The sequence below is a fragment of the Platalea leucorodia genome (assembly GCF_965183815.1).
Source record: "Platalea leucorodia genome assembly, chromosome: 6".
In the NCBI taxonomy this organism is placed as follows: Eukaryota; Metazoa; Chordata; class Aves; order Pelecaniformes; family Threskiornithidae; genus Platalea; species Platalea leucorodia.
The window spans coordinates 51,191,393-51,328,865 of NC_138828.1; the positions used below are offsets into that span (position 1 = coordinate 51,191,393).

Sequence of the window (137,473 nt, forward strand, 5' to 3'; positions counted from 1 at the left end):
AAAGATAGGCCTCTTTCACAGAATGAAATGTTGGTCAAGATTGTCTATAGGTCAAATTCAGGGGAAGTTTCAGACAGTGATTCTCTCCACTTTCTACTATACCAGAAACCCCAGTATAAACAAGTTGTGCTGCTAACTTTTTTGTATCACAAAGTCAGGTTTTAAACACTTCTTGATTAACTTGCACAAGTATGTCAACAGCCTTTTAAAAAGAAAAAAAAAAATATTGCAGATCCTAGCATAGCAAACAGAATGTGCCTAAGGAAAAAAAAACAACCCTTAAGGGGTCATCTGATGTTGAAGCACTGCCTTTACCTGTTTTTTTTTTTTAATAATTCTGAACCTGAAATACTAAAAAAATTAGTTAAAAATTTGAGATCACATACATGGGGTGAAGCTTTATATTCAAACAGGCACTTTTGACCTTCATAGTTTTGAAAAGATAAATTAACTAATTTCACATGAGATAGTAGGATACTTCAAGACACAATACAAGCAATAGGGCCCCATCCCACTTCCTTGCTTAGGAGGAAGGCATTCCAAGTAGTTTAGAATAAGAAAGTGGGATTTGTGCCATATGTTCAGAGAGCAATTTCTAGCTCAATGTTTACTGGAATCTTCACTTGGATTAATAAAAAGTAGTTTCTGAATTATGATAATGCACAGGACAAATTAGACAACTATGCCAGAAAGTTGCTGCTAAATGTCACCAAGGAAGACAGATGAAGTTGTACTGAGCAAGTTTTAGGTGCAGGCACAGGAAGAGATGTTCAAATGCATTTGAACAACCACAGTTAAAAATCACCTTTCAGGCTAACAGATACCCAGTATAATTACAGAAGACATGGGTATTTCCTCAGTATAGGCATTTTTATTTGTAGGAATATAATTCCAGTTCAGAGATAAACAGCTCATTAGGTCTTGTAACTCCTATGACTCAAAAATAAAGAGCACAGCCTTTAAAAACTGTAGCCCTTCCTGAAAGTATTCTTTTCTGCATGCTGATATGGTATGCTCAAATGCTACTGGAAACTGGTAAAATGTCAATTACTACTCCACAGGAATCCACATTAATATTAAAGTTCCCATGATAAGTGACTCCAGAGTGTGGGAATAAGGCACTCAGCATCTTCATCATTTGCACCTTTCCTGTATTGTAACAACAGAGGTAAACCTACTCAGCTCAACAGAAGATTTGGTCTAGTTACCTTAACCCAATTTAAGGGGAAAAAAAAAAGCGCAGAGATAAAAACAAGAGAATGTCTGAATTCTAGAAACCAGAGACAGGATTTCTTTTTTTTTTTTTCCATAAGGGAGCTTGAGTGGTTTGTTTTCACTGTGTTGAGGCTCTGCAGAACTTCAGAATATTACTGAAAGGCAAAAGATTTTTTTTTTTTTTAACCTCAGGATTTTTTTTCCTTGTCTTTTCCCTAACAGTTCCTAGATCCAAGCAAATATTTGAAAATTTCAAAAGGGTCCTAATGTTCTAGAAACAGTTGGCTGTGCACACAGCTTATAAAATATGTAGGCCAGATAAGGCACCTTAAAACAGGGTTCACAAAAACAGGGTACTCTGGTACTAGAGATATCCCTCACCTCTGTGAAAAATCCTGATATTCTTTGTTGCTACCAATTACCACTGGCTTTTAGTCAGGAGAGAAAATTTGCTTGGATTACATACTGCAGACCAGCACAAATATACTCATCTCACGATTCAGGCTGTGAAAAAGAGCTCTGTGATTGTAGTAGCATAGTCTGAACCTAAGCTAATCAGATTCAGTCTCAGTGTTTTACTTGCTTAGGCTAGTGATAAACTAACCTGCTTATCTCACTGACACTATAAGACATTCTTCAGCTTGTACTACATGTCTGTCTTTCCTTAAGAGCACAACTTGAGATTCATCACAAGTTCCTCACAAATGCTATACTGAGCTGAAATACATGACACTGGATAACTAGATGCTTTCACTCAACAGCTTAACGATCTAAAATTACACAAACTCAGTTCCTCCTGTAAATACACTGCAGAGTGACAGCCAACCTGGAAATAGGTGTCCTTTAAGGAATCCCTACTAGAAGTAGCACAAAGATCACTCCAACCTGTGATCTATATACCAGAGGGAACCCAACAGATTCACTTAAGACCAAACAACTGTTGTCAGTTCTCCACATAGAATTAGTGAGGCTTAAAAACAGTTCAAAGGCTTCAGTACATATCTGGTATCTTGTGCTATCCCAGTTCCTTTTAGTTAAAACAAAATACAACAAAAAGGAAATATAACTTGGAACTATTTATACTACCAATAATTCTAGCTGCAGTGCTCAGAACTCAGTTTTACAAAGTAACTTTGTTTCTTAGGCTTTTGTATTTTCTAGATCTCATTTTAAGCTTTGCCACAAACAACAAAGGAAAAACTTGATTTTTTTTTTTCCAAATAAACACTGCTATTCTTACAATCACCACACATAAGAATACAGAAACTTAAAAAAAAAAAAAAAAAAGGAAGAAAAATCTAAGCACTAAGTTTCAGAAGAAAATCAGAGTTAGCACTAAACTAGGAAACTTGGAAAGGGGAGGTCTTAAAAAAACCACAGGATTTTTCATAGAACATAATGAACAAAATGAATAAGACTGCATCATCCAATGGAATTGTCTCTAGATGTTGATCACTTGTAGAATTCAGGCACATTATACTTAAAAATATCAAAGCTTCAGAAGCCTTTATAGTTATTTACATAATACATAAATCACAACTCTATTGTGTTTATCAAAACAGCTGTAAAAGTCTCTTGAAATTGCCTCCATAAAAAGCAGCAACATTTGCTAATACAGTTTGTCATAAACAGGCAACTTGCTTTTCAGCTAAATGCTGAATGTTACCTTTCTCAAAAATATGATTTGTAATATCTAGGTTTTTAAAATGAATTAGTGCAGATTTACTTCCAAATTAATTGGTTTTAAAAATAAACTAATTATTTCTACAGTTAAAAACAAATAGTTGCTGTATTACAAAGAAATCACCACAACTGTTGAAAAGATTTCTCCCCCCTTCTCTTTCTGCTGTTACTCCTTAGCTTTTATGACTGGATGCAGTTGAGCCCTATGTCAAATACTAAAGGACCATGACCTCAGATGGCAATGTTTGAATCTAGACCTTGATCAAGTGTATGGAGATGGACTACCTGCATGCCTTCCATTTATTTTGAAATACATCCATAAACAGAAACAACATTTTAAGCTGAAGAAAATTAACAGCATACTATGATTAGTGTGTGTACACACAATTTACCACATTTCCACCTGCCTCTGCTTTGTACATAGAACATTGACTAAACTATCCCTGTATTCAACAGGTCAATCTTACAATACTTAAACTTCTAGTAATGATTATTATAAACTAAACATTTGGGCCAAAGAGCTAACAAGTATCTCCTTCTGGGTTTAATGATTAAAGCCTCTGTTACCCATAAAAGCCCACCAATTATTATAACTCCTTATTTTTATTAAGAAATTGTGTTCTCGAGTGTATCGATGAGGTAGATGCATTTTCAAAAGTCATTGCTTACTACAGAAGCTTTAAGGCTTTTGAATTCATAGCTGAAAACGCTAAGTTGACATAACTCATTAATGAACTTAGGAAAGGAAAATTTTTTTTTTTTATGAAAAACAAGCTCAAGCCACTAACACAAATTCCAATTAGCTACACTAATCAGCATTAACAGTAGAAACGAAAGATTCTCTGAGCTATGGAAATAAAGGTACTGCTTTAGACAAATAACCATAATGATACGCCTCAGGGGAAGTACCATCCAAGTCTGAGCAAGCACCTGCCTACTCACAGACTATTAAAAGGAGGGTATGGACAGTCAGTATTCTCCTGTACCCCTGTGTGAGTATATGCAGTAACCTATATAGAATCTGTACTGGAATATCAGTAAAACACAGTGGCACTAGCTGCCTCACTTAGGAACCACTTCAGCCGTACTCAAACAGAAACAAATGTTTGATAATTACATTTTTAAAGCATGGTACACACTCATTAAAGGACTTGGCCTTTATGAACTAGACGCAGAGCTTTCATAGAAGGAATGCACATAGTACTATTGAATTCTTCAGTCTATAATTATATTCCTTCAGATGATCAGTGCAGAAAATCCCATTTCTGGTAATTCTTGAAAAACTGATTTTATTTCATTAGGAGCAGGAATATAACTGACATGGTATATTTCCATTTTCTTGTAAAGTCTTGCAAGAATTAATCACGGTTATACCAGATTTAGTTTTTATATTTTTAAAGTTGTCACAACCAAGCAATATAATCAGACTTCATACATTAAGAGACAGCAGCCCAAGAGAAGAAAGTGATGACAGAAAAAAACTGCAAGGCATGAGGGCCCTTATGTCCTTCCCTATTTCATGTACCAGTATTTCCTTCCTAGCTGTCACAGAAGCGTCAGAATCTGCACAGGAATTACTGCTTATGTGTAGGCTGCTACACTTAATCTTTTGGGAACTGAGAAATGCTTATTCTTTTAAGCACAGCCTAGGCAAAAACAACAGAATCATAGAATCATTTAGGTTGGAAAAGACCTTTAAGAACATAGAGTCCAACCCTTAACCTACCACTGCCAAGTCCACCACTAAACCATGTCCCTAACCACCACATCTACCCATCTTTTAAATACCTCCAGGGATGGGGACTCAAGCACTTCCCTCAGCAGCCTGTTCCAATGCCTGACTACCCTTTTTGTGAAGAATTTCTTCCTAATATCCAACCTAAACCTCCCCTGGCACAACTTGAGGCCGTTTCCTCTTGTCCGATCCCTTGTTACTTGGGAGAAGAGACCGACCCCCACCTCGCTACAACCTCCTTTCAGGTAGTTGTACAGAGCCATAAGGTCTCCCCTCAGCCTCCTCTTCTCCAGGCTAAACAACCCCAGTTCCCTCAGCTGCACCTCCTAGGACTTGTGCTCTAGACCCTTCACCAGCTTCGTTGCCCTTCTCTGGACACACTCCAGCACCTCAATGTCCTTCTTGTAGTGAGGGGCCCAAAACTGAACACAGTTAACAGTCAGGAGTTAAAATAATCTTGCATAATCATTCAGTGGCAAAAATAAGAAATCTAGACTCTTTCATGGAAAATGAGAGGGAACTCAGGCCCCTAAGAACTCAACTTTAGTGGAGAAACAATAATTGGGTAAAGACACTATTATCAATGAACAAAAAAGTAATTAGTAAGTTAAGACAAATGATAGACTGGCCACATCAGAAACAATATATATAATCTCCAGAATCTTGCCTACAGAAGTATGTCGTGAAGGTATGAGTACCAGCACTTTCTAAGTAAAAAAAAAAAAAACCCACAGCAGCATTTGTTTTCTCTGAAAGACAGTGTAAATGGTGATTACAACTTACCATAAAAGCATAATGCTAGAGAACTAATCAGTAAGTCAGCATCCAGTGGCTAGCAATGTTTCAGATTTAAAGCAGAGTTCATAAAAATATATTATACTTGACCAGAGCAGGAAGGAGTGAAGTGACATGTCTTTGGTCATTAGACTGACTCATGTTAGTATCAGAAGGAAAAAAAAAAGTTTAAATTCCTGAAAGACTTGAGTATAAACTTTGCACAAAACTTTGCTAAATGTCCCAAACAATATAATAATGTCCCATCTCTATATGGGTGTAAGGTGTTCCAAAACAGCTAATTGCATTTGTGTCATTTTCTCATGTGCAACATGAATGCACATCTCATTTTCATTTAAAACTGCACATGGAAGAATCTCCAAACAAAAAGGGAAATAAAAAAAGCAGTGAGGCAAGATGTATATGCAATGCCAAGATGTTGTAAAATTCCAGGCAGAAGTCCATCCCTCTCCTGGAAAATGGAATTCATTCTCTTGTCCCTACTAATCTTTTACTTTCATTAAATGGCTGCTTTAGGTTCAGATTCTGATGATTTAGTGTATTTGAGAAATACTAAAACCTTTGAAACTTTTCGAAGTGGTAATTTTACAAATGTTTTCACATCAGAAATTGACTAGCACCACTGAAGGACAATCAACTGTCAGACAAGTTTTTAGGTTTATGAACCCAGATCAAAATCAAAGTGGGAACAGAGCCATGGCAAGGTAGAATCTTTTATATTGGGTACAATGATGTTTGTCCTATCCAAATGGATGCCCAAATAAATCCCAGAAATATAGTAAATAGAAGCTACATAAAAGTGCCAAGTAGTTTGCAGTGTACGATGGCTGCTATTGTACTATTGTTCCAAGTTGTTCAAGTTCTTGAAGTATTTTTACTGACTCAAATGTTCGTCCTCATGATTCTTCTGGACTGATAAACTGCATTTTCAGGATAGGTTACTTGAACACGGGATGTAACCACTGAGGCTATTGCTTCTAAGTAAAGACATTTTTTCCATTTTGTTTAAGAATGAAGTCTTAAGTATTCTTTTAACCTGCAAATACTCAGTTATAGTTCTAGGACTGAAAGAAATTTAATGCTTAAAAAGACAGACATCTGTTAGAATTAGTAAGTCAGAACCTTAATCAATGTATGCCCTTCTGAAAGCTGTAGAGAAATAAGTTGCTCAAGAAGCCCTACTTAAACTCACTAAAATTTGGTCCAGTCATTTAGATACTAAAAAGTAAATTGTTTAAATCAAAATAATTTTGGTTGTGTTTTAATCAGTCTTGATTAAAAGACAACAAGTTTTGTAATGCATTTAGCTTAGCATATATAAAATACTGACTTTAAGACAATTAGAAATTCAAATATAACTTGATTTTAGTAGGTTAATGCTCCCCCCTAAATATGATTTCACACGCACTCCAAAGAAATAGTTATGGTCACAGTATTTCACTAGTCCAAACTGTTTTGTGGGTAGGGTGGGAGTATTTCACTAAGACAACTTTTTTTTTTGCTGTCAGAGCCAAAAAAAAAGATTTTTCTCAAGTTTACCAAAAAGAATCAAAACACCAGGGTCACCCTACAGAAATCTATACCCAACTACAGTTGTAAACATATAAACACCTTTAAGTAGGTCCTAATTTTAAGTAGTACAATTTTAAAGAGTGCAGTTGTGCTGAGCACATTTGCTATACAGAAGGTAAATTCAAATTATAGACTAAAATGAATAGTTTAAAAATGGCTGACCATCACTGCATACAAACGCTTCAACTTAGTGTCTTCCTCACAAGTGTTCTAAAAAAATTTAAGTTTGAACATACTCTTACCAGCTTTTTTACAGAAGTCCTTAAAGATTATTTAACTTTGAGTTTATTCAGATTACGAAGTACTGAGAATATGCTTGCTATTGTATAAATGATCAGTGCCTTCCCCAAGAGGCATGTAATGTAATTTAGATGAAGTACTAACATAATACATCAAACACATTGTCAAAAATACATAGTAGCATCACATTTTAAAATTTGGTGCATAAAGAAATCAATTCCATAATTGCCTTTAGAAACTAGAGGCAACACAGACAGTAACTGCTTGAAATTCATATGCAACAAAATAGCTAGAAAAAAGCAGACAACATAATTTGAAAATATGAGCTCAAAGGAGTAGAAAACTGAAGAGTGGTTTAATTAATTTAATTTCCTGTGCAACAGTTTTACTATTGAATATTCCCTCCAGTAAGCCCACAGCCTGTTTGAACTGGAAAAAATTATCCTGGAGCATACTTTCCTATTACAATTCAAAAAGTACATTGCATCCCCTAAGGTTTTAAGGGTTGTCTTTGGTATCTTTAGGTTGTAAAATTCCAACATAATATGCAAAGTCAGTGTAGAAGTTTTCCTGCAGTGCCTAAGAGTGTTGTAGGTACAGTGATGTTTTGTGGTTATAAGTTTGAAAGCCGTTATTCCTGATGTTTAATAATGTTGTCTGCTCAGGGCAGGGAAAAAAAAAAAAAAAAATCAGTATCTGGAAGATCATATGCTGTATTTTTCTGTCAAACATTACCATATAATTCATCCCCAGATGAAGATACTGCAGTATGTGTTTTATTCCCACATCAGCTGTACTCATTTTGTTTCTAGCACTACTAAGGTTTTGAGCAAAAGCAACTACAAGAGAAGTTAGATGAAAGAACTGCATTTCTTTGAAGTGCTATATCCTTTTTTAGTTCTCTTCTGCTCCTTCTTCAACCCTGAAGATCCTTATAATGTATTCATGGAATCACAGCAACAATGAGGTTGGAAAGGACTTCTAGAGCTCATCTAGAACAACATCCTGTTCAAGCAGGGTCAGCTAGAGCAGGTTGCCCAGGACTATGTCCAGTTGGGTCTAACAGCTACAAGGATGGAGATTTTACAGCCTTTCTACACAGCCTTTTCCAGTGTTCGATCGCTCTCATTAAATAAGTCTTCCTGTGTTCAGACAGAATTCCACACATATCAGCTTGTGCCACTGCCTCTTGTCCTGTCAGTGGGCATTACCAGGAAGAATCTTTACTTACTCCGTTAGTTATTTACATACATTGATAAGATCCCCCAATGTGAGCATTATCCTCTCCTGGCTTAACAGTCCCAGCTCTCTCAGCCTCACATGAAAAACGCTCCAGTTTCTTAATCTTCATGGACTATGTCTAGCAAGTCATGTAACTGACAAGCCCAGAACTGGACCCAGTACTCCAGGTGTGGCCTTACCAGTGCTGAGCAGAAGGATCATCTCCCTCAATCTGCTGACAAAATGCTCCTAATGGAGCCAAGGATGTTGTTGGCTTTCTTTGCTGTAGAGTGCACACTGCTGGCTCATGGTCAGCTTGCTGACCACCAGGATCCCAAGGTCCTTCTCTGCAGAGCTGTTCTCCAGCTGTTTGGCCCCCAATGTGTACTGGTACATGTGGTTATTCCTCCACAGCTGCAGGACTTTGCAATTCCCTTTGTTGAACTTCATGGGGTCCCTCCTTTGCCCAATTCTCCAGCCTGTCCAGGTCCCTTATAGCTTTTCCCATGGTCAGCTCTTATTCTAGACTGAGTTTCTGAAACTGCTGTAATAGTATAGGTCTGACATAACATGTAATACTGAAGTAAACTTTCTTGTCGTAAGCTATACCAGTGCTGAGGGTATAGTATGCGTATGACAAGTTAAATGGCTTGACTCAAAACAAAGCATGGGCAAAATTTAATTGTGACCAGAACTGTCATCCTTACCTGTCATCTAAGCCTGAAGGAACCTAAATAACCTAATAATCTTAGGTTATGCCAATTAAAAACTCACAGGCACCTAATCTGAATCTGAATTCTCTCAGTGCCAAGAGGCACACAAGGCGCGAACATCGTTCTTCCACTTCGATCGGTCTGCAGCTGCGTGCCGTGCCGCTCTCAACCTCCACCATCTGACGCCAGGTCGTTTTTGGACGACCCCGCTTTCTTCTTCCCTCTGGAGTCCACCCAATGGCCACAGCGCAGTCTTCTGTTGGTTTTTTCAGGACATGACTGATCCAGTTCCATCTCCTCCTCCTGACTTCATTACTGATTTTCTCCATCCCCACCATTTCTGATGCTCGTTGTTTCTGCAACTTTTTATTTTTTTTTCCAGGAGGAGGTAGTTGGCCTCCTGCCCAACCCCCATGACTTGGAGGGCCAGTGGTTTTTCTGTCAGGGTGGCCTTCCCTTAGGCTGCGTTGGTTCGTGGCACCTTCTTCAATTTTATCCGGTGCACCCTCCAGAGAGATCCCCTATCCACCACCCAGGGGACACGCCTTCTAGCCGTGCAGCCCCAGCTGAAGGACAGGCACCTAATACACCTCTGGAATTGATCAGAAGTCTTGGCAACTGAACAACATAGCATTTATTTCGCAACAGAGTTCAGTCAGGACTCAGTAACTAAGTATTTCTGTTTATTACCTGTGGGACTAGAGACAGTCAGCATACACTGAAACACTCCTAACATTCCCTCTTGGAGGGAAAGCTTTGTTTTTAAACCATATTTAGTTTCATCTTCACATTTCAATTCCTTCATAAAATGTAGGCACAACTGGGCACAGCATTCCATGGTCTTTGCAATACACTGAAGTAATCCCATCTACTGTTGTCAGAATCTAAAAGGAGATGAAGCTTTGAACTACAACATTACCCAGGAAGTTCAAGTTCAGGTCAGTATTCATCAAAAGCCCAAGTCCACTTTCTAGTCAATCTGTCAAGTGAATATTTTTCACTTTTTCTACAGTTTGTACAATTTTTCCTCTTCACCTGAGCTTCTGATTTGACTATATTAAAACATCATGGAATTCACCTTCATTTTATGAAGGGATGTGGATTATCTTGTAGAAGTGATCTCATCTTGAGTACTATCAAGAAGAGATTCTAATTAACTGATTTTTTTACATTCAACGTACAGAAGGTTTTCTGTTCTTCCCTGCATAGCTAAAAGTAGAGGACTGTGATGTTCATAAAATACATGTGCAGTAATCAGGATATATTTAATATTTGGGTTTCAGACAAGTTAGTGTTAAGCAAACAGAAAATATAGCAAACAGCACACAAGTATCTTGTAACACTGATGGTGTAGCTAAACAAAAACACTTTATGTAATTATGAGCAAGACAACCACCAAAAGGGTAAAGAAGATGATGTAGTTGCATTTTGGAAGCGTTAGAGTGAAGATTGCAAGATAGAGAACATAAGCACAAAGGACGCGAGATCCTCCTTTTTGGAAGGGTGGCAAGAAGTATAAAACTAAGAATGAAGAAATTTTTAGTGCTGAATTCTCTCAGAGTTAAAGCCTGATCACCTCAACCTCCCTGATTAAGACCACCAAGAACCACAGCCACCAGTGGCTACTACAGAGCTCAAATTCTCAAATATTGTACACTCGCAGCTAGCACAAAATATGATTAAAGACCAGTTCGGTGCATGTAGTGATTACATTATGATTACAGGCAAGAACTAACCCTATGCCATTTTGTTAACAGTTGAACTTAGTAAAGTTTTGTTCTAGAGTTTGAAGCTGGTCTCACTAAACAGTTTCTAAACTCTCCTGCCACAGCAGTCTCCAGTTCATACAAGTATATACATATTTCAGTTCTAATACTAAATTTCACACTTTCCTAAATAAAAACAGGCTCTCTCCAGTGTCCAACTGTATCCATAAAAGGGATAGTCTGAAAAGAGAGATGTTAGTTTATTCTAGAGAACCTGATCTACCTCTCATCCAGAGATCCTGTTTATTTTTCCTCACTACTTCATACTTTCCTGTCAATATCATTAGTACTGGAATCTGAACTGGTCAAACACTGCATATTTGCAGACCTCTCTCTCAAGGCCAGGATCTTTGCTTGTCTTTCCATCACAAAACTTAAGTCTACTTTAAATTAGAGGGCAAGACTATTGAATCTAATCAGTCTAATACACCATATTGGCTTAATTAAGTCTCTGCCAAAAGCAAGTTCAAGGCTATGTCATGAAACCTATGCTCTTCATGGTGCTCGTGGAAAAGCTACAAAAGCTGCTATTTTATATTTTAAGTAGGATAAAGAAATGAGCATTTTCCATATTTTTACCTTTGTCTTTTTTTTTGTTTTTAGCTTTTTTTTATTTTTAGCTTTTTTTTTAAAAGGTCTTTTTAACAATGAGAACTGAATTTATGACTGTGAGCCCTATGTTGTGACTTTTGGCTACCTTTGCTAGTACATTTGCTATGCTTTGCACAGTACATCCATATCAATTTTGCAACAGTGCTCTGGTCCCCATTGTTTTCCAGGATTCTTTAAAAGCTGAATCACTAACAAATATCAGCCCTTGTCAAGAAAGAGCAGATCTTAGTTCAGCATGTGACCTCTGGTCTTGGGTACAGCCACACATAAGGCTGTGCCACACATCTGAGGCAAAAGACTTTTTCCACTACACTTTATACTGTATCTTTTCTAGAATCTGGCCATTCTAGTTTAAGAGCTATATGAAATAGTTTGTGACTGCCCTTGGAAAAATCACCTGAAGTATGATTAGATAGAAGTATCTCAGCCCATGTGTTCACACGCTTAAAAGTTACAGATCAAAGTTCACCTCCTTAGTTTTTCAGAAACTAGTCTGTATTTTTGATGTTATGAATCATTCTACTATTCTGCTATTTGAACTCTCATCACTTTGTTCAACTACAGACCCACACATGATGCAAGGCATAGTCATGACATGGTTGGAGACCATTCCAACTGTATACACACCAGAAGTGTTACTGGCTTTTCTTGGACAGCAACTCAGGTTTTTACATGTTTTTCAGAAGTTACAGAAAAAAAATTCTACAGGAAACAAAGTTTAGAAAGCCTTCATCACCAGAGAGTCATCAGCAACTCAAGTTTCCATGCTGACCACTGATACTATCTTTAAAAGCTGTTGACATGAACTGTACAATTTATGAAACTCAAATCAGCACCAGGAAAAAAAGAAAAAAATACAGTGAGCAAATGTTTTACTCAAATACCAATAGTACAGCTTTCATATTACTTTCCCAGAGATTTTAGGACAAATAAGACCAAATTAAAGTGATAGCCAAAGAACTGGTGGGTAAAAATTTAGCCTTCTGAAGTTAATTAAAAAAGCCAAAGGGAATATTATAGTAGTGTAGAAACCACAGATGAAAAGAAAGTTCTCTCATTTATTTAAATAAATGGGAGGAGAGAGGCATACAGTGGAGTACAAACTGTTCAGGCTGGAATAAAGTGCCAGAAGCAGAGATGTTTGACTTATGATAAAGAACAAAGTGTAACTTTGCAAAGTTTAGTAAATACAAAGAGTTAGTTCTCCAGAGAGAAAATTGGGACTATGAAGTGAAAACTCTTAATGCAACTAGCTTGAAAGCAATTAATTGAAATTCAGGGTAGTCAAGCATAGGGCATGATAAAAAGAACAAGAGTCATGCTTAATGTAATAATTTCTGAAGAATTCATATATGAATAATCAATTGTTCTACATTCCAGTACATTTTCCAGTTAGTGATGCACTTAATATTCTCCTCCTGTCTTTGTTATATTAACCAATTATACTTCATCATAAATATTAACCCAACCAGTACCGTCCCAACCCTCAAAGCATCATTCCCCATTAATCACAAGACTCAGTGAAGGTATTTTGTAGCGTGCTCTGAATGTCACGATGCATGAGTTATTTTTGGATCAAGACAGTAACAACATCCAAAATTATTTTTTGTGAAATATCCTTTTAAAAGATTTTTTACCAGGTTAGAATCAGCTCAGTGTCTATTAATCAGAGATCCACAGCCTGAAGAATAAAATAAAATACAAAGGTATTTCTCTATTTCATCTTCCAGTCACTTTCCCCAGTCCACTTCACTTTTAGTTAAATCTTCAGCCAGTAAACCCTCCTATATAGTCAATAAACCAGGTGCAAAATTGAAATAGTTAATCATTAAGCAAACGGTGCAATACTACAATACAGTAGGGTTTGAGCACACAGACCAAAAAGCACTTGTACTTGCTCCATTTTTTTTTTTTTTTTTAAGCATTTACAACTGCACACCAAGCCTGATTTCTGGAATAGGCAAGCCCTTTGCTCAGGCTTACATCTGTCAAGATTAAGGGTGTAGGAAAATAAAAGGGGACATACAAATTAGAGGAAAAGGGAACACAAATGGCAGTAAGGTATTGAGGGTTAGAGGCTTGAAGATAGAAGGGGAGCCCCATACCTCCAGAAAGCATCCAAGTTACCCAGCGCTGCTATGCCCAGAGGCATGACAATGAAGAATGGAAATAGGCCCTGTACTCCATATTGAGCTTGTTCCTGCTCATGGTGTGAATGCAGGTTGGTGGGGACATCTTGTGACTGTGGACAGACCTCAGATGGAAAGGCACTGGGAAAGTACAGCCAGGATGGTCTGCCACACTAAGAAGCTGTATGCTAGACTAGGTACATTTTTGGTTTAATCAAGTATGCTACATAAAACCCTTTAACTCATCCACACATGCACGGGAATATAAAAGCACATAGCACATAGGAGAAGCACACAGAATAAAAATACAAGCATATATAACCGACTGCTTGCAGGTGTACCTTCCAGAACAATGAACATTTGCCTAAAGCAGCACTCCACGTTTAACTTCTTTGCTTTAACTAACCACATATAGCCGAAAAGCCTGTGTGAAGGGCAGTAAGAAAACATCAGAAGCTTTGTGTTGCAATGTTTTTTTTTCATTTGTACTCAGTTTAGCAAAGAACAGATAGGAACTGTTTGCCATCCCCCAAAATCCCTTTCTACCAGTTGCCAAAGCAGGTAGAAGAGTATATGTGTTTGTGTATGCTATACAGAGAACCTCCTCAACTGATTCCTGCTCCATAAAAGCATCAGCCCTTCCAGGACAGGATCTACAGCTTCACATTTCCTACATTTATAGTTTTCATCAAAGTAAGTTGTCTAAGCCTTCAGTGCTAATTCCTAGTTGGGCAAAGGGAGCATGTTAGTCTGACCTGGATAATTATGACATTACAGCACAAAGTTAGGTGAAATGTTCTGAGTCCAGAGTGGCTAAAATATTTTCCTGCAGCAGGTGAGTAATATTGCAGAAAAAGCACAAAGTCCTACATAAGATTTTGTAGCGGCAGAATAGCAATTTCAGACAATTTTATGAAGCAATTTCATTTTCTTAGGGAAGTCTACTGTCTCCCTAGGGCCCGGGGTTAAAAGATGTGAAGAGAAAGTTTCCTACACTGGTACGGCCCTCAGATTATAATCCAATACTGATTTTTCAGATAGGCAGTGAGGAAGTTGCAACTAGAAGTCAAAGGGCAATCAAGAGAGACTTCAGGGCCTCAGGACGACTGGTTAAGGGATCAGGAGCACAAGTAGTGTTCTCCTCCATCCTTCCAGTTGCAGGGAAGGGTGAGGGAAGACACAGGAAGAGCCAGCAGATCAATACCTGGCTCTGAGCCTGGTGTCACCAGCAGAATTTGGGGTTTTTTGATCATGGGCCATTTACACAACACCAGGCCTGCTGGCGACAGACAGGGGACACTTGTCTCAAAGGGGGAAAAGGATCTTTGCACAGGAGTTAGCAGCACTCATTGAAAGAGCTTTAAGTTAGATTTGAAGGGGGGAAAGGGGTAAAACCAGGCTTGCTAGAGATAAGCCTGGGGACAGCACACCAGTGTTGGAGGGACTGTGTGCTAGCGAGGTCCTTTGGTCTGCCATCTCAGCGGAGGAAGGGGATGGAGAGCCACATGACAGCAAAGACACAAGAGCTAGGGACGTGTTAGAAGCCATGGAAAGTGCCTGAGAACGGTCACATAGGAACTAGGCCTTCTCCCCCCAAAAAGGTGGTGGGATCAATAGCCCAACTGAAGTGCATCTACACCAATGCATGCAGCATGGGCAACAAACAGGAGGAGCTGGAAGCCACTGTGCAGCAGGAAAACTATGACATAGTTGCTATCACGGAAACACGGTGGGATGACTCGCACAACTGGAGTGCTGCAATAGGCGGCTATAAACTCTTCAGAAGGGATAGGCAAGGAAGGAGAAGCAGTGGGATAGCCCTGTATGTTAGGGACTGTTTTGACTGTCTAGAGTTTAATGATGGTGATGATAGGGTTGAGCGTTTATGGGTAAGAATCAGAGGGAGGGCCAACAAGGCAGAATTCATGGTGGGAGTCTGTTAAAGACCACCCAACCAGGATGAAGAGGCGGACAAAGTATTCTATAAGCAGCTGGGAGAAGTCTCACAATCGCTAGCCCTTGTTCTCATGGGGGCCTTCAACTTACCAGATGCCTGCTGGAAATACAATACAGCAGAGAGGAAACAGTCTAGGAAGTTCCTGGAGCATGGGGAAGGTAACTGCCTGACACAGCTGGTGAGGGAGCCAACCAGGGAAGGCGCCCCACTGGACCTGTTTGTTTGTGAACAGAGAAGGACTGGTGGGTGATGTGAGGGTTGCAGACTGTCTTAGGCATAGCGATCATGAAATGACAGAGTTTTTGATTTGTGGAGAGGTAAGGAGGGGGGGGTCAGTAGAACTGCTACCTTGGACTTTCAGAGGGCAGACTTTGGCCTGTTTAGGAGCCTGGTTGACAGAGTCCCTTGGGAGGCAGTCCTGAAGGGCAAAGGAGTCCAGGAAGGCTGGACATGCTTAAGAAGGAAAGCTTGAAGGCGCAGGAGCAGGCTGTCCCCATGTGCTGAAAGATGAGCCGGCAGGGGAGAAGACCAGCCTGGCTTAACAGAGGGCTTTGGCTGGAACTCGGGGGGTGGGGGGGAGAGAGGAAAACGAGAGTTGACAACCTTTGGAAGCAGGGGCAGGCAACTCTGGAGGACTACAAGGATGTTGTGAGGTTATGCAGGGAGAAGATCAGAAGGGCCAAAGCCCAGCTGGAACTTAGTCTGGCTACTGCTGTAAAAGACAACAAAAAATGTATCTGTAAATACATTAGAAACAAAAGGAGAGCTAAGGAGAATCTCCATCCTTTCTTGGATGCAGGGGGAAGCATAGTGAAGAGGACAAGGAAAAGGCCGAGGTACTTAATGCCCTCTTTGCCTCAGTCTTCAATAGTCAGACCAGGTTTTTTTCAGGGTACCCAGCTCCCTGAGCTGGAAGACAGGGATAGGAAGCAGAACAAAGCCCCCATAATCCAAGGGGAAATGGTTAGAGACCTACTGCACCATGTAGACGCACACAAGTCTATGGGGCCGGATGGGATCCAACCAAGGGTACTGAGAGAGCTGGCGGAAGTACTCACCAAGGCACTTTCCATCATCTATCAGCAGTCCTGGCTAACTGGGGAGGTCCCAGTGGACTGGAGGTTAGCAAATGTGATGCCCATCTACAAGAAGGGCCGGAAGGAGGATCCAGGGAACTACAGGCCTGTCAGCCTGACCTCAGTGCCGGGGAAGGTTAATGGAGCAGATCATCTTGAGTGCCATCATGTGGTACGTACAGGACAACCAGGGGATCAGGCCCAGTCAGCAGGGGTTTGTGAAGGGCAGGTCCTGCTTGACTAACCTGATCTCCTTCTAGGACAAGGTGACCCGCTTAGTGGGTGAGGGAATGGCTGTGGATGTTGTCTACCTGGACTTCAGGAAAGCCTTTGACACCGTTTCCCACAGCATTCTCCTGGAGAAACTGGCTGCTCATGGCTTGGACAAGTGTACTCTTTGTTGGGTAAAAAACTGGCTGGATGGTCGTGCCCAGAGTTGTGGTGAATGGAGTTAAATCCAGTTGGTGGCCAGTCACAAGGGGTGTTCCCCAGGGCTCGGTATTGGGGCCACTTCTGTTTAGTATCTTGATCAACGATCTGGATGAGGGGAATCGAGTGCGCCCTCAGTAAGTTTGCAGATGACACCAAGCTGGGCAGGAGTGTTGGTCTGCTGGAGGGTAGGAAGGCTCTACAGAGGGATCTGGACAGGCTGGATCGATGAGCCGAGGCCATTTGTATGAGGTTCAACAAGGCCAAGTGCCGGGTCCTGCACTTGGGTCACAACAACCCCATGCGACACTACAGGCTTGGGGAAGAGTGGCTGGAGAGCTGCCCAGCAGAAAAGGACCTGGGGGTGATGGTCAACAGCTGGCTGAATATGGGCCAGCAGTGTGCCCAGGTGGCCAAGAAGGCCAACAGCATCCTGGCTTGTATCAGGAATAGTGTGGCCAGCAGGACTAGGGAAGTGATTGTCCCCCTGTACTTGGCACTGGTGAGGCTGCACCTCGAGTACTGTGTTCAGTTTTGGGCCCCTCACTACAAGAAGGACATTGAGGTGCTGGAGTGTGTCCAGAGAAGGGCAACGAAGCTGGTGAAGGGTCTAGAGCACAAGTCTTAGGAGGTGCAGCTGAGGGAACTGGGGTTGTTTAGCCTGGAGAAGAGGAGGCTGAGGGGAGACCTTATGGCTCTCTACAACTACCTGAAAGGAGGTTGTAGCGAGGTGGGGGTCGGTCTCTTCTCCCAAGTAACAAGGGATCGGACAAGAGGAAATGGCCTCAAGCTGCGACAGGGGAAGTTTAGGTTGGATATTAGGAAGAAATTCTTCACCTAAAGGGTTGTCAAGCATTGGAACAGGCTGCTGAGGGAATTGATTGAGTCCCCATCCCTGGAGGTATTTAAAAGATGGGTAGATGTGGTGGTTAGGGACATGGTTTAGTGGTGGACTTGGCAGTGCTAGGTTAACAGTTGGACTTGAAGATCTTAAAGGTCTTTTCCAACCTGAATTATTCTATCTGCAAAAATACCACTGGATAATGCTGCTCATATTGTGCTTTAAGTTACTTACTGCATTATTCAGAGAGCTGATCTGGCATGAGTTTGACTCCTAGAACTTTAAAATGCAGTTTAAGTGACCATAGCTTTATTATACAAAAGAAAACACATTTATACTTTTAAATACCCATTGTTAGAATTTGCTAATATTATGAGGCTTTTAGTATATGATCAAGACAAAGTCTGCTTAGAAATATGAGTGTACTTTGCATAAAGTACAAACTTAATTACCTAAGGTCACACATTTTATGGAATAATAAGCCCTGAGAACACATTTCAGGGAAACTCAGCTGCTACAGGTTTTATAGGAGTCATGTTCATTTCCTTCTCATTGCATCTCATGAACTTCCAAACCCAAGGGCTATTTTTACAGAGTGACTTCTGGAATACCCCCCAAACACACATCCTTTATCATTACGACACTGTTCTCAAAAAGACGACACCTATGTATCCCCATCTGCAGATGGGAGAACGGAACAAACCCTTAAACCGAGAGCTTCTACAACACCGTCCTACACACACAACGGCGACAGCTCCTTGGTGAACTCATCTTGCCCTATCATCAAACAGAACATTCACAGGACAGGAGTCATCTCATTGCATCTTGTGTGTCCGTATCCCTCACAAGTACTTGGGCTCGGTAAAACTGTCTTTTCCAATTAAAAAACAAAACAGCAACCTTAAACAAAACTAGAGCCACATGGTGCGCATGCAGTACAATAGTAACTGTGTAAAACTGTTCAGCCCACATCTGTATAATCACACATTTGACTAAATATTTACACCTAGAAAAATTTGAGTACCCGCCTGAATAAAAATCTCCATATGGAGAGCTTTGAGACAAGAACAATTTGTATTTTTTCAATAGTTTCATTTGCATGAATAGTCACTTCCCTTTAATAAGGTCCCATATGCAAAGTAGAATGCTCAGTAGTTTGCTAAATTTCTTGTTAAAAAAAAAAGGCTGACGGACAAATACAAATATGAGTGGTGCCTAGACAAATACCATTAGACTTTTCCTTATATGTAACAGTTGGAGAATTCATTTATTAGCATTGAAAAAGTCAATGCTCAACAGGCAAACATAGAAAGGACCAAAATTACCAGCACTTAAAATTTAAAAACTTAAATGAAATTACTGCTGGCAGTTGTCCCAGAGTTTTCTAACTTGATCAAGCATAGGTAGATTTCCCAGTCTGCAAAAGGTACATGTTTGACACAAATGCTACATGCCTTCCAGCTTTCAAGTACCAGGCTCCAACATACATGCAGCTAAACAAAACTCAACATGGACAGAGAGCAAGACTCCTGAAGTCTTTAGAAAAGGCTGATTTTTTTCCTGTGCCCGAAATAGCGTACAGCCTTCCACCTCACGCATAAAAGTTTCAGGACAATCAACTAACTCAAGTACAGCAGAAGTCTTTGCTGTCCAAAAAACAAGGCTCCAGTATTGCAAAGTTTTGTCTGCAGGAGCAGTGCAAGCTCAGCACATCGGTCTTGCTTGAAGTGTTACAGCACTTAAGCTATGGACTCTAAGAGAATCTCACATAAAACCCCATAGAACTATGCCATAGGATACATTCCTGAACATTTTGCACACTGGACATAGCTCCTTAGCTGCCAGTTTAATTTAACATTTACTTCGTTATCTATTTTTAACCCCCGGCGGCTCTTACAGCATTCCCAAATTACCCACTTAGCAATAACCAACTGGAAGTACTGTTCAGGCTGTCCGGTTATTTGCACGCCCTGCTAAGTTTTCCATGCAACAGAGGTATTAGTGGACTTTTTCACCAGCAAGTTTGGCATCCCTCAATGCAGCCATCAAAGAACTACAAGAAAAATCAGCAGAATTCTGGTTGGAAGGTACCTCCAGAGGTCATCTGGTCACACCCACAGATAAGGGCAGGCGATTTTTCAAGTTTTGGAAAGGGAAAATCCACGTATGGATGACTGAAGGGCTGGAAAATACCAGTAGCAAGAATATTTGACCAGTTTCTTCACAACGCAACTTCACCTGGGTCTTCGAGGAGTCTCAAGGGACGCTAGCAGCTAGGCAGACGATAAAACAAGTAGAATACATAAAGATATTCCCACTGTTTGTGGAGCACCTTACCCATATTAGCTTCACTTGTCTGAAGCCTGATTGTGGCCACAATTAGATTTAAGCTTTTGTACAGAAGCAGAAGCAATACACACCTATAGAACACCTGTAAACACTGAGGTTTCTTGATACTTAGAGACATCAGCAAAAGCTCTGGTAATCCACGACAGTCAGGCAACATGCAAATTTAAGAGCCATCTAGAATAAAACAGTTGAACCATAATGGAAAGCGGGAAAGCAAGAGAAGGAGCCAAGAGATCACTGGAATACGTGTCCATGAAAGGGGCGCAGATTCTTCACCAAACGTAACTTAATACGCAGTATAAAGAACAAAATTCAAAAGCCTGAGTGTGGAACAAAAGCAAAGCGCTTACTCAGCCAATTTCTTGTTGCAGATACCCCCCACCACTGATTGTTAGACGTTTTAAGGTAAATATCTTTTTCAAATTCCTGGCTCATTAGCTTGCTTTTTACCTCCTATGCCATTTGCCAGCCATTTCTCATGTTCTCTCCTATCCATACTGGTAAGCGTAAATAGACCTGTTGAAACAAAAGCTTACTTAACATAGCTTCCTGCCTTCTCTTGAAGAATAACACAGCACAACATATGTCCTTACAAAACCACCTATAGCATTACAAATCACACTGAAAGATAAGATATCACACTGAAAGGAAAAAGATCCAGTCGCTTCTGGCTTCCTTTTCTTTCTACAGCAGAAGTGAAAAGCCTCTACAGCAAATAATCCCTTCATAGGATTAGTATGTCTGTGATAAACCTGAGTCAGTTAGAGGGAAATTACTTTCACTACATACTTTGAAATATAACTGGCTGCTTTCATTACTGGATTAAAGCCAACCTAAAGGAACCTGCAGTTTACAGAAAGGCAAAACATAGGAGGCTGGAATTTTGACTCCTAGACACCAGCATACAGTTCCTTCATGAGATCAATGTTATTTAAGTTATAAAGGCACCCACCAGAAACAGAACTCCACCACCTGTCCTTGACAGGAATTCAAAATTTGCTCATCCTTCTACAGGAGAGGGAGATTCCTCCCCATACACCTGTAAAAAGCCAGCAAACATCAAACCAATATGAACAATAGCATCAACATTTTTTTCTCCCTGGATTTTCTGCAGCCTAAATGTATTCACACAGGGTCACTGCACACTAGGTACACAACCCAGACTAGTACAGTTCAGACACCAATAAGGCTGACAATACCTTTTTAAAAATCACAGGGATCAGATTCCTTGAAGGGTTTCTATCTTCAAACTTCATTCAAAGTATCTTAACTTCCTTACTTATTAAGGATGCTGTGATTGGGAATATTCAGCACAGATTTACAAAGGGGAAATCATGCTTAACAAACCAATAGTCATCTACAATGAAATGACGGGCTAAGCGGATGAGGGGAGAACAGTCCTTGCTCTCTTGACTTTACCAAGGCTTTCGGTCTCCTATAAAAGCTTCCCACCGATGAAATGCAGACTAGGTAAGTGCTCAGGGAGATGGACTACAAAACTGGCTGAACTGCCAGGCTCAAAGGGTCAGCAGCAGCAGCAGCATGATCACAGCAAGTCACCAGCGGCGTAGCCCATGGTCAGTCTTCACTTACGGTCTGGACAAAGCAACAGACTGCACCCTCAGCTACTCTGCAGGCAATACAAACCTGGGAAAGTCACTGGCATTACCAGTTGGTTGCCCTGCCCTTCAGAGGCACCTCAACAGGCTAGAGAAATGGGCTGAGAAGCAGCTAAGGGAGTTCAAAGGGAAGTGTAAGGTCCTGCACCTGGGGCGGGCTAGCTTCTTGCACTAGGACACACTGGGGGCCAACCAGCTGCAAAGCAGCTCTGCAGGGAAGGACCCTGGGATCCTAGTGGAAAACATGCTGAACACAAACCAGCAAGTCATCCTTGCAAAGGTGCCCTTTGCTGCATTAGGAAGAGCCCTGTCAATAGGCTAAGGGAGGCTCCCCAGTTACATAAAAGTTAGGGACTTAGTAGAGCAAGTCCAACAAAGGGCCATGAAAATGATGAAGGAACCAAAGCATCCTTCACATGAGAGTGAGCTGGGACTCTTCAGCCTGGAGAGAAGGTTCATGGTAGGGGATCTTATGTGTATAAATACCAAATGGGGTAAGTAAAGACTGAGCCAGACTCTTCTCAGTGGTATTCAGTGATAGGGCAAGAGGCAATGAGCACAAACTGAAACACAGGAAATGAAATTTAAATGTAAGGAAAAAAAAACCACCAACACTTTATTCTAAGCGTAGTCAGAAATTGGCACAGGCTGCCCCAGAAAGATTGTGGAGTCTCTAGCCTTGGAGATATTTGAAACCCATCTGAACACAGTCCTGGGCAACTCACACTAGTTGTATGTGCTTTGAGAGCAGGAAAGTTGGACTAGAAGATCTCCAGATGTCCCTTCCAATGTCAGCTATTCTGTAATTTCATCCTACGTTCACCTTCTGTATATAAAAAACAAAACAAAAAAAATCACTTTGGAAATAAAAGTGCCATGCACGGAAGATTCCAGAGTGCTTTTCCCTTTAAAACTGTGGATCTCATTCTGCAACAGGCTAATCCACACAGTAGCAATTTGAGTATTTATTGCATCCAATAGCGTGAATGAGAGGTAAGGAAGAATGGCATACTCATGGGCATGTGGTGCTACTGGGTAGAGACAGTATTGCCTATAGTACTATGTGACATTTTGTAGTTCTATTTTGCTGTAAAGTATCTTTGGGGACCGGCTACCAATGCAATCCATTGTTTTCTTATAATTGCAGAAAATGCAAACCAGTGAACTCGTGATACATTAGGTTCACTCCTAAAACAAAGTTATGATTTAGATTCCTTTCAGGACTGTTTCACAGGCTTGTAATTCAGATCTATGGATTTCAGACTTCACTGCATGAGAATAATAATTAACACATGAAAACACTGTAAAGTACTACAGAAAGGTTTTATCACTATTGAACTAGACTATGAAGGAACCCTACTAGCATGTCTCAGTGCTGTTTAATTTAAGTATCTGTCCTCACTTGATTCAGTATTCAAATGCAGGAAGGGCAAATGCATCAAACCATCAATCTGGTTAACCAGCCAGTCTTCCACATGGAAGTCCTTGCCTACCCTGCAATTTTTTTTTTATTAGCCTTAGTGATCCTAGCCTTTCTTCCTACCAGACTCCAAAAAGCTCTCTGTACCAAATCCCTGCAAAACACTTGCTGAACAAGCCTAGACTGGAGTAACTGCTTCCTTGACATGTTTTTATTTAGGAGCTACATTCATTATCCGAATCACCACTCTTAAAGTGAGCAAAACTGCTTTTTTCATTCATTAAGCAAAACAATTCCTGAAGTATACTGAAAATAAAAAACACTTCCATATGCTTCACAACTGGCTAACTGCTCAGAAGAAATATCCATCCAATTAGCAATGGCAGTCATAGCAGACATCTATGCCCCTCAGCAGCAGGTTTCCTTTTGTACAGCCCATTTCTTCTATCCATGCTGATAGCTGTGATCTACTCTGTAAAGGAGTATGCACTGGCGATTTAGTCATCTTGCTTCAAGTTAACTGTTTCTATAGGCTGTGTGTAATAGGATCATTTTCTTCTTTCAAATTTGCACACAAGCTGTAACAGTACACAGCTGGGTCAACATCCCCAAGAACATACTTTGACCCACTGATAAGAACAGCTGCCAAGTTCAGTGCATGTGTATATAACACAATTTAACTGAAGCTAGCAAATTGTTCTTTCAGCTTCATACTTTACATTAGAGTAATTGTGCCCTAAAACCCCAACTACTGAAAGCTCCTACTTTTTCTATGCTGGTTGCAATTCTGCAATAACAGATCTACAAAACTCAGTGTCAAAACTTTTCTAACTGCAAATATTAATTTCTCAATAACGCAAAAAAAATTTTCACAGTTTCATAAAGCATTTTTCAAAAGGTTCTACAAAAATTCCCGAACTTTTCCATCAATACAAGAGTTTCAGTTAAGTGTCATAGAAGTCTACCTATAACTATAATGAACACTTTGGGGTGGGGTTGGGGAGAGAATAAAAAACAAACAAAAACTAATGAAGTGGACTATCTGCTCTAGCAATTGCTATGTTTTAGACTCTTTCGACTGCCACACCTGCCTTTTATATGCTATGGACTCTGAATCTACTCTTAGGTAGGTTTCATAAGTTAGAATTAAACCATACATTACGTTTCTATTTATGGATAATATTTGATTATATGAACTTATGGGATAATGCAGGCAGTAATACCTTCTACTGTGAGACTTCATTTCACATATAAAGCCATCAAGCCCTTACGATTAACATACCTCATTTCTTAGAGCAACACAGGGAAAAATGTTAAGGCTTTTGTCAAAATGCAACTAAGTTTTAAATTTCAGATGCTATTCTTTTTGAGGACAACATGAATTTAGCCCTTTGGTTTCAACTGGAAATATCTGAAATCCTTTAGTCAAATGGAAATTGAGCCTTAATCAGGCTTAGGACAATCAGGTAACAGGCAAAGAAGCTACATTTCAGGAAAGGTAAGTCACATTAAAGGCAGGACAGACTTTTTTCCTAAACATACACTGATGGTGACAGGAAAAGCTAGAGATGAGTTAGCAATAACAGAACCAATTGAGATTGCTTTGTAAGACTTGTGCAAAAATACAGCAGAAAAATCTTTCAGACAATACTAAGATAAGGTCAAAGAAAACTGACAGATATAAGAGACATAGTCACTATTATGTAAGACCAGGTCATAAACATCAGGCTCACCCAAGGATAACCGAAGTCACAGAAGGCAGACAGCAAAGACTCAACAGAGTAATGAAAGCATTAAAACCAACAGAAACAGGAGGATGATACCTGTTTAGCACTACCTATCGGCTAATAAATCCCTGAAGCAATGTACTATTGATGATACGTTTTCTTTATGACTATATATGGATCCCAGTGCTATGTAAGATAGACAGGAAATTGTAAATGTTGAAAAAGTGCAAGTTATACAAGAAAATAAAACCCCTTCCCTCCCTTTCCCAACACTTCTGTGTTAGTCTACTATGGTTACACCTCTCCCAGCCTTTTATCTTCTGAGACTTCTTCACACTAGGAAAAAGGGGTAGGTTCCAACTAATTATGGTGTGAACTTTGGGGTTGTCCTATGCAGGGACAGGACTTGGACTCAGTGATCCTTGTGGGTCCCTTCCAACTCAGGACATTCTATGATTCTATCAATTAGAAAACATCTGAACTAGGGAACTGACTTTCCCTAATTTCCCCTAATTAGTGCTGCAGAATTCTGAATTTGATTCTGCTTATTCATCTTTTGCATGTTATTATGAAGGTACACACACCCTTGGCCCCTGAAGTAGAAAGAATGAGAAGTAGAAAAAGTAGAAAAGTAAAAAGTGTATTTGTATGTAGATTTTATGCTCTTTGCAGGAAAAAACCTTCAACATGAATAATATGTAATTTCAGGTTTGTTTTGCCTTTTTTTTTTTTTATATCTTTTAAGAATGTTAGGATTTGTAAAGAAAATCCAAATCAAATGTTAGATTTCAGCACAAACCATTCTGAAAAACAGAATACTGTAAAGGTTTACAGTATTGTAACTTATATCAACATATGCTCTGTTCCTTTGCGCTCTGAAGATACACAACTATATAGATACTGCTTCCTTTTTGAACATTAAAGCCTGCATAAGATTTTATTATAGAAGAAATTGAGGTGTACTGTATCTTGACACTGAGGTGTAATGCTGCATTTAACTTATTGCGGTGATGTTATTCAGAAACTAGCAAGTGCATGGCTGCTACAATGTGCAGCTAATTAATATTGCTGGAATTAAGCTAAGAAAAAGCTACTAAACAGCCATGCCAAGTGTACTGCATATCAGATTACAAAATAATCAACACCCCTAGCACATGACTCACACCAATAAATCTTACAGTAAATACAGATATCCTACAGTAATATCTTAATTCTAACAAACATTTCCTAACATAAGCACCATTATTGCTAGAGTCAAAATTGTAAATAGTCACATTAATACAGTGAGAGCAAAACACAATGCCTTAACGTCTCTAGATAAAGAGAATTCTGAAGATGTCTTCCTTGTAGAGGAAACCAACTCATTAAAACAAATCCATCACATGTAAATACAGAAGTCTGCTTAAGAAAGCAGACTCAGGTTAGCATTATACCTACCTTTTTGATTTTAAATACATGTAAAGTTACCTGTTTGTTTAAATCATTTTAATGAATTTATACAAGCATATTGTGAAACATCATTTATATTGCTTTCTTTGGATGACAAAATGGCTCACTTGCTAAGGTATTTGGAAGTTTTTCCTGCTCCAAACTAAGACTATTAGTCAGCTACAATGCATACTTCTGGCAGTTGTCAGCAAATAAACCTTCAAATTATTTCCCACTCCAAGAGGAAAACAGTTGTTTTTGATCTGATTAATGTTAGACCTTAAAGGCAAGCAGAAAATAATTGAAAACAAGTATCTCCATGGTACGCTCTTCAAATATTCACCTACCCCCTGACAGATACTCCTATCTGAGAAAGGGATACTTGACATGCTGATTAGGCTGTGTATCGGGGGTAAGCATATTAAACTAAAACTGTCTGGAAGCTTAGAATCATAGAAGAGTTCAGGTTGGAAAAGACCTTTAAGATCTTCAAGTCCAACTGTTAACCTAGCACTGCCAAGTCCAGCACTAAACCATGTCCCTAACCACCACATCTACCCATCTTTTAAATACCTCCAGGGATGGGGACTCAATCAATTCCCTCAGCAGCCTGTTCCAATGCCTGACTACCCTTTTTGTGAAGAATTTCTTCCTAATATCCAACCTAAACCTCCCCTGGCACAACTTGAGGCCATTTCCTCTTGTCCGATCCCTTGTTACTTGGGAGAAGAGACCGACCCCCACCTCGCTACAACCTCCTTTCAGGTAGTTGTAGAGAGCCATAAGGTCTCCCCTCAGCCTCCTCTTCTCCAGGCTAAACAACCCCAGTTCCCTCAGCTGCACCTCCTAAGACTTGTGCTCTAGACCCTACACCAGCTTCGTTGCCCTTCTCTGGACACACTCCAGCACCTCAATGTCCTTCTTGTAGTGAGGGGCCCAAAACTGAACACAGTACTCGAGGTGCAGCCTCACCAGTGCCAAGTACAGGGGGACAATCACTTCCCTAGTCCTGCTGGCCACACTATTCCTGATACAAGCCAGGATGCTGTTGGCCTTCTTGGCCACCTGGGCACACTGCTGGCCCATATTCAGCCAGCTGTTGACCATCACCCCCAGGTCCTTTTCTGCTGGGCAGCTCTCCAGCCACTCTTCCCCAAGCCTGTAGTGTCGCATGGGGTTGTTGTGACCCAAGTGCAGGACCCGGCACTTGGCCTTGTTGAACCTCATACAAATGGCCTCGGCTCATCGATCCAGCCTGTCCAGATCCCTCTGTAGAGCCTTCCTACCCTCCAGCAGACCAACACTCCTGCCCAGCTTGGTGTCATCTGCAAACTTACTGAGGGCGCACTCGATTCCCCTCATCCAGATCACTGATCAAGATACTAAACAGAAGTGGCCCCAATACCGAGCCCTGGGGAACACCCCTTGTGACTGGCCACCAACTGGATTTAACTCCATTCACCACAACTCTGGGCACGACCATCCAGCCAGTTTTTTACCCAACAAAGAGTACACTTGTCCAAGCCATGAGCAGCCAGTTTCTCCAGGAGAATGCTGTGGGAAACGGTGTCAAAGGCTTTCCTGAAGTCCAGGTAGACAACATCCACAGCCATTCCCTCACCCACTAAGCGGGTCACCTTGTCCTAGAAGGAGATCAGGTTAGTCAAGCAGGACCTGCCCTTCACAAACCCCTGCTGACTGGGCCTGATCCCCTGGTTGTCCTGTACATACCACATGATGGCACTCAAGATGATCTGCTCCATTAACCTTCCCCGGCACTGAGGTCAGGCTGACAGGCCTGTAGTTCCCTGGATCCTCCTTCCGGCCCTTCTTGTAGATGGGCATCACATTTGCTAACCTCCAGTCCACTGGGACCTCCCCAGTTAGCCAGGACTGCTGATAGATGATGGAAAGTGCCTTGGTGAGTACTTCCGCCAGCTCTCTCAGTACCCTTGGTTGGATCCCATCCGGCCCCATAGACTTGTGTGTGTCTACATGGTGTAGTAGGTCTCTAACCATTTCCCCTTGGATTATGGGGGCTTCATTCTGCTCCCTGTCTTCCAGCTCAGGGGGCTGGCTACCCTGAAAAAAACTGGTCTGACTATTGAAGACTGAGGCAAAGAGGGCATTAAGTACCTCAGCCTCTTCCTTGTCTTCTGTCACTGTGTTTCCCCCTGCATCCAAGAAAGGATGGAGATTCTCCTTAGCTCTCCTTTTGTTTCTAATGTATTTACAGATACATTTTTTGTTGTCTTTTACAGCAGTAGCCAGACTAAGTTCCAGCTGGCCTTTGACCCTTCTAATCTTCTCCCTGCATAACCTCACAACACCTGCTGGCTCTTCCTGTGTCTTCCCTCATCCTTCCCTGCAACTGGAAGGATAGAGGAGAACACTACTTCTGCTCCTGATCCCTTAACCAGTCATCCCAAGGCCCTGAAGTCTCTCTTGATTGCCCTTCAACTTCTAGTTGCAACTTCCTCACTGCCTGGAATGCTCCTGGAACAGATGGGTTAGCCTGTTAAATCCCTGTAAGTCAATGAGGCCCAATGGGATTCATCCAAGTGTACCTAAAGAGCTGGCTGATGTCATAGCAAGGCCTCTCTCAATCGTTTTTCAGCGCTCTTGGGAATCTGAAGAAGTCCCAGTTGGCTGGAAGGTGGCAAACATCATCCCAATCTTCAAGGGCAACAGGGATGACCCCGGTAACTACAGGCCTGTCAGTCTCACCTCCGTGCCTGGCAAAATTATGGAGAATATTATTCTGGGAGTTATTGAAAAACACCTGAAAGACAATGTAGTCATTGGTCCCAACCAGCACAAGTTCACAAGGGGAAAGTCCTGCTTAAACTCAATTTCCTTCTATGATAAGGTTACCCACCTGGTTGACCCAGGGAAGCCAGTCGATGTAATCTTTTTGGATTTCAGTAAAGCTTTCGATACTGTCTCTCACAGTATCCTCCTGGACAAAGTGTCCAGCATGCAGCTGGATAAACACATAATGCAATGGGTGAGCAATTGGCTGACGGGTCAAGCTCAAAGGGTTACAGTAAATAGGGTTACATCGGGCTGCGACCAGTCCCTAGCAGGGCTCTGCAGGGATCAATCTTAGGGCCAGTGCTCTTTAATGTCTTCATAAAGGACTTGGATGCAGGACTTGAAGGATTACTATCTAAGTTTGCCAATGACACAAAACTGGGAAGAGCTGTTGACACTCTCAAGGGCAGAGAGGCCCTGCAGAGCGATCTAGACAAATCAGAGAGCTGGGCAATCACCAACCGTATGAAGTTTAACAAGGGCAAGTGCTGGATTTTGCACCTGGGACAGGGCAACCCTGGATGTACATACAGACTGGGGAACAAGAGGCTGGAGAGCAGCCTCGCAGAGGGGGATCTGGGGATTCTAGTCAACAGCAAGTTGAACATGAGCCAACAGCGTGCCCTGGCAGCCAAGAGGGCCAACTGTGTCCTGGGGTGCATCAAGCACTGTATTACTAGCCGGTTGAAGGAGGCGATTGTCCTGCTCTACTGTGCATTGCTGCAGCCTCATGTTGAGCACTGTGTGCAGTTAAGGGTGCCACAGTACAAAACAGATACGAAGCTACTAGAAAGTGTCCAGAGGAGAGCCACGAAAATGGTGAAGGGTTTACAGGGGAAGCCATACAAGGAGAGGCTGAAGTCACTTGGTCTGTTCAGCCTGGAGAAAAGGAGACTGAGGGGAGACCTCATCACAGTCTACAGCTTCCTCACAAGAGGAAGAGGAGGGGCAGGCGCTGATCTGTTCTCCCTGGCAACCAACCATAGAACCTGAGGGAATGGCAGGAAGATATGCCAGGGGAGGTTTAGGTTGGACATTAGAAAAAGGTTCTTCACCCAGAGGGTGGTGGAGCACTGGAACAGGCTCCCCCGGGAGGTCGTCACAGCACCAAGCCTGACAATATTCAAGAAGCATTTGGACAATGCCCTCAGACATATGGTGCAAATTTTGGGGTTGTCCTATGCAGGGACAGGAGTTGGACTTGATTATCCTTGTGGGTCCCTTCCAGCTCAGGACATTCTATGATATTTAATGTCCTATGCTCATTACCTAGGGTGACAAGCAACATTTATAAAGATAACTTGGAAAAAATTGGTTTATGCAAACCAAAATATATAAATGTTTCATACAGCTTTTAATTTCATGTTCAACGTGATCACTCAATACTGCTAGTTTTAAAAATCAGATATGCTTAGTATTCAATTTAAGGTGATTTTTCTCTTTATAAAGTGTCAGGTTTCTAATGCTTCCTTTTCCTTCTTCACCCCTAGTGTTGGGGGAACTCAGAAACTATTGCATCGCACAAGTAGTTATGGCTTTGACAAGTCAGTAGACAGTTCACATATCAAAGAACTGCTAATTAACATAAGGAACTGGTGTAACAGCATTTAAATGGTTTTAGCTTGTCATTCAGGTAAAAGGTAAGCACTTATTTGAGATTAATTCAGAGACACAGCATGGTTAAGGGACAGAAGTCTAATTTGTTACAGGTTTCAGTAGCACCCAAACTAGCTGATCATACAAGTCACAGCACCAGATGGAAACTCATATGACTGTGCATCCAGTTTTGACCGTAAATGTCAATTGTTAATTCTGCTTCAAAGAATCGTAACAGTTCTATTACTGTAAGCAAATTCTTCTCACTGTTAAAATAATTTCATGGCTTGTCTTAAGAATGCTGCATTGAAAGGGGCTGTGCAGAAAAATATCATTAGAAATATCCAAAGCAAAACTGGTTCTCAGAGGTCACACATTCAGGGACTGGATGCAATCTGATGGTGTTGATAAAACTAATTGGTCTAGCAACAGAACAGCATAAACCCTGTTTAAGTGCTTCTAGTCCTGTGCTAGCTTGTATGAAGCTAGGTCAGTTCTCTGAGTGTAGCTGGATGCTAGCATAAGGCTAGAAGATGCTTCTTACTTTCAGTCTCAAAAGCATGTGTATTTTCATTCAATCATCTCCATTCAATAAATCTTTGTGTTTTCATACCTTCTCAGTAAACCATTACACTACATATAAAAGTTTCTCTCAATCGATCCCTTTTCACAAAATATGAATAGACCAGAACAAAACCCTGAATGCAAGCCAGTTCCCACCATTTCTGATGTTAGTTCAGGTCTTTTCAGGGGAATAGTTTAATAGAAGCTGGGGAATATCAATTTACTTCAGCACACAGTTATCTTCTGTCCTGGAATCTGTGTATTCATTAGCACTGCACCTTTGCAACATATTACATACCTACTTAAAGTAATCTGAATCCAACAATTCACAATGTATTGAAAGCAGCAAATTCTTTTCAGCCTCAGCTTTCCAATATGCCCTTTTTCATTTAGTAGGAGCCTGCAAAATATTATTTCTGTCCTGTCTTTTAAAGTGAAATAACCGTAGGGAATTACAGCAGTTACAACTACCCTTATTTAAGACAGCAAGTGCGAAATTTTAGGGGAGATCAAAAATCTGAGGGCAACAGTTATGTTAAAGCCTAAGTTCCAAAAATAATACTTTAAAAAAAAAACTGAGCTACTGAGAACTGTTTAAAATGCTAAGCATTAAAATCCAGTTTGTACACATAACAGACATTACTGGTGCTCCTAGTCACTGATACCTTAAGCTTCAGCCATTTGTATATTTCTGCATTTCCAGTCAAAAAATCCTAATCAGTTTTACATAATGTTTACAATGTGTTTACATCACTAACACATTGGCAGGATGCCAAGGGTATTTATTTTAGATAAAAATATCTCTATTAGGCCTTCAGAAAAGGTTTTCCCCCACCCTTTAGTTCTCACAATTGTAAACCAGCTTTTTTGGTGCATGCCTTAGTTCATGACTCAAGATACCCTCCTATCATTCTAGGAAATGCTTAACTAATAGTTTCAGGCAGCAGCTCAATGTATTGTCTAATTTTAGATCTACTTCTAAGGCCCCAAAGTCTCCCTTATACACTGTGAAGTAAGACTAATCACAGAGCACTAAATGTAATGGCATTAGAGTAAATACTAGGGTGTTTAGTTTTAAGTAACAATGTCCTTTTTGGGATTTTAATCCTAAATGGCTTTAGGCCCAAAATTCTGTGGTGGAGGTGGAACTGAGCTCTATATTCTTCTACAGGATTGTTCTAATCAAAACTGTCATCTAACTTGATCTTACAGGAGCCTTGAACAGGCAGTTTAGGATAGCTGGTTAACATGCATTCCTTACTCCATCAGAAAAACTGAGCATTACAGTCATATGTATTTGTTTATAATTATCTATAAAGCTTTTATAAACAAAACTACCAAATTCTAGATAAATCAGTGTACATGTACATAGCATATTCTATTTCCTTTATGTTCTGATTTAGTGTCTTGGCCAAATTCTTCACTGAAGACATATAAGCATTAATCCTGAAATACGTAAAACGCCATCTACAGTGCAAAAAAACCCTATACGAAAAGGCATGGTGACATTAGGGAAGAGCAAGAACTTAGAACTTCAGTGCCTGTGCACAACCTGCACGTGGTCAATGCACACTATATAAAATGTGCATGTACATATATAACAGAACTCAGCATATGTATGAACACCATACTGAATCGCTTTGATGTTGGTATATCTAACAACATGGCTGAGATTACAAGACATTACTACTTTGTTTGTCTGCCTATACTTCACAGTAACTGGTAACAGGCAACTACCAGAGCAGGATTTGTATATTTTTGAACATAGCATAAGGAAAAAATATTTTCTGGGCAAATGCAAAATACACAGTATTCCCTGGGCAAATGCAAAATACACAATAAACCTGATTATTGGGATACTGCAAAAAAAGCATTTCCCATTATTTTGACAAGATGTGATTATATTCAGTTTACAGCAAATGAACTATAAAATGTATTATATGGTACTGGTTCAGTCTATTTTGACTTTTCTCAGCAATACTGCAAGGATTGTGACTATTTCAGTAAAATACTCATTTCAGTTATTTCAAGAGTCTGAGTTAACAAAGTAAGCTAACTCAAATGATATCGCCTCATCTTAATGGAGATTGGTTAGAATTTTCTTGTTGCAGAGAATTGAGGTGTATATTGATGTAATACACACCTCTCTCCCAAATCCCTGAAATCTAGTATAAGCAGCAACTTTTCTTTTTCCACCAAGTTTTGGCAACACCTTATGTCACATTTGACTAATTCTCCACATCACTTGTGGCTCAGGATAAACTGATCAACTTTCACATGAGAAAACTGAAAGAACTGCTTCACCATTCATCAAAACCACCATTCATTCACTACTCCTCCCAAATATACTTTTACCTAACCAACAGAGCAAAATGATCCAACAATTGAGAAATATTTTGAGAATCCCTAGACACAGATCATTTTCTGACCAATACTGGCAAGCTTCCTCATGGTTTTATCTCAAGTAGGACACAGCACTTGCATGGACTACTAAAGCAGATTTGTTCTTCTAGGTTCCAGATTATTTTGTCTACACCGTCATGATGCATCTAAGTTTTCATCTGTACAGTGGATAGTGATATTGATATTTGTACATTATTCCTAATAGTTATTCCAAAAGCTCATCTGGAGGATTAATTCCTTGATATCTAAATGCTATTTGACACTTACACCACTGCAGACTCACTAGTGCCGAATGCAAACAGGATTTTAAGAAAGGACTCCCTGAAGCACTAGAACTCTGGGTCTATATAAATATTATTCACATACTTTTGTGAATTATTTTGTGTGTTTCACAGACTTTTTGGCAAGAGCTACAAACCTCTGCTTCCCCATGTCTGTTGCCATGGAACAGAGGGCCCGGTTTTCAAGCTTTTATAGCACACTTGTAAGCACTACCTTCATACAAAAACAGCTTGGCACATTTTGCATGCCATACCAGTCAGACTTGCAAGCAATCACATTTCTACAGAAAGACACCATGTGTTCAATATCCAAATATGTATACACAGAATGTGCATGTATCTATAAAAATCACTTTCTGATTTTAAGTCTAACAAGCACAAGAAATTAAAATGAAAATTTTATAAAAATTTGGCTTTACCTTAACTGAGGTATTGTATTTATGTGATAGCCTTGAGGCATTTGTGATTATGTCAATTGATCCGTCACTGTTCTGTCTAAAGAGTAATCTTCCCCTCCTGACATTATCCTTTCTCCTAACTAGTAATAGTACAAATTACTTAAATACTGTATATTGCTCAAGCAAGGCATTTAATAGAACCACTGTATCCGATAGGTGGCCACTCAAACAGCTAAAATCCAGTAAATATGAAGAACTACCAGGTAAAGTAGTTACTTTGTTCACTTATTTCTACACATCATCTATTAGTAACTCCTCTCAAACAATATAGCTACCACAACTAAACCAAGATCACCAATTAGCTGTTTTTAATTTGTTTACACAAAGACTTGCCAGTATTTCTTTTTAGCTAGTATTCTAATTTATTAATTTTAAATAATTGATATTATAAACTGACTTTAATCTCCAATATATCAGTTTATGTATGTAAAGAAAGAGATACAAGTAATAATAAATGAGGGTCTACACAAGCAAGAAAACATATGGAAATCTAAAAAGCCTAACTTCTTACCAGAACTATGATTACCTAGTATGTGATACACTCTGAAGTCTGAATTTTATCTTTTTATTAGCTAGTATTGATAAGTATCTCTCAAGAACACCAATTATACCATTTGCTGGGTAGATAAACCATCTTGGTTTATTTTTTCCTGAAAAGACAGTTTCTTCAGTTTGTTACTAGATTTATTATGCAAAGATATAAATTGCTAACTTACCACAATACAAGGAATACTTTAGGAGAGAAAGATGCAAGTGTACTACTGAATGCAAATCTAAGGTCTAAGTGTGATCCAAGTTTCATAAAATTGTGAGTAGGGAAATATAGAATGTAACAATTGCTAAGGAAACTGATTTTTAGACCTATCCATGGGGCACTGATCCCATTGATCCTATGGCACACCACATTGGGCTAGGTGCAGAGTCACTAAAGTCCTGCACATCCTTCATCAACACTCAGTTCAGGCTAGCTCTAGCATGATCCTGTGAAGTAATTTCCACTCTAAGTACAGCATGGATAACAGGTCCGTGGCATCATGTATTTTATTCTATAGATCCATCTTGTCTTGCTGCATTACTTGTTAATGGCAACATAGCCAAAGCCTCTCTATAAATTATTATTTATGTACCATTAATAGAGAATCTTAAATTTGTATTGATATTCACTAGAGCTATGAACATTGTTGGTCTTAGTATTTACTTTACAGATGGAATAGGAACAGCTACCTCAACCTTCTTTTGTAATGGAGTCTGTTAATAAGGTTTCAATAAAGATGTTCCCATACTTCCTGCCTCTCACTCCATGACCGAAGTATTATGGCTCTCTGTCTTCTTGTAGATCTATAGAAAAAACAGGCCCTTTTTGCACTCAGTTATCCCACTTAACTAAATATATATTAATAGCAGAACATTTGTGCCTTTTAAATGCAGTCATATGCTACTACTGATACAATTAATTCATCATGCCCAGCATTAAGTATTAAATATGGAAAGGCAAGACCATACTAAAGTGGAAGAGTAGGGACAAGACAAATGAGAAATTGACACAATTGATCAAAAATGGATACAGACACATTCACCTAGTTCCATTTAAAAGATGTATTAAAAGAAAAAGTTATTAGTTAGCAAGAAAATGAGTAGCTTACAAATGAATCTTTTAGAAATAGAAAGTTCAATTTAAGACCAAATCAAAACTGGAAAATAGGTAGATATTCTGATTTGCAGGAACTTCAGCAACTGGGGTTTTTTTTTTTTGTGTGTTTTTTTTTTTTTAAATTATAATATTGAATTACTTTTAATGTGAAAACCCAGGAGTTATCTTGCACTGAAACACTGAGACAATGATTTACAAGTTCTTTTCCACCTTCAAATTTCAGAAATAAGATACCACTTGTTGCCAGCCACCAGAGAGAATGACACATCAACCACTACCCTTTGAGCCCAGTCATGCAGGTTTGTTGGTTGGTTTTTTTGTCTTTTTTTTTTTAATCTATTGTAGTTGTCCACCCATCCAGATCACAACATCGTAACTTGGATATGAGCATACATAATGTGCGAGACAGTGTAAAAAGCCCTTGTAAAATTAACATAAATTACTTTCATCCACCCCATCCATAATACAGCCATTTCATCCTAGGAGACTATCAGGTTAGTCAGGCAAGACTTACCCTTGGTAAATCCATGCTCACTCTTCCCTGTCATTGCCTTCATGTGCTCAGAAGTGTGTTCCGAGAGGACTTGTTCCATGATATTCCCATGGACCAAAGTTAAGTTGACCGGTCTGTACTTCACAAGATTGAACCCTCATGCCTTTTTTAGAGACGGGTACAAGATTTGCTCTTCTCTAGTTATTAGGAACTTCTGATCTCCATAACCTTTCAAAGACTAAAGAGAGCAGCCTCAAAAGGACAGCAGACAGTGTTCTCAGCATACATACACACAGCCCATTAAGACCTCTGTCCATGCTGAATTCTCTGAAGAAATCCTTGACTCAACTCTCATCCAGTTACTGCTAGTAGCTCTTCTCCTTGAAACCTTTCACTAAGGAGAGAGGCCTGGGAGTCCTTCTTGGTGAAACCTAAGTAGCAAGTACTTCAGTCTTATCCATGTGTACTGTCACTCAATGATACACACCACTCAGCAGCAGTTGCATTTCTCATGTTCAGTCTACTAATGCAGCAGCAGCCTTTCTTGTAGTCCCTTTCAAGTCTCAATTCCAGTTGAGCTACAGCTGTCTTAACGTCATGCTTATATGGCCAGTATTTCCAAATTCCTCTTCTGCAGTATGTCCCTCTTACTTCCTCCAGTATACTTTTTGCACTGGAATTTGTTCTAAGTTCCTGTTTAGCCAAACCAGTCTCCCAGTACATCTGTTTTCCTGATCATCAGGATGGCTTGTTCCTGCACTTACACAGTCCTTAATCTGTCAGCTTTTCCCAATGCCTTTGGGCTTCAGAGTTACCTCCCATGGTATCGCACCTACCAGTTTCCTAAATAAGCTGAAGGTTGCTGCCTGAAGTATAGCTTAGAGTAATGCAGATTCCAGGACTGGGACTTCAGGTAAGTCTAACACACAAGTCTAAACATTAATTTCAGCATATATAGTAAAGACCTGTATTTACAAGTTTGGTAACAGAACTAAGCTCCTGAATCATCAGTCTCATTTTCAAGGCGCTGAGTTGGATGACCACCTGAAGTATCTCGCCTGATTTCTCAAGGACAAAAAAAAAAATCTTCACCAAAACCCAAGCTATTCTAAGCTGATAGCCTCTTCTATATCCAGATTTAGGCATACCAAGCAAGTGAGCATTTGAACTGCATTGCAGCTTAACTCATACTTCTGTGGATAGCAGCTTTGGATGAATTCTCTCATAGGATGTAGCACCTCAACATAGGACTTGCATGTCCACAGTGTCTGGGGGTTCAGCTTCAGCAGTGAAGTCTGGGAACCCATTTAAGGCATTTATAATCCTATAAAAGATATAAAAATTAAAAAAAAAAAAAATTGATCTAAAGTAGCCGGTATGCTGAGAAGAAAGCTGCCCAGAAGCAGCCAACTGTGAGAAGAGTTGCACTTTATGCCCAGAAAAGGATGAATTTTAGCCATCTTTGAACAGAACTAGAATTTTAAGAAATTTACTTCCCCCCTCCAAAATGGGTAGGTATGCCTCAGTACACATTACTGCTGCAGAATCTTTTATAATACATATATATATATATGCATAGTCAGCATAAGTACATAGCATAATGAGAATGCCCATGGCATTACATTTAAAGGAAAGCTGGCATTTTAATTCCAGAGAAAGATAAAGCTTTGGTATGCCCGGCATCTAAAGAAAACCCATTGTAGTACAGTTAAGATCTGATCAGCAGCTTGTGAATATGTGAGAGACTGTCATTTCAGAAAATAGATATTTTACAAGGCTATAGGCACTTTACAGCATGTGCCATAGGAAGTGAATGAAGGCTAAATACATGAAGCTATCCCAAGGAAGTGATACGTGTGAACTGGCAGAGATGGGAAGAAAGTAAAAATAAAAATCCATCCCATTATTTCTTTACAGGCCCAGAAACAAGTGCCTGAAGGAGTATAGGCAAGAAAAGTAGCTTAACAAAGCTCACTAGAATGAAAGGAGGTGGTTGACTGATGAAGATGTTGCATTCTCACTCTGAGGGGCAGGTTCAAAAAGAGTTAATCAAGACAATCGCCCAAGAAAGTACTTAGTGGAATCCCAACCATACAGGAACAGCCTATGAGCTGAAGAAGCTGTATCCAGAAACACACATCTATAAGAGGGCTATGAGACAATCACTTACTAGTTTTATGGAGTCTCCTTAACAAGGAGAGAGGTATGCCAAGTTCTTTGTCTAAGCTCACCTACAATCTATCAGTCTTCTGAACTTTCGCAGAAGTAACTTCCCATGAGCCTTGTACCCTTGCCAAGAAAAACATTTGAAGAGAAATACAATTACAAAATTAAGTGCACTAACTTTTCTACATAGTATTGGTACTTTCGTTTATTTTCTCCCCTTTGTTCTTCTAAAGAATTTATCTTCACCCTTACCATGTCCACCCTGCGGAATCAGTTTTCAGGCTCATGCATAGCTTTGCTTAGTGTTTATTTAAGATCAGGTTCTCCATTTTGCACAGTGCCACAGGCACTTGGTCCTTAGAAAAAGTTGACCATTCCTCTAAGAGAAATATCAAGGATTTATTTAAAGAAAATGCTTTTCTTTCACATAAACATTCAGTTCAAAGTCACTTAACGACAAGAAATTCCCTCCAAGCACTTGCTTTTCTGAACTGCAAATCATTGATAATTTTTCTTAATTTGGTAAAAAAAAAAATAGAAAAGCTAAGGTACTTGCCCAGTCCTTTTGTTATCTCCAATATATATATATTTTCATATATTGGGGAAACTGAAATACTCAAAAGTACTACAGAACAGCTGGAAAAACATTGAGACACTTTTTTTTTTACAATTAAAGATGTCTGAAGGCAAAGAATTGAACATTTAGGTTTCACTATCTAACTCAGTTTGATAACCTAATTCTTATATATTAGTTATTTGATATCCTGTCTCTAACTCTTCCAACTTTACTATCATCATGAGAAGTTAATTTTTTTTTCTGTTGAGAATCCACAAATCAAAATACATACAAAGCACAAAGTATTTGTGGAGGAAATGGATAGGTGGCAAAAGTAAAGCAACATAACAAAAAGGTGTGATCAGACCATTGGCTGGGAAATAAATGGAATTGTCTGTGTTGAGCAGTTCAGCTGAGAACACATTATTTGTATACTTCATGGATATATTTTAGAGAGAATACTTTAGTTTGTTTAGAAGCCTTTAAAAGAAAGTATAACACAAGGTACAACCTGCACCCATTGAACTTCAGAGATCCCAGCGCTGTGGCAAGAATATGGAGTAGTTAAAGTTTAGACACAAGGGACACAAGCAGTTAAGCAATTTATTCCTGCATATCATATATACACAAAACTGACTAGATTAATAGTAGGCTTATTAGATTGCTCTACATCTTGGTCCTACAGCCTCAGTACTGCAGGTTTCGCTGTTTATACAGAGAGTACTTAATTTCCTCATCTTTGCCTAGCTGTTCTATAAACCATTCACTGATCAGAGCCTCTATTGAGGGAACTGTAGGATACAAACCTAGATGAGCTTAGAAGATGCAATCATAGCAAGTTAGCAAAGATCAGAACTCTGATTTGTCATTTTATCATTTCAGAACATGCCATCAGTTTCTGTATTATACCTATGTTCACTACCCACAACCTCATGCTATTGCACATGTGGACTGACTCAACATAATTAACCATATATCACATTTTATTTATGAACACTTACATTAAACACAATTGTAATTGCTTTCTAGTATTGCAACAACAAAACTATCAGTACAAGAAATACCAGCCTCAGCTTAAAAGTACTTTATTTATTCAAATGCACTACACTTATCTGCGCTGATAGGTGGATGCTACAGACAGAAGACAAAAGATGACATTCACTGAGAGAAAAAACACCCTGTAGTGCTCCTGGTCAGATAAATTTCTGTGGATCTTTAGCTTCAGCCATTTAATTGTCTTTTAAATTGTCCTGGAATGAACAAAACTATTAAACATGCTAGTACCTGCTTGGTCGTTATAACTCTGAACAACACTATGACTGTCCTCATGCCCCTACTCAATGTTACTATTGTGCGTATTTAAAGCAGTCCACTTCCACAGAACTTCCATCTGCATTACTGCAATCCACTGCATAATCATGATTATTCAACTTAACCATTAGTCTGCAGTTTACAGTCTCCCTCTCACCATTCCTTAAATGCACTCATGTAGATCAGCTATAAAATATGCCTTTTTGCACGAGCAGCAGTTTCTTTTTGATTCTGCTTACACATTTAAGTGCCATTTGTCTCACAGCAATACACAAAACCAAGTTATAGAAGCAGCAGAAACGAGACTTCTGTGATTAGCCAGCTCTTCCAGCCTTCTTTTAAATCAAGAGATAAAATAGTCAATGAAGAACAATTAGCAATACATGTAATTTAGCCATTTAAAAAACATAGTTTACATAAGTGCTTCCTTGAAATACATCATTTAACCTAATGCACCAATATTATGGCAATCCCTGTAATTCTTCTATTTTGAATGAAGCATTCAATTGTAATGAAAGTATCAATACCTTGAAATGAGAACACTCAAGCACAGAAATGTTGCAGTCTGCTTGTGAGATACTGTAGAGGGTTTTAATACAGCATATGCTTGTACCCCTCCAGTGTTCCCCTTTCTTCTTTGATCTGCATGGTAGCCTTTACTATGACATAAGGCATTTACATGTGTTGCATTCACACACAAGGAAGAAGCATAATCAAATCTGTTACTTGTTAGGAACCACCAAACCTTTACCTCCTTGCAAGTCTGACTGGATGGCTGCTGAGCTCACTGCTCCCACCTTACCCTTCAGCTGGGCTCAGTTATTTCCCAGGAGACACATTCGGAAAACTGACAGTTACAAGAACAGTAGCAGGTTAGCAAGAGCTGGTTTGGGGGAGGGGAAATTCCAAACCAAGAAAAGCTTCTCAAAAAAGGTTAATAGCTTTCCAAGCTTAAACGTAGACTAAACAAGGACAAGCCTAATAAAATGAATTAGCTTCACAATTGCAAGCTTTGTGTTTATATTTGGAAAATACTATAGGCTGTATCTGCTTAAAACAATATCAAATGGTCAGGTGGTTTCCAGTTTTAAGGCATGTTAACATAATCAGCCTTAAATTAAAACAGATGGGAATGACAGATATGTTAAGGTTACTAAAGACCTCTAGAGGATAGAGTTAAATAAGGTTACCTAATCCATCTTAGAAGGGTATTATGAATTGCATCACTTAAACAAGAATAGCATTCTTGCATCTATTTTAGATTTTGCAAGACTAAATAAAATTACCAACATAATGTAACTAATGGCATGCACAGTGTGTATCTACTAGTCTCAGTTTTTGAGAGCGCAACAACCAGAATGTGTTTCCTGATGTTAACAGGCATTCATACAGATTGTTTAACAATAAAGATGATCATTCTCCTGATGTCGCAGTACATAGTGAATGCTCACCAATAAGCACTATATATCAGCGTATTATAAATCAGCATATCTATTTAGAGGGAATGAGAATTCTGCCACTAAAAACCTGAAGTATTCTGGTGTAGACTTCTCAGAGGTTCCTCTAAACCAAACCTAAAAAAAACCCAAGCCCTTCAAAGCTTGCAACACATCACTATTGGGCACCTGTGCAAAGTATAATCCAAATTTAAGTTAATAGTCTCATCTTCATACACACACCAGTTATTAGCACAACTTGTAAGGGCTCGCTGTTGCCACAGTGGCTATGATAAAAACATCTATGATAGCCATTAGCTGAGATACATGACAAGCGGAGTAGGAACCAGGACTCAAGCCTCCACTGCTGTACTGATACCCTGTTTTCTGCCTGTGAAACATTTTTCAGCTCAGTAAAGAGTTCTCAACAAGCTGCCAAAACAGCTTATAGCCTGCTAGAGCATGGAATCACAAATGAAGTGGGAAACATGGTTAGGAGCCTGCTCACATTAGAAGAAGAAAAACCTCAACCCACACGCACTAAGGTAAATTCTTCACACCAGGCTATCTTGCAAAGGCATCTTTATGCACCTTTCCCTATGGAAGGCAACTGGATGTTTAGGAACTCAGCCAGGTAGTAGTGTTAAACATGCTTTCAGAGCAGAGGTGCCAGAACCAGCTTCCAGGCAGAGAAACAATTTATGAATCCTGTTTGGGTTTTGGTGTGAATTGGTGCCAATGTGCTGAGCCTTGCCAAAGCTACAATGCTTTCTCAGTATGTACAAAAGCCATACAATATCCCTTTTTAACCCTTCCCCTCTCCACTTTATAATCCCCAGACTAACAAATCCCAGTTCCCAAGGTTAACTGAAGATGAAGTAACAGCTGAGCTCTGGCTCCCAGAATCACTTTTCTGAATTGAGATGCCTATACCCAAATAATTCCTGTTTTGCAAACAGCTTGGAAATTACTTTCAAGGATTTCTAACACCAAGGTGAAAGGTATATGGACAATTTAATCCAGTGGGAGCAGTAGTATCTAAAGTTCTGTGCTTGTAAACATCAGTTTTGAAAGTGAGACTGATGCTTTTCAAAATTCTCCAAAGTCTCCAGTTTTTAAAGTAAATGACCCAACACCTACCTTTAATGTACAATTTACAAATAACTTCAACGTTTTTACTACATTTCTTGTACTGGAAAACACAAAGTGACCAGGGATCCATTTGTTTACTTCCCTGCCTTTTTAAGATTAAGCAAAGCATTTTACTCAACTACAACTTACATTCAACTATTTAAAGAAATGTACAAAATTGAAGTTTTCTTTGTGCATTTATGCAGAACAAAGTTGTGTTAGGTCAACCATCACCAATTTAAAACTTTGGCTACATTTGCCCAACTGCAGGGCACTAACAATAGCTGGGCACATTCTAACCATCCAGCAGGATTAAAAGTAACTGAAGTGAAGTCTAGCAGCAGTATTATTCACTAAGACTAAATTCAGTCAGCACTCAGAGGGAAAAGGGATTAGAATTAGCATTCTAAATCTGTGTTTGGTAGATTACATATACACTTTCTTTTGTATTCAGTAGAGAAAGCTGCAGTGCAGAATATGAAGTGGAATCTTCCCCAGTGATAAAACACAATGCCAAAGCAAGTACATTAAATGAAATTAAAATGCATGGGTCAGATAACATCAACATCTATAGAATCAGAAGAAAACATTAGATTCACAGGTTCATTAGAGAGATCAAACATCAAGACAAAAGATGACCTTTAAAAGCCCTACCATAAGCTTTAATATAGAAAGAGCTAGTATATTCATCTCAGTACATTGCTGCTTTCCATTATTCTAGTTGATGTTTTTAAAGCAGTTTCACATATGCAGAAGTTTTGGCACAGGTATTCTCTAGGCATGACAGATATACACCAGCTCGCCAATATCCTAAGCTGACTGGTAAGCAACTTCTGACAAGCTATGCCAGTCTTCCACATGAAGTTCCCTTAAACAAGAACAGTACCTTTCCTTAAACATGCCTTGTACAAAAAGGAATCTAAAAAGTTCCACAGAAAGCTATTTTTTTTTTTTTGAGCAATAGCTTGGAGAACAGCATGAAGAAGTGAAGAGGAGTCTGTAACCACAAGATTCTGCAAGCACACAGGAAACATCTCTCAAGTCACAACAAATGCATAGCAGAAACAAGGAAGACCAGGTGCCACAATTGATTTTTTTGGATTATTAAATCAAAATCTCAACAATAAAAACAAAGATCAGCTATTTCCCTTTGCCAAATAGGTCAAGTTAATAACTGGGTGCAATAACCCAGAAAGCCTTTACGCCACCTTTATAGTGCACTTTGGTTCATGTTTTCACTGTAGCCATAAAACTAGAAACTCCTTTTTAAGACAGAAACCAAGAGTGTCTGTTAAAAAAATAATTGCTTCCAGTTAAAGCAAAATTTATCATAAGTTAGCAGGTTGCTGAGTTGAAACAAGCATTGATCAAGTAGATCTTACAAATATTTAACAGTAAAAATGAGGTAATTTTACCCATTCCACTATTTTTGTGTGCTCTATTCTTTTTTCCTTTAAAAATGTTACATGCTACTTGAAGGGCACTTGAAAAATGCCAGCTAGTGTGTTAACAGGCTAAAAGCTAGTTGCACCAACATGGTGCTGCTATCTGAAGCATGAGTCCGACAGCAGACTCAATTCTGCATAGGAACTAGCCGTGTTTGCAGACCTGGAGCACTACCAGAGCTAGGAGGGAAAGAGGCAGTTGGGCTTCAAGAAAGCCCAGTGCAGATTAATCTGTCTACATTTGTAGCAGAGAATTAGTTGCCTCCTTTCTCTGCTGTAGCTTTCTCTTGCAAATTCAGTCCCACAAACAAGTTTGTCCACGCTCTTAGGCTACTAAACACAGAGTTGTGTAGTTAACTGGCAAGCTCTCCTAAACAATTCTCACGTATTTTCATAGCACCTACCACTCAAAAAATTAAATAGCTACTGGAACTAGCACCCTACTACTAAATACAGTGTTTCTGTACATAATCCATAGAACCTGACCTCAAAGTACACAATATACATAGCAGCCAGATTTCAATGCAAAGCCTTGAGCAGGGGTCTGTGTTAAATGCAAAAGTGAAAAAAACGTCAGAAAAAACAGCAGCTACTCTAATGAATGAAGAAAAAGTACAAGTTTGAGATTAAAGAAAAAACCTAAGAGGTGCTCACATCCTCAGGGGGTTGCTATTTTCTCCAATCTGACAGATTCTCATTAGCACATTCAAGTACAACGTGTGGGCCTATGCAAGGCTACACTGTAGAAAGCAAAGTTGACAATGATTTTTATCTCCATTAAAAAAGCTTAAAAGCACAACATCCATTTATTTAATCTAATGTGCCAGGGTTTTACAAAGTCACAATAAAGAGGGCTTTCAGAGTCTACCAGCCCATTTGGAAGGCTGCTAGGGAATTACGATAACGTTAAATATATTTGAGTTTATATTGGCAGTAACACACTGGCTTGAATAACATTATTGTGCAACCTTCCAGTTGTTCATGATATCCCACCACTTACTATTAGTCACAGCTGAGTACTGTAAGGCACAAGGCAAGCAGTTATCTAGGGCTGAAAAAGCACCAGTATCTTCACTGCCTACTTCAAATTTGACAGAGCCTTAGAAGGACTGGCAAGCTGTTGCTGTCTCTGAGAGGAAAAGGAGAAAAAAGCCTGGAAGAGAAAGTTATACAAGAATAAAACTGTGTCTTGCCTCAGAAGCATCTTTACCTGTCAATTCACCTGGCAGAAGCACTAGACCTGACACTTGCTCTTCTCCTAACTTTGCTTCTGCTACATCAGTTTTCCCTTATCACTAAGAAGCTTTGGTGTCCCCTAGATAAAAATGCCCTGGAGTTAACAAAGAATGTCACTGCATAGGGAGTAACTACAGGAACAGCAGACAAGACTGCTTGTAGCACTTTGTCCCCGTTAAGAACACCTTGGTAGTAAGTCAGCTGAGGCTTGCAGCCAGTTGTGTTAAAATACCATTTTATACTACAAAAGACACTTGGCATTTCTTTTAACCAGAACTGTATTTCCTGACTTAAGAGCAGGAACATTGTTCCATCTCTTCTCTCCCAAGCCATGTCTTAAATGGAAAGTTCCTAGGAGACAAGTGATGTTTAAGAGAAGGGATTATTGAAAGCAGTATATTAGAAAGAATTATTTCTAATATTTAGTTACATTCTTAAACAGAAGTGGGCTACCTGAGGCTACCAGGACTGCAAAGTCTGCTTTTGACTCCATCTTTACCTGTCAGCAGACACTATGGCAGATTTCAAGACTTAACAGTAACTGCTTATCCTATCACATCTAATTTGAAATTATTTTACCATTATAGTTTTAATCCTTGCTGTCTCCAGTCCTCACTGTGGATTGTACCAAGACAATTGTAACTCCAAGACTGTATCCCCAAAAAGTGCAAAGCAGGCAGCTAACTCACTTTGTTACAGCAGTATGACTGAATCAGTATTCCCAGCAAAGAGTTAGAGAATCTTCAGTTAAGCTTCATGCATCTAGAAATATCTAAAAGTACCTACTCTAAGTGCTACTACAGAGGCTTTTCACTTGTCAGTTGGTTTTTGAAGGGTCACTTTTACACTCCTTGCAGTAGATGTGGCTGCAGCTATAGTTTAGCTTGGCATCTAGGTGGTATTTGATTGGCTTGATATTTTTACACATACACTACACTTCAAAATTTGCACTGAAACAGTTCACTGTTTCCTCAAAAATGAAAATATTAAAGATGTAAGACTTTCTCCAGAAATTCAAGAACAGTTCTGTACCTCTGCCAAAGCTGATACAGGTTCCATGAAAAGCAAACTCCCCTCTAGCCTTGTGCCAATAAGATTGCGCAGATAACCCCAGCTCATTCTCCACTCCACTAGTATTTAGTTGCTTTGTAACAAATGGCTACACACTAACTCATGTGCCTTGCCCAGCAGCACTAGGCAGAGGAGTTATGCTGAGATGAGTCTGGATGGCTAACTTCTGCCTTAATTTATGAGCCAAGCATAGCTCGCATTTTCACTAACTTGCCACAGTAGAAGAGTTAGTGCTTTGCTGGTTTTCCCTCACTTCTGTTATAAGCATCACAAATGCATAAAACACTCTCAATTACTCAATACCCACAGGCACTAAGAACATTTTACTAGCAATAATCAGCTAGTTTTAAAAACACATTCACCACAGAATATACAGCTAGTTCATAGTGGCAAAACTAAACTCTGTCTACAGATGCTTTATCAAGGGTCAAGTCAACTGCAGTTCTTACTACAACTCTGACTATTTCTTGACAGATTACAGTGATTTTATGTGTACTAAATTCTTATTAGTGTGAAGCCTAGTCTTGTTGTGTGCAGTATTTTTTTTCTTCAGTATTTAGATTACTGTACTTTGGTAAACATCCAATTAGTGGTATTTTATTTGACTCTGCTGTCTTTAACTCAATATTATGACAGCAATAAAAGGCTTAGAAAAAGTCTAGAAGAGATACTGAAGCAGTTCTTGTCCTCAGTAGTAAGCATACAAGCCGCATTTTTTTTTTTTTTTAAAAAGACATCCTGACTATGTACTCAACTCAGCTCAAAGCTTGTATCACTATTTCAATTCAGCACTGAAATGGAAACTCACAGAAACAATTTCTCAATGATTGACTTCAATAAAGCATTTGAAAGTTAAGTAGGTGACCAATTACTAGGGAAGTAAATTAAAAACTTAATATAGTATACATTTAACTTTTCATTCATAAAGGCTTTTCTCCTTCTGAGGGAAAATAAGACTCTATTCAAGCTCATCAGAAACATAATTAGGAAGGTGTGGTAAAAAACCAAGGTAAAATCACACAGCTGCATAACTTAAAAAATCAGGAAATAGGAGGGAACTGGGCAGAAACAAGCTTGCCTCATTCACACCACAGAATTCACTTTTAGCAACAGCAAAAGTTACATTTTTAATCACACCTACCATTCAGTCACAAGGTCCAGAGTTTTTATGGTTTGAAAGCAAGCTTTTATAGCTATTAGTGCTCTGGAACTTGTGCACTATTGGGCTGATACTACAGCAAACAGTTGAACTTTTTTCCACAAGGAACAAATATTGCCAAGTTAAATGCTCTGCTTTATAGTAGATTAGAACAGGTGCTCTATTTTAACACTGCAGCAACACCCACTAAGCTCTCACTGAGAAATTCAACTTCATTAGGGGTTAAGATGTTTCACCTTTTCTTAAAGATACCAAAGGTTCACTTTCCTCATTTAGCACAAGGACACAGTTAGAATATAGAAATTGGTTTGACCCTTTATATCAAACAATAGCTGTATACTATCTTTTTCCATATTTAAGTTTCTCATAATCTTAGCCCCTCATATCACTACCAGATTCAAACTTGTAAGAAAAGGAAAAAAACATTAGAAAATCAATGCTTTCTAACAGAAGCCAATGTTTAGCAGTTTTGGCACATGACTGCTAAAGAAACAGTCAAAAAGTTGACAAGAGGAAAAAAGCTATAAAGTAAAGCCGCATTGGAACCTTTCTATAAAGTAAGATAAAGTACTCTCTAAAACAAGCCTTTACCATCTGCCCTGATTGCTTCCTTATAGCTATTATCCATCAATGTCTTCAACAATTTGGGCATTAAGATTAGGGACAAAACATTAAAAAAAAAAAAAACAACAAAAAAAACCCATGAAAAATATTCAACAGTTTGGGTTTTTAATTATTATTTTAAATTAGATCAGAGCTACAGTCATAGGGCTGTATGATTAAGGTAGCTATAAAAATCATCTTTCCAACAACCATACAAGTTTTTTTACCAGAAATAGTTGGTCTCCCTTTTCATATGGGGGGTGGGAGGAGGAGGAAGGAAAAAAAAAAAAAGCACAAGCTATTTTTAAGGAAAATCACCAGACTCCCAAATCTTTTACTGCCATACTACACTAAGCACAAAATACCACACACAATTAAAACCACACCACATACCAGCAAAAGGCTCGGGTGGCCGTGAGGAGGCCCACCAGAAGACAGGCAGGCACCCTTTGCCATAATGGCGGAGCAGGCAGCAGCGACGGTTAAGCAGCAGCATGCGGCAGTACCAAGAAGCACGCGCTTCCTAACGGCCGTTTACATCAGCGCGTAATCTCGCGAGAAGAGAGCCGTGGAGGCGGGAATGGGGGGGTGGGGCCGGAGGCCGGCTTTAAAAAGGCGGGCGATGGTTTGTGCGCCTGCGCGGGTGGTAGTTGTAGTGGCTATGCGTCTGTGTGCTGTGGCCGGCAGTCTTCTCAGAAGTTTAGGGGGAGAGTCAAGCCCTATATAGAGGTATTTGTTACGGGAAAGGAGCTGGGAGCAGGTGGTGGGACTGGTGTTTGGGCCTGAGTGCAGTACTGTTGTCAGTGGCTTTGCTGAAGGTTGTAGTCTGTTAGGAGGGAGGCTTGTTGGGGGGTGGGGTGGGTGTTGGTGAGGGGGAGTAAGGGTGTGACATGGAGCTGAAAGCATGTGGTGCTGTTTACAACCTGAATGCCTTGCGTATGAGAACTGTCTGGGTGGCACAGGGCCTTCTGGAAAGTGCCTCAAGGCATGAGGAGCCTTTGTAGATGTGGTAGGTGACTTTAAGGGTGATGCTGGCAGAAAAAGTGTGTAATAGGAGTGGTGTGCATGAGTAACAGCCCTTGTCCTGGGAGTTACTGATGTGTGCTTGTGGCTCTATAAGAAACTACCCTTGGTAGTGGTGGGTGGGGTGGGCACCTGTGCCTGATCCTGCTTGCTGGGCTGGGGGCACAAGGAAGTGGGAGAGTGTGAGGGTCTTGCCTGGCTAAATGAAGTACCTTCAGAAGGCCTTGTAATAATGCAAAAAGGGACCCTCTTGTGGAGGGGAGCTAGCCCGGGCTTGGTGGGTGCTTAGGGCTCTGCTTCTACTGGAGAACTGGCAGAGTTGTATTTGTGTAAGCTTACAGTTCTGACAGGAGGATGCAGGATTGCTTGTGAAGCCTGCAGTTGGGCTCATGGGAAGGGACCAGGTGGGCTGTGGTATGAGGGGAGGCCCTCCTTATGGAGGGTCAGATGCATGTGGGTGTCTCCTGTATGTTGTGAAGGTGGTGGGATAGAGGGAGTGTGCAGTGGGAGTGGTGTTCAAAAATAGCATGCCTTGTGTTTAGGAGGTGTCTCTGCAGTTAGGATCCTTGCAAAAAGGGCCTTGTGGTATGGGGAGCCTTTCCCAGGAGTGGTAATCAACTTTGAGAGTGCTGCTGGCAGAAACAGTGTGATGCAGGGCCTGTGTTCTTGAGCTAAGGCCCTCTTGTTGGGAGGGACTGGTGTGGGCATGTGTTATGTAAGAAGACAGCCCTAGGGGTGGAAGGTGTTACCTGGACTGGAGAGCTGTGTGTGACCTGAGTTTGCTGTGGGGGTGGCAGGAGGGTGTGATGGTGCTCACAACTGAGGTAGACTGTGGAGTTGTAGAAATATGAAAAGAATGGAGAAATGGAGCCAAGCCCAGGAGCAGTGGGTCTGTGAGGGTGATACAAGAGGCAGGAGTGTGTAATAGTGACAGCAGCTTGTAAAGCATTGGGGTTGTAGAAGGGAATGTGGGGGAGATGTCTGCAAGCAGTGGTGTACGCTTGTGCACAGCCTCCATGTGCTGTGGAAGGTGCAGGGTTATGCAATGGCATTCTAAATTAAATGCTTCAAGTCTGGTGGGGCATGTAGTCTGGTGAAAAGGAACTTGTGGAGGAGCAGCATCTTGCTGGACAGAAACAGATGCCTAATATACAGTTCGTTTGCTCTGGAGGTGGCAGGAGTGTCTAAATCCCTTTTGTCCAAAGGGCTCATGGTGTTTTTAAAAGGAATCCTCCAGGGTAGGGTGTAGCCTCCCCAGAGAGGGACAGTTCCTTTGTGCAGCTTTTGTATGCTGTGAAAATGACATGAGCAGGAGGAGTATGTGGTGGCAATGACCTTTATGAGCTTAAATGCCTTGTCTTTGAAGGGAGCTTATAGTCTAGGGAAAAGTGATGTGCAGTGGAGGTGGGGGAGAATCCTTCTGAAGGATTGGCAGATGCTTGTGTGGGTGTCACAGGTGCAAAGAGTGTGTGATGGTATTCATAAGGTAAGGGACTAGTTTTTGGGTAGCCTTGCACGCTTGTGAGAAGTGAACTGCTAGTGAGGAGCACAGCCTTGCCTGAGAGTGGCACATGCCTGTGGGTGGTTTCCAGTTGCTGTGGGACTAGTAGGAATGTGGCTGCAGTAGTGTTCAGAGGCTGAGTGTCTCCTCTTTGAAGCAGACTTGTGGGATTGTGGAGAAAGTACCCACTGGAGGATGATGGGGAAGCTTTGCACAGGAAGGGTGCACACTGTTATGTGCCTTCCATTGGGGGTGGGGGGTGTGAGGCAGAGGGTATGATGGTGTTTCCAAATTAAGTTCCTCAAGTTTGAGAGGCATTTGGATGGGCCTAGTCTCCCAAGATGGGAACTGCTTGGGGGATGGGGAAAGTCTTGACCAGGAATGGCAGATGCCTCTGTAGCTTCCATGTGCTGTGAGGGTGATGGGGTCAGCAGGAGCATGCAATAGTGTTTGCAGGCTGAATGTCTCATGTTTGGCTGGCCTTATGCCAGCAGAAGGGACCTGTTGCAGGGGTTGGAGCCTTAGCTAGGGTGGGGGGGCAGAAGCCTGTGTGCTGCTGCCATTTGTGGAAGTGGCAGGAGTTTGGCTGCAATGTTTGTGAACTGAATAGTGCTTGTATGGGCTTCTATTGTGAAAGTGTCCACTGCAGAAAAGATTAGCCTCCCCAAGGAGGGGCAGATGCCTGTGTGAGGTTTACATGGTCTGTGAGGGTAGCAGAGCTGGCACGAATGTGCAGTGGTGATGGTATTTCCTAGCAAAGTGCCTTGTATGAGAGGCATTTGGGTGGGCTTGCAGTCTCTGAAAAAGGGATCGGATTGGGGGGTGTGTGTGGAGATTTGCCCAGAAGGAGCAGATGCCTTTGAGGGTGGCATGAAGTGTGCTGTGGCACTTCATGGACTGAAGTATTCAGGCAGGCTTGCAGTCTTGTGAGAAGGGGGTTGTTGGGGGGAGGGCAGCCTTCTGTAAGACTCGCACATGCATGTGTGTAGCTTCCATATGGTGTGAGGGTGGTGGGGGTGGCAGGAGAGTGCAGTGATGATATTTGCAAGCTGAGTGCCTCACGTTTGGGTGGGCTTGTCTTCCAAGGCAGGACCTGTTATGTGGGGAGTCCTTATCCATGAGCTGAGTGACTCATGTTTGAGCAGGCTTGTAATCTTGTGAAAAGTTGCCCTTTGGTGGGGGGCAGCCCCCCCAGGTGGGGCAGAAGCCTGTATGTATCATGTTCTTCACATGTTCTGTGAAGGTGACATAGGTGGCAGAAATGTGTGGCAGCACTGGCACTGAGGAGCAAAGGGAGTGGTATTTGTGGGAGCTCATACTCTCAACAGGGGACCCTCCATCAAGGGCCAAATTTTTCCCCAGGAACAGTAGATCTCTGAGGGAGAGGAGGGAATCCAGAGCATGCACTGGCAGTGGTGTTCATAAGCAAAGTGCTTCATGTCCAGTTGTGTTTGTTTTTTTTCTGGGGGAGATTCCTTGTCCAGGTGTGAATGCCAGTGCACAGCTTTCACTTCTTGTGGCCATGGTGTGGTAGCAATGGTGTTCATAAGCTTGAATGCTTTCTATTTGAATAAGCTTGTAGTCCTATGAAAAGGGCCCCTCAGGTGCTGGTGGCCTCCTCAAGGAAGGGCTGGGGATGTGTTGGGAGGAGCCTTGTCTAGGGGTGGCAGGGGATTGTGAGGTGAGATATGGGGGAAAAGAGCTTGCTGTAGTGATGGCATCATGAGCAAAGTGAAGCCTGTTTGGGCAGGCTTGTAGGCTTGCATGCAAAAAGGCATGTTCTGTGGGATAACGAGAGCGCCTTGTCCTGGAGTGACCACTGGCTTAGAGCAACTTCCATTTGCTGTGGGGGCCTTGTAGGCAGCAGGAATGTGATGAGTGCAGTGATTTATGTTTGAGGGGGTCATCTTAAAAAAAGGCCATTCCAGCAAGTGGGGATGGGTGGTGGATGGACCCTTGCCTGTGAGTGGCAGATGCCTGCAATGATGGCATAAGTTGCAGGAGGGATGACTTGAACCTCTGTGCTTGACCTTCTTACTAAGGGATAGTTAACTTCCCACCTACCTTTCCCACATTTTAGGTTTATTTACAGGGAGAAGTAAAGTAAGCAACAACCTTAGCAACAGTTAATGTCCCATGTTATCTTACCTTCTATGGGCTTTTCCAGTGCTACTTTTCTTAGCTGCCTCTTAGACTGAGGAAGCTTTCTCCAGAGCCTTCCACCCACTTGAGCCCCTCTTTAAAACAAATTCACAGCAAACTACTGTAGCCTACCTAAGGCTTTAGCTTCTACTCTGACTATTCTTTTTGGACTCCCTGCTTTAAAACACCTGTTTTTAGGACTATACACTTTGGTTTGCCATTTCTTTCCCATCTTTCTCTACTTTATTACTGCCTAGCAGAGGCACAAGCTCCACACTGCTCAGCCATCTTGCATCCCCTCTCAGCACCTACCTGTTTCCAGTCTCTTCAACTCAGCAGGGATTTCCCTTTGCTGTTGCCTTTATGCCACATCCAGATGGAACCAGGAGGATCAACTTGAGCAGTTAAGCTTTTGCAGGCTGATTGTCTGAAGCTGCAAGTCTTTGTGGTGCCTGGAAGGCTCTACTGGTATACTATGGCTGGCTGTAATTCCCAGTTTAGGAATCCCTGACTTTGTTCTGTCTAATGCTGGTGGTCTTTTTAGAATTTGGATTGAGGTTAGTCTGGGTTATAATTTAACTTGATTGGTATGAAACTACTTTCATTCCAAATATTGCCCACTGTGCCAAGCATACTTTTATACTTGGGATATTCATGGTCAGGGCAAAGGTGACTGATTAATGTCCAAATTTTTGTTTACTGTAGAGGAAAGAGGTGGTGGGCAAAAGTCGAAATGAAGAGAAGGGGAGTTCTGACAAGTAAGTGTGGTACTTTAACACCTAATCCTCTTTACTTGAGATGTAGGTTATAGGTTCATCCTGAAAACCTACTAAAAATAATAGCACTGGAGGAATTGTTACAAAGTATCTTTATGCTGAAAGCTGCAATTGATAATTGTATGGATTTATTGGTTTTGAAAGATACTATGTATGCTGTTATAACAATACCTTAAAAGATAATATTGTTTTACATTAAGTTATTTTTCATGGCTGTTTTGTAGTTACATCTAAAAGAATTCTAAAGTATGCTGCAGCAACAGGTAAGGACGTGATCTGTCTATGGTTGCAATCACTGATTTTTAAGAAATGAGTTTCAGTGTTCTTGTCTTAACAGTACTGTTTTGAAGACTTCTTTCAGCTATGCTGTTACCCAGCTATGCTGGGTTTGTAAATCTAGATTCTGAATTACAGATGCTGACCCAGTTTATTGAAGGAGAGAACTGTCCTGTGAGGTGCTAAGCTTGATTCTGCCTGGTGTTGTGCACTGTGGACTACTGTGATGTTGGCATGCACTGCTAAATTTCTGTTCCACCAAAACCAGGTTTATCTTTAAATGCCTTAACTTCTGGGAGCTGTAATTGCTATGGTAATTTTGCTCATACAGTATGCCTGTGAGTACACCTACACTCAGATCTACTCAGGCAACTTTAGTGGCTGCAGATACAGTTCATGATACAGCAGTCAGTAGGAAGGTATGCAATGGTTTTGTTTGAGAAATTTTCTTATGGGAACAGATTACTTTCCTTATTCAGAGTTTTAGATCTGATAAGGAGCAGAGTGAACAATCTGTTGCCTTCGTTAAACTCTTAAGGGTTTCACAAAGGTGGGTAGAAAGCTGTGAGCCAGCTGTTGAGGGTCTACCTTTGCCTGTTAGGAACATAGCAGTCTGTGAATGACTCAATTGGAACCACAGCAAAGAGAAGCTTATGAAAATGAGATATTACTGCCATCAGTAGTCCTGTCTTGGTGAACAGTTCAGAAGTGAGGTAAATGCCTAGTGCTGGAGATACCCAAATGCCTCCTTAATCTGTGCCTAAATAGCAATCAATGACTTGCACCAAATACCCCTTCTCCCTGCCCCAGCACTAAAATGTAGGAGCTTTTACTTTTTTACCATGGCTAGGATGAAGCATAAGGTGCAGACAGCACCTTTTAGCCTTCTTTGAGGCAATTTAGAAATCTATGCCATCTTTTAAAGGTGTCTTTCCTTCTCAAAGCAGCACATTTTCTTATTATTCTTGTGCTACCATTTGCTTTGTATGAAAGTAGGCTCTGTTTTTTGTTTCTCTGAAGCTGTTTTGGTTTTGTTGATACCAAGTAAGATTAAAAGAATCCTTTCTGAGTTGGGTAATGTAGACTTTCAGATTCTTTACATATGCAGTAATATAGCTTCCATAGAAAGCTGCATTTGGGTATCATCTTTTTAACTGAAAAGTCTTCTGTGTTCTATCTGATTTAATCTTCTAGCAGCATTTGGATGAAAAGGATGATTGCCCTCAAATATATCATGTATTACTTTCAGCTTGATGTTTTTGTACCACAATTAGTGACTCACCTAAAGAGCAATGACTGACTGTATTGCACTGTGACAAAGTTTTTGCTAGCATGGCCTTTCAGTGGGTACAGTGCCTTATATGCACAGGATTTCAGGAGCCAATAGAATCAACAAGTGAGAAATTAAATTTGGTGTTCACACTTATGAGTGTTTGTGCTTGATTACAGATCTTTACATTGCAGTTAAATAACATTTTTGTGTAAGTTTCATAACAGAGGAAGGATGCAGTGATCTGTTATAATTACAGATAAAATCTGTAGACTGTATTAACTTACATGTTTAGAAAGCAATGGACCCTTTGCTTAGAATTCAAGATTACTTTTCTTGCCTTTGCTAGTAACTGCCACCTACTGTGAGCAGTAATAGGAGAGATACCAAAGGTACACAAGGGGAAAATAAGTAAAGCACACACTCATTTAACCTTTATGTTGCTGTCCCTTTTCTTTACTAGGACTCCTTTAGTTGCACATTGCCTTTGAAAGACAGGGTAAACTCTAAAGCAGACATAGAGTCTGTTGCTGTTAAGCAAGTTGGAGTGCTGTGTTGTGCTGAGGTTTATCTAAAAATGTGGTACTTGACAACAAGGTTCTGGGGTTTTTAGGCTAATAACATGAGTGACTGGTGGTGATGTATTTGAAGACAATTGACCTTCTCACCATGAAAGATAAAGGTGACTTTGCTACAAGTGCTTGTCTCAATAAAACCTTTCTATTGATGATGGATTAATCTTGAATGGTGGCTCACAAATGTCCCACTAAAGAATAATAGGACACTTTTAGTTCTTTTTTTGTGACGAGTTACATTATAATTTTACCTTTTGTCCATCTTGACTCAATTTAGCATCTTCATTTGCTTTCTTTAGAAAACCTAGTGGGGCTTCCATATTTGACTCCTTCAGTTCTATGAAGTATGCCCTTAGGCATGACTCACAATATTGTCTGAGAACAATATCTTAAATTATTACCTAATACACAGCTGGGCATATTATCCTCAAAATATTTTCCATAATGATTGTTGGCACAGAACAAAATCAGATTAAGTGTTGTTTACAATGTGTTGCTTCAAAACTGTTTTGACCTTTTCAAAGTGTTTCATCTTATTTTTACAGTCAAGTCATTTACCCAATGAGAGCTGAGATGAATTTCACTGAAAACAGTTCTTAAGACTTTCTTCTGGATGTAGTTGAATATCCTGAGACTTAGAGCAAGTATGTAAAGTTCTGGTAGGGTGAGATACCCTGTAATGTATATCTTTATGCATGAGCAATCTGTTTCCATGAAATTCTCTTGGGCAAGATTTGATCTAACAAGAAGCACTCTGAATGAAATTCTGAATGAAATGTAATCATCTTCAAAGATAGATGTAGCAAGTGAAATATGACAGTAATAATTCAGTAACTTTATGTTCATATGTTTTGGATAGGAAAGTATTTTTTGGACTTCTTTGTACAACACTTAGTTTGGTAGATGCTATTTTTAGAAGGAAAAATTGAAATGCCTTAAGAATAATGGACAGCAAAAGCCTGTTCATAAGCTTTAGTACTGAAATCTGGAGTATTGTAAATAGTTTGGGTAATGGAAAAATATAAAAGCTCTGAGTACAGCAAAAAGTGAAAGATCTTCTTAGCTTTTACCAGGCTTTATCTATGTGCAGCTGTTTGCACTCCCTGCATAATATTACACTTGCATAAATATAGTGATGTAATTGTCTGTGGGCCATATCTCAGGCTGCCAAGGCAATTCACCTGGCCTGCACCCTGCTTTTGACCACCCAAGAATTTCTTGGCTTGGCAAAGGAATGAGCCACAGGCCAGATCAATATTCTGCTGGTAGCTGCTTACTTTCAACTCCTGTTTTGAGTGTTGGTCTCTCCCTGCCCAAGACTGAAAGGAAATTGGTGAGAGTTTAGTGATCTGTGCAGTAAGTGCATTGCTTCTGAAAAGTATTATGTCTACTGTACCTACCTCATAGTTTATGTCATAATGGGAGACAAACTGAGGTATATGACTCTGATCCCCATAAATGGCAAACTTAGCAGGAAGGTGGGTGCTCTGATGGAACTCATCACATTAAAACTGTGTTCACAATAAGGGAATGTACCTACACAGTCCTCTTGGTGTGGGAAGCTTATACACACCTGACAGTGAAATAACTAACATTAAAAATTTCCTGCTTAGACTAGAGTGTTATTCTGAACTATATTTTAATCTGCTTCTAACCTAATAGAAACCTGTCTGAGTATCACTGTCTGAATTGGGCCATAAACTAGAAGCGTTATTCTTAATCAGGATTACAAAAAGATAGATGCCAGCAAAAGGACCGTTACACTAATGAAGATAAGAAGAATCTTTAAGGCCAAGGAAGCTGCCAGTGCCTTTCACCTAAATCCATGAGCCTAGCATGTTCTATTGCACATATCTAGAGACTGAAAGCCAGACAGGAGGGAGAACCAAGTCACAGAGATGGTAGTGAAATTTAGCCTGGGTGACATTGTTCACATATTGGAGTGACTGGGGAAACAGTGCACTGTAAAGCAAACTTCATCTGGTGCCTTGCAACAGCATTTTTCCTCATGGCATGGAAGCCTGCATTTAAAATATGGAACAGGTGGAGTGTTTTGTACATGGAAGAATAACTCCAGGACAAGACATGGGAAGAAACCCTAGCCAAGTGTGGTGCATGGGATCATCTTCCTTTGTGGAAGGCACAGGTTGCTGTCCTGGGTGATGCAAAAACTGAAGGAAGGCTGTTTCTCTGTCCATTTCTTCTGGTTTAAACCCTGTTTCCCAAAAAGACTGAAAGTCTGATTTATGCTTGTGATTAATGAGAAGTTTGGGAATATGAAATACATAGACATGACCTTGAGAGTTAATGTTTCACAGCATCCCCAGTTACTGTGAGGATTAGCATGAAAAACTACTTCCGAGATCCTCCACAGCACTATTTTTAAGCAAAAATTTGTCAGTTTTCCAGACATACTTTTCATATCCACCTGGCTTGTAATATTGTACTTGATAACACATACTGAAACATTTGTCAGGCTTATTAGGATCTTGGTTGCTTTTAAACCAATGCAACTAAATATTTATAAACCTTCTTGCAAATAAAAAGTAAATGGTGCAACATATGTACCATAATACCATTGCTGCAATATTGGTCATCAGTTCTTTCTGTGCCTGGAAGTGTCTGCATTTCTTGAACGTGCTGTAACTCATTGCTATTCTATATTGGTGCAAATTCCTGAAAGTCAAGCAAGCATGCTTTTTAAATGGCATCCTTGGCAACAAGAAGAAAGGAAAAAAAAAATCCAAAGGGCTTATTTTTCTAAAGATCAACACAGGCTACAAGTTGAGAGGTGAATGAAGTAAGCTCCATAATGGCCAGAAAGTGAGATTAAGAAGAAAGGAAAGAATCTGAGGCTCAGGCAGCAGAATGATAGTTATTTTCTATGACTTGAGTGTGACACCAGTGAGCCTTTTAGTCTTGTCTGCCAGTGTATTTGTTGTTTCCTTTCTAACTTAAGTTGAGTTTGCTTTATAACTTTTAATGCTGTCCCCAGCAAAAGAATGAGTCACCTCTTGCGAGTAGATCTGTGTTCCAGAACAATGCAAGTTTTTATACATGAACTGAACAGTTTTCAAAGTCAGGAGAATGCAAAACAAACAGGTTCTTTAGAATATACTTGAACTGCTGTTGATCACTAAATAGTTGCAGCCAGATCCTTTGCTGATGCAAATAGGCATAACCTCCATTGATTTCAATAGGGCTGTGTTGAGCCTTTACAATAAGATATTGGGTAGGGAGCTGTCACCACCCCATTTTCAGGTTTTATTGTAAAGGATTCTTGCAATATCTTCTCTTGAGTGGCTGTCATATAATTGCTTGCAACAGGCTTTAGATGCTGAATAAATGAAATTGTTTTAATTTTCTTCTGCTCAGTAAGTATTGCCAGCCTGGTCAATACTGGCAGTCATTTGAAATGGGGTTCTTCATTTGCTGGAGCATTCATGAAGTTCTAGATCACCAGGGCCCCAAGGAAGGCTGTTTCCTGTGTTTTTATTCCCAGGTCCAGTGTACACAGTCAGCAGCTAATATTGGCTCAGAAAAGATGGAACAGGAGATGTCCCAGCTCTAGGACTGAAGAGAAAACAAATGTCAGATTTCTCATGCTCATGTTGGCTGCTTAGTCCTGTGTGGTAGACTGGTCAGAGTTAAAAAATTGTTGTTGACAAAGAAGGCACCATATTATGGTTGCCTGTGAATGAATTACTGTATCACTTTCTTCTGAAGGAGTAAAAGCATTTGGAAGTAAGGAAGTTTTTAGTAAACATGGTTACTTCTATTGAAAAATGAGGTGTCTAAAGTTCATTAATTTTTTTGGCTTTGTCAATATAGAGAACTTCTTATTCAGTTGCATGATCATATCCTACTTTTCCTGTATGTGCATCATTCAGGATATATAATGAGTATATGGAGAAGAGTGTCAAAATTAAAGGTATTGCTCATAATTTACTTGAATATATTTGCAAGCAAAGAATTTTCCAATTTTCTATTTTTACCTACATAAAAGTAATAAAAATCCAAGTCTTCTATAATGTTGATTTACATATACTAATTTTATTGGTTTTGCTATATATAGTATCATTTTCCCTGTATTTTAGTTGAAAGCTGAAACAATGAGAAAAATGACAGTGGAGGGAACCCTCTTGCCCCCCACCTTTTTCCAGTGCAAAAGCATTTAAAGCAAAAAAATGACAGCAGTTATTTTTTCAGTGATATTAACTATATGTTCTTAAACACTTAAATACTTTTAATTTCTTCATTGATGAGATTGAAGACCTCAACATGATGGATAGTATAAGGCAAAGAATGTTAAGGAGTTCAGGCACATGTACTCACAGCAATGTCCACTGAGCAGAAGCTGTTCTAGGCAAGGTAATCTTGGCCCCAGCACTTCTAACAGAATGGACAGCAGAAACTCCCATTTCAGCATCTCAATGTTGCTGGCTAATGAAACTCCAGCACTATACCTTATTCCCTCTTCTGGTCCATTTAGAGCTCTGTGAGGCAGAGAATGCTGTACTCTAGATCATGTTTCTGATTCTTACTGACAGGCACTAGAAGACATATTTTTCCACTCTAGGCCACCAGAACAGTACAATACAAATGGGTTACAGCAAAATGTCAGGCTCCTTTGGAGCAGATGCTTACCCTTGATTTCAAAGGAACCATTATACCTTGTTCCTGCTGGAATATGACCAACTGCATTTAAAGTTTAAAGTTTGAATATATGGAGACAGCCTGCTTCTCTACACCAATTCCTTTTAGTCTGCTGCAGTATTGCATAGTCTACACTAATTCTGCTTAAATGCATGCTTGTTGACATAGGGTGTTTCAGCTTCCCATTAGCATTGTGTAAAGATCTGCAGTTAAGGCTCATGGCTCTCTAACGACATTATCAGTGAATGTTTTCCAGTATCATATACAATGCTATAGAATGTAAAGGGAAGCCTGAAATTGGCTTTCATTGTAAGTGGTACATTTGGTGCTTTCCTTTAATCAGAGATGTCACCAAGTGAAAACCCATTAAGAAGGTAGGTTGGCCTGAGCTCTTTGAAATGGATGACGTGAAGTCTCATTGATTCTTTGTAAAATCATAGAGTAGTTGAGGATTGAGAAAAGGACCTCTGGAGACTGTTTAGTCAACCCCCTGCACAAAGCAGGGTCACCTAGAGCAGGTTGATATGGGCCATATCCAGTCTGGTTTTGAATATCCCCAAGGATGGAGATTTATAACATCTCTGAGCAACCTGTTCCAGTGTTTCATCACCCTTAGAGTAAAAATTTTTTGTTTAAACAATTTATAGTATTTCAATTTGTGCCCATTGTCCCATCCTTTCACTGGGTACCACTGAGAAGAGTCTGGCTCAGACTCTTTACACCCTCCCATCAGATACTTACAGACAGAGATCCTCCCTGATTGTTCTCTTCTCCAGGCTGAGCAATTGTAGTGCTTTCAGCCTCTCATATGAAAAATGTTCCAATCCCTTAATCACTTGCACTGGTCTTGCTCTGGTATGTCTATATCTGTCTTGTACCCAGGGAGCCCAGAACTGTATGCAACAGTCCAGACATGGTCTCAGCAGTGCTGAGTGTAGGGAAAGTGCCTTCATCAGCCTGCTGGCTAATGCGGCCCAAGATGTTAGCTTTTTTGCTGTACAGGTGTATTTCTGGCTTGTGTTCACCTTGTTTTCCACTAGGACCTCCAGGTTTTCCCCTGCCATGCCACTTTGCATCCAAATGGACCCCTGTGTGTTTAGGTACATAGGATTATTCCTCCTCAGGTGCAGGATTTTTGCACTGGGTTCTGAATCTGAATTCTCTCAGTGCCAGGAGGCACACAAGGCGCGAACATCGTTCTTCCACTTCGATCGGTCTGCGGCTGCGTGCTCTGGAGTCCCAAGGGCCACAGCGCAGTCTTCTGTTGTTTTTTTTCCTCAAGACATGACCGATCCAGTTCCATCTCCTCCTCCTCACTTCATTACTGATTTTCTCCATCTCCGAGTTGATGCTCGTCGTTTCTGCAACTTTTTTTTTTTTTCCGGGAGGAGGTAGTTGGCCTCCTGCCCAACCCCCATGACTTGGAGGGCCAGTGGTTTTTCTGTCAGGGTGGCCTTCCCCTAGGCTGCGTTTGTTCGCGGCACCTTCTTCAGTTTTATCTGGTGCACCCTCCAGAGAGGGATCCCCTATCCATCACCCAGGGGATGCGCCTTCTAGCCGTGCAGCCCCAGCCGAAGGTTTGCACTGGGTTACCCACTGAAAAAAGTATGAAAAGTTTAAGTAGCTATTCCTGTGAAAAAACTTGCTGATCGATTTAAAAAAAAAAAAAAATGCAGTCCAACAAAAATCTGTAAAACACTGTGCAAGCTGCAAAGTAGTTCTGTTATGTGGCTCTGTCACCTGCAGGCAAATGTGGTCTCATAACCTCTGTGAAAGCATCTTTCTAGACATTCTAAAGTCAAAGATACCAATGGTACCAAGAAAATGGAAATGTTCAAGCAGTGTCATGGATGCAGAGGAAAACTTTCACATTTTTAACACACTAATGGGCTATATTTACTTTAGTTATAAACTCATTTACAGCATAAGGCTTACTTTGATTTTTCCAAAGTGGACTAACTTAAAGGTACTACGCTTTGAAGGTAAGGATATGTAGTTCCACCCCTCCTGATGACTGTAAATAGAGGTGATGGCAGGGGTCTCTTTCCAGCATGTCTCAGGGGCTTGCTGAAGATGACTGTATGCATTCCCTACCACACTTGTGGGTACTAGAAAGGTTCACTGCTCCTGGTGCTTGGCAGGCCAGTGCAGTGAGGCAGCACTGAATGCCTGCAGGGCCTCTTTGATACAACTGTACACCCTGCAGTGTCCTGAACCTTCTTTCCCTTAGGCATGCTCCGTTGCCTGTTAGCAAAGGAGCACGTCTTCCACTCTCCTTCCAAAGGGTTCTGCTTTGGTCATAATTGCTCACACAAGAAGTAAAAAAGTATGTCAAAAGCAAAAAAATCCCCATAAAAATGTCAAAGCCAGGAAGAAGATACCCTGGATGTGTACACTGCAGTAAAAAATGAGTTTTATCCAACAGTGTCTTTAGTGCCTAGCTTGTTTGCTTGTCTCTTCTACTGAACCTGAATAGCCACTCCATTGCATTAGCTTTCCCATTCAATATCATTTGACTTGATCCAAGTGAACACTTCTATAATTTATGTGCATTCCTTAAACTAGCATTTAAAAGTAATTTCATATGGATGAGTGATTTAAGATGATAGGTTAATGACTTATCATGATTAAATTAATGAATTTGTTATGCAATGAAATAAGGAATATAATGTGAATACTGAAGTGTCACAGTCAAATTCTGTTTTTGCTCAGTTCTATCTACAAGAGCAGGCTTTGTACTAGAGTACTGAATAACAAGTGTGTGCAGGAGGGTGCCCACAGCTGCCCTGGGTTCTGTGCGGTGTCATCACTATTTCCTATTTCACAGATATAAAGTCTGCTTTTTATCTTGGCAAATAAACATTTGGCTGGCTTTCATTACTTATGTTTATCAGAGCCCTTATGCTTTTGCATAAATCATTCAGATAAATTTTTAATGTAACCTAGATAAACAGAATTTCATTGTACATTGTAAGAAATTTCAGGTTAACTTCCTGTTTTCATGAATACCTGTATTCATAAGCTACATGAATATAATGCCGATCTGTGTCATGCTCATTGCTTTCATGCTTTCAAAGACAAGTTTGGAAAGGTATGCATGAGAAACCCACTGCTGAGACCTGGGGTAGCAAGTTTCCCATAGCATTCCTAGAATACCAGAGGAAGAAATATGCAAATCACTTCAAACCCAGACACTTTGGGCACAGCTTACAAATTAGTCTTTTCGGCATAAATCCTAGTTCAATAGCTTAATTATTCAACTGTAGTTTTGCACTCCTGCTACAAAAAGAAGGAATTTCAGGCACATTGTTTGTGAGCTGCTTACAAGCCCTCCCCTATGAACCTTGGACCTTTTTCTTAACTGCAGCAAAGCAGGCTGAGAACATACCACAGAGCAGTATGTTGGAATTGTTTTTAAATGTTAATGAATAATATGATCACTTTATTAGAGAACCCTTCTGTGATGTGTTTCCAGGCACTGTACAGGAATGTGTTTGTGCACACAATGTTTTATTTGCTTAAGAGAACAAATCACTTTTTTGATATCCTTTGACCTTCCTTTTTCCCCTTTTCAACTTTTAAAGCTGTTGATGTAAAACTTCCATGAAACAGGGCAGAGTAACTAGCAGAGAACAATGTTCTAATGTCTACTATAAGTATTTTTAAAGAGCCATGATCTATTCTGTATCCAAATGATTAAGGAGATCCTTTCTGTGCAGCAGCATTAATCACTCCTTCAATTATGTCCCTGAACTGCTTTCAGAGCTCTGATATCTCTTATTTCATCTCGTATTACATGTGACAGGAATGAACAGTGGCTGTAATTATATAAAGTGGGCACTACTTCCCATTTCAGTTCATGGGATATATAAAAACACAATCTTATTTGTATATCGCATTAAAAATCTGGGTAACATTCGCACTTATGGAGAGGATGCAACAAAATTGATGGGAATAATTTAGGTGTTTTTCCTTAAAACAGGTTGACAACTTGAAAAAATGTGCTGTAAATTAAAACTGCTCATCCAAGCAGCTGTAAACTGCATGACTAGTACTTACTCAGCACATGACTTCCTGTGGACCTCACTGACCTTGTCAATATTGTCAGGAGCATGGCTTCGGATGGAGAGAAATTGCTTCTGAATAGTTGCTCTGAGAATGTACAAACAGGCATCTCTGTAACAGGAGGCATGAGAAATTAAACATATGAGAAGTTTCAAAACAGGGAAAACATACAGAATTTTTTGTATATTTGATGTTCCTGATTCACAGCTTTCTTGCTTGTCTCACTATTTTGTGTTTAAGGCTATAGCTTCAAGAATCATTGTTTTTTAAAACAATCAGCTTATTTGGAGGGAAGGTCATTAGCTGTCATATTTATGTAAGAGCTTCCAGTTGTCAACTTAATTGAACTAACATGCAAAAGTAATAAGGCTTTCTTACCCCAAAGTTTTACTTGTGATGTAAGGTCAATTTAAAGCCAAGTTCAGGTATTCTGGGAATCCAAATCACGTGTGCTTAATGGTTGTAATTGGCAATACTGGTGTAATATGCTGCTCTGTAGCAACTTTTTTTGTACTTGTTTAACTTGCAGTACAAATTACCTATTGAGAAAAGACATTATTTCAAGGCATAACACTTTTAAATCCCTAGATTCTGTGAAATTTATCCTTTTTTGCTGATAACTATTTGTAGCAAAAATCATCCAGGTGACTTAATAGACAATGAAAAGAAGATTTGAACCCCTTTAAGTTTGTAAATAGTTTGTCTGCCTCTTTTTTTTGCAATTCACCTCTGACTTTATCTACAAGGTAGACAAGTTAACAGAACTGTACTGTGAATGGTCTTGCTTCTTGATAGAAGTGATTTTATTTGCAATTTGAAGGATTTGTTGTCTCTTCCCTGTTTGTTTCCTGAGTATCTACAGTAATGGCCTTGGTAGCAGAAATGATTTGGAGGTTAAACAGTGTAGCTCAAAGAAGCACCATTTGCTTCAGACAGTTTTGCTATGTGCAACTGATCTTGATATGTCCAACTATTCTAACTTAGGTAAACCAGCATGGTGCTTTTGTATGTCTTGAAGTGTTCTTGGAGTCAAGGACTATAGAACTTGCCCTCTGGATCTTCTGCAGATTTTTTTTTTTAATTTCAAATTTGAATCTTTGAACCAGCACTAACACTATGGTAATGCCCAGAGTTTAAGGTTGTCAGGTGCTGTATAAATTCAGATACTGTCTGTGCTGAGGGACTTAAAACTTATTTCACACAATACCCAACTGCCTGTAAGAGCCATTTCAATGGAACAAGAGAGAATGGAGAAAACAGTTATACAATAATCTGCTTAGGGAAACTGTTAAGGCTACAAATTTCATGGTCAGTTCATTTTCAGTACATTTGGCAAAAATCTCCTAGGAAGAACTGATCTGAAAACCTAGTGAGATTCTAGGCTGTTGATTCGTGATTGCATGCACAAATGCAGCTGATAATATGCAGTATATTTCATCTGCAGATGCCCAAGTTTTCTCTAAAAATTAAAAACAGGTTTCACCTTCACCTATAGGATAGGGAAAATAATAAAAGGGTAGTATAATAGCCTGCCCATGCTTACCCTGTAGGGGAACATCAAAGGATAGAATTTCTGATTTGCATACTGACTATTTGCAACACACTTGGCTCTTAACCTCAGCTGCAATCAAACTAATAACTTGAATCTCCTACTGACAGTGTTTGGGACATAAGTATTAACGCAGAATTATTCACCACTGTTCCTTTCAATCCATGTCCTCTTAAATACAGAAAACTGTCTTGAAATCTAAGTCTAAAAAATGTTCCACTAACTATACTGCAAATTCAAAACAACTTATTACCATGTGTGAATCAACTTAATAAATTGCTTTGAGGAGCAGTGTAAAAGTCTAGATTCCAATACATTGGGGTCCTATATTGAGGACTTTCATATTTGGTGTTAAGACCTGCCTGCTTCTACAAATAAGCACAAGAATTCAGAAAGAAAAGTAGGTCAAAGGCATTTTGGTAAGGCATTTATCCCCATGGCAGTGAGCAAAGTAAGCAGATAGAAGAGACACTTAACTGAATCAGAAGAGAAATTCTCAGATACTTTGTCAGTTGCCAAAAAAATCTGAAGTGCTTGCAGCTTTCTGGTTTTGCATAATTTTAATGAATCAGCCACCAGAAAATCATATGAGAAATAGGTTGTGGGCAGTCTTGGGAAAGGTTAAGGCTTGTATCTTAGTAATAAGCCATGCTTGTCAGGTATCTCACCACTGTCATAATGATGCAACACAATTTTGCAGGAATTACTCTGTTATAAAGCTGTTAAAATGCAGTTAGGTCCATATGTTACTCCTTATGTTATTTAGATAAAATTCTGGTAAAATCAGTAGCAGCAGCAGGCTTATAAGTAGTGATAGCAGTACACATACTAGATTCTTTAAAGCTGTGGGCTTGGCTTTCTTAGCTGCAGCTGAATAAAATGATTCATCTTATGTGTATTAAATGTTCATTATTAGGAATATGAATGTGGAATTTCTTTGTAATTCTAAATTTAGTTCAACAAATTGAGCTATGCTAGCCCTATAGCCCTGATGCTGAACCAGTTGCAGGATCAATCTTCAGGTTACACGTTTCCCTTAAGGAACTGCGGACTTCATGAGCTACCTTAGGGGTTTGTATCGATCCCTAAGTAGAAACTAAACGGTTCGTTTGTATTTTGCAGAAAGTTGATGCTGACATCTAGTGGTGGCTTTTTGCATGTACAAAAACCCTGACAAATTTGGTGGCTTGATGAGTGACTACTAACCTGATACTTTGATGCTGCCTTTTCAAAATCTAATAAAATTCGACATTTTCTGTTATAAACTGCTTTATTGTGGGGGAAAAAATAGTACCAATAACAATTCTGTGCTTTTCAAATGCTTATATTGTCTTATGCAGAAAAGATAAATTGGTGATTTAACGCATTTCTCTTAACTTTCTTATAATTAAAGTACCTAACAGAACTATGAGAAATATTATATTTTATTAGGCCAATTGCTAAGTACTGTAGTGTAAAAACATTTTAAAATATTCTGGACACTATTTTTGTGTCACACTTTTAATTTTGACTGTTAGCCATAATAAAGCAGTGACTAATAGTCACAGGTCTCAAAAGCTAAAGGAATTTCAACAAACCTATTCAGTATTTTACTTCTGTTTGGCCATGTAGTACTACATATAATTGAATCTGCTGTCTTTGTTGCCTTCTATAGTTTCTCCAAATGAAAACTTCATTTTTCTTTCAGTGCTTTTAATTGAAGTTTTTTCAATTGTGTTAACACAAGGAGTTCAAATCAGAAGAGATGCATAGTGTCTACTGTCTGTTTACAAAGTATAGTAAAGGAGATCACTTCCAAAGTAGATACTTTAGTTATATAGTTTAGGGGATACCAATAACTGTTTTGAGACACTTTGGCTGATTCTTTATACCCATGCATCTGTCTTCCTTGTAGGTGCAGGTATTAGGCAGATGGATTAAAGGTGCTCAACTTCACTTGAAGAAATTAATTTGACTTTTGTGGTCATGTTTATGTAGATAGGTGATCCTCATTTTACAAAGGGTTTCCCAGTGTGGTCAGAAACAGCTTGGCACAAAGAACATCTTACAATATCTAACCTGTGTGGTGTAATTAAAAGGGAAAGTCAATGTGAGGTCACTTCTTCAGGCAACACACATGTGCTTTACTTTCCCAATATGCATTATACCCTATGCTTGACATAAGCCATCCATGCTGAACTTAAGCAAGTTACTCAGATGTACTGACATTTCATTTTTTCACCTAAGTTCCTGAATGTGCAAATAGTTAGAGCTATTAGCTAGACAGATGTATACAATGGCAGATTTATAATTGTGGATTCAATCTTTGGACAATTAAGAAATTCCTGACTTGTTTTGCTTATTGGATTAGCCACTATTAGAGCAGAGACATAACATGTTCCTACTGCCTAACATAAAACCTTCAGAAGCTCAGCATGTTGTAAATTTGGACTGCCAATAATCTTGCATGCAATTAGTGTCTCAGAATCCAGTTTTCACATATGTACGTGATCAGAACCAGTACAAACATGGGAGCCCAGCATTGCAGTGAAGGTAAACAAAAAGGCAGTATTCCAAAGGGAAGGGCCCAGGGAAGCTAGAACATAGGTCTGGTGTTCTGGCTAAACACCTGTTCTGGAGTTACTTTCCTGATCTTCAGTACTTGTGCTGTCTTATGTAGGAGCAATGAGCTGCAGGTTGGTGAAACTCACAATGTTCTCAAATCTTCTAGCATGCAAGACACATGTAGAAGCTGCTACTTCAGAGGCTTCTAGGCAGTCTGGGAAGCATGGCTTGTGAGCCTGCACTTTTTCCAATGTGATATTGTTTCTATAGGCTGCAACGTGAACACTAATATGACTATTTTTCCCAGAACTTTTTAATGCTCTTCTCATAATTTCCTGTTGCTGTCTGTCTCCTTATCTTCCCTTTCTCCTTAAGCGACTTCCAAATGAGTGGCCTTGCTTTCATCACCAAATAGGCAGAAAACACAATTGAAGCCTTAACAAAAAATATAAACTAAATCTGTGTATTGAGATGGGTTTTTTTCAGGCTATCTTCACATCCAGGAAAATATCAGACTGCTAGACCCAAAACAAGTTTTTACTTGTTTTATATTGATCTAATTACAAGAATAACTTGTCTCCAAAAGACAAGTTTAGACTGAGCATAATGTGGATAAAATGGATACAATCAATAGGCTAACACGTTTACATTTTCCTTTCTGGAGAAATAGCAGTACAGGGATGGTTATGCAAATGTAGAAAATATTAACATTCTCAGTCACGTTAAAAGATGTTGAAATGAAAATGAGAACCCACAGAAAGATTTCTGCATCTGAAGGGAATGGAAAACTAGCTAAGGCTACTGGTAGAGATTTGATACAGAAATGGTTACTTTGTCCTGTGGTATGCAGCCTGACCTTTTAGTCCTAAATTTTTTTGGAGAGGGGTTTTGGGGTTAGACCTAAGACTGTGTGATTGTGTATGTTGAATTTTTTATAGGAACTTGGAAATATTCACATGTTTTTTAAAAAAAATCCAACTCTAAAATGGGTTATCCCTGTTCCAGGCTACAGTCATATTTTAGTTCTGCCTGAGGTCTGTGTGGTATCAAGAAGAAACAGTACTCCAAGTATCAACTTGTAATAAAATAGAATTCCTAATGAGTTGATGGAAATTATGTCCTTTGAGGCCAAATTTTTACCCACTGAATTTTTACTCAAAAACCCAGAAAGAGTTCTAAGTTTATGTAGCAAAGTGGCAGTACTTCACGTCAAAAGAGAACAATTTTCAAATTGGATTGCTTGCTTGCTATATATAGACATCATCCGTATAAAGTTAATAACGATGAATACGTGCACAGGCATATTTGGCTATTTACATATATTTCTAAAATCTGTTCTTCAGTGAAAAACCACTTCAGTTTTAGCTCAGAATTCTTTTTTTTTTTAAAAAAAGTAATACATTAATCTTTCGTGTTAAGCAACCCAGCAATTCAGATTTCATCCAGTTTTGAGATCTGATCTGTATAAGCATGTGGTATAACATCCGGCTATACTACATGAGAGTCAATATCTTGTTCCATGTGACATTTTCTAATACATTTTCTTGTAGTTCAAAATACCTTTCAATATAAGATATACCCGTGGAATCAGTACTACAGCTGAGTGGAAGCTTTTTACAAATTGAATGATTTTCAAGCATATCTTTAAACACTTGCAAACAGACTGGTTTTGTAGTAAATCAGAGGATGATTTAAACATTCTTATTGTATCACACATTTGGGAACAGTTCAAAACATTAATATGCAAGACTTCAGATGCTTTGAGGAAAGCTCACACAACACACTGCCACATAGGCTAGTTTCCACCACAGGTATTCAGGTGACTTGAAACTGAATCTTTAAACAAAATAAACCCAAACTTAATTCTCTGCTTTCAAATGTTTCTGCCAGTGAGCTTTAATGTTCGCTGGTAGGAATGCAAAAGAAAGCTGCTCAACAGTCCCTGAGAGCCAAGGAATCTGAGGCCTTCTTTCTTCAGTTTCTGGGTATTAACATTTGTATACTGAACTACAGGATCTTCTCATTTAACTTTGGAGAGGAATGTTTTAGTTTTAACTGAGCATTAGGGCTTTTTCCTTCCTCTTGAAGCATTGTAGATTTGTCACTCCTGGTGTTCAGACAGGATGCACTGCTTTCATGACATTAAGTGCTCTCAGGTATCAGGCTGGGGTATACCATTCATGTGCTCAGAGCTAGGCCATGTGGCAAGATGATTGGCTTTTTTGCCCTTCTTTGCCCTGTCCATGTTATAGACAGTCCCATAACAAGTTTTCTTATTGCAGGAAACTATCACTGGTAATATTCTTGCTCCTGTGCTTTTCCTGTGTAATATTCTGTTTGTTTTTCAAGTGTACTCTAGGTTTTAAGACCATTGCACTGAGTGTTTTGTGGTCTGTGACAGTGGCATGTGCAGATGTTCTGCAGATCCTCCTGATCTAGACTGGTTTTGAACAGTCTGTAAAAGCAGGAAGCAGGTCTCAATGACATGAACTGTCACTTTCCGTTTTATTTGGCTGAGTTACTTGGCAGGATTCTCTGCAGCATGTAAAATAATCTCTTGCAGAATCTTTCTAGCTCTCAGTATCTTTTTTAAATTAACAATGATCAGCAATCGGTTGCATAATACAAAGTTTAAATGGATATTAACAACTCAGACACATTTAAATAGTCCCTCTGGTGTCCTTCATTGTCAAGTCATCTTGCATCTTCCCTGTGTTACTATCAGTGAATGATAAATCCTTACTTCTGGTAAATTAGGTCAGAATTCAGCTCAATGTAACCTTCTGTGGGGCAAGATGGCAGTCTTGGATGGGATTTTTCCATATGCTCCATTCTGATCCCTGGTCCTTATGCTTCCTAGGTTTGTCTGCCTAGGGTGAAGTCTCATTACTACAGAAAGGACCCATATTTTAAGTGTATAATTTCTATGTCTCATTTTCCATTGGTTGCATAGATGCACAGTACACTGGAAGATTTCTTTTTGCCTTCTGTGCCCATTTATATTATCCTCAAGTACCACCTGATACTTGAGAATACAGAAACCCAACTTATAACCAGTTTCCAATGTTATAGGCATGCTGTTTTAGTTGTGCTGAACAGAGTGGTGACCCATACTTTCTTAACATGGTTCTGCAGTTTTAACTTTCCCTAATTCAAATCAATCTGAATGTCATACTGTTTTTCTGTTAAATTCCCCGCTGGGTGAAAATTATAGCCAAGTGACTGGGGCATAAGGTAATTAAATCTCCTTATCAGTATGGCTAATGGAGAACAGCACAGCTATTACCATGCATGGGATCATATCATTTGCATGGAAATGCCTGTTTGTATTTGCAAGCAAATGTTTCCAAATGCATTTTGTATGCTCAAAGCATTAAGCAGTAGGCAAAAAGAAAGTGGCCCCATGGAATGCTTTTTACACAATATAGAAAAAAATATAATAGTCTCTAATTCTAATATACTGAATCAGGCCCAGTGCTTCAGATTTCGTTTACAAAATGTTTTCTTGGATTTCAGCTTTTTGTAGATATAATTGCTGTCTGAAATAGTCATATTTCCAATACTTACATAAAACTTGCCTTACAAATTAAATTAAGTTGGAAATGTGTATCAACTGTTAAACCTAGTATTTTTTTATCTAGTTACAGACATACTTCTCTATTTTTTGTGCCTTTGTTCTGGCTAGGAGAAGGAAATGAAAGATACTGTTCCACACTTTATTTATAGATAAAAACTTTCACAATCTTAATCTTTGAGTAGCAACAGATGATTTTTAAGCTCTGCTGATGAATTTAGTAATGATCTAATGCACTGGTGTTGGGATTTAGTCCTCAGATTTTAATAGAATAAGATTATAATTAAAGCCCAATAGTTTTAATAGCAGTTATGATTGACCTTTCTTGTTTTTCTTCTCTGTAAATGGTTTCCTAACTTTCACTGTTCCTCTTATTTGTGAAGAGTGTAGGCTACGTAATGGCACTGTTGACAATGACCCTAGAAGAGCCATTGATTAGATTCAAATGTCTGTTGTGTTCATTCCAATTCCAAATGAAAAATTGAAATTCAAACCACCTGTAGAGCAGGAGTTTTGTTTCAACAATGTTGAATCATGTTACTTCATCCTATACTTTTATTCAGCTTCATCATTTTTGTGTTGTGTTTGTTGCATTTAAAATGAGTCATGTTTACCATTTCTAAAATAAACTACTTTCCAGCATGTCAAAATTAAATGAGAAAGTTGAAATGATTTGGTATTTCTTACTCAAAAGCCTTGTCCAAGTAGTTGTTCCCCTAAAACAGCTGGTTTTCTAAAGACTTACAATTTCTTTGGCTATCCTGCTAAGCGAGCCAAAAGCTATAGCTACTGAAAGCAACATAATACAATTTTAGTTTAACTAAGACAAGTTAGAAAAAATCCTGTTGGGAGCAATGCATAACTAGCCTTGGATCCTTCACGATAAAACAAAGCATTGTCAAAAATCCCACGATTAGGAAGAATGTACAGAAGCAGGATCCCTTGTCTGGGGGCCACTGGCACCATGTAAGCAGTGATGTTTCTGAATATTCACTGCATTTAAAAGCATGTTCATGATTTGTCTGGTACCTTGTAAGTGAACTTAGATGCAGCAACTTGTATGTATGGCTGTTCTAATACACCTTAGAAACTTTTAATACCTGACAGCTGATGGGGTCTCCTTTCACACCACTGAAATTTGGTAGCATTGAAAATATATTTTGAAGAGAAAAAAATAACCTGAAGAATAACTTATGAAAGCCTGGAAACAGTGGCAGTGAGAGAGACAATAGAGAATTAGGTGTGGAGAAGAGATGTACAAAGAGAAGGTCATTGTAAAGAAGTAATTTTGGATTTGAAGTCAGTTGTCAGTACAGCCAAATATTTCTTGGGGGTGGGGAAGAAAAAAGGGTGGACTATGCAGGTGTGTTTGCATGTTTATTCACTTCTGTGCATCTTACCTTCTGTGAGCTGTAAGTGAATCTGAGCATTTTGGGCTTTCAGGACACTGACTACTGAGGAAAAAATGCAATGTAGAAAGATACTGGATATAACTGAATAGAGATTTTAGTAAATGGAAAGGTCAAATGCAGCTGTGATTCTTTTAAATACCACTTACCTTTAGAAGCTAGAGATTACATTGCCTTCAAAGGCATAGTCTTTAGCAGAAAAATATTTCTGAGAGTGGTAGACTTATACTGCTGCTTGCTATCTGTGTTGCAAGCATGAGTGTAAATCAAACACTGGTATTTCTACTTTATCATTGTGTTCACAGTGAAATCACTTGGTGTGTGGGCAAATCTGCATTGGGATATAGTTTTTCTGTTGGAAATATACTGTGAAAACAAACATGAAAATGTGCCAGAAAAAGGGGGAACAGCAAAAAAGGAAGGGATTCTGAAACCAGACAAATGCTGTGGGGAGATTCTAGGAAATAAACTGCTGCAAATCAAAAATGTTTAATATGCATGCTTAATTGCAAAAGCTGGATAAGAACAAGATTTTAAGAAGGCTGTCACCTTTTGGGGAGAGTTCTTAGAGGTAGAAATTGCCAAAAAAATATTTCCACAACACAAGAATACCCAACTCCTAAATTTCAGCCTCTTTACTACAGTACGTAAAAAGCTAAAAAATTTGATAGTAAAATATATATATATATACATAAATCCAGTGGCGCAAACATGAAACATTGTGATACCTCTTTAAAAAAATGTTGAAATACTGAAGTGGAGCATTTTGACCTTCTCTGACTAAAAGGTTAACTTAAAAGTGACTTCTCATTTCTCTAGTTCCAGGGTTCTCTTTGGGATTAGAATTCCCTTGATGGAAAGTAAAGGCATTAACATAGCACACATACTGGTCGTGATGCATCCTTGTTCTTGCTGGAAGGGTAGAAGATGCAGAGAAAAGGGTTGCAAAGGCTGCTTTTGTAACTGTCCCAATATAGAGAGGAGAGGTGGTTTTGAACAGGAATCCATCCGAGAGTTGAATTCTTAGTTCTCTAAATTCCCTCCTGGCTAAGCTCAGTAAAGCAACCTAATTGTACTGAAATGAGCTTTTGTGAATGTTCTTACTGTGCCAGAATTTTTCAGATAACGTGACTTGTTTTGCAGTTGATCTTTACAGTCAGTGCAACACGTCAGGAAAGGGTACACCACAGTGTCAGAGCTGGTGAGCAAATGCTGTGGAGTTTATCTGTACATGTCCAGTGGCATTTTGTATGCTATTTCCAGCTGACAAACAGTTTAGCCAGAGCCACTGCTCATGGCTGGCTACTAGATAGCTTAAATTCCAAACACTGGCTGGAGTTCCCAGCTACCTGCCCAGACTATGTTTTCAGCTAGGAAAAAAAGAAATGCATGGAAACAAATTCTCCTGCCTTTGATAAGCACCCAGAAGTTCAGGAGAATGCTATTGAACATAACCTGCCTTGCCCTGTTGATCTGCATGTCAGTCCTCAGATGTCCTGTTCCACTTTTGTGTTCAAAAAAAGCTAATGTTGTAATTCAATTTTTACAACCTGTAAATTAGCAGTGATGAGTGAGCAGCCTTAAAGGAACTATTGCACCCAAAAGGCACATGACCTGTTAGATTCTTCAACAGCGCAATTGAAGTTAGCTGAATTCATGTAAGCACAACACAGGGAGAGCATCTATTCTCCTGACTCAGGAGGCAGATACGAGCTTATGCTGTTGGCCACGCTGCCCTCCCTTCTAGTTGCCTTGATGTTGTAGATGTCCCTTGTCAAGACTTGCCTCAGATCTTAATTGTTCAGGTCTCTGCTCTTTCCCGCTTTCTTTCTGCTGGTAGCTTGGCTCACTTTCAGACTTCTTTACATTCTGTTTGTGTGAACTCATTCATTCATTGCTGCATGGGATGTCTAAATCCAACCACAACATATGGTGCTTCCACCATTTGAGTGTCTGATAATCATGGAAAGTGTCTGCATGTGTTCTGTTGGTTTTGGGTCTCCCCCCTCATGCTTGCAGTCTGACTTGCAGTTTACAAAAACACTGAAGTCCGATTAGCCATGTGCTAAGTTAATACACTTGTATATATTTGAAGATAAGTAGATTTCCTTTTTGCTTTGTTCTAGGCTAAGTTTTGGTGGCATGTTTGCTCTGGGAGTGTTCTGTGAGATACTGCGCTTATGTCCCCACCCTTCTGTGCTTATAGCTTGGATAAGCTTAAACTAGGTCTGTGCAGCAACTGGTTACTCTGCTGTTAGAGACACATGTGAAATAGCTGCATCTCCAGAATTTTGCCTGACTGCCTTTTGTCACCATTCAGAACCAACTGACTTGAGCTGCTTTTCTTGACCACCATGTGGGAGCATTGCCTAGTTTTGTGCTGTTTTCCTCCTAAATTATTCTCTAGGCATGTGGAGTGCTTGACTTTCCCCTCCATTATGAGTTTGCTATGTCATTTCCAGCACTTGAAAACATAAATACAGTTTAAAGTAAGCTACAGTAGTGGAGTTGTGGCAACTTGAGAGCCTGGTGTGATTTCACACCACTAAAATAAGCACAGATGTGTCCACTTTGTCCTCTGCCTCAGAAATACCACACTTGCTGAACCTGCACTGGTTGTGTATGCCCTAGAGTCTACCTTTCACAGTAATATCTGCTGGTTCTTGTAAATCATGCTGCAAAATATCTACAAGAGCTTTGTTGCTTTGAAATTTTCTGTAATAAAATAAATGTTTTTACCCCCAGTGCAAGTGCTCCACAAAAGGGTGGAGTTTTTGAGCACCCTTGTGCTGTTGTCTCCCTGAGCCACTGACACTATTCTAAGGTGATAGCGTTGGAAAGGCATTACTGATAAAATTAGCAGTTTCATCAGCATCAGATGGTTTTCCTCCATTGTGCCTGAAAAAACTCCAGCTTCCTAACAGTCCCTTATGTGTATAGGCAAGAGGATTGAGAGGGAATGAATTGTGAGGTGAGATCAAAGAGCAAATTTTATGTGTAGTATGAGTATGGTGTAGGGAGAGATGAGGCAAAATATCTGACAGTATTGCTATGCTGCAATAATGATCTGCAAAGGTTAATTATTATGTTTCTTTAACATCAGTGTGATCTCTACTGTTCCAAAGCAGTGGAGTTACAAAACACAAAGGGAAAATCCTCTTCAGAGTAACTTAATGTGACTTCAGGTGTCTGTGCTTATGATCAAATGACCTTATCCAGTGCAGAAGCACACAGGGCACCATGGCACAGAAATTTACTCTTCCCATAGCAAGATGAAAGGGAGGATCAAGGTTTAACTGTGAAAGGGGAATGAAATGGGCTTTAGAGCCTTTCAGCTCTAAAGGAGCTTGGTTCTGGTCTCAGTTTCAGTGTCCTAACTCAAAGAATAAATATTAATTTATATTAGGCAGTTGCTGAAAGAATTTAGAGAGTGAGAATATGAAGTGAAGGCCCTAACCTCTTTGGTAGCCAGCCTACCTCCCTGGGCTCTGGAGCAAATCTGTCGGTGGTCCTAGTTTTAACAGAATATAGGGTAGAAACCAGCACAGCCTCTCCCTGCTCCCCAGAGGCCCTGGTGGGCAGCCGGCTAACATATTCCTGTGGGCTGTAATTTCAAACACTTTGAAGAATTAAAGCTTTGAATGAAGAATTCTGGGTGAGTCTGCAGCTACCCACTCTCTACTCAAGAGGGACAGCACTACTACCTGAAAATTGAGGCTGAACTCGGTGCTATGGTTGTGTCCTCTGGGTGAGGGTGAGGGTGAGCCCTGCAGAGGATTTGGCAATGCCAGTGTAGCTGAAGCCATAGGACCTTTTGTCATGTCCAGGAAACTGATGGTCAGGTCCCCGGGAATGCAGGGACATGTGAATTCACATACAGTACGAAAAGTACTAAAAGCTGTACCTAAAACTTTTACTTGGACTTTTGAAAACAATTTCTTATTTTTAATACAGTAGAAAAATATTTGATTCTCTTGTAAAAATGTAATTATTACTTTTTCCACATAAACAAATTCCCTTTTAAAAAGGGATACTTTATGTGGCTCTGTAGGAATGTACTGGTGCTTTGTTTCTACATTAAAAGAGTAATATTCCTACGTCAGTCATCTGTCAGTCACCATATCTGCTTTTAGGATATGTCCTGAAGGATTTTCAGGGACACTGGAATGAGCCAGGAATAAACTGTAATGGAGTTCCGAGTAGGATTGTGTGATGCTGCTCATCTGTGAGACGCCTGCGTGCTTTAATCGGTTTCTCTCAGCGAGTCACAAGCGCCAGCCCGACCCTGAGCGTAGGGGCGATCCCCGCCCTCGGCACCTCTGCGACGGGTCGGGTCCGGGAAGGCCGGTGGGGTGGGGAAGGGAAGGGAAGGGAAGGGAAGGGAAGGGAAGGGAAGGGAAGGGAAGGGAAGGGAAGGGAAGGGAAGGGAAGGGAAGGGAAGGGAAGGGAAGGGAAGGGAAGGGAAGGGAAGGGAAGGGAAGGGAAGGGAAGGGAAGGGAAGGGAAGGGAAGGGAAGGGAAGGGAAGGGAAGGGAAGGGAAGGGAAGGGAAGGGAAGGGAAGGGAAGGGAGAGCGGCTTCCCGCCCCGGCTTCCCGCCCCGCGCCCCTCCCCGCTTTCGGTTTCACTTCTTGCGGCTCCGGGCAGCGCGTTTCCTCACGGGCTTCGTGCGCTGAGAAACTTGTGCAGCCCCTGGATGCCCCCCCCAGACTGAAGGAGATAAAGCCCGCGGCGGTAAGTGGATGCCATTCTTCACTTCGTAGCAGTAAATGCAGGTATCAAAGGTACGAAGCCGAAGTACCGCTCGGGAGTTTGGGCGATTTCCTTCATCTTGGATTTCTCTTAACTTCTAAGTTAGCAAAGTCGGTGCCACTGCTGTTTGCTTAATGAGTGTGCTTTGGTGCTTGTGCCCAGATGTGGTGTTCCCAGCTGGCAGGAGGTATTTTTGTGTGTTTTGAAAAAAGAAAAAGCAGCAGAGGTGAAGTGGGAATGTCCCTCCCTGGGAGATGCTGAAGGTTCCCCTGCTAAATTCTCCAGATTTTTAAAGTTCTTGCTGATAACATTAAAACTGTCATTCTTTCCTTTGTCTATTAAATATTATTCTGTAACACTGTCCCTTACATCTGATAATGGGTCTGTGCTTTCTTCACTGGATCCCCAACCAAAGCGTAAAACACCTAAGGGTGACTCCAGACTTCCTGCAATAAAAGAAGCAGAAAAAGGCAGCCCTTCAGGAAGTCAGCTAAAGAATTCCGTTTGTGTTTTTGCAGTATGTTTCTTTTGCCTTTCAAACTTAAAGATGAGCTTGCAACAACTGCCGAGGAGCCTGGCAACTATCTGATCTCTCTAAAACAAAACCTCCAAAGGATGCAGGCGAGAGGTAAAGCTTTTGTTACAGACAAGCTCCCCTTTTGTTTTCCTTAGCTTTTCCAGCCGATGGGGCGCAGAGGAATGAGGCAGGACAAGTGGTCCTTTATTTTCCTCAGCTACAGGGATATGGGTGCTGTGTTCAGCAGCACCTGTAGCAGGTCAGGCTGTCTGCAGGACTATGAGCTTCAGTTATTTGCTGTCTCCTCCCCTTACCCTGTTTCCCAGTGGCAGGGGAGTGGAGAGCTAGGCTGTGTGATCTGCAGCAGATGGGTCAGGCCCACATGCAGTGCCCAGCAGGGAATTGTTTTTTCATTAAGGTTTATTTTAAATTGTCTTTCACAGTCCTTTATGTATGTCTTTGCAATGCTTTAGGTCCCTTTTGCCCTTGCTTGTATTCCCACTCCCACTGGATTTTACCCTCCCTAAATGGCCAGGTTGCTCCTACAGAGGCACTCACAGGGTTCCCCTCTGGCCACTATAACATGGCCTTTTGTCACTGGAGCAGTCCTAATGCATGCCCTCTAAAAAGGCAGGTCACTTACAGAGCCAAACTGCTGGGATCTGAGCAGCTAAACTCCTGTTTGGCTGTGGGTTGCAGTGTCAGTTGCTCAGAGTGTTTTGTTATGGTAGTGAAAACTTTTCTCTTTAAAAAATATCAGTTCTAAAGGCTTTTTCTTTTTCTGTACAAATGTGCTGGTTTAATTTCTTGTTTCATTGTTTGCTATTGAGCAATAACCTAATGTGTTCAAAGGCAGATCATGTTAATTAAACACAGGTTCCAAGCAAAGGAAATTGTGAGCTGCAGAACTAAGAAAGCTCGTATTCCTGGGAGTTAGTCTTTCGAGAAGCTCTTCTAGTAGATTCCTGTTAAGTCTAGTAAGGTTAAATTCCCTTCTATGGCCTGTTCTGTAGTGGGGCACTGATAGTCTTCTCTACCTGGGAGCCCATCATGCTGAGACTTAACTCACTGGTAAATTGAGGTTGGCAGGTAGGTTCCAAATTTGTTGGCATAAGGCCCTACAGATATGTGTATATGGAGATTGCAGAGACACTCAAAGCTTCAGGGGTGAAAGTATAAGCTTTATAATAATAAAAAAAAAAAAAAATTGAAGCAGAGGAACTGAAGCTTACTGTTCTTTGCTAAAGCATGGAAAAATATTCTGGGAAGCACTCCCAAAGTATTTGTTCTCCCTCTACTAAAGAGCTCTTACAGCTCTATTCCGGTCAGAATTTGTGTGGAATTATTTTTTTTTCCTCATCCAGTAAAGCTGTATTACAATATCACCAGGTGAATGTAAATCTTATGGATACTAAATTGAAACTGAATAAAATATGAAAGTCTGAGATTCATCAGAAATGTAATGCCTAAACAGGCAGAGCCACTGAAGATTAGAGCACCAGTGGACAGAGATTGATATCCTAATGGGAATGCTCAAAACATATGGGGTGGGGTTTATAAATTCTTAAATGTGTAGGTTTTCCTGGAAGTATTTGGATAAATGTATTCAATCTATGGACAGTGTTTTCTCTACACCTTGGCTCTTCTCTGTTTCTTTCTCTGATTAGGTTGGTACTGATTTATTTTGTCTGCTCTTTCTCATACAACTTTCTATAGCCTGGTATTCCTTCTTTTGCTATGAGATGGAAAGACAGACAGAATTTTGTGTGGCTGGCTTATAAAAGAAAACCTGGCAAAGCCACTAAATTAAAGACGTGGTATTAGGCATTCTTACTGCATATAACTATAAATATTTTAAGTGTGGTTAAGCTCTGAGCTCAGTGATTAACACTGAGGGGCCTGTGTATAATTTGTCATATTATTGTATTTTACGCGTGTTAAAGCAATGCAAAATTAATCAGAAAAGGGAAAATGGTTGGAAATTTGCATTGATAATAGATAGTGTTGGTAGCTTTTTGAACATAATTATTTTTACGTTACAATACTATTGTTTTTAAAGAAAAATCTTAATTTGGAGACATTCAGACATACCTTTTCTGTAGAAATGAATGCTACATTATGGGTGAAAAATACTCAGTGTTTGCTCAATATAAAACTACATGTTTTTTGAGCCTGGCTTGCTTAGTCTTCAGTTTAAGATATAAGTTGTGTCAAAATGATTGCAATTTGTACTGTGTTCATTTGCCTTTGCAGATAAAACGATGGGAAGTGCTATTCTTCGGTGGAACAGCTTATCTGTCAGACTGGTGTCTGTCTGCTTGCTGTGTGCATCAGTTGGAAAGCAATGTCACATCCGAAATGAAATGGCTGACTGCAGTCACCTAAAGCTGACTCAAATTCCTTCTGATCTCCCAAACAATATAACGGGTTTGGACATTTCTCATAATCAGTTAAGACAGCTAGGTCCTGCAAATCTGACCAAGTACAGCCAGCTGGTTTACTTGAATGTGGGCTACAACAGCATCTCTAAACTACAACCAGAATTGTGCCAAAATGTGCCACTGTTGCAGATTCTGAAGTTAGAACATAATGAATTGTATAAGCTCCCTGACAGAGTCTTTGCTTCCTGCACTAACCTGACTGAGCTCAATCTAGGATACAACAGAATAAATATAAAAAATGATCCTTTTAAAACCCTGGAGGTAAGCTTTAGAAATGCACCTTTTCATGTAAATAAAGTATAAATAGGGAATTTACTATATTTTCCAGTGTGGGTACAGAACAGCTGCCTATTTGCATCTGAAAATACCCAGCATATAATCTTCATTGTTTTTCTAAAGAAAAGGCTTAGTGGCTTCTTGTGTTAGAGCACACTGGAGCCTCGGCCATCCTTACAAGTCAATGCTCTCCATCCCTTTTTCCCTATTGCATCCCATTGAGGCACCTCTCCAAACAGGATTTGTGCTGAGAGAATAGCAGAAGCAGATGACTTACAAGGTGAAGTGGATGGTTTGCAATCTGAGTTGCCTGGGGTCTAAAAATGGTAGCTAGCCTCAGTTCTCAAGGTCAAGGTGTAATTACTCAGACCATGAAAGCCAGTGCTTAGGCTGAATGTAGTGTCTCCCAGGACTTTGGGGACTGAGAAAGGGATAGTAAAAAGGTTTTTACTCTGTTTTTCCCGGTAGTTTACATGTGGTTAAATATTCTTCTCTGTGGCATCTATGAAGCTGGGGTACCAGCACAGGAGGCAGGAAAAGACTATTCCATTGTCTTTGCACCAAGCAGGGGATCATGCAGAAGGAAGGGCCTAAGGACAAAAGAAAATAAAGACAATGTGTGGATACTAATTGTTGTACAATGTTCTAATGAGTGTGCGTGTTGTTTTGAACAAGTCTGAACTTTTCTGCTAAACTAAGTATTCCAGTTCAGTTACATAAAATGTGCTTGCTTGCATTGTAGGACTGCTGACTCTCAACTAAGTACAAATGAGTACAGCCAGCTTCCATGCTGGGAACAGAACCGATGTTCTGGCCTTCCTCACTTTGCTGCTGCCCTGTTACTGATGGAGGCCAGGCTTGGGGCACCTCAAGGCGCATTCTGTGGAGTCACCTTCAGGGTAGCATCTCCACCCCTGCAGGTGCAGGAGGAGTCTGAGCACCTGGGCTTGAGCTGGGGTATTACGAGGCGTACAGCACTGATCTTTGTAGGCTGCTACTGCACTCCTCTTCCCTTCCTCACTTCCATTCACGGGGGTGGACCACAGTGAAGAGCGTGGAACGCAGGGTTTAATACTGCTGTAGTTGTAACTGCAGCCAGCTGTAGGCTTTTGCTTTTATCACTTTATGAGCAGGAAGGCTTTCAGTGAGTTAAGGAATTTTAGATAAAGTAATTCTTTGGTTTGCAGTGGATATTTTAGCAGGTTAAGACCATGAATGCAATGAAAGTTACAGGTGGGGAAGATAGAGAAGGCTTCTTCCTGCAAGAGCTTGAAAGCTGCCATTTCTCTGTTACAAATTTATTTCAATTGTAGTATTGCAACTAATTCTAATCAATTAGACTCTAATGCAATATTTCAAAATGGTTTTGTATTATATAAAATAAAGAATTTTATACTTTTCTGTTTGCATCTTCTCCCCAGAACTTGAATATTTTGGACCTATCTCATAATTTTTTGAAGTCAGCAAACTTAGGATTGCAGCAACAGTTGAAGAACCTTCGTAAGCTCATGTTGGGTAGCAATCAAATCACTGAGTTAAAAAAGGAAGACTTCCGTTTTCTTAGCAACACCTCATTGCATAGTCTTGATTTGTCATCAAATCCACTGAAAGAGGTAGGAAGCATTTCAACAGAAATTCAACAGGTGTAAGTATAAAATGAAACTATCCTGATGTATCCTTTATGATTGTATGGCATTTATGTTACATTTTTGATCCTCTGAGGTCAAAGATAAAAACCATTCTATTGTATACGGCATTATTCCTGACCTCCAGTAGTGACAGACAATTATTTTTCTCCCACTGAAATCAGCAAGAGCTTATGTGTAGAGGAACCATCAGATGTCTCAAGCAAGAGCTAGATCAAGTAGCTCTGTGAACCCTTACCAAATATTTTCTATGTGGGACTTTTTTTGTATTGCTGAAGATGAACAGCTGACATACGTTCTAAGTGGGGATAAACTGTAATATTATGCAAGGCTAGTTATACAATCTAGTTCTCACTTCCTAGTTAATCAAAGAGAACTTTCATTTGTTCCTGTGGGGTACCACAGAGAAATGATCACTGCAGAAAAGTACACTCACTCTTTAAAAAAAAACAAGTGGATGTTTTCTCTGCCACCTACCTCACTGTTCTCTCTGACCCTCTTCTCAGTGTTACAATATGATTCTTTGAAGAGTGATGGTAAGTGTTGCAGTTCTAAACTGGTGGGCCCTCAGCATATGAATACTGAATTTGCATTGAATTTGCTTGGGTTTTTTTCCCAGTTGATTGTCCTGTAAAGAACCTGTATATTGAAATTACAAGAATATTTTAAAGTGGCATAAGCTTGTACCACTGCTGAGAGGCAATCCCACTGTCCTGTTTCCCTTGGCTACTTCATCCCTCCCTCTGGTACAAGCTTTAATGAGGCCATGCACTGGATCACTGGAGAAAAAAACTCTACAGTTGTTTTTTTGTTTTGGTGAGCTTGTAGTCAGGCTGCTATCTGGTTGACCCTATGACTGCATGTATGGCCATATTGGCACAAGGGTACTGTGTGTGGATAAGCAGATGGGACTGCTCCTTTCTTGGGCAGTGCTACTTTATGCTAGTTTAACCTGCTCTGATTTTACAGTACTGCTGTCTGAAAAGCTGCCTTATGCATTTGAATCATTCTGACAAATGGAGTATTTAATCATTCAGCTGATATCTGAATCAAAATGAGGGGCCAGCACTACAATGGAGGCTTGTGATGTATATTGTGGAAGCAGGTGTGTAGTATCACGTTTCATGAGTGTAGCTTCTGCTCACAGAGAGAAACTGGGTTTCTTCTTGGCTGTCTGAAGGCCTAAATAACTTTTTTACAGTATATCTGCTTTCGCACTAATATATTGGTATCCCTAGTAGATACCAATAACAGAAAGGGGAAGAAAGAGATGATCTCAATTTTTAAGATACTTCTAGTGAATGAGTTTTATTAGTTGGATACAAAATTGTAATTAACTTGCATCTCAGTAAGCAACTTTCTATCTTCTTCTAAAAGAGTACTACTCAGAATTATGATAATTATGTTACAAATTTTAGACCTATTATTACAAGAAGTATAAATTCCAAGAAGTGTTCATCTGAACTTGGCTGTGGAAAAACCTGAGTATAGGAGTTATATTCTGCTACAAAAACTCACTTGAAAACCTTTCAAAATTTTGGCTTTATGGGGCTACTTTCTTACATAATCCCCTTGTTTAGGTCAAAACTCTTTTTTCTTTTCCTTTCAGTTTCACACAGGATGTTTACATGCAATTGGAAATCTGTTTGGCCTCATACTGAACAATGTTGAACTTGGTGAAAATCGCACAAAGAAACTTTGTGCAGAATTATCAAACACAGCGATTCAGAACCTCTCACTGAGCCATGTGAAGCTTTTGAACATTGGCAAGTCAACTTTCCAGGGACTGCAGGGAACAAATCTTACAGTTTTAAACCTGTCCCAAAATTCTCTGTCTGTGATAGAAGATGACTCATTTCAGTGGCTTTCAAGTTTACAATACTTAGACCTGAAGAATAACAACATTCATGTATCTTCACGTTTATTTTATGGATTATCCAGCCTCAAATATCTGAATCTGATAAATTCACTTACTGGGAAAATTGAAGATTTTTCCTTTCATTGGTTATACCACCTGGAGTACCTTATAATGGATAATAACAATTTTCCAGGAATTACTGCTAATATGTTCACAGGTCTGAACAACCTGAAATACCTGAGTCTCTGTAACTGCAACATAAACTTACAAAGAATAACTAATAAAACATTTTCATCACTTGCTAATTCCAGTTTGCGGGTTCTCAACCTCACAAAAACAAGAATCTCTACAATAGAAAGTGGGGCATTTTCCTCCTTGGGACACCTGAAAATTCTCGATCTTGGTCTCAATGAAATTAGTCAAGAGCTCACAGGTCATGAGTTTAAAGGTCTCAATAATATACAAGATATTTATCTTTCCTATAATAAAAACCTGTCTTTGAGAAGTGAATCATTCATTTTTGTCCCAAGCCTTAGAAAACTGATGCTGAGGAAGGTAGGTTGCAGTAATCTGGCACTTTCTCCTTCGCCTTTTCATCCTCTACAAAACCTGACTGTCCTGGACATCAGCAATAACAACATAGCAAACATAAATGAAGACTTGTTTGATGGACTTCACAAACTTGACATTCTGGATTTACAGCACAATAATTTAGCCCGGCTTTGGAAACATGCAAATCCAGGTGGCCCTGTTCTTTTTTTAAAAGATCTTCCCAACTTGCATATTCTTAATTTAAAATCAAATGGGCTTGATGAGATTCCAGTTCAGGTTTTCAAGGGTCTGTTTCAATTAAAAAACTTGGATTTAGGATCAAATAATTTGAATTTGCTTCCAGCAACTCTGTTTGATGACCAAGCCTCTCTGAATTCATTGAATCTTCAGAAAAATCTGATAACCTCTGTTGAAGAAAAAGTGTTTGGCCCAGCTTTCAAGAGCTTGAAAATACTAGAGATGGATTCTAATCCATTTGATTGCACCTGTGAAAGCATTGCTTGGTTTGCGGATTGGCTTAATGTGACCCAAGCATATATACCTGGATTGAGGTCCCAGTACGTTTGCAACACCCCACCTAAATATCACGGTAGTCTGGTGTTGCATTTTGATAGCTCAGCCTGCAGAGACAGTGCTCCATTTAAACTTTTGTTTGTGATCACTACCAGTGTTGTGATGCTAGTAATTTTTATTGTTCTTATCATCCATTTTGAAGGGTGGAGAATAGCTTTCTACTGGAATATTTCAGTAAATCGCATACTTGGGTTTAAAGAACTTGACAGACAACACGAAGAGTTTGATTATGATGCCTACGTTATTCATGCAAGACAGGACAAGAATTGGGTGTCTAAGAATTTCATCTCTCTGGAAAAAAATAACCACTTTCAAATTAGGTTTTGTTTAGAAGAACGGGACTTTGAAGCGGGCGTATCTGAATTTGAAGCCACAATTAACAGTATAAAAATGAGCAGGAAGATTATTTTTGTTGTGACTGAACACCTCTTAGAGGATCCCTGGTGCAAAAAGTGAGTAGGATATAAAATTGTATATGTAAGAGAGAAAATTTCTTAACAGATTTTTTTTTTAACAAGGTAATCTTTTTTGCTGTGTAATTTAATAAAAAAATACCATTTAATTAAAATTCCGTGCAAATTCTACTTTAATATATTTAATTAATATATTGTAACTTCAGAAAATTCCTAAGTTAATAAAGTTAATTGATCCACATGTACACTAGTGGAAATTTGAATCTCTCAGTCAACATAATTTTTTTCAAAAAGTCAAGCTGTCATCTGTGCAGCTTGCTTTACTTAAAATGACATGTTTGAAAAAGAGAAATAATGGGTGAGATCACTAGCATCCAAAGATGTTTTTTATTTGTCTTTAAACAAGTCTTTTTGCCTTTCTTATGTAGTGATCTTGAAAAGAAAGGAACTTTGCTAAACAAGGCTATATCAAGATAGTAGTCTTAGGTTATATTTTTAGAGGATGATTTTTTTCTTTAGTCAGAAGGTAACTAATTTAACATAAGTAATGACAATTTTATATCACAGAATAGATGTTAAGACCCCTGTTTGAGTCCAGTCCTTGAGTTTGCAATGTGCTATTATGTGAGCTATTAAAAGAACTGTGTGTCATTTTTTTCCCTCCACATGAAAGAAAACGTGTATTTTTCTTATTTTTGCTTCAGGTTTAAGGTGTATCATGCTCTTCAGCAAGCTATTGAACAAAGTCGAGACTCCATCATATTGATCTTTCTTCATGATATCCAAGACTACAAGTTGTATCATGCACTTCACCTGAGAAGAGGAATGTTCAAATCTCGCTGCATCTTGAACTGGCCAGCCCAGAAAGAACGAGTCAGTGCATTTCATCAGCAATTAATGATGGCACTTAAATCTAATAGTAAAGCGCACTGAATTTTGAAAGTACAGATTTGAATTACGGGGTCATTTTATTGCGTATTTTCTATCATTGGAAAACTATCAAGCCTTCAAGAAAACCTGAAAAAAGTTTGTCTTGCTGGAAAGATATGTAAGAGTCATTATAATTTAAATTTACTTGTCTATATTCACGTCTTGCTGATATTTTAGTTCACCTGCACTGAAGTGACATGTTAAAATGGATCATGATCAATAGTCATTTCAGTCTGTGTATCAAAAATGTGGTAGAAATTCTGGAAAGCAGTGAGAATGACTGATGTCCTAGGAAAAATATCCATCTGATGTAGTGCAGAAAAGACATAGACTGTCTACTTAAAAGGGATAGGTAAAAGAGAATGCAATAATGATAAAATAGTAAATTCTGTGTAGAAGTTAGAGTGGACGCTGCTGCTTGCTTTCATAACACAAGGGGAGATTCAGTGAAATTAAAATTGGAAAGCTTTCTATATGAAGCACAGTAAGTAACATGGAAAACTATTTCTGTAGTTGAAACCAAGAAACATAGCAGAGTTTCAAAGTGAGTTTTAAAACCTTTGTTTTAAGAGAAAGCCACAGAAAGAAACTTGACCCTTTGAGCAGCCTGCTCAGAACATGCAGTGAAGGATTGCTTATGCCTTCTGGGTGGGGCTAGTACTGGTGATGATAAAAAACAGATTTTCAGGCGAATAAGTCAACTGATTTAATCAATGTGGTATGATAAAAAAGAAAAATTTTTCTCTTCCCTACTGAAATTCAGAGAGCTGGCAGAAGGATATTTATGCTGAGAGATGTCACCTTAAATCTTTGAATGCACATAACACTATATGTGGGCCATTAAAAAGAACTTGAAATCAGTGTGAAACATGGCCAAGGCACAGCTGGTGCACCTGTATAAAATGAGTAAAGGCATAGATATTTCTGTAGCGTAACCAGAAGACAGCTTTGTGGCGGAGGTGGTGCTACTGTAATTTCATTACTGCAATTGTTGTTACTGGTGAAGCAAAAACAACAACAAAAAATAACCCCCCCAAAAGAAATAGTTTTAAACATATCAGAAATATTACTGTGACTACAGTTACAGGTAGACTGGGAGAAAAATTTCAAAAGTAGACTAATTTCAAATTTTGTTTCCTTTTTCTTTATGGCTGTATATAGTTTTGCCTTTGATAGCTAAAAAGAAAATTGTGAAGAAAGTTAGAATTCTGTAGTTTAATTTCTTATATATTAATCCAGTTTGTTTTTTCCTTAACATACTTTACAGAAACATGGGCTAGTTGGCAATTGCCATAGCATTAAGCTTCAAACATATGGGCTAGTAGCTTGATCTGGAGAGAGCTGAGAACCAGCAAAGTGCGCTCTGAAAGGATGTTCATAACGTTTGAGACTGGTTGCAATTTTATGGAGTGTTTAGTCACAGTCTAGTGTAAATTAGACACTAAATAGTAATTTGTATAGTTTTGTTAATATTTAATTGCTGCTCTGAGGACCTTATAAAACATTGTCAATTTTGAGTAGGTGTGTGATCCTTCATTAGCTCAAGAATATTTTAAATTGCTTTTTTCCCCTAGCATTTCCCTCATCAATTTCAATACCACCATTACTCCAAGAATGCTGTTTTACTGCTTTAAGAAAACACCTTTCAGATAGTTCAATACTTAACATTCTAAGCAACTTTTCTTGTAATTTTTTTATATGCATAGATGAAAAACATTAGTTTTTAATAGGTTTGTATGTCCCATGATAAAAAACAAAAATGAGAAAAATAATTAATGAAATAGCTTTTGCATGCACCGAAGAGTAAAGGGGGTGTAGACTGTCTTCACTTGATCAGGAAGTCCTGAGTGAAAAGAAAAAAGGCTTTGTTTACAGTTGAAGTGATAGATGATGATTCCCTAATTACAGTAATAGGATTATCCCCATTGTGATGCTTTCGTCTCATCTTTCTGACCTTTTCAGGCGAAGTGACAAATTCTTTCTTCATGCTTAGACCATGAAAGTTGAGGAGGCAAGTCGGTAAGGATGGGGTGCCAGGTATGCACCATGTCAATCGTTCTTTCTCTTATTTAAAGACTAACATGTGAAAGGTTTCCTATGTTTCCTAAATCTGTAATGACACACAGTAGCAGAATTTCTCATATCACAGCAATATAAATTGTTCAGAAAATGTTAGCAGTTCAGATGGATATTAAAAATTACATAAAGATGCAGAGAATGCATGGAGAAATGACGAGGTGAAATGTGATACAAGAGGTCAGACTAGATGATCAAATGGTCTTTTCTGGCCCTTAGACACACTGTCATTTGTCAGGGTTTAAACTCTATAATCTTGTTACTACAAATGCCCCCAAAATCGGTCTCAGAACCTTAAGGAAATACGTTATGGATGCTTAGTTTTGTAAAATAGCTAAGAATACAAACTAAAAGTACTTGCTGATGAGTGAAAATTATTTTAAATAATAAAAATATGATGATGCCTTCTATACCGTTATTTTAGTACCTATATTCAGTTTAAAATAATTTACAACAGAAAAAGACATTATAAAGGCTCACAATGAGAATTAGACTAATGTTAAAAACAAACAAACAAAAAAAAAAACCCCACAAAAGTAATAAGCATGGGGCCAATGGTAATCATCAATTATACTTGACAAAACTTCCACGTAATTTTTCCCTGTTTGTCTGAAAGTTAGCTCCTTCTGCTCTGCTCCTGTATGTTTGTTTGACAATATTATTGAGTAAATAAATGGGCTTACTGTGGTGAAAAGTTGTGAGTGCTTTTGGGATTAAGAGTCTATATCTGAGCTGGGTAGTTTCTTTGCGGTGGGCAGTATCAGACTATATTATGCTGATTTGCTGAGGAGTTGGGTACCAAATCAGTGAAAAATAGTTCCAAACTTGTAGTGTCAAAGGTATTACCTAGGACTAAAGAGGAATCATCTGTATTGAAAGCAGAATATCTAGAAGACTTGAGCGAGACAGAATGCCCAAGTCTGTAGATTGGGGGTGGAACCTGACTGTTTCTGTGGTTCTTGAATGGCAGGGAGTAGTGAACAAGTTACAGACAGTGATGTTCATAATAGGTTCTATTCCAGGTCTTAATGCAGTGTTGCTTCGGGGCTGCAGCCGAGATAAATATACTACACACCAATGTGCTCAATTATGCTACTTTCACTGTGGCTCTGTCAAGGCTTTTTGGCATTGTGAGGAATAAATGCAGATCGTGCTGCTGTTAGGTTTATGTGGGCCTATTCCATGAGGTTTGGTCAGAACATACTTATTTCAGTTTGTAAGAAGAAAAGGCCAAGAATATCCCAATTTCAAATCTCAGTCCTGTACTTGGTGTCGTGTGTGCCCTGCTCTGCCAGCTCATTGCACTCCCTGGTGTGCTAGGAAGACAAGGCAGGGATAAAATTCCCTGCTTTGTATCCTTGGTTGTCATCTACTAGCAGCTGCCAGCTTTAAGTTGATAGTGCAACCAGTTGCTTGATGTATGATCCTGGGCTCGTACGTATACAGGAACTGTACTATCTTTCAGCCCGTGCTGTTCTTTTGGATGCTGCCAAGGGCCATGCCACCTGCCATATTCTGAGTTGACACAATGTTTGCCCTGTCCGTAATACCAGCCATTACAGTGTCCCCAAACTGCTGCTGGCGTGACTGCTCTCCATCCAGCCAGACAACCCTACGTTGCAAAGCTAGTGCGGTATTTGCCCTAGTCCCTGCTGGCGTGCCTCCAGCTGCCTGGTATTTGTAGCAAGAGAGAAAGGTCTTTGATCCCGACACCCTCTACTGCTCTCCAGGCTGCCTGGCGTTGTCGGTAGCATCTTTGCGCGTGGGCTGTTGCTCCTCGCAGGTGCCTGACACGGTGTAAAAAGGCGTGCTGCGTTGGGTCGGTCTCGCCCCCTGACTCCGCTAAACCCCTTCTGCGCGCAAATGCGTGCGCTGTGCGAAGGCAGGGTGCGAAGCGGGGCCCTGTGACCCTGGCAGATGGAGTCGGTTTCTGCGGTTGAGGTGGGATTTTAATTAAAGGGAAAATGCCGCGCTTTATTTCCGTGACTCACAGGCTGCAACGGGTTACTGCCCCGCGCTTCCACACGCCTCCCGGCTGCCCAGGCGGCTGCCAGGCTTTTTGCAGCCCGCCGCGGGCGGTGCCTGCCTCGGCGGGGTTTGTTTGGCCTAGCAACGCCCGCGGGGCCGGCGGGAGGCGGCGGGCAGCCCCGCCCGGGAGCGCCGCCGCCCGGGCCTGCGGGGGGCGAGGGGGCTCCCGCCTCGCCGCCATGAAGGTGGCGGCGCTGGACCCGGGCGCGCTCCTCGCCGAGCTGCGCCGCGCCCCGCCGCCCCCCAGCCCGCGCCCCCCCCGCGGCAGGGCGGTGCCCCCGCGGGCCGCCGCGGCGGACAGGGAGCCCGGGGGCCGGGCGGGCGGCAGGGCGCTGCTCGTCACCCTGCCCGACATCGGGGAGGAGGCGGCGGCGGAGAGCGACGGCGAGGAGGCCGCCTGCAGCCCGCGGCGCCCCGCGTGAGTGCGCGGCCCCCGAAACCTGCGGGTGGGGGGTGCCCCCTCTCCTCTGGGGTTCCCCCCCCTCCCCCGGCCTTCTCCGCCTGTGCGTGTCCTGGGGGGTACTGACCGTCCCGACGCTGGAGTTTCCTTCCCCCAGGGGTATGCTAGAGGTAGGAAAGGGCATTTTCGAGAGCAAAAGCGATCGTTTGCAGGAGAGCTGTTTTCGGCGCCTGCAAGGAGCAAAGAGTTGGACTGTGCTCAGGGTCCCGCTTGTAAGGCGGGCGGCTGTATGCCGGGGGAGCGGAGGTCAGAGCCCGGCCCCGCATGGGTGGAAGAAAACCGCCCTGTCCCCGAGGGGAGCGACGCCGCAGGCTTGGAGGAGAGGCTGAGCAGGGGGAGCAGCCCAAGTCCAGAGGGAGCGCAGGGGGTGCTGAGCTCGCGTAGGGATCGTAAAGATACCACAGGCAGGTGTACGAGTTGTATCAAAGTCTGTCCCGAAGTTAAAGCTGTGCATCAAAGCACACATTTCAGTCGCTGCCTTGTAAAAATCTAAAGGGTCTGTAACGGGTATGAAACTTTGGATGCTTCTGTGTTTAATCTTCAAGCTCAACCTTGAAGAAGTTTAGGTTTTGCTGAAGATAAACATGTAAGTAGGTGTGATGTAGGACTCGGTGATATTTTGCTGAAGCAAAGGTATAGTAAAGCAGAAAGTGGTTTCGATAGTATACCTAAAGTAGAAGAGCTTACCGAAGTCAGTAATAGTTGTATTACTGTATTGGTGGAGTATGTTGTACTCTTACAAAAAAATCCCCCACTACTGTGTATATGACATGGACATCTATAATTGCTGCCTCTGTAGTACTAAACTGTGCTAGTCTGATATTACTGACAATCAGAAAGACATTAATATTTTGTCAGATGTCAATAGGAATTAATATATTTTGGAAAGGTAAGTTTTTAACTCTCTAGGACTGAAATCTCTTTAGTACTCTGTTAAACTTTCAGATGGGTTTTAGAACCTCTACTTTTAGTTTAGTTCCCTGGCAGAGAAATTGGGTTTTTTCCCAAGTGTCCACAGTCATTAGAGAAGGTATGTTACAAGGTAGGCACCTATTTAGTCCTTTTGAAATCTGTTTATGGGCCTGATGTCTGTGAATGTGACTGATGTGTTTTTGAATGTGCTGATAGTGCTTGCTTCTGTAAGCTTTAGTAGCAACAATGTCTTGAAAATCACTGCCTGCTCGGGGGGGGGGGGGGGGGGGGGGGGGAGGGAAGTGTTTTTCTTTTCTGCCTGTTTAAACTGATCTGTTGATTTCAAGGAGTGTCTCTAGTTCTTGTGTTGCAAGGCATAGCAGTCATTCGTTCGTCTTCTAGTTTATCTGCCTCTTCTATGATTTTGTAAACCTTGAGCACATCATCTCTTAGCCTTCTCCAAGAGTCCCAGCCTTTTTAGCATTCCCTCTGAAAGTGGCTCTCTATTCCCTTAATCATGTTTGTAGCCCTTCTCTTACTCCAGTATGTCTTTCTTGAGATGCAGGGACGAGAACTGTGCAGAGTATTCATACAGCAGCAAAGTGACACTTTCCATTTCTGTCTCAGTAGCCTTCCTGATCGTGATGAGTGTTTTGTTGGTGGCTTTGGTTGTTGCTGTATATTGAGTCCATGATGACTCCAGGATTGCTTTCTGAACTGTAACTGCCAGTCCCAGCATCACGTAAAGGTGCTTTAGATTTTTTTTTTTCCTGGATGACCATTGACAATACATATTTGTAAATACATACTTTTACCTAGGTATTTATGAATTTATTTTAGCAAATAGTAAATGAATTGAAATATTATAGTTGCCAGATAACTAAGCTATGTAACATTGTGAAAATAATACAAGTAGGAACACAATCCCTCCCTGATGTATTTCTTTTATTTTCCCTACTCCCATCTAATGTGTTTGGTTTTGTTTTGGAATAAATTGTGAGGTTCTTCAGGGTTAAACTTTTTCTGTGTTTGTGTAGAATAGTAGCTTTTCTGGAATAGGGAGGTTAATCTGTTTTGAAGTGTATCGACAGAGTTCTGTTTAGAAGGTATTTGATGCTTTATATAAACAATACCAGAGCTAAATCAGTGTTGTTGCCTATAATTTCCCACTAGTGTTTTGTTGGGTTTTTTTTCCTAGTACCAAAAATAAAGCCAAGTATAATGCTGTATGAGCCGGTATTCCCATTGAAGGGCTGATGACTTTTATCATTAAAAAAAAATAAAAGGATGAAATTCAGTCTTAAGACAAACTACTTGGTTGTATTGCAATAAAGAGTAAACCCTATTGCATTAAAACTGGTTGTGTGCAGCAAAATGCTTATTTTGGCTTGCTATTGAAACACTTCTAACTGATATCCCCTAATTATCCCCTAACTGTTATACTTTTGTATGCATGGTGGCATTTCAAATATTTTATTCATAGCAGTCAAGCTTATTCTGATAAGGTATTGTCTGTCTTCAAAAAAACAAAACCAAACCAGAAAGATGTAGAAGAAGGAATAAGATACATCACTTTGACAAGGAAAGTCTATACCTCCACATTAGCATTTTTTAATTAGATGGTTCCACTTAAGCTTTTAGAAGAAGCATCTTAATTAAATATTAAAAACTTTAGTATTCCTTGCCTAGAGTTCAGATTTGAATTTGTGAGTTACAGAATACGATATTATATTATTGATAGTTACATGTAGGAAGCTTTTGCTTACCCAAACAAAGTTCCTCTGTGACAAGTTTTATTGCTGTTTAAAATGTTTTAAAGACAGTTTCAATGGCCAGTGTACTTTCATTAATAGCAATTTCATAGAATTGTAGAATAGTTGGGGTTGGAAGGGACCTATAAAGGCCATCTAGTCCAACCCCCCCCTGCAATGAGCAGGGACATCTTCAACTAGATCAGGTTGCTCAGGGCCCCATCCAGCCTGGCCTTGAATGTTTCCAAGGATGGGGCATCTACCACCTCTCTGGGCAACCCGTTCCAGTGTTTCACCACCCTCATTGTAAAAAATTTCTTCCTTGTATCTAGTCTGAATCTACCCTCTTTTAGTTTAAAACCATTACCCCTTGTCCTGTCGCTACTGGCCCTGCTAAAAAGTCTGTTCCCATCTTTCCTATAAGCCCCCTTTAAGTACTGAAAGGCTGCAATAAGGTCTCCCTGCAGCCTTCTCTTCTCCAGGCTGAACAAGCCCAACTCTCTCAGCCTTTCCTCACAGGGGAGGTGTTTCATCCCTCTGATCATTTTTGTGGCCCTCCTCGGGACCTACTCCAACAGGTTCGTGTCCTTCCTGGGCTGAGGACCCCAGAGCTGGAGGCAGTGCTCCATGTGGGGTCTCACCAGAGCAGAGCAGAGGGGCAGAATCACCTCCCTTGACCTGCTGGCCATGCTGCTTTTGATGCAGCCCAGCATATGGCTGGCTTTCTGAGCTGCAAGCACACATTGTTGGCTCATGTCCATTTAACTAGGAATAATTGGTTAATAAATGAAAGGATCCATTATATGTCTTACTATTTTTTTCTTAGGTGCTGACAAGTTGATAGCAATCAAAATACACTGAGAGTGCAAAATAGTGAAAATCTGGCACTGATTTCTTCTTGTCTTTCCCAGGTACTTTGAGTTTTCTGAGCTCTGCAACTACCAACAACTGGTCCTAATACTGTATAGGGCTAAACTATAGCAGTACTTTGTAGGATTTTACATTTACTGTTTATTTACATAGTGATTTCATATCCTTCTAATCAAGTTGAATGAGCAGTAATGCATAAATCTGTCTTCAAATGGAGAAAAAAAATCCACGTTTTATTACTGTTGCTTGAAAAAATATATTCTGCTATTTAAGATCATGAAATTCCTTGAGAGGATAATAAGATGACTTATGCTACACTTACCACAATATGCTGGTGACACCAAGATACATAGATTCTTTTTTTAAGAAACATTATTGCTATCCTAACATGTGGCAATAACTAGAGGAGATAACAGCCCTTAGCTGATCTAAACGTAAACTGGGCAAGGCTTATGTTGTTATGTTGTTTAGGAGTAGGTAATTTTGTAGAAATTAATTATACTGCTCCCCATTTTCAGGATAGTTCTAACAAATGGAAAAAATGTTTGTGAACTTGGTATGAGAACGGTAGCTTTATCTGCGATGTAAAAATGTCAGTGTCTGCCGCCAGCTTTTATTTCTCAGTAGCTCAAGCTTTGGCCTTCAAAATTATTAACTTTGAAAATGCGGGTATAAGTAACTTGATGAGCTGCAGAAGAGGATGGAAACTTGGATTCCCTGTCTCCTGTTTTAGCCACTAAAAGCAATAGATCTCTTTCACGCTATAATGCATACTAACCTAGATAGAGCATTGCAGTGTTATTTAGCTGCTCATTTCCATTGTTGTACCAATCTAAAAGACTAGATGTAGTAATGTGGTGGTTTGCCATGGTCTATTTTTTTCATTGCAAATAAATGTAAAAGAGCTTAGAGATAAATTTTATTTTTACATGGTACTACGGAAGTCAGTATTCCTCTAGATGGATGGAACTAAAAACAATTCCTAACATTTTATATTATTATATGTAACGTAAAGTTTTTAGTGAAGTCTCATGAAGTTTCCAGCAAGTAGCTAATTAGCTAGAGAATAAATATATATTTGAACAAGTTCTACCTCAATAACCTGTACTTGTCACTCACTAAAACGTGTCCCAACTACCTAAGCAGTGCAGAAGTAAAACATTAAATAATGCATAGCTGCTGAGATGGGGTACAAGCAAGCTGTGTGTACAGTTCTAGAGAATACATGTTTAGAGGTCAACATATATTTACAAAGTATGTCTGGTTTGTAGCCAAGGAAGACACATTCCAGTAAAAATATTTAATGTGACCAATAGCCCAAAGTCATACTGACTGATTATTTTAACATTTTTAATGATGTGACTGTGTTCCAATTCCTTACAAAAAGCATACTGAGAACTTTAATTTTCCTCACCAAAATGTAAATTCCTGTGGATTGTTTATTACAGGTTATTATGCTACAACGGGTAATATAGAAGAACTAAAACGTGACACAAAAAACCCAAACCTTTTGTCTTGCTTTCTATTTTACAACTTATTTCTAGTGACTTCCATGGTCTCTCCATTGTTTTCATCTCCTTTTCCTGTTATTTCCCCTCTTCCTCCTGCTCATTGCCTTTCACAACACTTTCTGAATGAGTGATAGTTTTTTACATTCTTACTCTTCCCGCTCCCCAGTAGGTGTGCTGAACTCCCAATAGTCTTCAAAATACATCCTCTTTTGGCCATGTAGATTCTTCTGAATAGATTGGTTACTGTCCTTCTATCTGCAGTCTAAAACCATCTTCTTATCGCAACAGTCAGCAGAGGTTTTAATGCGTTGTTCAACACTTGAATTTAAGTTTGGTTTCTTTATTATCTTTCTATAACCTGAAAATAAAGTGTACAGTACATAATTCCCCCCATGTTAAAAAGAACTGCCTCTGTCTGTTGACCTGTGTATGGACACACAGCCTGAATGCTGCTGCGCACGTTTGTTCAGTTCATAGGTGCTAACGTGAGGTGAAAGCTGGTTAGCTGCTGGGTGGTGCAGTGGTGTCGTGTCCCACAGGCTGCAGCCAGCGGGGAACAGAGGATTAGCACAGTGACTCTATGGCTCTTCCTAATAATTAGAAAGTGGCAGTGTGCATGAGGGATTTCTCATGGATGTGCAGCAGGAGATTACCTAACTGAACACTGTCCATCATCAGCATGTAATCCCTCTGCTCTGGCTGGTACACCTCTATTTCAGCATATTTACATAGTGAGCACTTGTGCTTTAAAACATGTGAAATATGCTCTTTAATGCCTCCTGGTATGGAAGAAAAACATTGAAATAAGGATATGCTGCTCTGGGAACTTATTGCAAGGTTGATTAGTACTTGAAATAAGCACTGGAAGAGATGCATATGCAGTATTGGCAGCATTTCAATTGTATCATTTTTGTTACTAATGGCTACAGAATTGGAGGGAGAGGCTTCTGCAGTGTCATATTGGTAGGGTATTGGAGCACTTGCTGAAGTTTGATACTGAGTGTTATTGGCAACCTAGCAGATGAAGTAGTGTATTGAATGTTATCTGGTAGTTTAAGTGAACAAAAGTGAAAGTACAGCTTTCATCATGTGAAAAGCAGATAAGATGCAGTGGTGATATATGTGGTTTTGGTTTTTTTAACATTATAAACTCAGTGTCTTGACATCACTGCAAAATTTTGTAAGGTATTTAAAACAGAGACTTAAAACAACTTCATTGCTTGAAATGAAAGTTGTTCTGATCTCTTTGATGTTATGCTGATGAAAGAAGTCTGTTATTGAAAAGATATTAACTGAATTTCCAAATGCACATCAGTAACAAGAATATAAAGGGAAAGTCTTGTAGACCACTTCCAAGTGTTTTGTTAGCGTGCTACTCCCTCCTTGTCTGTTCACAGACACTTGATCCTGCAGCAGTAAATGCCTCCTATCGGATCGAAAGAAATAAAACACTTTCTCTAATACACTAATTAGCATTCTTTATTATTGCAGTTAATTAGGATGACTATTTTTCTTAATGTTAATTCATCATTTATATTAAAAAGTCAGATTTCCTTCTATAAATAGAAGAGGTACTTAATATGCATATCCTGTTCTCAGAAATTGTTTATATTTCCTAGAACCAAGTATTATAGCTGTGTTCCATTTTCACAGTGAACCAAGATTAGAAATAGATTAAAAAAATACCTATATAATACTCAGCAAGCTCATGCCATCTTAAAGGCTTTATAATTTTGAAATATATTCAAAATTTGTAGAAGAACAAATTTACTGTATACATATAGTTTAAAGAACTAAGCCTAGCTTTAAAATCAGAACAGTTTATTATTCCTCTGTCTTGTAAAGATAGGAGCAGAACTCAACACAGATCATGGTTGCAAAAGCCTTAAATCTATTTCAGGATTCAATGTGAAAATGCCTAATACTAGGCATTGTACTCAAGTCTGTAAGAGGATAGTCAGTGCCATTTCTGAAAAAGGAAGGGCCCAATCAGGTGGTAGGACAAAAGGCTAACAGTAGAAAAACTCTGGTAAAGGTTCTTATTTTCAAGGTTCAGATGAAGGCAATACTTCCTTGAACAATGAGCAAGATGACTGAAAGCGCTGACATGCTTTTGACAATGTTCCTTAATAGAGAAGAGAGCGAAATGAAAATCATCTCTGGGTCTGGAGTGACACTCGTCAACAAAGATGTGTGCTATCGTTTATTTGGGTGTGTCTTTGCTAGCTGTCAAGTCTGCTACACAGCCTCTGGCATGTTCAGTAATAATGATGCTAAAGGTGAAGTGTTGCTGGAAGCTTAGAAGATAAATGTTTGCTATACCTTCTTCTATGGCAGATTTTTTTTCCCCTCATTGAGCCATGTCATTTCTAAGCAAACAGGCAAAATGGATATTCTAGCTGTCTTAAAATAATTTTCTGCTGAAGGCTAGATGAAAGATTATTAAATTTCTCATGATTCTGCTTCATTTACTGTGCATCTACTGGGGTTACCACAGCTAACTGTCAAAGACACTGCCGAGATCTCATTCCTGAGTCATAACTGCTACTTTCGATGTTAGCATTATGTAAGATAGGTTTTGATTATTAGTCCCCTAAACACATTATTTTTGTTTATCCACTCTTAAGCTCATCTCCCACCTTTTCCTACATTCGCTCATTGTAAAGATTGAGACCAAGAGTTAGATTTTGTGCAACCTTTTTGCTTTCTGGAAGGCTTGTTTCATAGAATCATAGAATGTCCTGAGTTCTGTGCGTGATTGCCTCCGTGTACAGTGGTATCCAGAAAAAGTGATAAAATCTTGTTCCTCATCAGGCACAGAGTGGAAAGTACCATTCACTGCAGCATACTACAGCTTGTGTGCTGCCTGCAGTTCTGGTTTCGCATCTCAAGAAAGGCAGCTGGGATGTGTCGGGGGGGAATAGCTACCTGCCTTCAGACAAGAAATTACGAAGTCAAACTTGCCAGTTTTGAGACGAGGAGGCTAAGGATGTGGTTGCTACAGATGTGATGGAACTGTGTATGTAGTGTGATGGGCAACCAGGACGAGAACCTGTTACTCATGAGGTGCTGCAATGCTAGAGTTAGAGAGCATGTATGGAAAACTAGTAGATTAGCCGGAACAATTTAGGGGAAAAGATGCACTTTTGGGGGGGTGTTTGTTTTGTTTGGGGGGGGGTGTGTGTGTTACAGAATGGGCAGTAACTACTAGAATTTGTTGTAACAGGATGTTGCAAATAGTATTTACCTCAGAAACGTTTTCAGGAAAATGAGGGACAAGAAGTCCTAAAAGTATATGAAAGGACTGGGTAGGGATGTAGTTTCTTAACATCTGTTAACCCATGATAGTGGATACTGCTGGAGAAGGATGAAATACACTATAGATGATGGCCAGATTTATGTGCTTCCCCTAAATAGTATGTTCTGTTGCTGCTGTCACACAAAGTATTGGAGTAAATGGAGTATCATTTTGATATTTTGACATTTCTTATGCTCTTGCATTACTTAGGTAACTATTACAGCTACGAGTGACCAAAGTAAAAGACTTTGTATGTGCATTTGAGTACATAGAGGTGGTGGAAGGTGCTCCCAAGGCTAAAACCTATGTTCCAAGGCCAAGATTTGCAAAACATGAGGTAAACCTTTGTAAAACATGAGATGTTTTACGTCCTCTTCTTTTTAGAGGGGAGAGATGAGGTGAGTTGCGCGTAACACTTGAAGGATACTACGCTGCAGGGCTTCTGGAGCAGAAAGGGGAGGGCTTTCCAAGTCTGTTGTTTATTTCCATTTCAACTTTTCTTCCTGACTTTGGAGGACACCTTTCCATCTAGAATTTCTGATTTTCATCCGTTTTAATTATGTTTCAAATTAGCTGTGAAAATAATCTGCTACTGATGGCATCATACATCCTATCCCCCTTCAGAGCTCAAACCTCACATACCACCTTCCAGCTCTTTGCCTTTAAAGCCCCATGCAAGGTAATGGCTTGTGCATCTTATGTTTGGTCTCTTCCTTCATATCCTCATCTTCCTTTTTTTCAGTTAATCTCAGAACATTTCTCCTTCCATATTCATAATTTCTCTTGCCTTTGTGTTCTCATAAGCCTGGAACTTCTCTTTTAAATTTCTGTTATGCCTTCATATCAAGCCCTTCATGTGTGATGGGACACATTTTTCCTGATTTGTCATGGGAAAAGAAACCTGAAGCTCTATTTTTTTATTATTTTATTTAAGCTTTTGTCCATACGGGCTCACTTTTTCCTCTTGTTTAGTCTACTTTTCCTTGTATCTGACACTGCCTTCTTTTCTTCTTAATGTAGACCAAAGGGCTCTCTTACCTCTGTACAGCATTCTGACGTTGATGGTATAAACGCTTCTGGAACACAGTTTGACCTTTAAATGCAGCCTTTAAATGTGCTTAGCTGGCTTATTAGATTTATCCCTTTTTGATCTAAGCAACTAGACAAATTTTGTGTGTTGCTTCAGGAACGAGGAGAAAAAAATCAAATGTTTCTTGCATGTCTTGCAATGAATATATAAATGTAAGATGGACTAAATTTAAGACTGTTTTACTGTCCACGAGGCTCTACCTGCCCCATGCCCCTTTACAATAAACAAATACAAAACAAAGGTCTTAAAATTTGCCCAAAGACACAAGCTGCTTCATTTACACAGGCATTCTCCCTTCCTGATTTGTGTTCTTATTTTGCTCTATTTCAGTCAAGATCCTTTTTTCACATCATTCAAACTCAGGAGCAGCCTTATGTTTTCCTTTGTTTTGACACAGTTTTGTTTGAGACTATTATTTTCTCTCCTCTAAGAAAATGTAGTGACTTAGAGCAGTCTGAAAGAAACAGCATGCCCAGCAGTTTGACTGAGGTTAATTCAGCCTAGTATAGGATTATTTTTGTGCGTTTGCTCTGTGCTGTGAATGTTGTTTCTAAAGGAAACAAATTACATGCAGTAGAACCAGCTTAAACACACTTCATTATGTTATGTGCCTGTTTATTAATAAACTGCTATGGGAAGTGGCTGTCCCACAAGCTTTGGGGATTTAGGGGAAAGATCACAGGGTTTCTTTCTTCTTTTTGCTTTCAGTTGTCTGTGCTGTGGATGTGCTTCTTTTCACTTTTTCAGCTAGAAAAGGCTATCCCACTGCCTTGTTTGTGCTAAGGTGTTCCCCCTCTGATCCCTTTTGTTGAGCTGAAGTAACAGCCAGTGCTGCCTCCAATGTTTTGTGCTTCTGGAGGTGACACAAAACTGGAGTTCTGCCACTGTGGAAATGCTGTTGGTTTTTTTTTTGTTGTTTTGGTTTGGTTTTTTTGTTTGTTTTTGTTTGTTTGTTTGTTTGTTTTTTTATGTTTTGAAGTGTGAGTTGTAAGGCATATGGAAGGGGGAGGAAGCTGAGGTTACCACAGCAGTCGGCTGTGGTCACCCAGCAATTACTGTGGATGTCAGTCTTCCTTGTGGTAGTGATTTTGTGAGATAATTAGTTATGCAACACCCATGATCATTACCCTCAACAGAAGGATTAAAAAAATAAGTGATTGATAACTTTGTATCTGCGTTTTTGCTTCCCATCCTCTGCTGCTTGCGTACGTGAACAAGAGAAGCCTGCAAATACACATTGTCCCTGGACTGGTAGTGCAAATCTCTCTCTCTGCTGCAAAGCTTGCCTGCTTGGGCTTTATGTAGGGGTGCGTGATCTTGGCCCTTTGCTAGGCAGTGTGTTGCCTTCTAATTTGTTCTAGCAGATTAGAAAATGAAAAAAAAAAAATCACAATACTCTTAAAGATTACTTTTGTACATGTGTGGGTAGGTCTTCAGGACAGAAGTTACCAAAAATGAGATGAGAGCAAAATTCCTTTAGAGCCTGCATAGCACTACAGCATTCAGTTCCCTTAGCTCAAAACAGGGTTTCAGGATACGTAGTTTGAAATAAGATATAGAAAATCTTCAGAAGGTTTCAGAGAAATAATTTGCTTTGTGCTCTAAATATGCTTGGAAGTGCAGTTGTAGTTCTCGGAGATTTACAGTGTTCTGTTCATAAAAGTTGCATTCCACAGACATATATATGTGCAGTGGTTTAGGGTTAAAATTGCATTTTCTTAGCCTCGGCACAACTTGCTATTCTAGATCTTCAGCTGCTTGTTGGATACGTGTAGCTCGACAAAGAATTATGCTTTTTTCTGTGTGTGTTTGAGATTTCAGACAAGCCTACTCTTACAGAAGAACGATTGCTAAAGACAAGGAGAGTTGTTACAACGCACGTAAAAGTAAAATCTTTCTTAATGTTTTACTGGGTCAGAAGAATGTGGAACTTTTTTTTTTAAAACTATGTTTGGCAAGAATTCTTTAAATATCAGAGGAAAAATGCGCAGTCATTTTTCATGCACCTTTCTTAGTGTGTAGTATTTTTTTTTTGGTTATGAAACTTTGAAGTATTATATGCTGCTGTTTGTTTTCCTGTAGCGAGAGGTTTCGCACACCATACTTTTTCAGTCTTAATTTTCAGCATTTTTGCTGCTGCCTTTCTTCTTTCCCAGTAAGAACACTTATTTTCTTCTTGTTCATGAGCAGATGTACATCCTCTTCTGAGAAAGGCTTTCAGCAAAATATGTAGACACCAGAATTTATATACTGGAGCTAGAGATGAATGGTCTAGCGTAAATCTGCAGCTGACAGCCTATGCTCTGCCCTGCCACCCGTGCTCTGGGAAATCAATGATTTGCACGGGGATAGTTTGGAGGAGAACTCAATTAACAAGGAAAAATTTATGCAGTTGTCCAGCACCACGTAACTTTTTCAGCATCTATGAAGGTGAGGGAAAAACCCTCTCTGGCCAGGAGGGCCCTAAATGAGCCTTTTATGGCTGTATGTTCAGGGGCGAGAGGTGGGGGAGATGCGCACCCCTCCCATTCAGGCTGAGGCTTAACTTTGCGGGCGCCCTTCTGGGTGGGGAGCCCTGGGCGGGGGCGGCCCAGCCCTTGCCCGCGGGGCGTGGGGGGACCCGCTGCTGCGCCGTGCCGCGGGGCGAGGGCAGGGCGGGGAGGCGAGGCGCTGCGGGCCGGGCGCTGCCGGCCTCCTCCTCCTTCTCCTCCTCCTCCTCCTCGCCGCCCTGCAGCGGCCGGGGGCGGTGCGAGGGGCCGCCTGGCCGCCCCCGTCCCCCCGCACCCCCATGCGCAGGGCGCGGGGCGCCGTCCCGCCGGGCGGCTGCTGCTGCGGCAGCGGCCGGGGGCTCCTCGTCGTGGGGTGAGTGTGGGCGGCCGGGCCGGGCCGGGCCGGGGGGGGCTGCGCCCCGCTTCTCGCCTGCTTGCGGCGGGCTGCAGGCTGCCGCGGGGAGGTGGCCGGGGCCGGCTTGCTAGCGCTCCCGGGGCGGCTGAAGCACTGGCGGGCGTAGGCGGACAGCGTTATTCTTTTGTACTGTCATCGTTTGATGCCTGCGGTTGCAGAGAGTTCGGTCAGGGCTGGAGAGCAGCCGGGAGCTGGCTGCTGCAGTGCCTGGCATTCGCTTGCCAGCGCTGGCGAAGCCTGCTATGGATGTGCTGGGAGGGCTTTTTCCTTTCGTTTTGTCTTCTTGCAATCATTTCCTGGCTCATCTTCTAATGGCATGTGCTCCAAGGAGTCAGGAAGGGCTCAGGAAGAGCAGTACCACTGCATGCGGTGGAATGATGTGGCAGAAACACTTTTTTGCTCCATCTCATATCATGTATTATGCCACTAAGTATAACGCATATGCTGTGTTTCACAGAGACAGCCCGTGAAATTTTGTTGGTAGTATTTATGTTTTTTCATGTTTGTAGGTTCAGATTTTCTTCAAAGCTGCAAAAAACCCCTGACCTGGGGTTCATTGAGAAGTCGGAAAGCTTTATAGATGCAGGGGATTCAATCAGTGTCATTAGCTTGGGTTGACAAAAGTCTGTCAAGTAAACGAAGCAGCTGGAATACAAGAGGAAAGGGTTCTTGCACAGGCAAATAACTACAGTAGGATACTGAGGGTAGCAGTAAATGGTTTCCTCCTGCAGTGGTGTTTGAGTGATCTGTCCTGGGCAGTTCAAGCTAGTTGACCAGGTAAAGCAGTGAGCCATGAAGTGAGAAGGCTTGGTGATGATATTAAGCTGTGGAAAAATATTAAGGACAAGGGTCAGCTATGAAAAAAACTGAGAAAGACCTTATAAGGCTGTCTGGGCAACAACATGGCAAATGAAATGGCAAAGAGGGATGTACATGAACAGAAGGAACCAGCTTTCCATGTAGAAGGTGGGCTGTGAGCTCACCGTTATTGCCTGGGAGATGGATCGTGGTCTTATGACAAAATGAAGTTTTCATGGGACTGGGCTGTACCACTGTTCATAGGGCCTCTTGGTTTTGGCAGTGGCCAACAGCAGATGCCTACGGAAAAGGGAAGAAATTTAGGGCAAACACAGAGAGATGCTTTCCACTGGTGGTGTACCAGCCTCCAAGAATTTGCAATTCAAGGTCTTCCCTGGTGAGAAGTTTAAACTTGTGGTAGGTTTTTGGTGGCTTATTAGCCAGGGCATAGGAGTAGGATGCGTAATGTCGTCCATTTGAGTGCGGAGTTAGATTTTGATATGTATCTCTGTAATCTTTGGGAGAAGGCAAGATAAATATCAGAAAGGACAGGAAGAAGAGAGAGCAATCCTAACTGTTCCAGGGCCAATCTACAGTTCTTGGCTAAAGAAATCAAGACAATTCTTGAACTGTGAGCTGTTTCCTTGTGGTTACTCATTCATGAATGTACTTTGACGCAATCATGCTGCTATTCGCGGTTATGACCTGAGGATTTTATGGGATGAAAACAGAAACTTCCACAGATGAAGTAATCTGTTGTACAAGTGTTTCTGAGGAATACTTTGACACATCTGTATATGTTCCGAAAAGGTGGGTTTAACATATTAATGACAGAACCTAGTAGGATTATAGATATGTATGATTATAAACAGTGTCCATTTTCTAAAAAAAGAAAAAAAAAAAACAAAAAAAACCCAAACAACCAAACCTCTTCCTTCATTAAAAGGTATTATTTAAAGGCTAGTGCAGGCATTCCTGTGCCTTACTGTGTCTTAATATTCATCTGTATGGTTTGTAAGAGATGGTTTTAAAGTTTGAGCATGTGTTCAGGTATTTGGAGAACCAAAAAAGACAAGTTTTAGCATTTCTTATGCTGGAAAGGCATAATACTAGAAGGTTAGTGGCTTGGCTTTTAATGCAGTGTTAAGGAGTCTTCAGTACTGGAGGAACTGATGCTTTGTGGCCTGTAAATGTATGGAGAATATCCCCATGTTTACTGATGTACTGATATCTTGGTTCACTTAAAGCAGCCAAGTTGAGAGTTTATTGTTCTAGTAAAGGCCACTGTTTGCTTGGCACCATATCTGCAACTTCTTTTTATGCAGAGAGATGTCTGGGAAAATGGGCTCTCTGTTAATGATTGAACAGAGACACATAGCTAAATAACTACTGTGTGGACAATTCCTGGTTTGTGCCTTTGCTCTGTTCCTGCAATAGTGAGGTGCTGCTGCATTTGTGTGTGCTTCGTGCAAATTTTAAAGTGCAAAATTGGAGGAGGATGCCTGTGGAGTACAATAAGTCTCAAATTAAATGTACGTTTTTGTGAAAAATACTTGTGTAAATAAGGTAAATAAAAACTATTTTAAAACAAGGTAGTTTGTTTCAAGCAAATGTTTGTGTTGATGGATAGGAATGAAAAATTCACCAGAGTTGTGTTTCTGTGTTTATAGGAAGGGGCTGTCCAGAGGTTCCAGAAATCAGTGTCTTTCCAGAAAAAGTGGAGAGTCTCTTCCAGCAGTTTTTGAGAGAAATGTGCAGGAAGCCATCAACAATTATACTTGGTATGCATTCACTTCTGAAATAGTACTTCATTAATGGACTCTTGGTTTAAGTAGGTATTTCAAGATTGATGTTAATTTTCACTAGTTGTCCCTTCTAGTCATTCTCATGGATGACAACAATTGCAGGATATAATGCGGGGTATAAATTGTCCTAACGCATTGCTTAGAGGGTTTGAACTTTATTCCTGGTTTGTGCTATGGATTCGCATGTTTTAGAGCATAGTGAAGGGCACCGATAAAGCCTGGAGGGGAAGTCAGACTTCATGGTTAAATGCAAATAATGCTCACCAGCGTTGCAGGTCCATTAACTTTCAAGAAGTTTCATTCCATTTGGCACTGGTTAGGATTTGCCTGGCCTGTATGTCTGACTGCCCTTGCTTTCACTGCATCACAGGGTGGGTGGTAGCTGGCAGGGACCAGCTAGAGCTTTCTGAGAGCTGGAATTCCAGAGCTCAAGGTTTAAAGTGCACCAGGTCTAACAGCATAAAAAACATTGTGTACAGATATGTAACTCAATGCTCTTTGAAACATTTGTAGAGATGTTATGCTCAGTTTTGCATAATTTTCTTGTGATAGCTTCTAATAGAGTTGAAGGCGGCTTATGTTATCTTTAATGTATAGTTTTGCTGTGCCCATTAGTTGAACTGGAGAAAACAAAATTGTTAGAGGTGGAAACGCTGGGTAGGTGTGTGTGTTTTTGTATGTGTGGATATATTCTAGAGTGCCTTTATAGTTGCAATGATATATACATGAGCGTAATGCTGTAGAAGGAGTTGCTTTTAAGGCAGTAAATGGTACAAATAGGAGCATGTATTCATTGCATTCTGCTTAAAAACATACATTTGCAACTCTTCACATTGACTATAACAGCATGTCCTGAAAATCTTGCATCCAACAGGAATACGTGTCACTGTCCATTTACGTGATCATTTGCATTATTTTTAAAATATTTATACAGAAAAAGATTGTGTTCTTCATTTTAATTTGTCATCTTTTCACAGTGAAACACTTTCACCACTTCCATCACTTTCATCTAGTGGTCGTACAACGCCCACGGAGTTGAATAATTCTTGGTCTGGAATAAACAGCTATACTACTGGTTTGTCTACTGAAAGAAGTTCAGTTTACTCCTGGAGGGATGATGTACGTCACAAACTTTTACAGTACACTTTATCTGAATATTGTAGAATAGATTAATTTGTATAGAAAATGGACATGTAGCATGTGTCCTGTAGGAGAAGTTAACCACTTTCATTATAGCCTAATGATTTAAGTATATAAATTGAATATTTAAAAAATAGTTCTGTTTGCAAGTTGATATCAGTGTAGCTGATGTGTAACAAAGAAAAATGGAATAAAAATATGAAATGATGAAATTTGGGAGAAACAAACCTGTTTTACCAAAGAAGGTAGGCTTAGGTTTCTGAGTCCAAGAGAATGATAAAATATGTGTTTTCGAATACTGCTTAATGCAGGCAGTGTCTAAATTGATCTATTCTCAATGTTCTGAGTCATAAAGTACATTAATGAGCATGCATGTAAATGTCCCAGTCTGAGTAACTATTTAGTTCTTAGTAAGCTCAGTTCTGTTTCGTAGATGATGCAGAGAGAGGTTAAACCTGTTAATGGAGGCTAACCTCTGAGGCATACCTGGTGCAGGCTGGCAGCATTGGATAAATCCAAAAGCATTGCAGTCACTGCCACCTTCATTTTAAAAAGCCATCCATGGCTGGTAGTGGTAGTTTTGCCATACCTTTTGCATAATACCCTAACCTTTAGGCTACTCACCCCATCTGTCACTTCCAGCCCTCCAGGAGAAAGCCTGACCCTGGATCATACAATAACCTGGGTGAGAGTTGTTTTCCCATTCCTTTTTGGTGTGATCCCTTCTGTAGCCTGAAGTGGTTGGGGCACTGAGCTGGAAGTGAACAGATGTGATTTGGGCCCCTGAGTATTATCACTCTTTTCTGTGTTTCAGTGTCTAATATAAGTGGCCAAATATCGTTATGAACAGCACCTCAGCTGAGGAACCCTCAGCCAAATGCTCGTTTCCACATCACTGGATGAAGTCAGGCTCTTCCTTGCTACCTCCATATGCCCCTGCAGTTGCCCATTTCTGGTTGCACAGAGTTGTAGCTTCAGTGAAGAGGTGTGGAAGGCCATTTCTCACACTGAGGGTTGTTTCCTAACCACCAGGCTATATCATGCAGGAGGAAGGTGCCCCCTCTTGGCCCTCTTAGCTGCTTTGAAATGGCAAGTGCTGCTCAAAAGAGCAGGGAGCTTTGGTGCCGTGGGCTGCAGAGGGTGCAATGTGCATGCTTCGCTCCTTGTTGGAGCAGGGAGAGAGCCAGGAGTCCAGACGCTTTATAACTGGTGGTTTCTGTTGGCTAATCCTAGACAGCTAGTTCCTTTTTGCTAAATCACCTTGCTCAGGCCAGCTACCTGGTTGTTTTTGGTTGGTTTTTTTGTTTGTTTGTTTGTTTTTTTTCACTGCAGTATATAAATTGTGTCTCCAAAATAGGTAGTCTGGAGATCCATTCTGAGCATTCTGAGATGCTCAACCAAATCAGTCCAAGTTGTCATGTTCTTTAAATATTGTGAGGTTTTTAATACAAATAAGTATGCATATTTGCTAACAGCTATTAATTTTACAATATGTAGGAATTTGATAAAGCCAACACACAGAGAGTGCATCAGTTATTTTGGGAGATTGATGAAATGCTGTTTGAAGGAAAAGTGACCACCCAAACTCAGGGCCTGCAGGCAGAATGTGCAGACTGGGTTGAACAATTTCCTCATCTAAGGTAAGGAAATTTCTCGCTGGTACTAGTTTTAATCAGTTATCACTCTAATTTGAATTTTTGGGGTACCCTCATATGAATTCCTCTTGAAGTATGGCATCGGTAACACCTTTGCATTCAAATCTGGATCTGTGGGACTGAGCTGTGCCATAGTTACGCAGTAAGTCTGGGTGGTGGTGCACTAGCAGCTAATGCTCTTTATTTTGCTTAATACAATGGTTGCAGACAAAGATTTTAGCAGGATGTAATGAGAAAATAATCACCATTTTCACAATGACTTTTTCTAAGTAAAGAATGCATCTTGTAAAGAAATATTCTGGTTTTTTTACTGTAAATGAAGACATATTGTGAAATTCCAAGAAATTCAGTGTTGATTCTGTTACTGATTCTTCTAAAAAGGAATGAAAAATGAACGTGACCACATGCTTCACATATACTGCACAGCCATAATGTCTTCCTAGGCTATGTAAATCAATGTAATACAATGTGTGATATTAACCCAACAATCACTAGCTGAACAGATATGAGGATGCATACATGATTAATGAGAATTTTTGCATACATGTGCAAAATGTCTAGGCAGCCTGATGACTGCTCCTTATAACACAGGGGACAGAAGTCAGTGTTGCACTGCGTGTCCTGTCTTCATAGATGATGGCATGTCATTCTTAGTGAGATGATGTGGCTCTAAGCTATTCTAAACATGGACCTGCATGTGTCTATCTTCTAGTCAATAGTTTGTTAACACCATTAAAAAGAACACTGTCAATAACTGTGCTATGCTTTCAGTGCTTTTAGATAATTTGCAGAGGCTTGTTACTAGTAAATATAAACTAAAATCAAGTAATAGAGTTTGTCACACTTTGTCAGGAACAAGAGAGAATTGTTAAATAAAACTGAGGCAATTTTCAGTAGCATTAACGCATGTTTTGCCTTTTTTAGATACCATGAAAATTAATAGAACATGCATAAAATGGAAACAGGTTTTTGTGCTGTGTAATTCATTCAAAATATTAAGTCATTTCACTATATTTTCAGAGTATTTTCACTAGGTGGAATTTTTTTAAGTAAGTGGTTCCCTGTACTTAGGATTTTCTGATTCAAATCTAATGCTGGCAATACCAACCAAGTCCAAGAGGTTGAAAGTGAACTGAAGACATCTGGGAGCTCTGTGTCGTTTTGTACTAAGGGATGTGGTACATCCTGTGGTTTAAAAAGAAAAACAAAAAAGTTATTTTCATTATTAAGCTTAAACCATAAAACTCAGTTTGTGTTGACTAGTTGCGCAAAAGAATAGCTTCTGGGATGCCAGATTTCTTTGAGAGTTGTGCTTCGAAGAGGCTTCTTGCTGTCCTATTTTTAAATTTTGTAAAACAGCTATGTCGATATATGAATACTTAGCATGTGGGAATAAATATTCTTGAGAACTGTCATCAATAAGAGAAAGATCAGATCTATTTAAAGAGAAATCTTTTTGTTCTTGGCTTACAAAATAAAAAGTGAAAAAAGGCTATTGCTTAAAGCCTCATGCGGCATGCAGTGCTATTTTGTGAAATGTAGTCTCAAGAAAATGTGTTCAGATGAGTCTGAACATTGCTGCTTGCACTACAGCTGTGACTGGCAACTTCTTTCAAGATCCCTTGTGAATTCTAGTGAAACACAATTCAGTAAGCAGTGATTATTATTTACCTGTACTGTGTTCAGAAATTATTTTATAGAGTAATTTTGTGTACATTTAAATAGAGTTGCTTTTACCTTTTCTCTCTGCCTCTGTGCATTATGCATGTTACATTTTTTTGCATTTTCTGAATTCTAGTCTTAACTATCTATGTAAAGATTTTGGATTAGGACTTCTGATCACATTGATGGATACTGGAGTTGGATAGCAGATATTATTTATCTTCTGCATCCATTTTTAAATGTTTCTTAGGGAGTTTTGATAAGAAAGAAAGTGTGTTTACTTTATCAGCCTTCAATAAGTTTGACTATTTTTTTTTAAACTCTAAAATTATAAGCTGGAGTCTCATCTTGCGTAAATCAGCTTAACTTTAATGGCTTAAATACTAGGCAATGTTAATGTATTACACGAGGCCCTGGCTGCTTCATAAATTGCTTTTTCAAAGCAAATGTAAAGTGTGCTTTCGCATTGTCTACTGTTTGCAGGTATTTGTATTCTTGATATTTGCATATGGAGTGGGTTTCCATCTAAGATATTGCTCACTCTCTCCTTTTTATTCAGGGTTCTAGGAAAGCAGCTCCTATTGCCAAAGGATGAAGGCTTTCAGCATTTTCAGAGCAGAAGTGATACCTCTGTGGATACTAAGTGTTTACCTGGCCTCCGTGAATGTACTAGTAATATAAAAGAGTATGTTGATTTTTTTGTGTTTTCTTTTTAGTCTTCCCTCTTCAGAAATATGTACAAGTATTACTTTTGTATTACTGAAACATTTCAGTGTAATTAAATATGCACTTTCTTCTTGCTTTGACTATTTAATTCTCATTTTGTTGATATTTTTTCAGGCTCTGCATTTCAGGCTCTAAACTGATCCCAACAGCATCTCCGATACATAAATCACTAGATTCAAGTTCCACTCAGATTTCTGCCTCTGACTCATCCATGTATTCGTTCCTGGAAGAAGAAATCTATGATGTGGATGGAAAAATAGAAGAATATCTGGCCTTTGACAACAAGGAGCTGTAAATAATAGATATATGTATTTTTGAAGAAAATAATGAAAAATTATCAGTGAGCCCAGTCAGGGTTCATAAACTGTGTTTCTCTTCTGTGAAATACAGTTCCTTCTGTCCCTGTATTCAGTAGCACAGTGGTCAGAGCACTCACTGGGCATGTGGAAGATTAGGTATGTTGTCTTTCTAGTGGTTCAAAACTTGCATCTCCGGTGTCAGAGGAATGTGTCTTAACCACTGGTTGTTTTGAGGTGTTTTGTGCATGGAGATTCAATAGAATGACTATCTGATTTTGAGACAGGGAGTGGAATGAAAGAATCCCTACTTCCCCTTCCCAGGTGAGTGCCTTGACCACCAAGATTTTTAGGGTCATTACACTGTACGTGCTCTCATTGTCTGCCTTAATGAATCTTAAATTCTTTCTGTACAGTGTATAACAGCTTTGTGAGGAGAGGCGCAGGATACAGCCTGCATTTAGAGCGCTCTTGTGAACGACAGGAGTAATGCCACTGTCTTCTCAACAATGCAATCTAGGTTTCCCATGGCCCAGTTGAATGTTCCAGCAACTAGGCTTCTGGGTAGAATAAAGACCATAATGTGCCGTTTTCTAAAAGGCCTCTGCAAGGGGGGAAGTTTTGTAGGACTAGTAGGGCACAAAGCATAACTTTTTGTGCTAAAGCTTGATGCATTTACAGGAAAAAGACGTGGTTGCTCTGAAAAACTGAGAAACCAGACTGAGACCCAGGTGGACCCTTTCAGTCCTGTTTTTGAAAGAGAAGGCCTGGGTGCCTACCGTTTTGGGAAGGATTTAGGATTAAGAATCCTTTTAGGAGTGAAGTATCACTTTGTTTTGCTAAGTAAGCAAACTTAATTTGGGAGAGGGATTTGACTGAAGGTGCTCTTCTTTGTGACTCCTTGATATGTCGTTTCTTGTTTCCTTCTCAGGATTTGATTCTGAAATATCTTATTCTTCATAACTAAAACATTAGGAGTTACAAAGCCTGATATGAAAATAGCTTGGTCATTTTGCAAGTTGGACCATTCAGCCAAGTCTCAGTTATAGTTAAGAAGTTTGCAGGTCAGTTTGAGGAAGAAGTAAAAGAAGTAACTGAGAAGAGAAAGGGACATAGTAGAAACCAGCATGAATTTGGGATCATCCTTGAAATCTCAAAAAAATGGCATTTCCTTAGAAGGAAGTATCATGGCATTAAATAAATAATTTTAAAAAAATAAAATTTTCTTCCTAAGAAGTGTATTAGAAGACCAAGTTAGGAAATGTTGCTACACTGTGCTTCCCTAGGTAGGAAGAGAGGGAGGGTTAAAAAAAAAAAAAAGAAAAAGAAAAAACTAACTGTCTACACAGTAGTGGAAAGGAGGGAGATGAGCATAAGGCTATGGGCTCTGCTATTCTTGTCAGGCTGCAGAAATCCTTTGAAGTTGTTTGTCTTTGATCAGTGGTGACGCGTTGCAGATGTGTGCAGGTACACAGGATGTGATATAAAAGAAATGTTCTATGTTATAGTCCTCCTGCCAAATGCAACAGACAATAGTTGCCTTATGTTATGTTAAAAACCGTAGGATTTAGTTTCAAATGACTAAGTGCCATGTATAAAGCTGTTCCTTCTAGAGCTGCAGATCTTTCTGTTCTAATGCCCTGACTGGATTTTTTAATTTTTTACCTCCAAGCAAAAGAAAAAGAAATCATTATATGTATTTGATAGGTTCTGTTCCCATAGGTACTCTGTGCATTTGAATTTGAATTTTTTTGTGATCTACATCTGACTTGCTTTTCTTCCATATGTATGTTTCTATTCATTCGGTGTATTGAAAGGAAAAAAAAGTCAAAACTCACAGGAATTCATTTGAATTTGCTTCCTTTATTAGTGATGATGAGAGTTGGGAACAAAAGAAAATGCATCTTGCTGAGAAGAGGAGTAAGCGTGGCATTCCCCCTGTTTCTCCCAATGCCTGTATCAAAGATGCCGTGGCTTCTGAAGTATTTGATCGTATCTGGAGCAATGTAATTGGAATATTAGAGGAACTGATTAAAAAAAATTGGGAAACTAGTATCACAGGTATTTGGTATTTTTAGATAACGTATTTATCAAATTAACTCAGGAAAGTGATCCCCCCCCTCCCCCTTCTTAAAGCTTGGGAAATGTGGTTATTTTAAGATAGCCATGTTGGTAGTACAGCATTGTCAGATATGTAGTGCCTTACCACACGCATGTGCATGCGTGCACACACACACCACCCTGCACCTAAAATATAAACAATCCTACTGTTTTTCAGGGAGTTTTGTATGAGATATAAAAAAATAAAAAAAATTAAAAATAAAAAAAAATAAAAAAAAAAAAGAACGAAGGAAAAATGAAGACTGAAAGAGCTTCATTGGAGGACAGCATGTTTAAAAAAAAATATTAATCACTGGTTCGGGTTGCAAATTGATGCTGTTAGCAGTGGATTGCTGATGATGTGATCTGAATCTGGAACCTAGGAATCAAAGTCTCCTAGTCCTCATTGTTTGAGCTTTATTAATAAAAAGAACTCCTAGGTAGTCAGAATGTTAAAGCGAGATAGACAGCCTTGCTGAAAGCACAGGAGTTCATGAGTTTAATATAGGATGAAGAAATGGTGATGCATGCGGTTTTATTTTATGTTATTCTGTGTTTATATTCTAACAGACTGTGGTGAGGAAAAGCAAAAGCTAGGAAAGTTAACTAGAAGTGAAATTCTGTTTAGTGTGCATGTGTTGTCCTTGGAGGCTGAGGGAAATTTCAGTTCTCCTTTTAATGTATTTTAAAAGGACAGTAACAGAAGAATACCTGGGGGTGGGTTTTGGAAATCGCCTCAAATGTAACGTACACTCAACCTCAAATATAAGTCTACAACAAAGTAAGAAATGGCAAAACTTCTCAGAATACTTGTAGCATCAGAGCTTAATATTTCAGGTGTTACTGAAATATAAAAGGGCTTTTCACACCACAGGTGGATTGTGGAGCTCAATATTGTAGTTCAGGGAAGATAGCTTAGCAGTTGATAGGCGTGCTCTTTTATCTTTGTGAAGGTCATCGACTTATTACAAATAGATAGCTGATCAAAGTATTTCGACTAGGTATGTAGAAAATTTGCATTTATAATAGAAATAAGATGGAGGTATATACGCAAAATGAAACAGTGGGTAGCTGCTATCAGGCAAGGATAGGATCAATAGACTTTTTTTTTCTGTTTATCTGTTTTTTGGTTTTTTTTTCCTGCTTTAAAAAAAAATCTTTGGGAAATTCTGAATAACATTCCAAGAGTCTTAGCAGTATTTTCTTAAACAAACAACCCCCTCCAACTCTACTTGTATAGACCAACTTGTTTGTCAGTGTCAGAGAAAGCATAAACAAATGGGAAATGCTTTCACAAAAACATCATTTATGGTAGATTTTTAAATATCATGTAAACTTAAAACTGTATGAAAGTCTTTTATGTACTGTGCATTGTAATGTTTGAATCTCAGCAAATGATGGCTGGTAAATGTACAAAAAGCAAGTTATTTCCTGTATTTTTTTTTTTTGCTGTTGTGCAGAGGGTGACAAACAGGTGGAAAAACTGAAAGCTGTTACAGCAAAACTGCCGCATTTGCCAGTTGTTCGTATTACAGCAGATGCTGGGAGCGTTCCTCTTTCCAGAGGCTCTGAAGCACGAAGTGTATCTTTTGGGTCTCATTTTGTTTCCTCGCAGGTAAAAATAACTTTCCGTCAAATGGTGTTCTTTTTTCTGCTAACTTTGGACAGAGTCCGGGTTGAAGCTAGAAAAGGCTCTTTTTTTTTTTTTCTTCTTCCCCCTTTTTTTTTCCCTTCACCCCCCCCCCCCTTAAAAACAATTAGGTATACTTAAATTACATTGTCTCATTTAAAAAAAAAAACACTTGTTAGACTGTATTCCATCCTTAGAAAATAATTCTGCTTTTATTGTGGTCCAGTCATTTCCTCTTGGTAGAATTAAGAAAACAAATGAGACTCTTCCCTGGACTGCAGGGATGTGAAGTTGCAACTTAGTGCTTTACTTGCAACCCTGTGAGTTTCAGACTCTCTTATTCCTTTTCATTTCCTTTGCCTCTTGCAAAAGGGGACTCTACTCTAAGTCTGCCAGCGTGCTGGCACTAGGCCTTACCTGTCTTTGTGGAAGCTTGTGTTTGTATTGATAAAATGTCATTTTTTGTCCTGCTTGCCACCGCCTCCTCTGTCTCCTGCCTCCTGTTTTGCACTTTTTTTCTTTTCCAGCCACTGATTCCGTTCCCCCCTACCCCTATCTCTCTCTATTCAGTTCAAGCAACTTCATTCTATTTTGTCTGCTCTTTTCCCATGCTCGCTAGGTAGCAAGATAAGAAGCGCAGGAGAGAGCACAGCAGTCTTGGTGCTCCCTGCTGGCACACTTGGTTCTGTTGCAGTCCCAGCAGCCAGAAGGAGTAAAATGCTTAGATAAGTAAAGCTCAGGGTCTGTGCCCCTGGGCTGGGCTGTGCTGAGTGAAAATGGAAACTTTAGAGAATCAAACTTTGGCTTCAGCTGAAACTTATATTGCAAATTGAGTTGCAATTCAGTAACTAAATTACCCAAGTTCTGTTTGTAAGAATCTGTTTAAAATAAGCAACACAACATACTTGCCCCATCTACTACTGCAAATTCTACTGCACCATCTTAAAAACTTTCTAGAAACAAGTAAAATATCTCCTAACTACAGGCTTTTTGAGGTTTTCCTTCAAAAAAAGTAAAGGTTAATCCATATTTGTTGCTTTTACTAGGTTCACCGTTTCTCCAGCAACTTCTGTAGTGATTTGAATGGTGTGATGACAATTCAAGCAAAACCGCTCCAACAGAGGCATGTTGCCACAGTAGAAAAAATACAGTAGGTGTTGGTATTGACGTTTTCAAAATGCGGCATAATTCATATTATGCAAAAGACCTTTTGTAATTATAAAAAGGCAATAAGAAGGCAGTCATCGCCTTTGTGTGTATCGCTGATGTAACAATGATTTGTAAAGGTTATAATGATACTCTTAAACAATCCTTTTACTTTTTTTTTTCTTCATCCTCATTCCCTATCCTGTTCTCCTTCCTTTTTTCCCTAGGAATGAGCAAGAAGACAAACAGCATAGCATTGCCTCCAGTGCTCCAAATTCAGTGCACACTAGGTTGGGGAGAATTGCTGATAACAGTGTTCTCTCATCATCTCGGGTACTGCTGGCATCTTCTAGGAAGCTACCAAGCCATCGTAGGTTACCTTCTCTCACTTCTGACCAACTCTCCTCAAAAGCTCCTAATAAGTACAATGATGAAATCCTTAGGGGGACTAAATTGTGAGTTTTTTCATTTTATTCTTTGCTTTCCTCAGAATTTTACTGAAATTTCACCAGTGAAGGATTTTGCAAAATACTTGAGAACTAACCCGAGATTTATTATTGATTCTAGAATTCAGAGAGAAAAAGAAAGCAAGCAGAACCGTGTTTTTTGAGCAGAGGCATTTGTTTTATTTTTTTGTTGCTGTATTAGGTGCTGTTACTTTCTGTAGCTGAGCTCTATAAAGAAATGTACTGCTCAATAATGTCATATTACTTCAGTGAAGAAGTCTTTAATATGATTTTTCCTAAAAGAGGAACCCTTAAAATTCTGTAGGGGTGCCAGCTCGGATTGTTTATGTTCTGCTCGTGCACCTACAACCTGGAACAAGTTACCGCCAATAAACTCAGAGGCTGTTGAACAATATCTTTCAGTACCTCCGTTGCAGCAGAGCTCTGTAAGTTGTGTTCATTTTTGTACTGGTGAAGAACTTAAAGCTGTTTGGAAATAAATTGCTCTGTGTCACTCGTTGAAATGAGCAATTTTACAGTTTGTGTTGGTTAGTATTTAATACATGGTCTTAACATGCTAATGTGTGTTACGTTGGGGTACCGTTAGAACGCAAGAGAAGCCAGTTTAAAACCTCAGATCATGGTGGTAAGACTTTCCTCTGAAAACAGAAAAAGCAGCCAACCAACCAGATAGCAACCTTGCACTTGTATGCATCTGGATTTAAATAGCTCTTTTCAGTGTTTTATTCACTAATGTTAGGTTATAAGAAGTAGAAAATTACGCTGACGGAAGTAGAAAAGGATACTGACTGAAAAAACCCATAAATCTTGTTGATACTGGACTATTTTTGAAGGATAGGGAAGTATTAAATCACTACAATGAAAGTAAATTGACATTTTGATATTATATTGCTTCTGAATAATATCTTGAATTGAGACACATGTAAAGTCTATTATTATTATAATTAATATAAGCCTCTGGGGATTATAGACTAATATTGGGAAAGAGTCTTAAATCTCTTTGAAAAACATTGAATACCCTTAAGTTACCTTAAATCAGTGCCTTTGTTTACTGAAAACTTATTTTTCTTTTCTTCTTCTCTTGTGTTTTGTTGTATGACAATGGAAAAATTATTTAACCAATTCAATTGCTGCATTCTCTCAATGCTCTTTTTAATTCTCTCAGCATCGAGGACGATATGCTCATAGCAGAGTGTCAAGTGCAGTGCCTAGCAGTAGAGAGCAACGGCCGCTCAGAGAAAGAACTGTTATTATTGATCAATTTTCAAGGCCTAACACAACTCACACATTCAGGGTATGTTACAATGTAAGTATAGAGACATGGAAAAGTGAAGAAGCTTCTGTTCATGCCCAGTGTTGGTCTACAGAAGGTCTCATTTACTGCGTCTCTCCTGATTTCTGGTGTACAGGAATTCCTGCTACCTGTAGAGAGGAGGATGTTAAAAGGCTTTGGGGAGGGGGTGTGGGACCTTGAAAAGTAGGACTAGTGTATGAGGAAGAGATTTTTTTCAAGTCTAATGCATCAAACAGTTCCTTTGAGGGTGTCTATGCACTAGAAGTGTGCAGTTTTAGTACTGCTTGGAGCTTTGCAGCTTAGTAGGACTCACTCTGCTGGACTAGATCATAAAAACTGTAATCAAACCATTTCAGTAGATAAGCATACCGTACTAGCTAATAGTATGTCTTTCCTTTTTACAGACAGACACACCTCAGAAGAGATCACTGACTCCCATGGATTTTGCTAACCACAGAGGGACAGGTCAAAGATTTTTAATAGGTAGGCAAAGTAAGAACCACTTGGAAGGCAAAAGGCCAACAAAACCTATTAACCTATAGTACAGTTGAGAAGTAAAGCGCTCGGGGAGAGCCATCTCGGCATAAAAGAAGAACAGGTATGCTTGGCAGGATCTTTTGAGTTTGGTTTTGAAGTTTCTTGTCACTTGGTCTGAGATAACCCTGACTGACTGTTAGGAACCCTGCAAAGCTTCTTTTCGTTGTTGTGTTGTGGAAGGAAAAGGATTCCGCCTCATCTTATTTTTTTTTTAAGATTTCAGCATATTTACAATTATGGCAAGAGTATATGGTGTACAGGCTAGATGTTTTGCAGCTGCTGGAGTAGCAACACAAATACATGTTTGTGAACTGTTTCATGATAGAAATTTTATTTCAGCCCCCATATAATTTCACCAAATTAGTAAACTTTTTATGTGGGGAAAAATAAAATTGAAAATGTGCATTTTTAACATAAGTATAAAGCTCTCTTAAATAAATAAAAAAAAAATCAAGATTGATTTGCAGTTATGTCTTCCATTTATAACACCGAAAAAGAGAGCAGCCCTACATGGCTTATTTAGTTCCATTGTTAAAATAAAGCTGACTAGCTAGTTCCTGAGGTATTTGAGTGCTTGTATGTAACCTTTATTTGTTTGGAAGTTCCTTGAGTTTAAATAATTATATGATTATATAAAAGATGATGTAAGAATAAAGGCAGGTTAGCAAACATTGATCTGAGCAGGCTGATTGAAGTAACTCATACATAATCTTGGAGTGTCTTTCAGATTCTACCACAATTAACAAAAAATGTTTTGTCTTTTCTAGGCTCACAGAATTACTACAGATCCTTTCAGAGAAATCCTCCAACCTCAAGGAAGAGATTTCAGGTTGCTTCTTAACCCAGCTTAGGAAGAAAGAGAAACCCACTGCACTGAATGGAAGACTGAAGCACTGAATTTGCCAGCTAGTATCTTGTGTAACAAAGAACATGTGCAGTATGCTGGTTTCTGTTGAGCCTTGCAATCCTCAGGATGCCTGCATTGCCTTCTTTTAAAGTTGTCTGACCAGAGGTTAGATTAAAAATTAGAGCAAAATGAAATAAATGGTTGAGGTGTCTGTTCTGTTTGCAGAGTCAAGATGCTGCTGCACTTTCTTCTCAGGCATTCCTCCTTTCTGTCTTTCCTTAGGGAATTGTTATTCTACGTATAGAAGCAAATAAGTTATGTTTAGGCCATGAAGTCCTGTTTCCACTTTTTCGTGTTTCCTCAGTGTTAAAGACGTTCTAGTCTATCCAAACATCAGTCATATATAAAATTTATACTTGTAAACAGGAGTTTGTGGTATCTCCTCTTTAACTGCTGTTACAACGTTTCTCCATTTGTCAGTCCGTCTGCTTATTGCAGTTTCTCTCTTGTAAGTATTGTCTGTCCCTACTTTTTCTTCTTCCTTTAATTCCTTTGAGGTGGAATTCATTCATTGCTTCTGCTTATGCTGTTCTAGTCATCAGTAACTATGGGAACTGCTGGGATAAACTTTGGTTACAGAAAGCAATGTTTTCCCTGCCAGGCCAAACGTTTATAGATGGTGAGCAATTGAACCTGCATGTTGACAAGTCGGTAAGGCTGTTCCCACTTCTTGAGGTTTCGTATAAAATATTGCCTGTTATTGTACAAATTAATCATATTTTGAAATATCTGAGCCTTCAAAGTTTTACCATGAAAATATGTACTTAACTGGTGAAAGCATTATTTCATACCTCTTTGTGTAGACCCAAATGGGAAGATCAAAGAGGAGACTGGGATTGTGTTCTGCCCAGAGGTCACAGCCCTGATAAGGTCCCTGGCTATTAGTACTGTGTGCATTTGCAGTCAGGGATTCCTCCTTCCATCAGAGATCCAGCAGTTTAAGTAGATGTGATTGAAGAGCTGTTGAAGGGGAAAGGGAGGAGGAGAAAAAATTAATTATTTGCCCAAATTGTGCAGTTAAGAATAGAATCATTTTCTTCTACTTGGGAACTAATACTAGTTCTCCTTGCTTCTTTTTATGAATGTTCAAGGATTGGTAATCCAAGGCAAAGCATTTGTAATGTATATTTTATATCTGTACTGTTAACAAGATTTCTGGTTTTTGTAAATGGTCGTCAAGCACTGCATTCTTTTGAGTAAATGAAAACATTTTTAAATTACTTTCCTGGCTTAGTATTTTTCTCCTTTGGCTACACTAAGTTTACTCACTGGTGATATTACCGTATAGTTATCCGAGAAAGCAGAATGCTTTTGCTTTGGAGTTGCAGGTCGATTTCATACAGTTGCAGGTCAGTTTGATACAGTTTCTTCAGAAATCTGAGGTCAAAGATGACATAATGTTAAAAATTCACATTTAAGACTTCAGTGGTGTGTCCAAAGTATACTTTTGCTCTCATCAGTACTCCCTCCCTATAGACATTGACAAGAATGCAGAGAAACAATGGCAAAATGGGTCCCTTGCCATCTTGTTGCACTTCATGGCAACCCAGAACTTACATTGTGGACTAAATGAAAAGATGAATTTGCGCTGGGTTGGTTCTGTAACAGCAAAAGTGGGAACCACACAGTGAAGAGTGGTTCATCATCTGGCACTTTGTGAAAGAGAGAAGATTGCTGACCTCTGCCAGGCAATGGAGCTCAGTCACTGGATTTCTGAATGGAGACAAGAGCAGAGCAACAAGCATCTGCTTCTGCAGCTGAAAAGGAAAGGGAAGATCTGCTAATTACTAGAGCAGCAATGGAATGTTCTCAGGTGGCAGAGGAGAGGGAAGAGGGATGTTTGGCTACCAGAAGTATTTTAACACTTTTCCCTTTTGGCTAGTTTTCGGGCACCTGACAGAATCATGGGTCATCTTATATCCTGATAATCAGCATGTCGGATAGAGTTCTTTACTCTTGATTTTTGTTTTTCTCATGGTTGTGGGACTAATAAGTCTCATTTTCCATACTACCTGCACACCCAAGTATTTACGAAGCCTACTTATGCACAGGAATGTTGAAGTGAATGTCTTTGCAAATCTGGACCTCTAGGGCCATGATACAACAGCAGCGGCTATGAACTGCGCCCCGTACTTACTTGGACATAATCCTGAAGCCCAGAAGAAGGTTCCCAGAGAACTGGATGAGGTGTTTGGTACGTTTCCATTTCTCCTTTATCAAGGTTGAAGAAGTGGAGGTATGAATGTGTCTTGTGGCCCTTCTGGAGCTTTAAATAGCTAGAGGTGGTTGGGATGGGTGCTGGAAGGTCTGCAGGAGAGTACTGAGAAGGTTTCCTAAGTAAAGGGCAGGGTTTTTCTTTTTTTTTACTGTGAAGCGGTTTATAGAAAGGCACTTACTTGCTGTTGTTTTGACCCTTCTCCTCCCTTTCCCTTTTCTCCTCAGGAGAATATCAAGTACCAAAAGGCACAAACATTCTTGTCATAATTTACGCCCTGCACAGAGACGCTGAGACCTTTGCTGACCTGAGGTGTTCAGGCCTGAGCGATTCTTCCCTGAAAATTGTAAGGGAAGGCACCTGTATGCTTTCCAGATATTTAATGTTATTGATAGTTTGCATGTATCCATCACTTTGTAGCTGATGTCTGTGTTGTCACTAAGGGGTGATGTGAAGGAAATTTCACCCCCATTTTCCCCTTCAGTCTTGCAATGGTTTCACAGTAGGCTTTTCAGCTGGGTGTGACTGTGTTCTTAGTGGGGGTGCTGGTGGGGTGGCCTCTGTGAGAAAATGCCAGAGAAGGAGCACAGTGGGTTCCTGCTGGCTCTGTAAGGGACCCACTGCAGGACATAGCTGAGCCCAGCAGCCAAGCTGGTCACGCCTCTGTGAAAATGTATTTAATAAAGGGTATAAAAAATGCTGGACAGACAGAAGAGGAGTGGGGAAAAAAAGGAGAGTGTGAAACAGCAATGCAAACAACAAGGTCAGTGAAGGAGGAGGAGTTGGTGCTCCAGGCACCAGAGTGGAGGTTCCCCAGCAGCCCATGGAGAAACCATGCTGGCGCAGGTTTATCCTCAAGAGCTGCAGCCCATGGATCAGGAGAAAAGTGTGAGGAAGAGGAGGAGGGAGGAGCAGAGTTTTGTCTTTGTTTCTCACTTCCCAACTCTCTATTTTTAACTGGCAATAAATTAAATTAAATTTCCCTGAGTTGAGTCTGGTTTGCCCATGATGGTAACTAATAAGCAATCTCCCAGTCTTTATCTTGACCCATGAGCTTTTTCACCCTGTTTTCTCTCCCTGTCTTGTTGAGAAGGGGGAGTGAATGAGCAAATGGGTGGATGTCTGGCTGCTGGCCAAGACTAACCCACCACAGCTTGTAACAGGCTGTTCATATATCACTGTCTATATGTGTGCACGTCAAATGTGGACAGTGAATTTCCTCGAGCAAATGTCACACACCGAATCTTCCATGTTGCCAGAGTGCAGGTGGGCAGATTTGCAGTCTTGTGTGTTTCTATGACCTGCCATCACAAGTTCTTCCAGATCTTAAACTGACCTTTTTATTCATGCTCCATGACCTCTGGCTTGCTTCGTGTAATGTGTAGCATGCTGCTAAATGCTTTCTTTAAACTTGCTAGAGTTTAGCAAGGAGGAGGCCCTGTAGGGTCTAGCCAAACCACGGAACAGTGGGCAGAATCTCCACCCATGACCTTGGGGTGAGTTGTGGCCATCCAACTTGGGAGTATGCTTTTTCCTTGACACACAGATGAATAAACATAGGTGTGATGCTTTGATAGGTACTTAGTATTAATGTCTATTAGTTATGACAGCATCACTGGTACATTATCAGAATTGGTTTACAATAGTAAGTGTTCTGGGGGACGGGTGGTGGCCCAAGCTGCAACCTGCTTTGTTGCAAGGCATGCTTCTTCCTGGCATGGAAGATTTTGGTTTCTTAGAGAGGAGGCAAACTTTTGTATTCTGTTGGGGATAATTCATTCATGCAAAACTTAATCTTGTGAAGAAATCCCATATGATGGCTACAGAACAGACCAGTTGTTGCTGTACAGTGAACACAGGTTGCAGAAACCATAGCAAGGTATGCTTGATTGAGGTGAGCAGCACAGGAATCAGTCTATCTCTGAAAAACATAGCTGTGGTCTCTGTCTCTCAAATGCTGTTAATCTCCTTTACCTGTTTGAGGAAAGATAATCCGCAGAAGGATCTGAAGCTGAAGTCATAGAATTGTTAAGGTTGGAAAGGACCTCTGAGATTGAGTCCATAGAGTGTCTTTTCAAATGGAGACATGCTGTGGTGCCTTTTCTTTGTGCAGGTGATGGTTATTGTGGACTACAAATAGACTTTGTTTTTGTTTGGTTTTTTTTTTTTTTTCTTTTTTGCAGTGCGAGTAACTTCCTACATGAAGTTTAATCATGTTGTAATTGAAGTTTAATCGTGTTGTAATTGTGTATGTTGAGAAAGAGGGAAGCTCTTCCTAAGAAAAGCCCTTCCTAATTGCAAATGAATTGTAATGATTACTAAGTTAGCTACTGGTTAGTCTTGCTTACTGTGGATGCTGCGTGCTTCGCAAGGGATGGCAAAAACATCAGGTGTGTCTTGGCTGGAGCGAAGGACTAATGTAAAGAGCACACCACAGTTTTTCAGAATGTGTTGTGTACTTCTCTTTTGTCCTTCTGTTGAATCAGATCCATTTTAGCCTTGCTTTGCTTTGGGTTTTTGTTTTCCTTGCTGGTAATGATGATTTTAATCGATTTCCTTATCGAAGAATCCAGACCTACATTCTAGGAACCAGCAGAAGCCTGCGTTACCATTGTGCTTGTGGACTGACATAGCTGCCTGACAGGATGAGTGTCTCTGTCAGCATGGGCAGATGGGCTTCCACTTACGTGCGAGGCTGAGTAAATGCAGATCTGCACTGCGTTATGAAAGCAAAGATTCACTAATCCGTAGAGTGCCTGCTGAAACCCAACACTGAGCAAATAGCTCTCCAGGTGAAAAAGGAATGCTAAACGTAATCTGGTAGAAAAACCTATTGGTAGATCATAGAATCATAGAATCGTCAAGGTTGGAAAAGACCCTTAATGTCATCGAGTCCAACCGTTAACCTAGCACTGCCAAGTCCGTCACTATACCATGTCCTCGACCACCATGTCTATCTGTCCTTTAAATACCTCCAGGGATGGAGACTCAACCACTTCCCTGGGCAGCCTGTTCCAATGCTTGACCACCCTTTTGGTGAAGAAGTTTTTCCTAATATCTAACCTGAACTTCCCCTGGCGCAGCTTGAGGCCGTTTCCTCTTGTGCTATTGCTTGTTACTAGGGAGAAGAGACCGATCTCCACCTCGCTACAACCTCCTTTCAGGTAGTTGTAGAGAGCCATAAGGTCTCCCTTATGGGAGAAGGCCTCCTCTTCTCCAGGCTAAACAACCCCAGCTCCCTCAGCCGCTCCTCATAAGACTTGTGCTGTAGACCCTTCACCAGCTTCGTTGCCCTTCTCTGGACATGATGTCCAGATGTGTGCCTCTCCTACAGAACATCCTCCTTTTGCAACTTAGAGTAAAGGTTCATAATGATTGCAAATCTTGGTGACGTAATTAGGCCTCAGATATGCCAGACCTCTCATTTCTTTCTCTGCTATATCTTTTACATCTCCTTCCAATGTAGCTGCTGCCTTTTTTTAGTAGCAGCATCACCAATGCCAGCTGCTGGCAGGATTTTACAATGTTTGTTCTGCTGTGTTCCCTACTGCTTTCCCTGTGGCTTTTCACCTTGTCCCTGCTGTTTCACTGTTTTTCTTTTTTTTTTTTTCTCTCCCCTGCTGAAGGAGTTATCAGCAGTTAGAAACACAGATTTTTAACTCAGAATCACAATTAACCACTTCATCTAATTATCGGCTCCATGAAGGCAACAAACTGCAAGGTTTTTTTATAAAGAAGAGAGTATAATTACCGAGCTGATCTTCATGTTACAAAGACAAAAGGTGAGCCTCTTAATCCTGCATGCTTGCTTCCTTCCTGGGGTGTCACCTGAACAGAAGAGGGGACTGATGGCTGTGTAGCCTGCCTTATGTGTTGGCAAGACAGGGTGTGTATCTTCTGCTTTCTGTCACAAACCATTACAAATAACAGCAAGAGTAGCAAAGTTTGTTTCCAGCTGTTTACTGTGCAGAAAAATGCAACGGTCAGCATTTATGATAAAGTTTTTGCTGGGAGATTGCAGGAACAAAGTGCCAAAATTTACTCCTCTCTGCTGCCAAGGGTCATCAGCCCTTCCTTAGCTGCTGATGTGCTGTGCTTTGTCTATTTGTGCTTCTTATCTTAGCTGCTTTATTTATGCTGTTTGTTGGTTTTCTAAAAATGCTGGTGCAGTCGGTGCAGTCAATTTTCGTACAAAAGACAGGAGAAATGTGACCATGGCTTTAAGAAGCTTTCGTGGTATATTCAGGGGGTGAAGTTTTGCAAATTGGGTGTAAGCCATGCTGCCATTTCACTGAACTTCTGTTTGACCACAAGGTTTCTGAGCATTGGAGGCTTTGAGGAAGAGGTGCTCAGCAGCCCTGCAGCAGTGAGAAGAGACCCTGGCTCCTCCTGAGGCAGAAAGGGCAGCAGTGTTTATGGTGGCTATGGCACCACTTCTACCCAAGCACTTTGCAAGTTGTGATACAGGTGCTGGTGCTGCCAGTCATGTTACTGGCACCCTTTACCCTGTGACTAAGCGTTCAACAGTGAGATCAGCAAAGGCCATTTGAGAAGCATCAGTGTGCTTTGCAGTGCTCTTCTTGATCATGGGTTTTGAGCCATTAACCCGACTTAAGAAAGGTGCTCCACATCTGAAGCACTTGAAACCCTTCAGGCATCATGTTGGAGAGCACTGGAGCAGTTCTGTATGGCAAAATGGTGTTCCATGAGCATGTGAAAACAGATGGAGAAAGGCAATGTTGAGAAAACCCATCAGCAAATCAGCAAAAAGGTGTTTTTTCTCTTGACAGCGGTTTGTGTCTTTTCCTTCTGAGGTATTGCACAGGCCTGTGGAGAACTTCCTCACTCTTCATTTGAGTCAGAGGAGCCAAGTGAGAGCAAGGAAACAGCACTGTTCCCTGTGGCTGCTCTGTCGTAGTGAAGTGCTTGCAGGCAGCCTCTCCACATGTGTGTTTTTTAATCTTTGTTTATTTTCCTGGCAGGAAGCTGTGCCTTGGGGCCCATGTGACAGCTCCGCCTCCCACTTTCGTGGCCTGGGTCCTAGCACTCAGCTTGCTGCAGCACGGCAGCGGCGGGTACAGGCCAGCTCGGCGGGTACAGTGCCAGCTCCCCAGTAGGGATCAAGGCTCGGAGCAGGAGGGCTGGGAGGTGGCAATGGAGGTCATGCAGGGAGCTGCAGGAGGACCCCAGCTGCTGCACTTGGGGGCTGGGGTCATCGCTCTGCTGTTGACGGTTGTGGCCGTGTGCTCCCTGCCCTCCCTGATGGATTACTGGAAGCGATGGTGGGTGATGAAGCCAATCCCAGGTATCAGCCCCTGCTATCCTGTGCTGGGAAATGCTCTACTCTTGGAGCGTGAGGGAGAAGGTAAGGGCAGCTCACATCATAGCCCAGCTGTGAGGTCCCTGCACTGTGTGGGGCTTTGCTGGAGGAGCCAGCACTGGTGAGGCGCTTGGGTGGTCGAGCTGTGGCTGGCTGGCAGGGGTTGTAGGGTGTGCCATCACCTTAAGGTCTCTCTGGGGCTGTGGGCAACCCGCAGAGGGGAACTGTGTGAGAAGTGGGCAGTGGAGGGGAAAGGAGAGGAACTGCACAAATATGGGGTTGTTATCAGTCAAAGATTAGCTGGAGGTTCAATCTGACAGTGGCTTCCAGATGCTGATGCTGGACTCGGATCCGTTTCCAGTTGTTGGTGAGGTGGATCATGAACACTGGAATGTGCTTTTGTGACAGGGAGGTGTGCTGGGTGCTCTCGCAGGAAGTGCTGTGTCACAACACGGAGCACTGTGTCCCCGTGACTGTTAGCTGTGATCCAAATAAAGCTTTTAGCTTGCGAAGGAAAAATACTTCTTTAAACAACTATCTTCCCCCAAGTGAGTATGTGCAAGGGACTTCAGCATGCTCAGTTGCTGGGTCGTTTTCAGAATTAGCTGTGCCTTAGATTTATGCATTAGATGCAAAAGAACTTGCTGAGTATTTGCAGTACATTCCTCAAAAGCAAACTTTTCTGTTCTTGTATTGATCAATGGTACCTTCTTTTTGCCAGGTGCCTCAGAGGGCACTAATATGCTACATGTTCGCTTTCTGTTTGGTACGCGGTTTTGCACACAAACATATTTCTTGAGGAGTCTGTGGTGTGAAAATGGCCCTGGCTGTGCTGTCAGTGGACCAGCAGACTTTTCTGGGTGTGTTTGTGATGCCTGTGTATGCCAGTCTGCTCTGTGCACGTGCGTTCCTGGCTGTGCTGCCAGGTATGCTGCAGAAGAGAGAGCGACTGGGTCATGGGAGCGTGGTGAAGCCAAGGACGAGTACAGCATGGGCATGCACATTGTCCCCTGCTGACACATGCTGAGACATGGTCCCTCTGTTCACAAGGGTACCCACTCGCATCTTTCTTCTGGATCCAACCCTATATCTAAATACAGATATGAGAGATCTTTGGTGGAAGTGAGGGCAAGCAGCTTTCTCTAGAGTTGACTTTCGGGAAGCAGTGGCAGGATCATAGTCAGGATGTGTATATGAGCCTGACTGAGAGACAAATATTTTTTTCTTTTTTTCTTCTTTTTAAATCTTCTTAAAAAAAAAAACCAAAAAAGAACATCACTTCTCTCTCTTCAGAAAGTAATTTGATGGAGACTTATGTTCTATGGAGCCTCTAATCTCCTTTGTTAGCAGGAATCACATAGCCTCCATGCTTTAGTTAAGTCCATGACCATCTGTCTTTGTTCTTGTTTATTTATGTAAAAATGAGTGAAGTTTGTGGTTTATAATCTTTTTCATTAAAAATGTGACAAAAAATAAAAGGTAGTTTTTAGAAAAAAGGATAAGGTTTTATAGCAGAAAGAAAAATGACTTCATCTGATGGTGATTTTATTTATTGATACTGGTAGAGAAATGCTGGAACACTGTGATATTTTAATCATGGTGATGTTGGGGAAAAAACATTAAAAATAGGAAAATAATCTGACACTCTTAAGCCTTTTGGATGAGGTGTCATTAGAACTTTGCCTAAGACTAGGGAATGCTGTGTTTGGGCATCTGTTAGGAAACTAATTTTTTTTCCCTTTTTTTTTTTTTTCCTTTGATTTGGGGAATTTTTTGAACTCTGCAGAGGCCTTGGAGGGAGTCATTTAATCTGGTTTCTGATAGAGCAAAGGTGTGTTTAATCCTTGAACATCCTGATAGTGGCCACCTTCTCTAGAATTGCAGAATGAACCTGATTGCCCTCTGTGGTGAGATAGCTGGATCTGTGAGCAAGGAAAGAGCAGTAGATGGTGTTTAATTTGATTCAGCAAGGTCTTTGATACCATCTCCCATGCTTTCTGTATGGCTAAACTGACAAGATGTGGACTGGGTAAGTGGATAATAATGTGGGTGGAGAATTGGCTGGATTGCTGAGCTTACTGGTATGCAGTCCAACTGGCAGCTGGACAATAGTGGTATCTCTCAGGTGGCCCATGGCATAAATAGTCCTATGAGTCTTTGTGCCCTTAGAGATGGAGATACCTGAATTGCCATATCTACAGTGGCCCCATAAGCAGTCACTTACCCTTCAGTAAGGTTTCTAAAAGCACAAGAATGGAGTTTAATCCTGAAGCGGCTAGCTGTTAAAAGCCCCTGCTAGAATTGCAAACCGTCACTGATGGTTTGGGCAGTGAGAGAGGGAGAGGATTTAAGCATGTTGGAGTAAGAAGTAATTTGTTTGCAGACAAGTGATAACAGTGTAAGAAAATCCAGATATTTTCTTCAGGAGTCCAGCTATCAGAAAGCAGACATTTCAAGTGATACTGGTTCCTGTGCAGTGCTCTGCCATTACTGTGCGTGATGTCACTTGTGTGTGCACCACAAATGTAGTAGCTGTCAATGAGGTCTCAGGTGGGAAAAGGCTTGATGCTGTACTTGGAAAGTAGAGAAGCGTCTTGACATAGCATTTTGACTAGTGTAGGATAAGCTGTAAGCATAGCCTTGATAAAGTTTGATATGGATCTAATTGTTGTGAAGAGCACTGCAATACAGAAGGCCCATGCTGCAGTGCTTTGAGACTGCTAAAATCAAACTGCCTTATCTACAGCTAGGAGTGGTTTCTCTAGAATAGAGTTGCCTTCAAGAGTGCTGCCGTAAAGAAATGCTCCTGCAGTACAGCTCATAGATAGGTGGAAAATATGCTGCTTGGTCATAGTAGCAAGATAAAACTACAACAAACACATAATTACAGGGCATATGGTGAAAAAGAGTTCATTAAAGAAGTCTTGCTTATTCAGCAAAAAAACCTTTTTTTTTTTTTTTTTTTTTAAAATTCTAATCTGCTTTTTTCATTCCAGGTTTTTTTAAACAAATACAAGTTTATGTTGAAGAGTTCAGAAGTTGGCCACTGTTCAAACTTTGGATAGGACCATTGCCTGTCATGATTTTGTATCACCCTGACAGTGTGGAGGTGAGTGTGCTTGTCTCCTGTCTATTCTACTGTCATGCAAAGCAGTGTCCAACCTGTTAGTTTCTATTCTCTCAATGTAATTTTTGCAAAAAAGGGCTTGGACTGATTTTACTTGAGATTGTCCTCTGACCTAGTGCTAAAGAAAGTCTGAAAGTGGAAGAATATAAAAAGCCCGGTCTTGGAAAAAAAAAAAATACTGAAGATGGCCAGCAAATGAAAGTACCAACTCAGTATGTTTTATACAAAGAAGCATCTCCTTTAGCTTTGTTTTCACATGTGTGAAAGCTTCTGTTCCCAAGATCAGAATGGACAACCAGATAGCAGGGAAGATGGGACCACTGAAATAGGGATAGAACATTGTGAAATGCAGGTTGCAATGCTTGTTTCTGTTTGACTTCTGCATTAGAACTTGGCGGGTCTGTCTTGATGCCATGAAATGTAGTTGTTAGTTTTGCTGCTGACAATGATTGTCCCTGAATTGAGAAGATAGAGTTGTTTCTTTGTTGGAGTGTTTATTGAAGAAATAGTACTTCTTGTGAGTTTGGTTAAGGCTGGAAACCATTGGGTTTTCTCTGAGCTCTGCCTGTGACTTTGTAACACAGATTTTTCCTTTTCAGGAAGATAAGGGGAGGGGGCACTTTTGAATATTTCATTGTTTGTCAGGATTGGGATATTTACTGAAAGACTTGAGGGTGTCAACTCAATACCCTTTGTACCAGCTTGTGAAATATTGTGCATTTTACTGAGGCTCAGGGCAGTTTTCTGGAGGAACCGAGATTGCGTGAACTAATCTCAGCTGAAGAAATCTCTCCATTTAACAAGTGATTTTTTTTCCTCTCCTTTCATTTTTCTGACAGGTTATTCTGAGCAGTTCGAAACATATAGAAAAATCGTACCTGTACAAATTCCTGCAGCCATGGCTGGGCACTGGACTTCTGACGAGGTATAGTGAAATGCAGGTGCATTGCTGTCTTTTTGAAATTTGCAGGATATATGATAGGAAGAGGGCTTGATGGCAGGAATGCTGTGTGTATCTCTGGACAGACATATAGATGATAGCTGTAGAAGTCTTATTCCTTGTGATGGTCTTGGTTGCTCTTTAGCAGCTAACGTCCAATAAAAATCTTTTGGCATTGTCTGTTTCTTGGCAAATTTGGCCATTGTTACTTTTTTGCCCAGAGGCTTGAAATGAACGTGAGTTTTAGGAAGTTGTGTCCTATGGCAAGTGGTGTCTTTTAGTCTCCAGTGTTACAGCTGGATGTTTTTAATGTCATGATGTGTGTCAAGTGGTTGGACTGTGGCAAAACTGTGACAGTGTGCATTGCTTATCTCAGCTGGTGACACTGCAAACCAGTAGGATAGGCCTGAGGTTGGTGACGCTTTGGGGTAGGATGGGAGAATATCTGCACCCTGTCCTGGGTAAGAGCGCAAGTCAGGAGTGGAGGGAGGGAGGAGCAGTGATGTAAGGGTTTGGTGTCGTCCGGTCTTGGGAGGGTCAAGGAGGGTTTGGTCTGGATGATGCAGAATTTAAGAGTCAGAGCAAGGAGAGTGTAGAGCAGCCCTCGTGCCTTTGTGCCTCTTCCGTGTTTTTGTGAGAAGGTCAAGGTCCCCCTGTTAGCAGTGGAGCTTTGTTGCCTGTTTGGAGCCCTCAGAGGTCAACTCCTCATGCTTCATGATGGGACCATGGTGTTGTAAAAGCCAGCGGTGATCACGTGGTGTGGGAGGTGCAAGTTTATGTGAGAGCATGAGAAATGCCTTTTATCGTGAGTTTCATTCATGACCTTAAGAAAACAGTAGTCAGTAGCAAATGGCAGAGAGTTGAGGTCCATGGGCATCAGGGATGTTGTATTGTCACTGTTAGTCGTCTTCCTTACTGGTTGTTTTGTCTCCAGTAGACTTTTAGAGGTGTTTTGACTTCCTTGTGCTTGCAAAAACATAACGGAGGAGAATGTTCAAGTCTCTGGTGATTAAGAGCAGTAGTGGTAGACAGCAAGCAGATAAGCTGGCCTGAGGAGTGCCCCAATAGCAGGTTAACAGGAGAAGTGGTGTGATGGCTTACCCTGTAAGCAGAGCTGCCAGTTGCGTGCCTGTGGGGCATGTGATTCACAAAAAGAGAACAAGAACCCCCAGGAAGCTGGTGTCATCCACTGTGGCTGCATGCTCTTTCACTGACATGTTGGAGGTGGTTGCCTGTCTCCAAGGAAGTATTTTGTAGCCAGACCTTGAGGCAGTCATTTGCGTAATGTCCATGGATCCTAGTTCTCTGCAATCCTCATTTCCTAGTCAGCAGATGAAGGCAAGCGTGGGTGGTGATTCATAGAGACAATGTGATGAGTTGATGCCTTGATGCTGAATTGCTAGTTTGTCCTACAGATGGCTTCTGCTCAATCCTTCTGAGCCTGTGCACTGAGCAACCACAAGGCTGTGTTGCCTGAAGGCTTGCTGGCATCTCCTTTTGTTGAGAGCAGCTATAGAAATGGTGGCTTGTGCTTCGAAGAGAGCTGGAGCAAGAAATATTTCCATTTTGCTTCTTCTAGGGAGTGCTATGGACAGAGCTATGGAAGAGTCATCTACAGTGTGTCCATCTGTGAAGGTGTTCCAGGCTGCAGTTTTTACTGTGTACTTCCTGTGGTGGTGAGGGTTTTATTTTTGACTTGGAATTTTTAACCATTCCTTCTCCCTGTTAATTTTGCAGCACTGGAGACAAGTGGCGGTCACGTAGGAAAATGATAACTCCCACGTTCCACTTTGCAATCTTAACTGACTTTCTAGAGGTAATGAATGAACAAGGAGGTATTTTGTTGGAGAAACTTGAGAAGCATGTTGACAAGGAACCATTTGATATCTTTATGGACATCACTCTGTGTGCCCTTGATATCATCTGTGGTAAGTCCTCTTCAGTTATTGTGGTGGGGCTATGATGCAGAGGCTCATGAGTACAGCTGTGCCGTGTTGAAGAGGAGTGTCCCTGCATATTGTGTGAATGCATTTCCATCGTCCCAAGGCGATCCTTTCTCCTAGGGTGCCCTGTGTGCATCTGAGCGGGTGAGTTTGTGGGATGGGCAGGGCAGAGGTAGCAGTCTGAAGTGAGGTTGTATTGAGGACCAGGGTTCCTGGGCATGGAAATGTAAAGTGAACTCATCACCTGGAAGGGGATGTATGTATTCACCTGTTGAAGGGATGGTGCGGTGACAGTCAGAAGCTGGTAGCAGTAGTAACTTATATACAGGGACTCTGCATTTCACTTTGCACTCGTGAACTGTTGATGATTTTGTCCTCCTAGAAACTGCAATGGGCAGGAATGTGGGTGCTCAGAAGAATACGGATTCTGAGTACGTTCGTGCTATCTACAGGTAAATGGACATTTTCCTTGGCTACTTTGCAGTTGGGCTGGAGTTGCTGCTGCTGGTATCAGGAGTTCATCTGCTGTGAGCCAGGAGCGAGGGCTGAGGGGTCACAGATGGAGGTAGAAAGCCAAGAAGGCAGGAAAAACTCCTGCAGATCTTGATGCATTTTCTGGTATGAGTATATGCAATGGGAGGCTGAGGCTTTGAAGAGGTGTCAGCTGCCATTCAGCTAATCCATTGGTACAAGAGGTTAAAAAAAAAAAAAAAAAAGTGGAGTTGCAGCACTTCATATCAGCATGACTGGCATAATTGGGAGGGTGCTGTTTTAGACAGCATATTAAAGCTGAGGCACTGCTGCTCTGTAGTTCACAGCAGTATTTACACCATTCAAATTGTATGTGACTGTCCAGTGATTAGGAAAAGCATGGTCTATATTCCTGCCATACTGGTCTGTCAGCCTAGAGGAGGTGTAGCTGCTTGTGGCATCTCACCCCTAGCCTTTGATGGGGCTCCACAAAAAAGGGGTGGAGTTAGAGGATTTCATTGCCATCAGTTCCTTGGCTTTTCCCGAATTGTACCACAAGTGGGCCCAAAATTGGCCTAAATGTAATAATTACTCCTCGAAGTCTCTGCAGCCAAAAGTACATGCAAGAGCTGAATAGCAATGACAATCAGCCTTTCCAAATGTACTCCAGTTGTGTTTGAGCATACTTGAAGTCTCATATTCTTTATTTTAAATATTTTTCATGTGCTGTCTGGCATATATGGTATCTGCACAGTCAAGTAGGAATGTAAGGCTTTCAGATGGCTGTTTGAGGTCAGGGGCCAGATATTTTGGAACCCTGGCATGAGTAGTCTTTTCAGGATGTACGTGTCTTTTCAGCATGGTCAATGCTTTACTGATGTGGAGTGGGACTGGACTGGATGACTTAATATGTCTGTTTCAAGAGGATTCCCACTAAATGAGAATATGCTCTCCTTCTCAGAGATCAGTGCTTAAAGATATAAATCATGGTGATTCTGGGACAGGTGACAGAAATTTTGAGATGGTTTAAAATCAGGAAACAAATATGAACAGCCTTCTCTTCAGATAAATGGGTTTAAACCCACACAATATGTCAAGTTCTGCTTCATTGGGGAGGTAGAACTTATTTTTGTTCTTGAAAGTGTGCTGTAAATTTGTTTTTTGTCAAGAAATGTTACATGATGTAATTGTTGTGCCCCTAGGATGAGCGATCTAATCCAACAGCGACAGAAGAGCCCTTGGCTTTGGCCTGATCTTGTATATATGCTGTTCAAGGAAGGAAGAGAGCATGAGAGGAACCTCAGGATCCTTCACAATTTTACAGATAGAGTATAGATTCTTCTTTTTCCCATTTTTTTTCATGGTACATTTTAGTTGTTGGAGCGAAGTCTTGCGCTCAATAGAGAGCTTCCAAATGGGGAATGAGGTTCAGCCCCCTTGATATACATGTATTAAGAGGAGAACTATCTCTCTGTTGGCATGCCAAGGAATTCCCTGAAAAGAATAAAACAGCTGACTTCCCCGTCAGGAGCTCTGTCATATTTAAGCAAGGGAGTAGCAGGACTTACAGGTCCTTGACAACCGAACAAACAACAGGAATTCATTGAACTCTTGTTCTGCCCCAGATGCTCCACGTCTGAATCACCTGCAACAGCTCACTGCCAAGTTTGTAGCAGTAAGCATAGGGCTCTGCTTGGTAATGCTGCTTGGTCCAGCCCTCAGAAATGGAAGCCTGTATTCATTTTCCCATATTCAGAGCAGAACTGCTGAGATGAGCAAACATATCCAGGTCCCTACATCAGCAGTAAGACACTTCAACCGAGAAACCATTAAGCATACATCACTTACTTGGCATAAAATGCAGTGTTCTCTCACCATGTTAGACTGTGCAAGTAACACCCCTTTCTCTCACCCAATAGTTCCCATGCTATTCTTGCCAATGGTTTCCTTCCCAAAGCTAATGTTAGGATGTTACCAGGGAGGCTGTTTTCCCTGAAACAGATGAGTGTACCCCACGATGTCATTGTATCAATGCCCATGAAAAAGGAAATAATCTCTGAATTTTCACTACATATAATGAGCCACATTGACTCTGTGTTGTTTTTAAGTAGTTCATGTTTTGCTTCCTTTTATTGGGAATTGCAGCAGTGAGGCATGAGAGTGGCTCTTAAAAGGACC

The 137,473-nt window shown here is 40.3% G+C and overlaps 2 protein-coding genes across 13 annotated transcripts in view; both read left to right on the forward strand.

Moving 5' to 3' along the window:
• The first annotated feature begins 78,902 nt into the window (after positions 1–78,902).
• On the forward strand, positions 78,903–121,547 carry TLR3 (toll like receptor 3). Of its 12 annotated transcripts, none has more exons than XM_082315412.1 (14): positions 106,659–106,724; positions 107,585–107,695; positions 108,697–108,838; positions 110,357–110,499; positions 112,736–112,861; positions 113,017–113,193; positions 115,069–115,259; positions 116,759–116,913; positions 117,975–118,078; positions 118,302–118,529; positions 118,846–118,966; positions 119,707–119,847; positions 120,240–120,318; positions 121,140–121,547. In XM_082315412.1, the coding sequence occupies exons 4-14, from the start codon at positions 110,414–110,416 to the stop codon at positions 121,211–121,213; spliced, it is 1,482 nt and encodes a 493-aa protein (XP_082171538.1). In that variant the 5' UTR covers positions 106,659–106,724; positions 107,585–107,695; positions 108,697–108,838; positions 110,357–110,413; the 3' UTR covers positions 121,214–121,547. The 12 variants fall into 12 exon arrangements, 8 of the variants coding, with proteins under 8 accessions (XP_082171542.1, XP_082171543.1, XP_082171541.1 ...); XM_082315413.1 differs by having other exon boundaries at positions 119,707–119,835; XR_014228535.1 differs by lacking the exons at positions 106,659–106,724; positions 107,585–107,695 and having other exon boundaries at positions 108,759–108,838; positions 120,240–120,433; positions 121,140–121,218.
• A 7,057-nt stretch (positions 121,548–128,604) lies between these two features.
• Positions 128,605–137,473, forward strand: part of CYP4V2 (cytochrome P450 family 4 subfamily V member 2) — a gene marked incomplete at its 3' end in the record, with an annotated part of 13,825 nt that continues 4,956 nt past the window's right edge. Inside the window, exons 1-6 of the mRNA XM_082315528.1 lie at positions 128,605–128,859; positions 131,811–131,923; positions 132,781–132,866; positions 134,619–134,809; positions 135,207–135,276; positions 136,498–136,624. Coding sequence (XP_082171654.1) covers positions 128,649–128,859; positions 131,811–131,923; positions 132,781–132,866; positions 134,619–134,809; positions 135,207–135,276; positions 136,498–136,624 — 798 coding nt within the window. The 5' untranslated portion in view covers positions 128,605–128,648. The remainder of the gene's footprint in view (positions 128,860–131,810; positions 131,924–132,780; positions 132,867–134,618; positions 134,810–135,206; positions 135,277–136,497; positions 136,625–137,473) is intronic.

What these genes read in the sequence shown, in the direction of transcription:
- TLR3 (XM_082315411.1), top strand. Translation starts at nt 79,530, where the DNA reads ATGTTTCTTTTGCCTTTCAAACTTAAAGATGAGCTTGCAACAACTGCC. An exon ending in CATCAAATCCACTGAAAGAG is followed by an intron (nt 83,858 to 85,499) that starts GTAGGAAGCATT and finishes TTTTCCTTTCAG; the next exon opens with TTTCACACAGGATGTTTACA. An exon ending in GAGGATCCCTGGTGCAAAAA is followed by an intron (nt 87,326 to 87,990) that starts GTGAGTAGGATA and finishes TTTTTGCTTCAG; the next exon opens with GTTTAAGGTGTATCATGCTC.